General features: G+C 41.3%; 2 protein-coding genes across 2 annotated transcripts; one reads left to right on the plus strand and one right to left on the minus strand.

The window, feature by feature from the left end:
• The first annotated feature begins 31018 nt into the window (after positions 1 to 31018).
• Positions 31019 to 33244, plus strand: GPR101 (G protein-coupled receptor 101). The gene has a single exon (XM_038748346.1). It carries the CDS (start codon positions 31547 to 31549, stop codon positions 32735 to 32737), a length of 1191 nt encoding a protein of 396 aa, XP_038604274.1. The 5' UTR covers positions 31019 to 31546; the 3' UTR covers positions 32738 to 33244.
• A 9752-nt stretch (positions 33245 to 42996) lies between these two features.
• LOC119929786 (transmembrane 9 superfamily member 2-like) lies at positions 42997 to 121114 on the minus strand. Its single transcript, XM_038748067.1, has 17 exons — positions 120909 to 121114; positions 100773 to 100840; positions 99717 to 99810; positions 94884 to 95011; positions 94521 to 94650; positions 90869 to 90996; positions 87292 to 87403; positions 82906 to 82985; positions 81987 to 82095; positions 79838 to 79970; positions 74438 to 74557; positions 74192 to 74249; positions 68382 to 68541; positions 66315 to 66466; positions 65690 to 65801; positions 63467 to 63638; positions 42997 to 43577 (listed from the first exon to the last, which is right to left on the minus strand). Exons 1-17 carry the CDS (start codon positions 121104 to 121106, stop codon positions 43510 to 43512), a joined length of 2022 nt encoding a protein of 673 aa, XP_038603995.1. The 5' UTR covers positions 121107 to 121114; the 3' UTR covers positions 42997 to 43509.
• Between the last annotated feature and the right edge of the window lie 2978 nt (positions 121115 to 124092).

Below are 124092 nucleotides of genomic sequence, written 5' to 3' on the forward strand. Positions count from 1 at the left end.
CTAACCTGATTTTTGCTCTCGTATACTTCCTTTGTTGTAGACTATAAACATTTATTGAGCATCTCTTGTCTGTGTCTGTATAGGGAAAAGAATTATTTAAAAAGGGCTTTTCTAGTGGAAAATTCCCCTTACAATCTGAACTGGCATAGGGGACATTCACTTACTGGCACTAATCCAACACTTATGGGGATGTCTGGTGGAGACAGAGGATGTGTCCCCTATCATTTGTCAATCAATCATTTCCTAGAGTCTGCTCCGGAAATCCTAATATAATAATAATGATGGTATCTGTTGAGCACTTACTATGTGCCAGGCATGGTTCTAAGATCTGGAATATTAGCACACCCTTCATATTGACAGACTGCCCTTCCTGAATTTTTGGCCAATTTGCTTGTCTTGATTTTGGACTGCACATTTGTGCCAAACCTCCTGGTTTGCTTGTTGGTTAGTTTTTTCTTCCTGGATATCTACCTTGTTTTCTCTCTCTCCTGTCAACACATTATAGAGTAAGGAAAGGGGTGAAGAATGGAAGGAGAAAAGTAGAAGATAAAAATCGATGTGTAGTTACAAGCAATAGTATCCAGAAACGCTCTTAAAGGCAAAACAGACCTCTAAAATTAACCTCCCGTTAAAAGGACTGGAAAGAGTTAAGACCTTCCTGTGTTATTTCTAAAAGTTTGGGATCCTGAAAATCAATCCTGGACACTAGTTTGAGAAATGTTGCCTTTGGATATGGACCGCAACAAAATATAAAGTAGCATCCAAAATCCAGGAAGCTTGGGATCTGGATTTCTGATTAGTAAATTATCAAGCAAACACATATGATATCCCTGGCAATAGCAACGTTCAGCACACAGTATGTACTCCATGCACTGATTGATTAGCAACAGGGGAAGCAGCGTAGTCTAGTGAATACAGCACGGGCCTGGGGGCCAGAAGGACCTAGGTTCTAATTCCAGCTCAGTCCCTTGTCTGCTGTGTGGCCCTGGACAAGTCACTTCACTTCTCTGTGCCTCGGTTACCTCATCTGTAAAATGGAGATGGGACTGTGTCCAACCCAATTACCTTGTACCTACTCCAGAGCTTAGTACAGTGCCTGGCACATAGCAAGTGCTTAACAAATACCACCGTTATTATTACAAACATGGGCAGGGGTGGGTGAAGAGTGCACACTCAGAAGACAAATAATCCCTTCCACCAGAAAGTTGTGACCTACATGCCAAATTTCCCAGAGTTCTGACGAAGGGACTTTCTTTACAGCATATGCCATTCTGAGAGGAGAAAGAAAAATAAAGAAATGTATCAAAACTGGAAATTGTTCCTTATCTAAAGAGAGAAGGTGAACTGGAACGAACGGCATGAAGTGTCAGTCAGGCTGCCTTTTGGATAAATTAGGAGGCAATCAATCAATCAATCAATGCCCCCCGTGGGACAACCTGATCACCTTGTAACCTCCCCAGCACTTAGAACAGTGCATTGCACATAGTAAGTGCTTAATAAATGCTATTATTATTATTATTATTGAACACTTACTGTGTGCAGAGTACTATAATAAGTGCTTGGGAAAGTTTTGTTGGCCCAAATATCATAGACAAATAAAACAAATCCACACAGGTAAAATCCAGGCATTTCCACCTGCTTCCAAACTGATTCCCATATTTTACGGCTTCATTCAGAATGGCAGTTTATAGACCACACTAAGTCCCACATGGATTTATCATCATCATCATCATCAATCGTATTTATTGAGCGCTTACTGTGTGCAGAGCACTGTACTAAGCGCTTGGGAAGTACAAGTTGGCAACATATAGAGACAGTCCCTACCCAACAGTGGGCTCACAGTCTAAAAGGGGGAGACAGAGAACAAAACCAAACATACTAACAAAATAAAATAAATAGAGTAGATATGGACAAGTAAAATAAATAAATAAAAAGAGTAATAAATATGTACAAACATATGTACATATATACAGGTTTAGTCACTAGTCAGCTTGACGGTCTCAAGCCGGGTTAAGTTGTCTCTCAAGGAACCTTCTAACCTGATGATGATTCTATGACTGTACTATTCACTGTATTATTCATAACCGCCTTTTCTATTGAATGAAAAAACTGTGCTTGCGCCAAGATAAATATCAGGTTTGGAATTTGGAGGGAAATTTAAGATGGGTTTGTGCAGTACTACCATGATCACTGCATTCTTCACCCATCACCAGGAGGTCCTTGGCCAATTCTTAGGGAAAAAGGTCTCTACAACTATCAAAACTCTGCCTCCCTCACAACTTCCCAGGTAGATCTTTGGTTGGCAGATCTGTGAATTAACCTACTAAATGTCTCAGGAGCGTTGGAGAATTAATTAGTCTGTGCTCGCAAAGTGTTGAAAAGAGCAAAATGGTTTTATGAGTATTAAAGTACTCATTCCCAGTTCCCAGTATTGTTCTATTTGGGTCCAGAAAAGTAGAGGGTGAGCCCCAAATGGTCTCATTTCTCACAGAACTGATGGACTCTTTGAAAATCCAGCACTATACTATTGAACTCAATCGATCAATGGTATTTATTAAGTGCTTACTACATGCAGAGCACTGTTCTAAGCACTTGGGAGAGTACAACAGATTTAGCAGACACATTCCCTGCCCATAATCAATCAATCAATCATCATCATCATCATCATCAATTGTATTTATTGAGCGCTTACTGTGTGCAGAGCACTGTACTAAGCGCTTGGGAAGTACAAGTTGGTAACATATAGAGACAGTCCCTACCCAGCAGTGGGCTCACAGTCTAAAAGCGCTTACTGTGTGCAGAGCACTGTACTAAGCGCTTGGGAAGTACAAGTTGGCAACATATAGAGACAGTCCCTACCCAAAAGTGGGCTCACAGTTCATTGTAATGAACTTACAATCTAGAGGCAGACTTATTTAAGAGAGACCTCATTTAAATCACTATGGCATTAACGGGGACAGTTTTAATTAGCCGCCCTGAAACACTCAGCAGTCATTTTGAGATATTCCTCACACAACAGAGGGAGGTAAAAATTTGCCGATGGCTATCTTTCATTTCCTTTAGAAGATCATTAATCAGAAGGAGCCAAATTCCATCTAAAACTACACAGAACATGTCCCTTGTACCTACCACTAGTCATTTCTACATCTAAATATTGCCCAAACTAAAACCAAGTAGAAATCTAATTCCCAAATGTCATTTGTCAAATTTAATGTTTAAACTCACATGGGGTTACGGCTATTACACATGCAGATTAAACTCTTATTAAAGGACATTTTACGGGAAATTATTTATCTTTTTCTACTTCCTGCTCTGAAGTTTGAGTTATTGAACAAGTTTCCTAATGGTGCTGACGATGTACAAACGCACGATAAAAGGAGTTTTGAACAAAAGGAGCTTGACTAAAGTTGCCTTCAGATACAGGAGAGAGAGAGACCTCTGCTGGGAAAGGAAAATACCCAAAAGGTAGGCCTGAAGAAATCTTTAGAAATCAATCTTTAGAAATCAATCTTTAGAAATCAATCTTTAGAAATCATCTAGCCACCTCCCACAGGCAGAAATGAATTTCACAAAAATGAACAGGGCTTTTTTTAAAAACCCTCCGTTAACAGCCAAAACACCATAATATATCAGCCCATTAGGCAAAGATTGTTTGCCATTGCATTTTCCCTAAAAAAATAATGTAAAAATATTATTTGCTGTTTACCTAATAATTTTTAGTAGCTATATTATAGGGTTGGATATCATGGAGTTATGACTATTGTCAGTAAAATAAAAACATAGAAGCAGACGATATTACAGGGTGCCACTGATGTTATTAATCAATCAACATATTTCAATCATTCATTCATTCAATCGAATTTATTGAGTGCTTACTCTGTGCAGAGCACTCTCTAAGCAATCAATCAATCAATCAATCAATCGTATTTATTGAGCGCTTACTATGTGCAGAGCACTGTACTAAGCGCTTGGGAAGTACAAATTGGCAACACATAGAGACAGTCCCTACCCAACAGTGGGCTCACAAGCACTTTGGAGAGTACAATATAACAGAATTGGTAGATATGTTTCCTTCCCACAAGAAGCTTACAGCTTTGGGGTGTATTAAGAAATTAATATTTATTATTATTAAATTGAATTTATTGGTTGGTATGTATTTATTGATAGCTGAAATGTTTATTTTCAAATGTTCATTTTAAAAAATTCAACCAAACTGTAAATTGCTTAATGCTCAAGTCTAAAGCTCATAACATCTTCAAAGGTGAGCAGCATGGCCTGCCGAGAGTCAGAGCACATGAATCCTAGTCCCAGCTCATGTGCTTGCCTGCTGTGTGACTTTGGGCAAGTCACTTAATTTCTCTGTGCCTCAGTTTCCTCAACTAAATGAGGATTCAACATCTCTTCTCTCTCCTAGACTGTGAGCCCTATATGGTATAGAGACTGATTGATTGATTTATAGTAACCCCAGTTCTAAGAACAGTAAACTGGGGCTCATGGAGTTCACAATCTAAGTCAGAGGGAGAACAGGTATCAAATCCTCATTTTACAGATTAGGAAACAGAGGCATAGAGAAGTTAAGTGACTTACCTAAGGTCAAACAGCAGACAAGTGGCAGTGGATATAGTGGTCACATAGTGGATACATAGTGGACAAGTTGACATAGGAACAAATACCATAATAATAATGCATTAAATAATAAAGTAATAAAGTGTGGCTAGGCCCTCATTTAATTACTATTATTTGTATAAAGGCCCAGCCATACAGCACATCTGACCTCAGGACAGAGGGGTTTTTGTTTTGTTTTGAGGGTTTTTTTTTTTTTAATGGCATTTGTTAAGCACTTACTATTTGCCAGACACTGTTCTAAACTCTGGAGTAGATACATGTTAATCAGGTTGGACACAATCCATGTCCCTTATGGGGCTCACAGTCTTAATCTCTATTTTACGGATGAGGTAACTGAGGCACAGAAAAGCAAAGTGACTTGCCCAAGGTCACACAACAGTTAAGAGGCGGAGCCAGGATTAGGATCCGGGTCCTTGCTTTATCCACTAGGCCATGCTGCTTCTTGTTTAGATGCCAGTCCAGCCATTCATTCCATTGTATCTATTGAGTGCTTATTGCATGCAAAGCACTGTATTAAGCACTTGGGAGAGTACAATTCAACAATAGACACATTCCCTGTCCACAATGAGCTCCCATTCTACAGGGGGACTCCTGGGTTGCCTGGCTCACGTGGCGGTAGGAACTGGAACCCAGACAATTCCAAGAAGGATTGAGACAATATAAAGAGAGAGTGGAGTTAAAAGAGGAGGTTCAATTCTCTCTGTTTCCCTGCTAAAATGAGTGAAATTCATAGCCTTGGCTCTGGAGTCCAAGATATCCAGCTAAAGGGTTTGCCACAGAAGAGAAAAGTCAATGTTGCTATCTTTGGAGAAACGCGAATCAAGCTAAAGACAGGTACTGGTTCTAAGAGAGAAGCAGTGTGGCCCAGCTGAAAGAGCCCAACCTGAGAGTCAGGAGACCTGGGTTCTAATCCCGGCTCTACCACTTGCTTACTGTGTGACCTTGAGCAAGTCACTTAACTTCCTCATCTGAAAAATGGGGTTTTAGCTACCTGTTCTCCTCTCAGACAGAGACCCCTATGTGGATTCGTTCATTTATTCACTCAATCATATTTATTGAGCGCTCACTGTGTGCAGAACCCGGTACTAAGCACTTGGGAAAATACAATACAACAAATTAGCAAGATAATGCACTTATCTTTCCTCTTATCCAGTCCCCATCCCACCACAAAAAAAAAAAAAAGAATTCCAGGCTGAAAAGAATTGGGAATGGAAGATTTACCTCACAATTGAAAATATAAAACCAGTGCTAACACTACACTTTAAGGAGTGAATATTCTTATAATCAATCAATCAATCAATCGTATTTATTGAGTGCTTACTGTGTGCAGGGCATTGTACTAAGCGCTTGGGAAGGACAAGTTGGCAACATAATCATACCCTTGCCCAGATCCCAGGGGCAGGCTAGAAAAAATTTTGCAGCCAGTCAAAATTTCCTACAGGCTGATCACTTTGCAATCTGTTGACCTGACTTCCTTAAGGGCTCTTTTTTTAAGAACAAGACATTCTGACATTAGGAAAGAAAATGATCTTCTCAGTGTTCACATGGGAATTGCTAATAAAGAATAAACTCAACTGTTGTGTACGGGTTAATTGTGTTAATTATTATAAGGAGAATGTTTATGATTGTGTCAGGTTTCAGGTTTGTGACATAGACGAGCTTCCACTAGGGATTGTACCAGGACAGTTATGTACCCCTTTTTGTAATCAATCAATCAATCAATCGTATTTATTGAGCGCTTACTGTGTGCACAGCACTGTACTAAGCGCTTGGGAAGTACAAGTTGGCAACACATAGAGACAGTCCCTACCCAACAGTGGGCTCACAGTCTAAAATCTAATCTAATCTATGTCGAAATGCCAGCATCCAGGAGCAAATGGTAGCTTTGTGACATATTACAACCTTTACCACCAATATATCCCTCAACTAAGAAATGTATCCTATCATTTGCATAGAATGTGATAATTATGTCAATTAGGCTGCTTTTCTTATGATTAGTTGCTCTACGGCTAACCAGGAGCACCAGAGCCTCTGCTTCTACTTACCCATTCACATTGTATAATGTTCATTCATTCATTCATTATCGCATTTATTGAGTGCTTACTGTGTGCAGAGCACTGTACTAAGCGCTTGGGATGTACAAATCGGCAACATATAGCGATGGTCCCTACCCAACAACAGGTTCACAGTCTAGAAGGGGTTGAATGAGAGAGAGAGGAGTCAATTGCAAGGTTACAGGCTTGCAAGATGGAAAGGATGGTGGTGCCATCTAGAGTGATGGGAAAGTCACGGGGAGGACAGGCTTGGGTGGGAAAATAAGGACTTCTGTTTGGAACATGTTAAGCTTGAGGTGACGGGAGGACATCCAAGTAGATGTCCTTTGCCCACCAACTCCTCAAAAGTTTTTTTTGGTCTGGTGATTCTGCAAAATTTTCACGATACCTATGTTACCGTTCTAGGCTGCTGATTCTACCACACCAATGCACCTTTGAAAATGATCAGATATCAATCAATCAATCAATCATATTTATTGAGCACTTACTGTGTGCAGAGCACTGTACTAAGTGCTTGGGAAGTACAAGTTGGACTTGTACTTATATATATACTATACTATACTATAATATAATATACTATACTATAATATAATATCATATAATAATAAAATAATATAATATATGTACTTATTATATCAATATGTAATCTGGCCTACTAGCAAATATTAATGAAATAGCACATAAAAGAGAATGAAAAGAGGTATAAATAATGAACATAAGTCAATAACAAATGCATTTAAGTTCTGAAGAATATAATTTGGGGACATAATTACTAACTAATAATAAATATATAAGTTGATAGATTTCCATTTATTACAGGATGTCTATGAGATTTCACATAAGATTAGCTATCACATATCCTATATTCATTTTAGATACGATAGGGTTTAATATATAAATTTTAAATCTGCGATTAACTTTCTATTTAATTATGGATTCATAATTATTTCTTAGAATTTAAAGCACTTTTACATGTATCAGTTCGTTTCACTCACTTACTTTCATTTGGTAGATGGAAGGATGATTGCCTGAGATCTCTGGCTGACTGCAGGTGTGCCCATTATAAGGGCAATAAATCATTTCCAGCCACTACCTGTTTTGAAAAAGGTGAATTTGATGGCATCCCCAAGCTATCAAGCTATCTTGACCACTTGTGAAACAAAAGACCTCATCTCAAATAAGGTCTTTATCTTTTAACTCACTCAGTTCTTTCACTCCACCCATTCATAATGTTTCAGCAGTTTCTAAATGTGAAATCCTGTGATTAACCTTTCATCCAAGGGTGATTTAGCATAAACGTACAATATGAAGATCATTTTACCATTTGCTTTTTAATAGATGTTTTTGAAAATTCAGCTCCTCCCACTGAATGACATTTGGGAATGTTTAATCCCAAGATGAAAGTCGCATATTCTCATTTTCAATAACTTCAAAGGTTTTCCTCCAGAACCTTCAATAGTGAGGAAGTCAATTTTTAAAAATCATTTCATACAGCTACATTATATATATTATATGAGTGCATATACATATACCCATAACATATATAGGTAATTTAGCAGTATATATCTATATAATGTATAATGTATATATATACACATATATATAATTTAGTTGGCTTTTTGCCAACTCTAGATATTCACTTTACAATGAGAAGAATCAAGAAAAATAGGCTGAAGATTGAACCCTCCAAAAAGAATAAAATTAATGATAAAATGAAAGTAGAATTAAAACTTCATTCTAGTTACAGTTTAGCCTTTTGACCTTATCTCTTCTGGAGATTTCTGGCAAGCCTGAGGTTTTTTTTTTTAATTTGCCATAAAAAGCATGCAAACAAGAAAGCTTTCTGACTGTTCTCTTAAAATATTCCAAGCTTAATTGAGGAGGACATCAATAAGGTTTTTTTTAGCCCATAGCCATCTGAATAATTAACACTAAACTAGTTCATCATTACCAACTGATTGAAGGGAAAAAAAACAATCTGCTAAATCCTGAAAACTAGGAGTGGCTTCAGTAAAATGAGTTCAAATCTCTTCCCAAGTGTTGGATTCAAGGTTTAGAATGTTCTATTGTTCTTTCATCACTTTCACTCCAATTATTCCCCTCAGCCCCACCGCATTCATTCATTCATTCAACTGTATTTACTGAGCGCTTACTGTGTGCAGAGCACACTATACTTTATACTATACTTTATACTTTTATACTTATAGTACTATATATATAGTACTATATAATTGTACTATATGCTTGGAAAATACAATTCAGCAACAGATAGAGACAATCCCTACCCAACAACGGGCTTACAGTCTAGAAGGGGGAGACAGACAACAAAACAAAAAAGTAGACAGGCAAAATAGATAAACAGAATTATAGATAAATGCACACATTAATAAAATGGAGTAATAAATATATACAAATAAACACAAGTGCTGTGGGGAGGGAAAGTGGGTAGGGCAGAGGAAAAGGGGGGGCTCAGTCTGGGAAGCCCTTATATACCGCACTTATGTAAATATCCTTACACTCTACTATTTCCTACCTGTAATTTATTTTTATGTCTTTCTCTCCCTGTACACTTTAAGCTCCTTGTAGGCAGGGATCATGCCTACCAATTCTATTCAGTTGTACTTTCTTAAGAGTTTAGTGCAGTTCTATGCTCACAATAAATATATTCAATATATACTATTGACTGGTTGATTGAATTATGGTTCGACTGCTCCTCAATCGCTTATCTCCTTCCTCTAGACTCTAAGCTCACTGAGGGAAGGGAACATGTCTACCAACCTCTGTTTTATTGTACTTTCCCAAGCCCTTAGTACAATGCTCTGCACACAATAAGCTCTCAATAAATACTGTTGACTGATTGCACCCTACCAAGCAATACATATCATGCCTGTGCCCTCTTCTCTCCCCATCCACGCTGGGTTCAACTTTTCAGAGTTTCAGCCTTAACACTCTCCTTCACTGGTGTTTCCCAGTGTTTCTCAATAGGTGAAATTGTTAGCAAAGCATTTCTGAGAAACACTGCAAAGGTCTGGAGAAAATTATCTAGTACCATTCTTTTAACATTGTACAGTATTTCCAGCCAGACCTGGAAATACCTGGTACCTGGTTACCTGGTTTTATTGCTTGAAAGGAAAAATGATCAAAAAGAGAATAGCCAAGAGATGTCCTAGGGTATTTACAAAATCACTGCTGCAAGTATTTTTATATAAGTTTATGCAATTTTATATGTTTTAAAATAAGTCTGAGCTTCCCATGCCAGTATAAATTCAGCAATGAAAGATTTTTTTTTGGGCCAAAGATGTGCTGAAAACATTCAATGTACACTAAATTCTCATTTATAAGTCTCTTGCCCCATACAATCCCATGCACCTGAATTTAAACACTTTTCAGACTAGGAAATAATTGAGCTCATTCTCTCTCATTTGAAGAAATCCTTTCCCAGTCTAAACATTCAGGATGAGTTCTCTGAATTAAATGGCCAGTTGTCATCGAGAAGCTCCGGGTTTCCCCTCTCCATCCAGGAATTGAGGTTTCACCCCCAAGCCCTCTTCAAATAGAAAGCAGATACAATTGTGTTTTTTAAAAAGTCTCATATCTCTGCCTCATCCAGCACATATTTAAAGCCCTAGGGGGATGGTCACACACACCAAGTTGCCAGTTGGCCTTTCGAATTGGATTGGCGCTCAGCCGACTGGCTACCCGTTGGTTATTCACAGTGAAACAGGAAACAAACTGCTTCTCACTGCAGACATTCTTCAGTTGGAGTTGTTTACCCCGGGAATGAATTAATTGCCACTGTAAAACACCATTCCCTCTCTGTCTAGCATACGTCTGTAAACACTGCAAGAGAGCTCGCCCCTTTGGCAGGTGGCTGCTTGGATGTAAACGGCCAATGGCGACCAAGCTGCCAGTTGGTTCTACTCCGAACTGACTACATGCATATTTCATTTCCCCTCTTTAGTTCCTCCCGATGAATATTCAGAGTATCTGTTGCACTGCAGTTGCTACACTAGTACAAATGCAGGCTTGCGGAATAAAATCACAACGCTGAGTAATGCAGGGATCAATTTGCTCCTTTTAGGAATATATTTCTCTTTCAGAAATAGTAATCATACTGGATTGGAAAACAGCAACTGGAGCTGCGGTGGAACTAAAAATTGAAAAATGGACAGAAAAGAAATAGGGACAGGGGACTCCAGTCCAGCTGAAGACTGGACTCTGGGATAAAACCAGGCCGCTGACCACCCTAGATAAGATAGCAACCGAACGAGGCCAAAAGAAGGTAAAATGAAATACTATCATGGGAGGCAGAGTGGCCTAATGGAAAGAGAATGATCCTGGGAGTCAGAAGATCTGGGTTCTAATCCCAGGTCTGCCACTTGCCAGGTGCTTGAACTTGGGCAAGTCATTTTACTTCTCTGCCTCAGTTTCCTCATTTGTAGAATGGGGATTCAATACCTGTTCTCCCTACCTCCATCCCTCCCTTAGATTGTGATCCCTTTGTGGGACAGGGGCTATGTCTGACTTGATTAGTTCAGTTCTTTCATTCATTCATTCAATCGTATTTATTGGGTGCTTACTGTGTGCAGAGCACTGTACTAAGCAATTGGGAAGTACAAGTTGGCAACATATACAGATGGTCCCTACCCAACAGTGGGCACACAGTCTAGAAGGGGGAGACAGACAACAAAACAAAACATATTAACAAAATAAAATAAATAGAATAGTAAATATGTAAAAGTAAAATAGAGTAATAAATCTGTACAAACATAAATACAGGTGCTGTGGAGAGGGGAAGGATGTAGGGCGTGGGGATGGGGAGGGGGAGAGGAATGGTGGGCTCAGTCTGGGAAGGCCTCCTGGAGGAGGTGAGCTCTCAGTAGGGCTTTGAAGGGAGGAAGAGAGCTAGCTTGGAGGATGGGCAGAAGGAGGGCATTCCAGGACAGGGGAAGGACGTGGGTTGGGAGTCGACAGTGGGACAGGCGAGAACGAGGCACAGTGAGGAGGCAAGCAACAGAAGAGTGGAGGGTGCGGGCTGGGCTGGAGAAGGAAAGAAGGGAGGTGAGGTAGGAGGGGGTGAGGTGATGGACAGCCTTGAAGCCAAGAGTGAGGAGTTTTTGCCTGATGCGTAGGTTGATTGGTAGCCACTGGAGATTTTTGAGGAGGGGAGTAACATGCCCAGAGCATTTCTGCACAAAGATGGTCCGGGCAGCAGCGTTAAGTATAGATTGAAGTGGGGAGAGACAGGAGGATGGGAGATCAGAGGGGAGGCTGATGCAGTAATCCAGTCGGGATAGGATGAGAGATTGAACGAGTAGGGTAGCGGTTTGGATGGAGAGGAAAAGGCGGATCTTGGCAATGTTGCGGAGATGAGACCGGCAGTTTTTGGTGACGGATTGGATGTGAGGGGCAAACAAGAGAGCAGAGTCGAGGATGACACCAAGGTTGCAGGCTTGTGAGATGGGAAGGATGGTAGTGCTGTCAACAGTGATGGGAAAGTTAGGGAGAGGGCAGGGTTTGGGAGGGAAGACAAGGAGTTCAGTCTTGGACATGTTGAGTTTTAGATGGTGGGCAGACATCCAGATGGAGATGTCTTGAAGGCAGGAGGAGACACGAGCCTGAAGGGAGGGAGAGAGAGCAGGGGCAGAGATGTAGATTTGGGTGTCATCAGCATAGAGATGATAGTTGAAGCCGTGGGAGCGAATGAGTTCACCAAGGGAGTGAGTGTAGATAGAAAACATAAGGGGACCAAGAACTGACCCTTGAGGAACCCCTACAGTGAGGGGATGGGAGGGGGAAGAGGAGCCTGCAAAAGAGACTGAGAATGAACAGCTGGAGAGATAAGAGGAGAACCAGGAAAGGACGGAGTCTGTGAAGCCAAGGTTGGATAGCGTGTTGAGGAGAAGGGGGTGGTTGACAGTGTCGAAAGCAACTGAGAGGTTGAGGAGGATTAGGATAGAGTAGGAGCCGTTGGTTTTGGCAAGCAGGAGGTCATTGGCGACCTTTGAGAGGGCAGTTTTGGTGGAATGTAGGGGACGGAAGCCAGATTGGAGGGTGTTGAGGAGAGAGTTGGCGTTGAGGAATTCGAGGCAGCGGGAGTAGACGACTCGTTCAAGGAGTTTGGAAAGGAATGGTAGGAGGGAGATAGGGTGATAACTAGAAGGGGAGGTGGGGTCAAGAGAGGGTTTTTTTAGGATGGGGGAGACATGGGCATGTTTGAAGGCAGAGGGGAAGGAACCAATGGAGAGTGAGCGGTTGAAGATGGATGTTAAGGAGGGGAGGAGGGACGGGTCGAGAGATTTCATAAGATGAGAGGGAATGGGGTCAGAAGCACAGGTGGCTAGAGTAGCACTTGAGAGGAGGGAGGAGATCTCATCTGAGGATACTGCTGGGAAGGATGGGAGAGTAGTGGAGAGTGTTGAGAGCCGGGGGGTTGGAGAAGGGCGGGGGGGAGTGACTTTGGGGAGTCCATCAGACCTGATGGAGTTAATTTTACTAATGAAGTAGGAGGCCAGGTCGTTCAGGGTGAGGGAAGGAGGAGGGGGAGGAACAGAGGGTCTGAGAAGGGAGTTAAATGTACAGAAGAGCTGACAGGGATGATGGGCATGGGTGTCAATAAGGGAGAAGAAATAGTTTTGTCTGGCAGAGAATAGGGCAGAGGTAAGGCAGGAAAGGATAAACTTGAAGTGAACGAGGTTGGCTTAGTGTTTAGACTTACGCCAGCAGCGTTCAGCAGCTCGAGCATAAGAGCCAAAGAGGCGGACAGTGGCAGTGATCCAGGGCTGTGGGTTAGTGGTATGAGAGCAACGAAGGGAAAGGGGAGCGAGGGAGTCGAGCTGAGTAGAGGGGGTAGAGTTGAGAGCAGTAATCTGATCATCAAGATTGGGTAGAGAGGAAAGGGAGGTGAGGTGGGGTGTGAGGCGCTCAGAAAGATGGATTTGGCACATAGTAAGTGATTAACAAATACCTCCACTACCAGTCACAAAATTCAAGTCTTACCTCTCTTCTGGCCCTGCCCTAAGACCGACTCTAGATTACTAAAGACTTTCAAAAATTACTCATCAGTCCATGGTCTCAGGCAGACAACTTCATCCACGCTATTTCCTCTCAGCATAGCGTCCTCATTAGCTCTTCCAGAATGGATGATGCTTTGACATTTCTTTGTGGCTGAAAAAGCCCAAACATCCTTGTGTTTAGATCTAAGCACATATTCAAGACAACGAGGCTCTAAAGACCCTCTTCCTTTCATGTTTCCCTATAGTAGCAGTAGAGTAGGAAATCAAGGAAGCAGGGAAGGAAGGCGGTATAGGGGAAAGAGGATGGGCTTTGGAGTCAGAAGACCTGAGTTCTAATTGCATCTCTGCCACTTGTCTGATCTGTGGCCTGGGACAAGTCATTTAACTTTGCTGTCTCAGTTTCCTCATCTGCAAAATGGGCATTCAGTACCTGTTCTCTCTCCTACTTAGACTGTGAGCCCCAGGTGGGAAAGGGACAGTGTTTGCCCTGATTATCTTTTATCTACCCTAACACTTAGTACAATGTTTTGGCACATAGTAAATGCTTAACAAACACCACATTTATTGTTATTCTCCATATAAAGGGACTTTGATGAGGTAGGAAAAAATATTTATTTGGTCAATGTGGGACATTCCTCTAGCTGCTCTCACAAGATGTTTTGTTAAAGAGACTTTCTCCCTCCAGAAACTCAACTTCTGCCTCATCCCATCTGAACACCATTCAGCCACTGCTCATAGATCACAGTGTGTTACCATTAAATCACTGGGATATTACCAATTCATCACTCCTTTGGCTCCCCTCCAGGAACAAGGCCAAAGAAACACTCGTGTGGCAAAGAGAACATCTTGGGTAATTAGTCAGCAACAGTGGCAAGAAAAACAAAATGATCTTAAAGATAAATAGATTTACACTTAACTGTGATGTATTTTCAAAATTTCCCCTGGGCTAAATCTCTCTTCACCTACTTTCAGAATGTGATCTTTTGTTATTTTTATTTAATGAGAGCCCCTACAGAACTCTGAACTTTTGCACTGGAAATGAGTTGAAAACAAAGGATATTTATGCTGTCAGCAACATGCTTTGCCAGTCATCTTCAGCATTCTCCTCTGTACTATGGCTAATTACTGAAAATAATTACGTGGCAGTAAGAGCTTTTCCCTTGTTGTGTTTGGACTAATAGTAATAGAAAGTCCTCAGGCAAATTAGAACTATAGCAACTGCTTTGTTCAAGAGAAAGGAAAAAGAATTGAACTGAGATTAAAGTGCATGAGCAATGCCGGGCAGAATCATGGTCATTTCAGTATCCTCAGAAATATAATCATCCTCCAAAGGTACTCGTTTATTAATTACTTTCGAGACGAACCTGGTATACAACACAACCATTTTTACCTAGCCAAAATAGGAAACCTTCCCTCGCCCATGAGAAATAGCTCCCACTTTGGAAGCTAACGAATTCAGCCTCTTAAGAAAATGCAGGAAAATTAACAGGATTTTCCAGGCTCTTCCCTGCCTTTCACCCATGGGTGAATGAGCTTGTTTTCCTCAACAGTTAGGGCTTCCATCCCTTTCATTTTGGCATTGTGGGGTTTAGAAAGTATTTGGGTTTCTCATCCTTTTTCCTCTCTAGTTTCTTCCTATCTCCCTGTTTACATTTCATCCCCAGTCACTGGAATTGGATGAGGTTTGGAAGGAAGCTTAGAAATGAGTAAAGGTTGTTGATTTTCTTTTCTTGGACGCTCAATAAATGTCATTTTGTGGACATTTGTAATCTGCATTTTTCCTCTCCGATGAGGCAGTAATTATCTGAACTGTTTTGAAGAAAAGATCTACAAAAAGTTCATGGTATTTTTATTATTTGTCAGTTTAGCCAACCTCTAACCTTTATAACAATAGAAGAAGCCTTCCCCAATTAAGCCCTCTTTTCCCAGGCTCACTCTCCTTTCTGTGTCACCTATGTACTTGGAAATGCGACCTTTGCACATATAATATTCACTCCACCCCCAACTCCACAGCACTTGTGTACATATCCTTAAGTTATATACTACAAATTAGTTATTTATTCATATTAATGTCTGTCTCCCCCTAGAGAAGCAGCATGGCCTAGTGGCAAGAACATGGGCCTCGACACCAGGTGACATGGGTTCTAATCCTGGCTCCACAGCTTGTCTGCTGTGTGATCTCGGGCAAGTCACTTAACTTCTCTGTGCCTCAGTTACCTCATCTGTAACATGGGGATTAAGATTGTGAGCCCCATGTGGGACAGGGTCTGTGTCCAACCTGATTATCTTAGAACAGCGCTTGACACATAGTAAGCGCTGAACAAATACCATAACTTCTTCGTCTTCTCTAGACTGTAAGCTTGTTATGGGCAGGGAACGTGTTTGCTAATTCTGTTGTACTGTGACTACAAGCACTTAGTACAGTGTTCTGTATATATATACCTTTATGCCAACTACATACCTTTATCTCCCGAAATTTTCTTAAAATGTCTCACTAAATGTCAGGTGTACAGTACTCCTGCATTGTGAACCCAAATCAACACATAATGAATTGCCGCTTCTTTAAAATGTTTGGCTAGTGTGGTGGGATCCACTCTAATCTCTGGGAGGATATAACCTTTTTACTTTGCTCTTTCAATTATCTCATTTTTACCAGCTACTCTATAGATCCACTGCTTATTCACCTCTTTGCATATGGACTGCCCACATCCTGCCTCATGCCGGGAATGCCCTCCCACTTCATATCCAACAATTACCTTCCCTCCTTCAAATCCTTATCCAAGGCACATCTCCTACATGAAGACTTCCCTGGATAAGCCCTTATTTCCTTTTCTCCCACTCCCTTCTGTGTCACTCCAACTTGCTCCCTTTTTTCACCTCCCCCTCTGCCCCATAGCATTTATATACATATCCTTAATTTATTTATTTATATGAATGTCTGTCTTCCCATCTAGACTGTAGGCACATTGTGGGCAGGGAATGTGTCTCTTTCATTCATTCATTCAATTGTATTTATTGAGCGCTTACTGTGTGCAGAGCACTATACTAAGTGCTTGGGAAGTACAAGTTGGCAACATATAGGGACGGTCCCTACCTAACAGCGGGCTCACAGTCTAGAAGGGGGAGACAGACAACAAAACATATTAACAAAATAAAATAAATAGAATAAATATGTGCAAGTAAAATAGAGTAATAAATATGTACAAACATATATACATATATACAGGTGCTGTGGGGAGGGAAAGGAGGTAAGGCGGGGGGTGGGGAGGGGGAGGAGGGGGCTCAGTGTTATTATACTGTACTATCCCAAACGCTAGGGACAATGCTCTGCACACAGTGCTCAATAAGTACGATTGATTGGCAAATTTCAGTTTAGGAAAACAACCATATCAATAAACTCCATTGTTTTTGTATTATTTGCCTTTTGAAGTTTCTCAAGCTGCAGAATGTCTGAGCCGTTGGCCAGGATTTGTTGAGCTGGTCTTTGTTTTCCTGCTTCTAATTTGTTTTTGTTTTTTAATCATATTTCCTAAGCACTTACTCTATGCCAGGCACCATACTACGCTCTGGAGTAGATATCAGCTAATCAGGTTGGACACAGTCCGTGTCCCACATGGGGCTCGAAGTCTTAATCCCCACTTTACAGATGAAGTAACTGAGGCACAGAGAACTGAAGTGACTCACCCAAGGTCACACAGCAGACAAGTGGCAGAGTAGGATGAGAACCCAGGTCATCCTGGCTACCAGATTTGTGCTCGATCTACTAGGCCATGCTGCTTCCCTGTTATCACGGGTCTGCCTCCGTATAATTTAGAGAAGATCTTTTCACCACATTCTAGAGTTTACGCTTCTGAGATGGTGTTATTTCTACAATAACTTGCAATTGAAAGTGGATTATTATTGTTATTACAGATAAAAGACAATCTGAGTCTCCTAATCTGCTCTTTTAGTTTGGGTTAAATAATGGTTTCAGTTTCCTCGTCTATAAAATTCTTATCTTCCAAGGATAACTTTGATTAACTCGGTTCTTTATCGGGTTTTTTTTGCCTTAGAATATATTACAGATGTTAGCAATATTTTATTGATTTGAGTTTCCCTATTCAGTACATTTACACACTTGTGCCAATTTGCTTCATAAAACATAGAATTACAAGATCATAGAAGAAATTAATCCTAACTCTCTAAAAAATGTTTTTTTTTACCCCCAAAGAAAATTTAATCTGTTAACCTAAAGGACTAGCAATGAAAAAGAAATTTTTGAACTTTATATGACATTTCGTAACACCTTCCTTAATCAGTCAGTCAACGGCATTTATTTAGCGCTTGCTAGGTGCACTTACATTTAGCCCCAGCTTACTTTTCCCTCAGTGTGTGTGCAAGAGTTAACTAGCCTCATTAAAATCCAAACACTACTTGAAACAGAGTTTATTCAGCAATCCTGATAGAGTTAACATGAATTGTAAAGTAATAACCTGTTTTATATCGTCAATCCCTTGTAAAGGTATTTAAGGACCCAGCGGAATGCCGTAACAAGGCAGTCAAAATGAAATTCCTCTCCACTTCAAGTGGAAACTCCTGACCATCCGCCAACTCCTGCTTTTCCATAATCTTCTCCCACAACACCCCAGCATGCACGCTCCATTCCGCACTGGCTCTCATTCTCATCTTTTACATCGTGATTTCACATGATCCTAGAGCATTCTCTGGGGTGCCCTAGGCTGTAATCTCGTCCTCTAGACTATAAGCACATTGTGGGCAGGGAATGTGCCTTTATTGCTAAATTATACTCTCCTAAACACTTAGTCCAGTGCTCCGCACACAGCAAACACCCGATAACATGATTGAGTGGGAGGGGAGCAATTCCTGAACCCCTCACTTACTCTGGAGCCTTTGCATTCCTCTCCCAAATCCATTCCAACTCTGCCACCACATCTGGACCATGAAGTTCTTTATCAGGAGCCACAATGGTTGATAATTTTGCACATTCAAGTGTCTGGAACCACATGGTAACTAGACAAGGGATACGCCATCTGAAAACCCAACTGTCCACTGGCAACTGGTCAGTTTGGCCACTTATTTCCATTCATTCATTCAATCGTATGTATTGAGCACTTACTGTGTGCAGAGCACTTTACTAAGCACTTGGGAAGTACAAATTGGCAACATAATAATAATAATAATAATAATGTTGGCATTTGTTAAGCGCTTACTATGTGCAAAGCACTGTTCTAAGCGCTGGGGGGGGGATACGTGGTGATCAGGTTGTCCCACTTGGGGCTCACAGTCTTCATCCCCATTTTACAGCTGAGGGAACTGAGGCCCAGAGAAGTGAAGAGACTTGCCCAAAGTCACACAGCTGACAAGTAGCGGAGCCGGGATTCGAACCCATGACCTCTGACTCCAAAGCCCGGGCTCTTTCCACTGAGCCATGCTGCTTCCAACATATAGGGACTGTCCCTACCCAGCAACAGGCTCACAGTCTAGAAGGGGGAGACAGGCAACAACACAAGTGGACAGGTGTCAATACCATCAGAATATAGAGAATTATAGCTATATACACATCATTAATAAAGTAAATGGAGTAATCATCATCATCATCATCAATCGTATTTATTGAGCGCTTACTGTGTGCAGAGCACTGTACTAAGCGCTTGGGAAGTACAAGTTGGTAACATACAGAGACGGTCCCTACCCAACAGTGGGCTCACAGTCTAGAAGGGGGAGACAGACAACAAAACAAAACTTATTAACAAAATAAAATAAATAGAATATGGACAAATATACACAAGTGATGTGGGGAGGGGAAGGGGGTAGGGTAGAGGGAGGGAGGGGGCGATGAGGAGGGGAGGAGGAGGAGGAGAGGAAAAAAGGGGGGCTCAGTCTGGGAAGGCCTCCTGGAGGAGGTGAGCTTTGAAAGTAGGGCTTTGAAGGGAGGAAGAGAGCTAGTTCGGTGGATGTGTGGAGGCAGGGCATTCCAGGCCAGAGATAGGATGTGGCCCAGGGGTCGATGGCGGGACAGGCGAGAACGAGGCATGGTGAGGAGGTTAGTGGCAGAGTTTACCACTGCTAACGTGGGGTTGAGCAAACACAAGTTTTTGCCTGCAGCAGAATTTATGTCTAAGTCATACGCTGTTACTATTAACCAATGGAAAGTTTCAATTTGCCACACAGGACAAGCCTGACACCCAACATTTAACTAAGAGAACTAACCAGGAGGGAGGCACAGTCTCTGAGTCCATCTCAGAACTCCTGACATACACCACCACGAATGCCTGCCTGGCTGAACATTTCGACTTTTCCAACTCCCACTTCCACCTTAAGTGACCAACAGGCAGTGCCCAGCGTCTTGATAGGCCAATGGCAGGAGAAGTTGGGGTAATAAGGGAGTGTTTTCAATATAGCTTGTACTTCCCAAGCGCTTAGTACAGTGCTCTGCACACAGTAAGCGCTCAATAAATACGATTGATTGATTGATTCATCAATAGCCAATTGTGAAAATGTCTGGGCCAATCAGGAGACCCTGGCACAGACAGTACCCATCTCAAACCCTCTGCCTTATTTTTACAAGCTCAACGTGATTAAAAATGACTACTTAAGAAATCTCCATTCAGTGGTCTAAAAGATAGTCTGGGACCACAGTTCCTGTTGAGATTCTGCTCTGAAATCTTTTTATTTTACTCAAAGTGCCATGCAGTTCACCGGTCATAAACATGATCTGATATTAATAGTACCAACATACACTGAGTCCCCCTCTTGGTGCGGCGCACTGTACTGAGCACTTGGAAACTGCAGAATAAAGAAATAACATGCCACCTACCCTCAAGGAACTGATTCCACAATGGGGAAAGCAAACATAAAAAACTAGAGTGGTGAAAATAAATAATTGACTACAAATATATACCTGAGACCTGGGGAGGGTATAAATAAATTCACAAGGGCTAGAGTTGGCTGAAGGGATGATATGGTTCAGCCAACAGGGAAATTCGTAGGGGATAATTCTCTCTCAGGCAATCATTTGTCTTCATTGAGCTGTTACTGTGCACAGAGCACGGCACTGAGCGCTTGGGAGAGAACAATATGATGCTTCTTTAGTCTATGTACTGCAAACTCATATATTATTGTCTTTGTTTTCTTGAGAAGCAGTGCGGCATAATGGTTAGAGTTTCGACCTGGAAGACAGAAGGATCTGGGTTCTAATCCCAGCTCTATCACCTGTCTGCTGTGTGTGACCTTGGGCAAATCACTTAATTTCTCCGTGCCTCAGTTACCTCATCTTTAAAATGAGGATTAAGACTGTGAACCCCCTGATAGCCTGTGTCCGACCTGATTCACTTGTGTCTACCTCAGTGCTTAGTTTACTACTTGGTAAGTGCTTAATAAATACCATTTGAACAAAATACACTGTTTGTTGTTCTTACGATTTCAACCTTTCCTTTCGTAAATGCTGCCAACCTCCCCACATTCTTAGTCTATATACACCCTATGACCTAGGGATGTTGTCAAAATGATCAACCTGGTTCTTTTCTCCAGCCCTAAGTAGAGCTCTCGGCACACAGACCCTCAGTACATACTACTGAATGAATTTATGTACTGTAAGACACTCTATTAATACCAAATAAAGGAATACTTTCTGGTTTTGAGTTTTAAGGCATCGTTACATGCAAGAAGATATTTCAAGTTGGAGTTTTTTTGACATGATGAATTGGAATTAAGGACTTATAATTGACTGTATTGTTGAAGCCAAAAAACAGACTATCACAAGAGGCAGTGTGATGAATGAGAGAGTATTTCCTAATTCTTCACTTGGCCATTAAACAGTTTAAAAGAAGCATATACGATTACACAGTCTTTTCTATTCAATAACACAACTCATTAAGAGAGGGAGCTACTCATTAAGAGAGAGCAAAGAGAGATCTCAGAGTCATTAGGAATACAGAGCAGGGAAAAATAAAGAGCAGTGTTCCACTCCCCATGGCAAAATTTGGATGTGGATTATAATTAGATTGTCATTAGGAAATGGTAGAATGTTAAGATTTAAATATTTTAAATCCTGGCAACTTCCCATCAAATTCTGAAAAGGAAAAGGTATACAATACACATAAATGATCATTCAAAATTATTAATGATGCAATGAACTAGGGGTACCGATTTATTCTGCACATTAATGATAATTCAGCACTCATTAAGCACATGCCTGACAGGAACACATTTCAGCACAGCGGGTTTTAACATTTATTTTCTTCTTGTAAACGATTTGTTTAAAGACTGAAGTACAGTACGTAGATGAACCTGAATTCATCCTCCAGGAATTACTTATGTGTTGAGGTTTCCTTAACACTAGGCCACGGTGATTTGACTACCGGCAAAGTATTTCTAAATTTGCGCTAAAATGAGTAACAGTCACAGAAAACAGCATTTGCATGAAAATGGCAATGTATTGTACAGTTTGAACAACCGAGTCGTCCACTTACCTAGATGATAACGAAGGGAAGAGAACAGCAGATGGCAGCAACTACACTACTGAAATATAAGTCCAAGCTTTGCATGGCTATAATAATAATAATAATAATAATAATAATAATAATAATAATAATGGCATTTATTAAGCGCTTACTATGTGCAAAGCACTGTTCTAAGCGCTGAGCACTGTTCTAAGCGCTGTTGAACTAACGACTATCATAATTTCGATTAAAGTCGAATTTAAGTCTTGCAAGTCTTGGAATAATAATAGTAATGGCATTTATTAAGCGCTTACTACGTGCGAAGCACTGTCCTAAGTGCTGGGGAAGTACAAGGTGATCAGGTTCGTCCCATGGGGGACTCACAGTCTTAATCCCCATTTTACAGGTGAGGTAATTGAGGCCCAGAGAAGTCAAGTGACTTGCCCAAAGTCACCCCGCTGACAAGTGGCCGAGCCGGGATTTGAACCCATGACCTCTGACTCCAAAGCCCGTGCTCTTTCCACTGAGGCATGCTGCTTCTAATGAATAGTACTATCACATCGTGATTTTTTTTCTATCACTGCCAACCTAAAAAAGGCCAGCTTCATCCACCTTTTTACAAAGCGAACACAAATAAAACGCGAAACTGGGGTGAAGCAGTGTGGCCTCGTGGATAGAGCACAGGCCTTGGAGTCAGAAGGACATGGGTTCTGATCCTGAATCTGTCATGCATCTGTTGTGGGCCCACTGTTGGGTAGGGACTGTCTCTATATGTTACCAACTTGTACTTCCCAAGCGCTTAGTACAGTGCTCTGCACACAGTAAGCGCTCAATAAATACGATTGATTGATTGACTGATTGTTGTGTGACCTTAGGTAAGTCTTTTCACTTCCTCTGTGCCTCAGTTACCTCATCTGCAAAACGGGGTTTAAGACTGTGAATCCCACGTGGGTCACGGACGGGGGCCAAACATTAGTTTTCATCTACCCCAGCGCTTAATACAGCTCCTGGTACAGAATAAGCACTTAAGTACTTTTTAAAAAATACGGGAACCTACCAAAGAAAAATGGAATATGGAAGAAATATCCCTGATCCATCTGAAGGACGCTGCATAAGGATTTAGACTGTGAGCCCACTGTTGGGTAGGGACTGTCTCTATGTGATGCCAATTTGTACTTCCCAAGCGCTTAGTACAGTGCTCTGCACATAGTAAGCGCTCAATAAATACGATTGATTGATTGATTGATTGATTTTGCCAGGCTTCCTAACAGGACCTCTGGTCCTAGAATCCAGGCTGGGCTTCTCTGCCACCTACAGAGCAGGATTTGGCTTGTAAATTCAATCAATCGTATTTATTGAGCGCTTACTGTGTGCAGAGCACTGTACTAAGCACTTGGGAAGTACAAGTTGGCAACATATAGAGACAGTCCCTACCCAACAGTGGGCTCACAGTCTAAAATGCCACTGCTCCAACCCCTCAGAGGTGGCCATTTATCCGGTTTCATAAAGGACAGTCTGATTTTCAGCTGGTCTGACTCCTGTCCTGGACTGATTGGCCTTCTCATCATCATCATCATCATCAATCGTATTTATTGAACGCTTACTGTGTGCAGAGCACTGGACTAAGTACTTGGGAAGTCCAAGTTGGCAACATAGAGAGACAGTCCCTACCCAACAGTGGGCTCACAGTCTAAAAGGGGGAGACAGAGAACAAAACCAAACATACCAACAAAATAAAATAAATAGAATAGATATGTACAAGTAAAATAAATAGAGTAATAAATATGTACAAACATATATACATATATACAGGTGCTGTGGGGAAGGGAAGGAGGTAAGATGGGGGGGATGAAGAGGGGGACGAGGGGGAGAGGAAGGAAGGGGCTCAGTCTGGGAAGGCCTCCTGGAGGAGGTGAGCTCTCAGTAGGGCCTTGAAGGGAGGAAGAGAGCTAGCTTGGCGGATGGGCAGAGGGAGCAGGGCATTCCAGGCCCGGGGGAGGACGTGGGCCGGGGGTCGATGGCGGGACAGGCGAGAACGAGGTACAGTGAGGAGATTAGCAGCAGAGGAGCGGAGGGGGCGGGGTGGGCTGGAGAAGGAGAGAAGGGAGGTGAGGTAGGAGGGGGCGAGGCGATGGACAGCCTGGAAGCCCAGGGTGAGGAGTTTCTGCCTGATGTGCAGATTGATTGGTAGCCACTGGAGATTTTTGAGGAGGGGAGTAACATGCCCAGAGCATTTCCGGACAAAGACAATCCGGGCAGCAGCATGAAGTATGAATTGAAGTCGGGAGAGACATGAGGATGGGAGATCAGAGAGAAGGTGTTATTTTTAAACACCCAAAATTCCTCCACCTCAGATCCTGTGGCCGAGTCTCGTGGCTCGGCAGCGATGCCTGAGGCCCCGGGACAAAGTTTACATGGACGATAGGTTCCGTGGACATGCATATGTGGCATCATACAGCGTGACTCAGTGAAAAGAGCCCGGGTTTGGGAGTCAGAAGGTCATGGGTTCTAATCCCGGCTCCGCCACTTGTCAGCTGCGTGACTTTGGGCAAGTCACTTCACTTCTCTGGCCCTCAGTTTCTCATCTGTAAAATGGGGATTAAGACTGTGAACCCCACGTGGGACAACCTCATTACCTTGTATCTACCCCAGTGCTTGGCACATAGTAAGCGCTTAACAAATACCATTAATATTTGAGAAGCAGCGTGGCTTCGTGGCAAGAGCCCAGGCTTGGGAGTCAGAGGTCATGGGTTCTAATCCCGGCTCCGCCACTAGTCAGCTGTGTGACTGTGGGCAAGTCACTTAACTTCTCTGGGCCTCAGTGACCTCATCTGTAAAATGGGGATTAAGGCAGTGAGCCCCACATGGGACAACCTGATCACCTTGTATCCCCCCCAGCGCTTAGAACAGTGCTTCGCACATAGTAAGCGCTTAACAAATGCCATCATCATTATTATTATACTATGTATGACACACCGTTGTGGAAACAGTGTAACACCAGTAATGTAACACATCATCACCTCTGGGTCAGTGCCACCAGACCTCAAACCTGCTCCTGGATTGGGGAGCTGCCCAACCCCTCACTGCGTCTATCTGACAGTTTTTCCAGTCACCTGCAGTTTTCCAATTTTTCAAAATTCTCTGAATTTTAAAAATGTATTTTTCTCTTCAATTCAGGGACTTCAGAGTTCTCTAAAGGAGCAAGTTTTATATGTAATATTCTAAATATGAGTTCTAAACATTTCCCAAGGTGCCCTTTGATCAAAGAAAAAATAGGGCTTTCTTCTGAAGGAACACATAGTCCTGATATCTCTGCTAAGTGAGGGTAAAGAAAAATACCAAGTAGGTGCTCAATAAATGTTGAAAATCAGCAGCAAGAGAGAAAAGACCAAGGCTATGAAATTATAAGTGGAATAAAGAGGCACTTTCTTTTAAGATCGCCTATCTTCAGGGGACAGTATTATTGAAGAACCTAACGCTTATTTTTATGGTATTTATTATTATTAATAATAATAACAATAATAACTGTGGTATTTGTTAAATGTTTACTATGTGCCAGGCACTGTACTAAACTCTGGGGTGGATACAAGCATATTGGGTTAGACACAGTCCCTGTCATCATCAATCGTTATTTATTGAGCGCTTACTGTGTGCACAGCACTGTACTAAGCGCTTGGGAAGTACAAATTGGCAACATATAGAGACAGTCCCTGCCCAACAGTGGGCTTACAGTCTAAAAGGGGGAGACAGAGAACAAAACCAAACATACTAACAAAATAAAATAAATAGAATAGATATGTACAAGTAAAATAAATAAATGAGTAATAAATATGTACAAACATATATACATATATACAGGTGCTGTGGGGAAGGGAAGGAGGTAAGATGGGGGGGATGGAGAGGGGGACGAGGGGGAGAGGAGGGAAGGGGCTCAGCCTGGGAAGGCCTCCTGGAGGAGGTGAGCTCTCAGTAGGGCCTTGTACCATGTCCCACATGGTACTCCCAGTCTTGATCCCCCACTTTACGGATGAGGTAACTGAGGCACAGAGAAGTTAAGTGAAATGACTTGCCAAAGGTCACACACCAGACAGGTGGCAGAGCCAGGATTAGAACCCTGGTGCCCTGACTTCCAGGATCATGCTCTTTCCATGAGACCATGCTGCTTCTTTCTCCATCATCCTCTCTCAGGACCAACCCATGGCAGTTTGGAACCTGTCTGTAGGCTTTGTCTTGAAGGATTTTTATTTAAAAAATAAAGAAAAAAAAATGAATATTACCAAAAAACCCAGAATAAAAAGAGATGATAGAACATAATACAAGGGAGCTCAAATTGATTCCATTTTCAAGTCTGTAAGTTCCTTTTGACAGTTGCCTGCCCCACCCACAGAGCCTCTTTAAGGGGATGTAGCAATCAGGCTTTTCTTGTGTTTCTTTTCCATCAAAACTTCCACCTTCTATGCATTCTCCCATTTGGAATTCCTGGTTTCCTAAAGCCACCTCCTTCTCCCCCTGAATCTAACAGTCCCCATTCTCCTCACCCTTCCACCTCCCCCTCCACCCACATTTCCCAGAATGATGAAATGATCCTCAATTATCAATTTAAGGGTCTTTGAAGATGAGTTACAGTGAAACTAGTACAGGCACTGAAGGCTTTTCCATTTTCTCAGCTGGAAAAAATGGCTTGCAGTAAAATTAATATCAGTGGCTGAAACTATCTTTTTTCAATTTTTCTCTCTGGCACATGGGTTTAGTCCTTCAGAAGCTCTGATTGCGGAGCACACAGAGAATTGAAAACGTCTAAAAATCAGGTACAGAAATACTTTTGGGCATACTAACTCCAAAAATGCCCGCAAGAGCTGTGATGTCTGCAATCAGACCGTTAAAAGCTACTGATGACCTAATATCAAGTTCCACATTTCAGGTTCTTTCAGCCTTAGACAGCTCTGACTCTACTTTGTCAGTTAATGCTTGGCTGTGAAAATTCACCCAGTAACACCTCCCTTCAACAACCTACTACGTGATAAGTTTCCTTGAGGGGTTAGAAACCACAGCAGCTCCATTACCCCTGGAATCGTGCACCATCTCTTCACAGACGCAGCATCATTTTTCTAGTGTCTAGGGGTAGTAACAGAAAAGGGGGTGAGGCAGAAAAAATCAGAAGAGCAAGAAAAAGTAGAAGAGAGCACTGTAGTAATAATAATAATAATAATCGTGGTATTTGAAGCACTTACTACGTGCCAGGCACTACTAAGCACTGGTGTGGATTTGAGCAAATCGGGTTGGACACAGTCCTTGTCCCGCTTGAAGCTCACAGTCTCAATCCCCATTTTACAGATGACGTAACTGAGGCACAGAGAAGTGAAGTGACTTGCCCAAGGGAGCAGACAAGTGGCGGAGTTAGGATTAGAACCCAGGACCTTCTGAATAGGACTTAAGCCTACCTATAAGGCTTAAAAAAAATTAAAAAACATTGTGTTTTCCATTCCATTATATCCTACTATAGTCGGCTAAATAAACTATCTGGCACATATCCCAAAAATGTTGGTTTACAGCCTTCCCATAGGGCAGTGATAACGATGTAAACCACAGCCTCTTCCCGTTTCCTGTAGCATCAGTGACTGCTTTTGCCTTGTGGCTAAGTGGCTTTCTGCTCTACCTGTTAATGGGTCCCACTTTACGTAATTCAAGTGGCAGTACAGAAGCCCCCGAATGAGAAAAGTCCCACCTAAAATTGAGATTTCTGGTCACTACATGTCAATTAATCAAACAGTGATATTTACTGAGTACTAACCATTTGGCAGATCGTAACACAACTTCCTCCTCTTCCACATCTGACAGACCACCACTCTCTCCATCTTCAAAGGCCTTCTAAAATTACACATCCTCCAGGAAACCGCCTAATCTCTCACCTCCCAGCCTGCTTTCCTTCCGTACTGCATCGCCTATGCACTTGAGTCCGGACCCCCTATGCAATTACTACTCACCCCCAACCTTGTAGCACTTATGACCTTTACCAGCGCTTAGAACAGTGCTTTGCACATAGTAAGCGCTTAACAAATGCCATCATTATTATTATTGTTATTATTTGCTGCCTGATCATCACCTTTGTGGCCAATGGAGCTTTCAATTTGGATGTGGGACTCCTGACGCCATCGTTGCCACTGGACGCCGAATGAAAATGAGAAGCAGCATGATGTAGTGGGTACAGCACGGTCCTGGGAATCAGGAGGTCATGGGTTCTAATTTTGACTCTGCCGCTTGTCTGCTGTGTGACCTTGGGCAAGTCAATTCACTTCTCTGCGCCTGTTACCTCATCTGTAAAATGGAGACTGAGATTGTGAGCCCCAAATGGGAAAGGGACTGTGTCCAACCCGATTTGCTTGTTATCCACCCCATGGCTCAGTACAGTGCCTGGCGTATAGTAAGCTCTTAACAAATACCATAATTATTATTATTATAGAGTAGGTAGACACGACTCCGCCCTTCAAGGAGCTTATAGGCTAGTGGAGGAGTTTACAGCCTAATAGGCACTAGAGGAGTTTCAATGAAATTGTATAAAATTCATGGCCTGGCTCTCAAGGAACTTATGCTTCTAAAGGAAACTGGAGAGAAAGGGGGCTGAAAGAAAAAAAATTTCATTTGTAAGAAAAGCTCCAATAAACACCTAAAAACCAAACTGTCTGAAAAGCCAAAGGCTCTGACTTCCAAAAGTCACAGGTTAAAAATTGTCCTTTCCGATCGCTTAGTACAGTGCTCTGCACACAGTAAGCACTCAATAAATGAGATTGAATGAATCTTGCATCCTTCATGCCTGAATTGACATTAAAAGGGATTTTTCCAATGAGTGTGATGGTTATTTGAGGTTGCCTAGATGTGAGGGATTCTTTCAAGGCTTTAAGATAACAGGTGTAGAGAAAGAGGTCCCTTTGGAAACATGTCCAGTAACCTAAATTGGACAAATTACTTCCACCCTGTGTTTATTGCAGTCTCCTCTGGATCAGAAATGTTCATAACATGATAATGAAATCAGTTTAAAACACATGGATAAGAAATCATATATATAAATATATATATTTACATAAATCATACATATTCACACTTCCCAGACATTCCGGTCAGGGCTTTCAAAGTAATTTTGGGGTTCTATTATGCTACAATAAATTAATGATAATATATGTTACTACATATATTAGAGAAGCAGCGTGGCTCAGAGAAGCAGCGTGGCTCAGTGGGGACGAGCCCGGGCTTTAGAGTCAGAGGTCATGGGTTCGAATCCTGGCTCCGCCACATGTCTGCTGTGTGAACTTGGGCAAGTCACTTCACTTCTCTGAGCCTCAGTTCCCTCATCTGTAAAATGGGGATTGACTGTGAGCCCCACGTGGGACAACCTGATCACCTTGTATCCCCCCCCAGCGCTTAGAACAGTGCTTTGCACATAGTAAGCGCTTAACAAATGCCATTATTATTATTATTATTACATAGTATTATAAAATGTATAATAAATAGGGCTCTTTTCATCTCTGTCTCCCAACATTTTACTCTATCTAACTACAGACTGGAACCCAAACTCCATTAACCTTCCACTTGAACTCTAGATATCACTCTCATCCAAGTTCCAAATGAAGAATTGACATTACCGGGAACAATTTCTGATTTGAAATTGAAATTTGAAATTCTCCTCCAAGAGGCCTTCCCAGACTGAGCCCCCTTTTTCCTCTCCTCCTCCCCATCCCCCCAGCCCTACCTCTTTCCCCTCCCCACAGCACCTGTATATATGTTTGTACAGATTTATTACTCTATCTATTTTACCTGTACATATTTATTTTGTTAATGATGTGCATCTAGCTTTATTTCTATTTGTTCTGACGACTTGACACCTGTCCACGTGTTTTGTTTTGTCGTCCGTCTCCCCCTTCTAGACTGTGAGCCCGTTGTTGGGTAGGGACTGTCTCTATATGTTGCCTACTTGTACTTCCCAAGCGTTTAGTACAGCGCTCTGCACACAGTAAGCGCTCAATAAATACGATTGAATGAATGAATTTGAGAGGAAAGCCACCACAGAGAAGGAATGAATCCAGTAGTGATGAAGAATAGATAATAGAGCAGAGTGCCCGAGGAAAGGATCCTAAAAAATGAATACAAGCAAGCATTCCCCAAGAAAGAAAGACACTAAAATAAAGGGGAAAAAAAAGAAAGATTTCTCTCTATAGTGTGCTGAATGTAGATCAGAGCTGACTGCCAGGATGGTGTTGGAAACTCTATTTTTAAACAGCTCCCTCTGTTTGTAGACCACAGATTTCAGACACTATAAGGAAGCCGCTGAGAGAGGACTGGTTTCTCTCTTCCAGAGTGAGCTCGACAGAAATTGCTCTGGAATAAGGAAAGAAGAGGAAGAGGAAGCTCATCCATTATTTTTCCATCGCCTTGAAGAAAGCGCTTAGCAGATGTGACAGCTGCTTCAACAGGTAATAACGATGAACTTCCCTCCTGGTGGGGGGACTTGGAGCTTTTTAAAAACAGCATGATAAAGGGAGAAACGCCACCATCGTCAGTATTTTCGAATTACTGAAATCTCTGTGGATGGCCAGGATTTTCTGTCTGCTGTGGCCCCCGTTAGCCAGCATTAACTGTTTCCTTCCCTCGTCCGTCATCCTGTAGCCGACCTGAAAAGGTAGATCGGTGTGTTGATTGCTAGCGTTTACATCTCGCTCCTGATTCTTTTTTTTCCTCCTTGCCTTTTTCTAGCCCATGTCAAGGGGCCCGGCCTGTCACCCTAGTCATGTCCCGGGTACCCCTGGGATGTTGCCGCCGCCGCCGTGCTCAACCGAAGTCCCAGACTGAAATAGCAGCAGCTGAGCAGCTGTCCATGGATGCGCCTTCATTTTTATTGCTTTTTCCCTATTGTGGGCAGCCTGCATCCTCCCTGCATTCTTCAGCGTGTGCTGCTGTAACAGGAAGCCCAGAAATCAGTATGAGTCAGTATTACAGTGGGAGCCGGTCTCCATGGTAAAATGCAGCACTCTCCTAGCAGGGCTGGAGCGGACACTACTAAACAGAGAGATCACATTGGCTATCTATTTTTTCAAGCACTAACGCCGAGGGACCCCACCTCCCCACCAGAGCAATTTAGCTTGCCCGGAGGCCCGGTCTGTGAATCTCTGTCTGGACGCCTCTAGGCCTTTCTAGGTACTGGGGGCAATGGGAGTGTGTTAGAGCAAATTTTGCCGGATGGAAGTCTGTTCCCAGGTGTTTCTTGAGCACAAGAAAATGGAAATTAAGCCTGCCGGCAGATCCCGTGGAGAGACAGCCGTGAAGAAAGCATCTTCAAGCCATGTGATCGTTATCTGCACTATGCTTCGTTAGACGAGCCGGGAGAAGCTATGTGAGTTGGGGAGGATTTCGGGGGACCATGCCTCTTGACCCAAGCCTCAGCAATTCCACTCACAACCCAGCAGACCCCAGCGGCGGTGGCAATAACGGTGGCGGCGGCCGTGGAGGCCGAGCCCCCCTCAGCCTCGGCCACTGCGTCGTCCGCATCTTGCTCCTCTCGGCCCTCGTCTGCCTCTCCCTCCTGGGCAACGTCGCGCTGTTCATCGTGTTCCAGCGGAAGCCCCAGCTGCTGCAGGTGGCCAACCGCTTCATCTTCAACCTCCTGGTCGCGGACCTGCTGCAGACAGCGCTGGTCATCCCCTGGGTGATGGCTGGCTCCCTGCCGGCGCTGTGGCCTTTGGACCAGCGGCTGTGTGCCGCCGTGGTCACCCTGATGCACCTCTTCGCCTTCGCCAGCGTCAACACCATCATCGTGGTTTCCGTGGACAGGTACCTGGCCATCATTCACCCCCTGTCCTACCCGTCCAAGATGACCCCCCAGCGGGGCAACGCGCTCATCCTCGGCACTTGGCTCTGCAGTGTGATCCAGAGCACCCCGCCGCTCTACGGCTGGGGGCAGATCGCCTTCGACTGGCGGAACGCCCTGTGCACCGTCGTCTGGGGCTCCAGTGCGTCTTACGCGGCTCTCAGTGCCGCCTCTTCGTTCCTGTGCCCGGTTGTTATCATGCTGGGTTGTTACGGGATGGTGTTTCGAGCAGCCAGGAGGCAGAACGCCCTGGTACATCCCATGCAGGCGAGCAACCTAGAGGACCGAGCGGACGACCTAGAGGACCGAATCGATGAAAGCAGCAGCAGTGGCAGTAGCAGCACCGCCACTTCTGCTTCCCACCCCACCCCTTGCATGTGCCCTGGGAGGTCCAGCACGTACCACTGCAAAGCCGCCAGGGTCATCTTCATTATCATCGCCTCCTACATCCTGGGAATGGGCCCTTACAGCATCCTGAGCGTTGTCTCTTCCAAGACTGAGGCAGCTGTCCCCCAGTGGGTATTTTCAGTCGTACTCCTGCTGTTCTTTCTCCAGTGTTGCATCCACCCTTATATCTACGGCTACATGCACAAGAGCATAAAGAAAGAATTTGTCCTCCTGCTGTTCCGATTTTTTTGCAAAAAGGTGCAGCCGCAAAACTCCACCTCGGACCCTTATTTTACGGTGGCGGACGGCAGGACTTGCCCTTCCCATTTTTCCACCACTTCAGCCTGGAAATCCTAGTAGATGGGATGAGTGTCTCCGAGCCGACCCGGGACTCCCTGCTGAACGGCCGACGTCAGAGAAAACAAAAGGACTTCTCGAAACGGGCCGTCCTCTCACACGTGTCACCGGTCACGGTCCGCCTCGCTACGACTCATGGCGAAGGACGTTATAACAACCGATTAGGCAGGCAGACAAGGGTGGAGGAAGTGGAGGTGCTTCCTGCTGCTTATCAAAGTTTAGACTTGGCGACCCTCACTGGGATTATACATCAGAAGAAGACAGTAGACACTAAACACTTAAGGTAAATAAATAAGGGCTATCCATTCTGGAACTGTTCTTGGTGTTTTCTGTCTTTTACTGGAATTATCTTGCTCCACCTCGGAAGGGAGAGGGCCATCTGGAGATACACTGATTTTCATCTCCCAGGAACAGAGTAGGCCCAGTCGGCCACTTGTTTTCAGTGGAAATACTCCCAGTGGCTGGAAATACTCATAGGGTAGAGTATTTTCCAAATGATTAACAATATAAGGCAACAAGTGGTTTCAGAATAGTGAAAAACACAGAGCAATGTACATTTAGATTGAAGGTAAGAAGGCTTCAAGGTAAATAGATTTGTTTTCAGAAAGGATTTCATAGAGAATGAAGAGATCGTAGGTTCTGTATTAAGCAGGATGTTGTTACAAGCCAAAGGAGAGACAAACAGCCCAGTTATGGCTTCAGTGTTGTAAAACTTGAGTATTCACATCAGAAACTTATATTTCATGCTTAGAGCATCTTAGCCATTAAGCAACTTTTAAAGAACAAAATTCAAGTCAGGGGAAACAGCAGGCCTAGTGGAAAGAGGACGGGCCTGGGAGTCAGAGGACTTGGGTTCTAATCCTGACTTCGCCATTTGTCTGTTGGGGGACCTTGGGCAAGTCACAACTTCTCTGGGCCTCAGTTTCCTCATCCAGAAAATGGGGGTTAAAACCTACTCCCTCCTACTTAGACTTTTAGCCCTATGTGACTGCGTCTGACCTGATTAACTTATATCTACCCCAGCACTTAGAAGTGTTTGCCCAATAGTAAGCGCTTAAGAAATACCATTATTATTATTATTAAGTTGATTAAAAATATTCATCACCTTTTGCAACCTTATGTCTATTCATGAAGCTTCAAATTTTCTCAGACAGTTGCAGATGTGGGAAAGTTCCACAGGAGAGGGGACAATATGCAGGTATGTGTCATTAACATCTGATTTAACATTACAAACGGGTGCCCGGGAATGATAGACAGCCATCTTGAAACAAAAAAGCACATCGTTAAAATTGGATGAATAGGAAGTATTTCTGTTAGAATAGGAAAAAAAAATCTTACATTTTTGGCAAAATTTCTACTTCTTGGATCTAGAGCAGGAAGAGTGGCAAGCTGCACCAAGGATACGTTTGGAAAGGGAATTAACTAAGGAATATGGTTGTGGTTTTTAATGTAGGAACCACTGTCCAGCTCACAAAAATTGTTCATCAAAACCTTTGTTTTAAAAAATTTCCTCCTGCTTATGGAAGCATTTTTGCCAACAAAAGTCCCCTAACAGATCATCACTGAATGTATCTGTATGAGATGAACTACTTGGCAGTTTGAATAAGTGAAGGAGGCTAGTGAATCTTGCTTACTTCCTAGGTAAACAAACAACAGCCCTTTTCGCACAGTAACTAAAGGACGGTTGGGAATCCGCAATTAAGTTGGCCTGGTACAAACAAGATATTTTTTTACCACAAGACAGCTTTCTTGTGAGGTTTTTTTTTTATTGACGAGTGGTAGGGGTGAAGGGGACACTTACGTTCCCCTTCAGCCCATCACCAGCCTGCCTGGATTCAGGGAACTACCCTGAACTTCAACTCCAAGCTGGTCTTGGGCAGGGGACAGGGGAGAACAGGAGGACAGGGCTGAAGAGTAAAAAAGTCAAAATTATTCTGTCAATCAGGAGGTGCTGCTGACATTGGGCTCCTGAGATACACTTGTAGGAGAGACTAGTGCTGTGTACTCCTTAGATGTTTGCTTTTTCTACATCACTCCAAACTGCTCTTACTTTGATGGCACCAAGAGTTAGGCTGGCCCTGAAGAGAAATATGGCCAAAACAGTACCGTCAAAGGAAAATAAATCTACCCCCAAACATACTTGCTTCTTGTAGACACAGTAAGGGAACCTCTACCAGTCCAGTCCCACCTTTTATACCCAGTTTAGCAAACTATTCAGGAAAAAAGAGTGAAACAAGCAGAGAGAATCAACAGGGCAATCGAACAGTTTGGTTGGGAAGTTTGCCAAGGCTATAAACGCAGCCCAAGGCTCCATACAGTATTTTATCTCCTTTTCAGGACAGAAGTATGCTAGAAAATACTTTGTAGAACATACTTTGGACTCAATTTTCTCACTATCACAGATGGAAACGGTTTTTTGTCTGAAAAATTTTACATAATTGTGTCCATAGAGTCCGTGTGGCTTCAGTTCTGATTCCCATCTTCGCTGACTACAACAGAAAGTGGAAGAGAAACTTGACTGCAAACTGGGGTGACGAATCAATCAATCAATCATATTTATTGAGCGCTTACTGTGTGCAGAGCACTGTACTAAGCGCTTGGGAAGTACAAGTTGGCAACATAGTCTGCATTCAAGAAAAACAACACATCTATTAGCCAACCTATAGGATGGGTTCAAATTTTATCACTAGCTCAAGTTAATAGTGATTTAATTGAATGAAAGTGGATTTTGTAAAGTATTTCTAACCCTTGGAGTTTTCTCTCCATTTCTGTTATCTACTTTATAAACACACAGTTTAATCACTAGATTGTAAGATCCCTGAGGATAGGGATCATATCTACAAACTCTTTTATAGTCTAGTGGAAACAGTACAGGCTTATGAGTCAAGGGACCTGGGCTCTAATCCACGATGCCACTTGTCTGCTTTGTGACCATGGGCAACTCACAACTTCTCTGTGCCTCAGTTATTTCATCTGTAAAATGAGAATTAAATCCTCCTCTCTCCTACTGTGAGCCCCAGTGGGACACAGACTATGACCAACCTGATCATTTTGCATCTACCCCAGCATTTAGTTCTGTGCCTGGCATGTAGTAAATGCTTAAATACCATAATAACAGTTATTATTATTATTCTCCCAAGGTCTTAGTATATTGCCCTGCACACAGTAAATAATAAATATCACTGATTAATATGGCCAGAAGTAGCACGACTTAGTAGAAAGAGCATGGCCCTGGGAGTCGGAGGACCTGGGTTCTAATCCTGGCTCTGCTAATTGCTTGCTGTGTGACCTTGGGCAACTCACTTAACTTCTCTGTGCCTCAGTTCTCCTGTTCTCCCAACCTAGACTGTGAGCCTCATGCAGGACAGGGACTGTGTCAAACCTAATTAACTTATATCTACCCTAGCGCTTAAAACAGTGTTTGACACATAGTAAGTGCTTAACAAATACTATTAAAAAATGACCAACAAAATTTTGCCTACACACGTGGATCCTGCTATAAAAGGAAATTACATTTTCCCTCAATGTTCCATCAAGCTGAAGTGTTTGCCTCTGTCACCAGAAATTCAAGATGAAATTGCAATTTTCATTTGGTTTTTAAAAAGTTCGTTTTAAACTGCTTATTAGATGTGAAAATTTCAGTGGCCTTACTACCCATTTTTCTTTAATTTTCATTGCTTCTCGTTTTGGTAATTTTTAACATTACTGTAAAACCTCATTAGTTTGATATACAAGGGCTCAGAAAAAATACTTTGAATTAACAGGTCCACAGTGCCTGATATTTTTGTTCAAGTCAATAGGGCAACTAAGTAATCTGGAGAAAACAAGTGTCTCGAATTATAACACAGTATTTTAAATAAACTGAAACCGGTTTATTAAGTGTGCTGTATGTACTTTGACATTTGAAAACAAGCAATTGCAAAGAACAATGATACCCCTTGGCTATAAAAGCCCAGGTGTGAAATGTTTTACAGTGATTCACAAAACATTCATCCCTTTGTTTCCACAACACTTGATAAAAGTTTATACAGAAGAAATCTTGTTATCCTAATTGCAAATGGATTTTGAATTTGATCTATTAACGAATATTTTAATAAACAAAAATTGGTAATGTAATTGAGTAATAAAGATTGCTCTAAAGTATGTGCTATTTTGAATAAAGCAATAGTGGCGTAACAAGGTTTTACTGTACTAATATATGGGGATACTATAACTTTGGAGAGCTTTTTTTGAACATAAGCACAATATTTATTCGCTCTGCTTGTTTATATAAGCTCCCCATTTGACATTCATAGTACAATGTTTTAATAGTGAAAATAAAATTTTGAAAGAATCCTATTGCACTCCTGGACTAGTAATCGCTCTGCATTTTGCGATCCTGTATTTGATCAAGAGGTGGGTTTACATTTGGTATTTTAAAAAACAACACAGCACATTCTGTCCCCTTTTTCAGTGACAGAATGCGACATGGTGTAGTGAATAAGAGCACAGGCTTGGGAGCCAGAAAGTCTTGGGTTCTAATCCTGACTCCGCCACTTGTCTGCTATGTTGACCTTGGACAAGTCAGGTCACTTCTTTGTGCCTCACTTATCTCATCTGTAAAATGGGGATTGAGACTGTGAGCCCTGCGAAGGACAGAGACTGTGTCCAACCTGATTTGCTTGTATCCACCCCAGCGCTTAGAACATTGGCACATAGCGCTTAGACTAATACTATTATTATTAGTAGTAGGAGTAGTAGGAGTAATAATTATTTTAACAACTGCACTGTGAATGATACAATCAGGTTGCCCCAAGTCCTGAAATCTGTGTGCTGCAAATCTTCCATTTAAAATCCATAGTCCAAAAACGAAGTGCCTAATATTCCACTGGGTTATAGCTAGCTATTCAAATAGGTAAAATTCATTATCCTGAGATCCGTAGGTAACCAAAGGATAATTTAAATGAATGAACTAGGCAGTAAAGCCTAGGAAAAAAATCATTTTTCCTATTTGGAATTTGTCAAATTGAAAATGTTAAGTAATTTTTGGGATGACACCAGGATTGTAACAATGTTCCTGAAACCTGCTAGAGCTTGGTTGTGTCTGCTGTTTGTTATATAACATATCCTGCCATATTAAAACAGTCTTAATTCTTAAAAACTCTCTTACCTCCTCATGTTTCAACTTTCATGTTAAAGAAGTTTTAAATGGTAGATTTGGGTTTTTTTGAAATGCTGTTGTTTTTAAAGCATCCAACAGATCTGTACTGTAGTCTCAGTGTTGGCAATTTCATCTTTGAACCGACGGGCAACTCTCTCCGTAGCTGTATGTAAGTGGTCTTTGGAAATGAAAAAGCGCTATTAGAATTCTCACGTACCTCAGTATTTACAAATGATCATGCAGCTTACTTAGAAAGATACTTAGAAATCCCACGCAATTCTTCTACCAGTTCAGGCTCAAAACCTAGCTTCACAAATATACAATAGCTAAGTAAGATAGCTCAAGTGGGGAGTCAGGAACATGACTTAATTAATGGTCTTGGTCTAAATCTTGATAGACAGCTTCCATATCACTCTTGGTCCTCTACATCAAAGGCCCCGGGTTGAAATGTACCTGGAGAGAGAATAATCCTCTCACTCCCACAGTATACTCTTGGGAGATAGGGTTGAAATCCTACCTTGAATGAAAAGAATATTGAATCAATCGTATTTATTGAGCGCTTACTGTGTGCAGAGCACTGTACTAAACGCTTGGGAAGTACAAGTCGGCAACATACAGAGAGACAGTCTAAAAGATTTGATTGAACTATCAAAGTCAATTCTTGGTCTACTCTCTAAAGAGACGAGATTTTATTCTAGGACTTTCCGTGAGCATTAAGGGAAAATAAATGTGCCGAAAGCACAAGCTTATCCACTAGGTCCTTTTTGGAATTCAGGAAACAGCATGACAACCCAGCCCTTACACTAGGCTCCTCTAACACCAACCTACTTACTGCGCCTCCTTGTCCCTCGTAATCAATCCCTTGTTCATATCCACCCTCATGGAACTCCTCCCCCACCATTTCATATCTGACAGACCACCATCTTCTCACCTTCAAAGTCCTACTTAAAAAAATCTCCTCCAGGAAGCCTTCCCCGACTAACCTCTCATCTCCCCACTCGAGCCTCCCTTCTGTGTCACTCCACACCCAGAGCACTTATGTACATATACTCTGTCACTGCCCGTAGATATAATTTATTTTATTGTCTTTCTCACTAGAATGAGAGCTCCTTGTGGGTAGGAATCATGTCGACCAATTATATACAATTAATCAATCATATTTGAGTGCTTACTGCTTACCAAGCACTGTACTAAGCACTTGGGAGAGTACAGTGTATCGGAGTTGGTAGATACTGTTCGCTGCCCACAATGAGTTTACAGTCAGTAGAGAGATCCAAACATTAACATATACATAAATAAAAATCAAAGCTAAGTACATAAGTGCTGAGGGAGGAGTGATTAAAGCGTGCAAATTCAAGGGCAATGCAGAAGGAAGTGGCAGAAGACTGTACTGTAATTGTATTGTACTCTCCTAAGGGCTTAGTACTGTGATCTGCTTGCAGTAAGTGCTCAATAAATACTATTGATTGATTGATAAGCCCTAATGACTCCACAGCAGACTCATGCCCTTAGGACCTTTTTTTTAATTGTATCTGTTAAACACTTTCTATGTGTCAAACACTGCTCTAAGCTCTGGGGAAGGTTCAGTTAATTAGGTCGGACACAATCCACGTCCCATATGGGACTCACAGTCTAAGTAGGAGGGAGAACAGGTATCCCCATTTTACAGTTGAGGAAATAGGCACAGAGAAGTTAAGTGACTCGCCCAAGGTCACACAGCAAGGAATTGGCAGAGCCAATTAGGTTAGCACTCGGATACTTCTGACTCCAAGGCCTATTCTTTCTCCACTAGGCTTCACGTTGCTTTGAGCTTTGGCCCTCGGAAAAACAATCCACTCAAAATATACACAAGCTTCCCCCAACTCCCCATATTGGATATGACGTTTCCTCGACCAATTAATTTCTAATACAACAGCCAAGTCACGCTGTTATGAGCTTTGGCCATCAGAAAAACAATCCACTATCAAACTGCGTAGAAGCTTCCTGCAGCTCCCCATATTGGATATGAAGTTTTTTCATCCATTTCATTTCCAATACAACGGACCAATTCGTGCTAAGTCGGCTGCTGTTCTTCCATAGCTTAGTCAAAAAAGAAGCCAGAACACGGACTAATGTCGTGAACAGACAAATGCCATTAAAAAATAAACAAACCTCATTTAGGCCACTCCTAAAAATTCTTCTCAAATTCGACAACCACCTTTATTCAGGAATTCCACACACGGCTCTCCTAAAACAGACATGGGTGGAAGCCACAAAAGAATAATCCCTTTAGGTAATGGAAGGCTTTGCTCTTCTTTACTGATTTACAGTCCTCATACTTCGACGAATGAAGCTTGTATGGCAAGTGCCTTTACACAGAATCTAATAATCTGTAACTCCAAATTAAATTACAGCATAGCTTCCTGTGCACAAACAGGGTGTTGTTAATGCCTACAAATCTCCAGATCCCTTCCTCTCTCCCTCCCAAGTTATATTTCAAAAAAATACTTTTAAAGAGCCCAGTAGTCACAGGGGCTCTATGAGAGGACAATGTTTGCATATATTTGTTTTGTTCGCTTGCCTTACTTCTCATGCTTTCAGTGGGTTTTAGCTAGAGAGAATGAAACTTTGCTTGCTGAATGAACATAGTAGTAGATTGCTCAGTTACAAAACGTTTTTACTTTTCAAATAGGCATTGGAAAACTACTCGTTTCTTCCAGTACGTGTTTAATAAAATATGTCTAATTCTATCTGTATTTGAAGTTGCTATAATTTTATCTCCAGAGTATTTTAAAGTAATTTGAGAATTCTGAACAACATATTTACATATAGAGAAAAAACTCAAACATGGCCTAGGAATTGATTTCTCAGGTTTGGAAAAGCATATAATTCTGGGGAAAGGTGAAATTATGTCTTTTTAAATATTGGGGTGAAAATTTAATTTTTTTCAACGTGTGGCTTTATTTTAGCTTTTGTTTCACATGATATATTTGTGTAGCACTGCTTGTTCAATAACATATACACTATATAAAGCACGCTTATATAACTTTGCTTAATTTAGGGATCGGGTCCAGCAATCAATCAATAGTATTTATTGAGCTCTTCAATCCAACACTTCAAAAATTTCCAATTGAAGACGTTATATTAACATGAGAATGATGGCATGTGGATAAGCAAAAAATGATCAGGATTTGGCTAGGGTTTAGCCAGAAGATCTGGGATGCTCAGCATAGTTTCTGAATGCTGGTCAAGTCTTCAGAATTATCACACACCCCAGAAATGCTTTAGCTTTCCTCAAATGCAATTATTCTCAAAATTACCTTGGATTCTTTGCCATTTCCTTTAGTCTCGACTCCTCTCTTTTTTTTTATTTTATTCAACGTTGCTTTCAAATCTCTTGAATCCACATTGGATTTTAAAAGGCAAAATGGTCCAGTTATAGAGCAGCGAAGCCATAGGGCTGAAATGAAAATAAAGACCGGCCCGCAATTGAGCTAAGCAGGTCTGCCGGGGCCCAATTAGCACTCCAATAGAAGTAGGACTGGAAATCACAATACCATCGCCCTACCTGAAGTGGGGGACCAAACTAGACCATTGCTCCAGGTTCCTGCCAGCTCTGATCAATCGGTACCATTTATCCCAGCACTTAGTACAGTGCCTGGCACATAATAAGTGCTTAACAAATACCATGATTATTATAATTATTATTGAGCAAGAAGCCATGTAGCCTGGTGGATAAAGTGTGGACCTGGAAGTTGGAAGGACCTGGGTTCTAACCCCGGCTCCGTCACGCGTCTTCTGTGTGACTTTGGACAAGTCACTTAACTTCTGTGGGACTCAGTTTCCTCATCTGTACAACGTGGGTTAAGACTGAGCTCCATGTGGGATAGGGAAGCTCCATGTGGGATAGGGAAGCTCCATGTGGGATATGGAAGCCCCATGTGGGATATGGACTGCGCCCAACCTGATTAGCTTGTATCTACCCCAGAACAGTGCCTAGCACATAAAAAACACTTAACAAATACCATGAAAAAAGATGACACTATGTGTACTAATGTTCTGAAAAATCACTAGTTTAATAAAGTTCAAAATTCTTGATACTCAGGCCTGCTCAGAAAGAGATTACTCCCAACCACTTTCACTCTTCTGATTCCCTGGTGATATTTGTTTTAAGGTAACAGTCATGGGGAGGTGGGGTAGGGTAAGAGAAGAAGTAGCCTATGAAGAAGTATCTAAGAAGTATCCTGGGACCCTATGCCATGCTCTAGATGAGCAGGGCTGTAATTAATAGAGCACTGGGGAAAGAAACTCGTACCTGCACTGTTTGAGTGAACATCATTCATTTCTGTTCACCAGCTGAAGCCCGAAATCTAGTTGCCAGTAGCAACCTGCTGACTGTAATCACAACATTAATTTCTGATTCATATGTGGATTCTGTCACTGTCATCTTAAACTATGCCTTTTGAAAACAAGAATTATTAGTACAAATTGGAATGCTTATATTTTTCCTGGATGTTGAAGACAAATTATATCCTTGACGTTTCTACAATCTACACTTCAATTTAGAAATTATTTCCAGGGAAGGGAGAGATGGTTGCCTCAAGACCAAGGGCACTGACGCTGTGTAATAAATACACATTTTAAGGTAATGCTATAAAAATTCAGATTCTTACTCATCAGCCTTTTTGTCCTGCACCTAGGCATCTAAAGCTCAGTGGAAAACAAAGAAGGTTTCTGCCTCAAATCTTAGGAGCTGAGTGGTTAGGAGACATAGGAAACAAAAACAAAACAGTGACCGATTTAAGGAACACCTTTCCAAAAATAAAGCAGGGTTTTAGGGTTTTCTGTTTAGGGTACTAGTTACAGCCAAGGTGGCTCAGGAGTCAAGTGACTAAAATCAATGTTGTACGAAAATCCCCCACATGTAAGAGAACAGGAGTTGAGGCTTCAGATCATATAACATATGACCCGAATAACATACGATCCTTAGGATGCTGTGGGTGGGTGTAATTACGGAAAAGCACAAATGCCTAAGGAAAAGAATACCCAGTGAGTTTCATTATATACGTATATACATGAACTTGCAACTTTTGTATTCCAAAAGGTGGTAAATCATAACACTTGAAAGAAAAGATAGGAATCAGGTGAAGGCGTGTGGTTTTATTTGAACAAAAACAGCAGTATTTGGTATTTAATAAATTCTACGTTATGCTAAATGGATTTTCAATTGCAAAATGATAAACTAGCTGTAAAGAAAGTGCAGTATATTCTGTACATAATTTCAAATTTTAAAAAAATTCACACTTTACATAAGATTTACCAGACATATTTTGATTAAATAATCTGTTGCTCTAAACAAAAAGGAGGGAAATAAATGACGAGTTTCTAATTTGAATTGTGTTTAATCCTTGTTCAACTATTTTAAATTTACTCCTTGATATTTGCAAATGACTAGATTTTTTTTCCAAGAAAGTGTATAACTGACATAAATCTGCTTGCTGATGCTTATCTTCCATAAAAATCCGTTCTGTGCCATATAAACTGCTGCTCAGCTTTCTTTTTAAATTTAAAATAATTATACAAGGTACATGGTAAAAAAAAATATATGTGTCCAACAGCAGGGGAGAGATATTTCTAGGATTTCTTGAATTCTTCAATCCACCTTCACAACACTGTATATCTTACTAACAAACCAGAAGCAGGCAAAAAATCCAATCGTCCCTAAAACAAAAAGAAGAATTGCGGTTACTAAGTTGCAGAGCAAATGAAAATAATTAAAGCAGAGCAATCCAATTTCGGAGCAAGCCATTTTTCCTCAAAGTCTCAAGCCGAGGAACTATCAAACACGATTTTCAAGAAAGCTCAGTGAGAAAATGAATATGGCATGGTCTAATGTACAGAGAACAGGCCTGGGAGTTTGGAGGCCCTGGGATTTCAAATTCTGGCTCTGCCACTTGTCTGCTGTTTGACCTTGGACAAGTCACTTAACTTCTCTATGCCTCAATTACCTCATCTGTAAAATGAGGATTAAGACTGTGACTCCCATGTGGGACAGGGATCGTGTCCAATCTGATTAGCTAGTACCTACTCTGGCGCTTACTGCAGTGCCTGGCACATAGTAAGCACTCCAATACCATAAAACAAACACGGCAATGCAATCCTCTGAAAAAGAATACGATGATTTTATAAGAACTGAGATATTCTGATGAAAGAAATGAAAATGACTAATCTACATATAATCTTGACGTCTGGATATCAATAGCGATGTTAGGAAATACTAGAAAAAGAGGTTTTTACGGCTTGCATTGTATAATAAAAGCTTAGAACCTGTTATATGTTTGAGATAGAAAAGATAAATATTTTTAAACTATATAGTAAGCAAGCCGTGCAAGCCGTGCATCATCATCAAGTTCTACAGTTCCCGAAGATGCAGAAGATTTTAAGTTAAGTCGCAGAATTTCTGCAAAGTCAAATTTCTCTAGGCTAATACTGTAGCAGGCTAATTAAGGCTGGAGAAAGTTTGGCCCTAAACAAAGACAAGGTTCAAATGACAGAGACTGCTCTGGGCAGGCCCTCCGAACAACAGTGCTTTGCACATAGTCAGCGCTTTAACAAATACCATTATCATCATATTACTGGGGAGATAGCAAGGTGCACTGGAAAAGTGCCAGTTTTGCAGCCTGAGTTCAAGCCTTAAGCTCTGCCACTGGCCTTCAGTGTGATCTCAGACTAGTCACTTAACCTCCCTCTATCTCATTTTCCTTATCTGAAAATGGGGCTAATGCCTGACTTTCTACCTACTGCACAGGGGTGTTGGAAGGTAAATATGAGATAAGATATTTGAGGGTGCTTTGGAAATAAAAATGCTGTGCAAATCCAAGACATTTATCTTCCTTGACTATGCAACATTCTTTAAACAGCAGCATGGCTCGGTGGAAAGAGCAGGGCTATGGAGTCGGAGGTCAGGGGTTCAAATCCCGGCTCTGCCAATTGTCAGCTGTGTGACTTTGGGCAAGTCACAACTTCTCTGTGCCACAGTTACCTCATCTGTAAAATGGGGATTAAGACTGTAAGCCACCTGTGAGACAACCTGATCACCTTGTAACCTCTCCAGAGCTTAGAACAGTGCTTTGCACGTAGTAAGCGCTTAATAAATGCCATTATTATTATTATTATTATTAAACCCCAGCCTTTTTTCAAGAAGCTTTTGCCACAGCAAGACAAAAGGGGTGTAGTGCCACACCTTCCCCAACCAACCACATTTCCATTCTAAACAATTAATGCATCATCGCCATCGCCTCCTTTCAATCAATCAATCAATCAATCGTATTTATTGAGCGCTTACTATGTGCAGAGCACTGTACTAAGCGCTTGGGAAGTACAAATTGGCATCACATAGAGACAGTCCCTACCCAACAGTGGGCTCACAGTTTAAAAGGGGGAGACAGAGAACAGAACCAAACATACCAACAAAATAAAATAAGTAGGATAGAAATGTACAAGTAAAATAAATAAATAAATAAATAGAGTCATAAATATGTACAACCATATATACATATATACAGGTGCTGTGGGGAAGGGAAGGAGGTAAGACGGGGGGATGGAGAGGGGGACGAGGGGGAGAGGAAAGAAGGGGCTCAGTCTGGGAAGGCCTCCTGGAGGAGGTGAGCTCTCAGCAGGGCCTTGAAGGGAGGAAGAGAGCTGGCTTGGCGGATGGGCAGAGGGAGGGCATTCCAGGCCTGGGGGATGACGTGGGCCGGGGGTCGATGGCGGGACAGGCGAGAGCCAGGTACAGTGAGGAGATTAGTGGTGGAGGAGCGGAGGGTGCGGGCTGGGCAGTAGAAGGAGAGAAGGGAGGTGAGGTAGGAGGGGGCGAGGTGATGGACAGCCTTGAAGCCCAGGGTGAGGAGTTTCTGCCTGATGCGCAGATTGATCGGTAGCCATTGGAGGTTTTTGAGGAGGGGAGTGATATGTCCAGAGCGTTTCTGGACAAAGATAATCCGGGCAGCAGCATGAAGTATGGATTGAAGTGGAGAGAGACACGAGGATGGGAGATCAGAGAGAAGGCTAGTGCAGTAGTCCAGACGGGATAGGATGAGAGCTTGAATGAGCAGGGTAGCAGTTTGGATGGAGAGGAAAGGGCGGATCTTGGCAATGTTGCGGAGCTGAGACCGGCAGGTTTTGGTGACGGCTTGGATGTGAGGGGTGAATGAGAGAGCAGAGTCGAGGATGACACCAAGGTTGCGGGCTTGTGAGACGGGAAGGATGGTAGTGCCGTCAACAGAGATGGGAAAGTCAGGGAGAGGACAAGGTTTGGGAGGGAAGACAAGGAGCTCAGTCTTCGACATGTTGAGCTTTAGGTGGCGGGCAGACATCCAGATGGAGATGTCCTGAAGGCAGGAGGAGATGCGAGCCTGGAGAGAGGGGGAGAGAGCAGGGGCAGAGATGTAGATCTGGGTGTCATCAGCGTAGAGATGATAGTTGAAGCCGTGGGAGCGAATGAGGTCACCAAGGGAGTGAGTGTATATTGAGAACAGAAGGGGACCAAGCACTGAACCTTGGGGAACCCCCACCGTAAGAGGATGGGAGGGGGTTAGCCAGTCAATATTTAAGGAAACATTGGAAGCTGCGTGGCCTAGCGGATATTTTCCGGACTGGGGAGCCAGAGGACCTGGGTTCTAATCCTGGCTTCACCACTCTGCCTTCTATGCGACCTTGGGCAAATCACTGAACTTCTTTGTGTCTCGGTTTCCTCAATTGCGAAGTGGGGATTTAATATCTGTTCTACCTCCTACTTAGACTGTGAGCCCCATGTGGGGCGTAGTCCAACCCAATTAACTTATATCTACCCCAGCACTTAGAACAGTGCTTGACCCATAGTAGTGCTTACATGCCATAAAAATAAATGTTTAGGGACTCACTGACTTGCATTTTTCAGAGCAGTAGCCGCATTTATTGAGCATCCATCTGGTGCACTGCATGATACTAGGTGCTTGGGAAGTGCAGAATTAGAAAAAGTGCCACTTTTCCCTGTCTGCAGGGAACTGAGGGAACAAACTTAAAAACATTCACAGCTAAAAGGGTCAAAAATAAATTTAGTGGATCTATATGAGTGCTAATGAGGGTGTGAATTCATCAGTGCTAGAGCTGGCTGGAGGGATGATATGGCTCACAGTGCTGGGAAATTATATCGGGGAAAGCTTGCTGGTGGTGATTTGAATGTGGACAGCATTATGATCTGCCTGATGTGAAGATTAAGGGGGGACACTGTGACTAAGGGGATGGAGGAATCAAGAACTAGGTACAGATGGCATGGGAGGAATGGAAACAGAGGGAATTGGGGAACAGCGGGAGAAGAGAGCAGATAGGTAAGGTGAGGCCAAGTGCTGGAGAGCCTTGAAGCGGCTGTGAGTTTTTATTTGATGCAAATAGAAAGAGGGAGCCAGTGGAGGATTTTCAGGCAAGACTTGGGTTGAAGGATTCTTAAGGAAGGAAACTTAGATAATGCCTTCTCAATGTCTAAATCTTTTAGTTTTGTGCTTTGCACTACAAGTGACTCATAAGTATTTAATGGTAGCACAATGAGAGCAGGGAAACAAAATTGAAGGTAGGAATCGTGTCCGCCAAATCTATTGTACTGTACTCTCCCAAGAGCTTATTACAGTGCTCTGTATATAGTTAAGTGCTCAGAGTGGCTCCATGGAAAGAGCACGGGCTTGGGAGTCAGAGGTCATCGGTTCAAATCCTGGCTCTGCCAATTGTCAGCTGTGTGACTTTGGGCAAGTCATGTAACTTCTCTGTGCCTCAGCTACCTCATCTGTAAAATGGGGGTGAAGACTGTGAGCCCCACGTGGGACAATCTGATCACCTTGTATCTTCCCCAGTAAGCGCTTAACAAATGCCATCATTATTACTAATTATTAATAAGTATGTCTGATTCCACCAGGTGGCCATTATCCATTTTCATTAGTGTTAGCATTTCCTTCTGTTGAGGACTCCAACTCTCCCATAACCATTCATTTGAAAGATCAAGAATCAATCAATCAATCGTATTTATTGAGCGCTTACTGTGTGCAGAGCACTGTACTAAGCGCTTGGGAAGTACAAGTTGGCAACATATAGAGACAGTCCCTACCCAACAGTGGGCTCACAGTCTAAAAGGGGGAGACAGAGAACAAAACCAAACATACTAACAAAATAAAATAAATAGAATAGATATGTACAAGTAAAATAAATAAATCAATAGAGTAATAAATATGTACAAACATATATACATATATACAGGTGCTGTGGGGAAGGGAAGGAGGTAAGATGGGGGGGATGCAGAAGGGGACGAGGGCGGCGGAGGGGGAAGGAAGGTAGATTGGGCTAACTAGTTGTGCTTTTAGAGACGACCAACGAATAAGAAAGCAAATAAACACGCTTGATTGATTTTTCGTTGGATACTAATAATAATGATAATGATGGCATTTGTTAAGCGCTTACTATACGCAAAGTACTGTTCTAAGTGCTAGGATAGAAACAAGGTAATCAGGCTGTCCCACGTGGGGCTCCGAGTCCTAGTCCTCATTTTACAGATGAGGTAACTGAAATACAGAGAAATGAAGTGACTATCCCAAAGTCACACAGCTGACAAATGGCGGAGCCAGGGTTCGAACCCACGACTTCTGGCTCCCAAGCCCGAGCTCTTTCCACTGAGCCACGCTGCTTTTCACACTAGCTTGAGAGATACTGTCTTGGTTGTCAAGTTGTGTGCACAAGCACACTCCCAAATGTGTGTATGTGTGTCTATTTTAAAAGTGTACTCTTCAAAAATTTCATTCCACACTCAAATCCCATCAGTATGCTACAGCACATTAGTTGGAGAATTTTAATCTTGTTCAAGCTCTGGTAGAGGCTGACAGTTATCAGTCACTGCAAGTCACCTGAATCGGAATAATTCTGCTAGAAGGAATAGCTTGATCAGGGGCACCAAACTGATCAAGTCCAACTGAGTAAGCAGATCCAATCCTTGCCTTCAGGGAGCTTAAAAGTTTAATTTTAAAAGGACAGTTTACCAATTGCTAAAATCAGTGGCCTCTGAGGAGAACCTCACTACTTTACTGGACTTACACAAGGCCAGTTTCAAAATGCAAAAACCTTCAGTTTATTTGCAAGAATAGTTTAATAATGTACAATATGAATAAAAATAAAATCCAAGGGACATGGGTTACCAATGAAATTCAAATCAAGTAGGAATGAGCATTAAGCACGATCAAGACTATGCTTCAGAAAAGAATGTTCAGAAAAGGTTAAATGAGACATTTTAAAATGGATCTTTGAAAATGGTATTTATTTAGCTATGTAATAAGGGCTTTTCTCAAAAAGTATTTAAAAGCATTCCAAAACTAGTAAAAATATAGGCTCAACTAATGAAGCTGTTTCTGGATCTAGGATCTTAACATAAAAAGGTGAAGGATTAGGCAAGGTAGCTTTCCTGAATGCTTGGAGTTCATGTTGATTTTTGAAATAAAGACTCAAGCGTGTAAAAGAACAACAGTATACATTTTAGAATATTTCCTTAGGAGTCTTTTCTTATGGCCAAAAAATCACGGCACTGATAGAAAGAAAATGCCAGTTCTGGATCGGACCCATGGAATTCCATTCCACGACTCAAAACTCTTGGTGGCGGCAAGATGCTTGAAGAAACTAAACAGTGGTGTCCTTCCTTGACGCCCATCCTAATATTTAGTCATGAACCATCCAACCTCCCTAAATTTATCTTCAGAACCTCATGGAGGCTTGCTCACCCTTGGGTGTATTCGAATCTCTGCTGACTCTGTTGCCTGTGGTGCTAAATCTGCAATCTTACCACCTCCTGTGGGAAGGGGATTTCCTTTTAAGTTCTGCACTCCATTCAATACTTCAGTTACTCAATTGTTAATTAACCAAATCATTACTGCACGAGTGTGGATCACGGGACATTCTCTCCTTTAAATAGCCCTTTCTCTTGAACTCTGACCACGAACGAAGCTACATTATTTGGGCAGGTGTTCCCACAAAAGTCGGTATAGCTGCTCTACTCAGGAGATCCAGAGTGGGATTCAAAGGTCCTTGGAAATTGTTGGAAAATAACTAGAGTTGACCTAGTTGACCCAGAAAAAGGACTGAGCAAACATAGTATGTTGTTCTGCGCACTGCAGGTGCTAAGTAGATTCAATCGAATGACTTCATTTAAACATACCGCAGGATTCCAAAGGATGGCAGGAAGGAGAGAGAAAATCAACTATAAGCTTCCCCCTATAAATACTAGTTGCAGTAACTGGGTCTGCCCTCGGACAACCCTTGCTTTAGATACTGCTCCCAATCCCTTCTCCTAGTTCCTGTTAGGGTTAGGAAACCCCTGTCTCTACTCCTTCGGCAACTGGTCACTCGCCAGGAGCCAGCTCTGCTCCTCTTCTCTCGCCCAGTTTCTCAGGCTTAGGTCCTTCACGCCCCTGCCATTCTTCATTTTTTCCCCTCCCCTTTGACCTCGCTCCCTGCCTTTCCCGTCATCCAGCACTTCCAGGAAATTGTCACCTGGAAACTCTCACCCAGTTTGAAAGTTTGGTGGTGGCGATCCAGAAAGAGACCATATTGACTTATACCACCTCTTCAGGAGATGTGAGCCAAAACCACCCAAACCGACAAACTGAAACTCACTGGCAAAGAGTGAAGATGCAACAAATTGGAGATGGTTATTACTAGCAAAAAAAAACTTGCACCTTTTATCTGACTTGAAGAATCGAGATGTATGCTTTATATTAGAAAAGTGAGGAAATCAAGCTGGCATTACAAAAATGAATTTAGAAAATCATTTTGCTGATTACGTAATGAGCAAATGCACTTTAGCAGCCAACGCGCTTCAGGGGCTTCTTCAGTCATTTCTTAGGCACAAAAGGGCTGGTAATCTTAAATCATTTATTTAAGAGCAATTTACTTATTAGCATTTTGAGAGTTTCACTATGAACTGGAAATGGAAATCCTATTGGCATTCAATTTAGCATTAGTCCTTATCTAAAGGACTGATTGAGAGAAGATGAGGGTTGGATGAAAGGGGACAATAGTCCCTTTAAAAGCACATGCCTATGACCAGCAAGAAGACAACCAAAAAACAGAAGCACCCACAAGGGGAAGGATTAAATTTGAACTAAAGGACTTACATGGTAACTCCAAAAATCTGGGATGCTTAGGGTGCTGGGCGCTACCAGAATTCTTGTTTTCCAGGTTGCTGAGTAAGCTCTGTTCCAACACATACAGGCACCCTCTTCAACCTGCTGCTTTAAAGCAGTGTGGCTTTAAAGCAGCCCCTCCAACCTTACTTCATTGATTTCCTATTACAACCGAGTCCGCATACTTCCCTTCTCCAATGCCAACCTGCTCGCTGCACCTCTATCTCGCCACCGAACCATTGCTCGTGCCCTCCCTCTGGCCTGGAACCCCCTGCTTCCTTCATCTGCAGCCGACCACAACTCTTCCCACCTTCGAAGCCTTCCCTGACTAAACCTCATTTCCCCTACTCCCTCTCCCTTCTGCATCGCCTAAGCACTTGGATCTGTACCCTTTAAGTACTTGATATTCACCCCCCTCTCAGACCCTGAAAAGTTATGTACATTCTTGCAATTTAATGCGTTTCCCCCACAAACTCTTTGTATTATACTCTCCCAAGCAGTCAGTACAGTCCTCTGCACACACTAAGCACGCAATAAATACCACTGACTGACTGCAGCAGCGCAGTCACATATAATCACGCTCTCGTCCTCTTTCCGTCTTTCTTTCTTCCTCACCATCTCCCTCTCTCATGTCCGTGCTCTCTGCCTGGTTCAGATTGCCACACGGATTGACCCAACCACAGGCAGTGGTCACCACTGCTGCTGCCAGTCACTCCAGGGATGCTCGGTGCTCTCTCCAGGTTATGAGAGCAAAACATCTAAGGCTGCTCCCCGGTGAGCTCTTCTGATTCCTGGAAGGCTTGCAGGGCACTTCTACTGGCATCTGGGGTCTCCCGAATACTTTAACAGTATAATTACGGTTCAGAGCCCATTAGCGTCACTATTAAAACCTCCATCACACACACACACAGTAACTTCTTTCATACCCGAGAAAAAAAAGTCAGCTCATTCTATATTCAAGTGGACAGCTAACATATCAAAAGGAATGATCATTATGAATACAGTCAATAATCCGTATATAATATATCACTCTACCAATCTTAAAAAGCTATTGAGTTTGCAGAGCAGTAGTATTAAAGGCTTAGGAGTCAACAAGAACAAAATCTAACCTTTAAACTGCTTACAGCAGATATGTACAATAAACATCATTATGGTCTATAAAAAGATAACTCTCACACCAATGAAGTTTAATGATAGAAAGATTAACAAGGTTCACATTACAGGAAGCTAATTATATTCATACTGATTTCTGAACCAGATTCTTCTCACTACTCCTTGCAGATAACTTAAATGGCACCTTCATGGACTGAAAGAATTAATCCATCTTCCAAACAGGCAACTTCATTCCCAGAAATAGTTAACTCACTAGGTAATGCTAGCTCACTGGGAATCCAAGGTGTACTCATGGCTGGAATTTTCAAAATTCCTTTCTACTTTTTTTTTTTTTAATGGTAAGCCCTTACTAAATGTCAAGCAGCATTCTAAGCGCTGGGGTAGAAAAGAAAGTAATCAGGTCGGACACAGTCCCTGTCCCACCTGGGGCTCACAGTCCCTGGACCTAATCCCCATTTTACAGTTAAGGAAACTGAGGCACAAAGAAATTAAGTTTCTCACCCAAGGTCACGCAGCAGGCAAATAGCAGAGCCGGAAATTAATTTACTTTTTAACTGCTTTGAGCCAGAACTACTTGAATGTTGTAATTTCCACTGAGGTCTACACTTAGACAAATTTGCTTAAGTTTGCTTCTAAGTTCAAGGATCTTTAAAGGCCATACGATGCAATTCAAATACTGTAAATCCCAACTTGTACAGCTTTGCAATGAACAGTTGAGGACAGATATTCCATATAAAAGGCTAGCTCTTTACTCTGAAATTATTCTTGTTCTTTTCTATTTCATTTGCCAAAATTGGCACAGTTTGGTTGCAAAGTCTACATAAAATTAAACTTATGAATGAATGCCTTAAACAACTAAAAATAAGCATGTAGTTTTTGCAAAAAGGATGCAAATACTATATTAGGCACTCAGCAGGGGTTTAATATCTATTGACAATAAAAATGCTTAGAAATAATATTCACAACAATGAGCTTCCTAAAGATAATATTAAGGCCACATATTTAATAAATTAATCAAAAATCAGTTGTCTATTCCCTGAGCAGCTACACAATGGGATAGGATGGGCAAGAAATGGACTTCCCACTCCTTCAGTAAAGTGCAGAGAACTTTAAACTTATCAAGCTATATCAAACAAAAATTCTGATTTCTATTCCCTGAACAGCTACACAATGGGATAGGATGGGCAAGAACTGGACTTCCCACTCCCTCAGTAAAGTGCAGACAACTTTAAACTTATCAAGCTATATCAAACAAAAATTCTGATTTCTAGTAGGAAATTCTCTATTGTCTAATCTGTCCTATCCCTGAATCACAAAGAGTTCCGGACTAAAACTCTCAATATTGCCACAGGAATTGAATTTCTTTCAAAAAACTTTTATATTAAATACTCCACTAATTGTCAGCTGTGTGACTCTGGGCGAGTCACAACTTCTCTGTGCCTCAATTACCTCATCTGTAAAATGGGGATTAAGACTGTGAGCCCCCCGTGGGACAACCTGATCACCCTGTAACCTCCCCAGCGCTTAGAACAGTGCTTTGCACATAGTAAGCGCTTAATAAATGCCATTATTATTATTATATTTAATACACTCAGAATTCAGTATCAGTTTTCAATTTTAATATAATGAACATGCTTTCTCAATTCCAAAAAGACTAATGAGCACCACTTGATTCAGTGTTCCTAACAGCTGGTCAGTACAAAGTAAGCTTACTTTCAGAGGATAACATGTCTGAACAAAATTTGCAGAATCTATTCCTATTTAAGAATTCAAAATTTACTGATCCTGGAAACTGATTTAATTGTAAAATGTCAATTATATTAAATTACCTTAAATCTGACTCTCAAATTGACTATCATAAACTTGATTTAATGTATCTCATGGCGCCTTTGACTTGCTTTAGTTAATCTGCAAAGCTGCTTTTCTACAACTGGTTAAACTTTATTTAGAACAATTCCCAGAACACCATTATAAATGACTTTAAATTTGAAAGATCTTATCGTGGTGCTTGTGAGAAAGAAAATCGGCCGAGAGAGTTATTAAAGTCAATTTATCTAAAACAGTCTACCTTGAGTTTTAATTTATAACAATTAATAAGGTGTTTTTCATTCTCAGACCAAAATCATTTATTTGAAAATGGGAAAAATTTCACGTTTCAGGTTAAATCTTCCTGGTTGCAATAATGACAATTTTGTTCAGAGTGCAGTATCAAAAAACTAAGTCTTCCGAAAATACTCTTTTGATTATGATGAATAAAATAAAGGAATTTTGCACATCCCTATTCGTTTTTCCTTCTGAAATAGGTGCAGGATATAGGAAGGAAATCTAAAAATGCTTATAAGATATACTAGGACTCTTTTATTCAGGTATTCACAAGGAATAATTAATGTTTAGGGAGAATCTGGTTCAAAACCCCCTGTGTTAGAGGTGACAAATTAAAAATGACACAGAATAGTGGGAATGAATGGCCATCACAAATCTTACTGACAATAGTCATACCAAAGTAGGATTTTATAAATACCATCAATTAATACAAAGGGTGATATTATGGCAATGACAAATCGCCAATGAGATTTAATCTTTTCCTTCCAAATAAGCTTCTCTGGCAATTCAACTTCAGAAAAATTTGAAGCTTGAAGGGAGATGGGTAGAGGGAAGGAAATAGATTGCATTTGCAATGTTGACTTTTTACCAGATGCTATGTTCCACAAGATCAACTTCACCAATTTCAAGAATATCTGCCAGAATTAGCTACTTGAAGGGTATCTTCGAAAGATATGATCTTTAAAGCTCAACTTTCTAAGTTCACCTTTCCGGAAACGGAAGCAACTACCGGTGGATAATCAATGAATCTTCTCCCTGATCCTGAAGGTTGAATTAGCACTTACGGTAGTGGTGAATATATTAAAATAAATAAATTGAAGGCTATGAAATAGCTGAAGAGACAATAAAAGGGGTCACCCATATTTAGATAACATATTGTTGGTGCTGGGGCTAGAGTTAGAAAGAGGAAGCCACAGGCAGGTATAAGGCAACGGCAGATGCACTAACAAATGGCGATACCTATGATTAATGTTCTCTCAGTAGCAGCAGTAAGAGGAGCCAAAAATGAAATTCTCCTCTCCCCCTCGTCCCCCTCTCCATCCCCCCATCTTACCTCTTTCCCTTCCCCACAGCACCTGTATATATGTATATATGTTTGTACATATTTATTACTCTATTTATTTATTTATTTGATTTGTACATATCTATTCTATTTATTTTATTTTGTTAGTATGTTTGGTTTTGTTCTCTGTCTCCCCCTTTTAGACTGTGAGCCCACTGTTGGGTAGGGACTGTCTCTATATGTTGCCAATTTGTACTTCCCAAGCGCTTAGTACAGTGCTCTGCACATAGTAAGCGCTCAATAAATACGATTGATGATGATGATGATGATGAAATGAGCTACTGCTGCTGCTGCTATAATACCTTTGGTGGCTGGGGACCTTTTCTGATGAATGAGCACTGGAACAGGTAATGGAAGCCCCTTTCTTAATTTTTAGAGCTTTCTTTAATTCAGCCTGACATTAATAAATTTTGCCCCACAAACTTCAGTAATTAGGAACGTTTTACTAATCAATCGCTGGTATTTAACACTTCCTCTGTGCAGAGCACTGTACTAAGCATTTGGGACAGTACAATACAGTTAACAAGTTGGTAGAGACCTTGGGTGCAAATTTAGCCTTTTTACTTTGTCAGAGTTAAAACACCAGTCTACTATCCTGTTCTACTCAGAAACCCTGGCTTTTTTGTTTAATAAAGAAAAGAATAATTCAAAACACGGACATATTGCAAGAAAACAAATAGAAAGGCACTCTACACTTGGCTGATACTTCTTTACCTTAAAAGCTGTTTGTATCACACTGGTTTCAATCTCTGTACAGTGGTGGGTACTTCAGATTTTAGGACTTGTACATATTTATTACTCTATTTATCTTACTTGTACATATCTATTCTATTTATTTTATTTTGTTAGTATGTTTGGTTTTGTTCTCTGTCTCCCCCTTCTAGACTGTGAGCCCGCTGTTGGGTAGGGACTGTCTCTATGTGTTGCCGACTTGTACTTCCCAAGCGCTTAGTACAGTGCTCTGCACACAGTAAGCGCTCAATAAATACGATTGATTGATTGACTGATTCAAAACACAATCTACCGGAAGATCAAAACTCAATGCTGAAAATAGCATTAGCTCACAAGTGAAAATTGTACTAAAAATGAGAGGTCACTTTAGAGCTGCATTCTTCACTAAATCCAAGACTTCTCTTTCTACTAGGTATAAAATGTATATAATCATAGCAAATAAGTTAACAAACATTACTTGCAATATTGCTGTGCAATGTGGTCAAATGAAACTAGTTTTTCACACAATGGCATAAACATATATTGTAAGACTACTCCACTGTAATATTGCAATGTTTTCCAATTTTATTATGCACTTTTTGAATTTTACAATGCGGAGGTAGCCTCTCAGCCAGCATCAGCTGTTTTATTTTGAAATAGGTCTACTATAAATACCTGTTAACGACCGGAGTCTCACACTGACAAGAAATTCACAGATTTTTCTTAAATAACAACAGACTTCAATAGTTGCGAGAGGAAAAAATCATATATCATTTAAGCTCCAAATACAATATTAAGGCCAAAGAACAAATTCAGCACACAAAGTACAGCCTCACAACCAACATCATCACCAGCACTTACTGGGTGTTAAAAGTAGAGCCACGGTCTCTGGCCCCAAAGAGTTTCCAAGAAATATTAAAAATAATAATAATGATGATGGCATTTATTAAGTGCTTACTATGTGCAAAGCACTGTTCTAAGTGCTAGAGAGGTTACAAGGAGATCAGGTTGTCCCACGGGGGGCTCACAGTCTTAATCCCCATTTTACAGATGAGGGAACTGAGGAACAGAGAAGTTAAGTGACCTGTCCAAAGTCACACACCTGGCAATTGGCAGAGCCGGGATTCATTCATTCAATCAATCAATCGTATTTATTGAGCGCTTACTGTGTGCAGAGCACTGTACTAAGCGCTTCGAACCCATTACCCCTGACTCCAAAGCCCGTGCTCTTTCCACTGAGCCACACTGCTTCTCTATATATTGTCTATATATTGTCTATATATTCTACATATGTAGTATATATTCTATATATTCTATATATATTGTCTATATATTGACCCCTTATATTGTCTCTTCAGCTATTTCATAGCCTTCAATTTATTTATTTTAATATACTCACCACTTTCAGAACAATTCATCTAGCACTGCATCACATTACAATTCAACTGAAATCCCTAATTACACTGCTCAGAATATCACCAAAATCAGATATATGGCTCTGTACCCCAAAATGAAAACCACGCTTTACAATCACACTTTGCTAAAATGCTTTTAACAATCTTCAACAGGCAGTCCAAGTGGGGTTCTGATCACTCAATTAGACACCAAAAATCACACTAAAACAGTCTCTGGCCCAGATACAGATTCTACTCTGCAGTAAAACAGTTTTTGCCTGGTCAATGGGTCTCTAAAGAGCTATTTTGTCCTAACAGAGTTGGGTCCCTTTTAATGCAACAGTAGCCCTTATCATGGTGAAAAGGCTTTTATCATTTAGAACAGGGGTTACCACGTCATCTACAAAATAGGGATTTTTTTTCCACATCCTTAAACGCCAACGCTTGCTTTTTAAAATGAACATGCTTGATATTAGCGTCAAATCACTAAATGTCCTATAAATAGACCGACGGAGGGAAAGATTTACGAACCACTACTCTGTTTAGGATAAACGGCCTATGAAGATCGACATACCTAAAGCTTTTAATAAGGAGCTTGACATCAACTTTTGATAGTCCATCCAGGTAAGAAGGGTTGGCTCCACTTTCCGCCCCAAATGGTTGGGTGAACGGAGAGCGCAAAGGGATGCTAGATGTTCTTTTTAGGCAGAATGCTCCCAAGAGACTAGTACAACTTTGGGTCATCATCATCATCATCAATCATATTTATTGAGCGCTTACTACGTGCAGAGCACTGTACTAAGCGCTTGGGAAGTACAAATTGGCAACATATAGAGACAGTCCCTACCCAACAGTGGGCTCACAGTCTAAAAGGGGGAGACAGAGAACAAAACCAAACGTACTAACAAAATAAAATAAATAGAATAGATATGTACAAGTAAAATAGAGTAATAAATATGTACAAACATATATACATATATACAGGTGCTGTGGGGAAGGGAAGGAGGGAAGATGGGGGGGGATGGAGAGGGGGACGAGGGGGAGAGGAAGGAAGGGGCTCATGGCCAGGGGAGGGCTACGGCAGCAGCGTGGCTCAGTGGAAAGATCCCGGGCTTTGGAGTCAGAGGTCACGGGTTCAAATCCCGGCTCCACCACTTGTCAGCTGGGTGACTTTGGGCCAGTCACTTAACCTCTCTGTGCCTCAGTTCCCTTATCTGTAAAATGGGGATTAAGACTATACAACCTGATCACCTTGCATCCCTCCCCAGCGCTTAGAACGGTGCTTTGCACATAGTAAGCACTTAACAAACGCCATCATTACTATTATTATTAGGGCCAGAGGGACTGTTCTGCTTGGGCAGTGATTCTGCCATTACTGCCGAGCATCTTGAAAGAATTCCTGTATGTAATTCCTAATGTCCTCTTTGAAACACATTAGACGATCGCCCGTGTCAAGACAAGACTGATGCCATAGCAAAAGGGTACTTTCTGACCCCTGAAGTGTAGGCCTCCCCAGGGAGAATTGGTTTAGTACGGTCCCTTTCCCTTGAATTGGGAAGCTAGTGGGGAGTTTGGTGGAGAAGCTGATGGTGAAAAGTAGCATGGTCTAGTGGAAAGACTACGGGCCTGGGACTTAGAGGGCTCTGCCACTCGTCTGCTGGGTGATCTTGGGTAAGTCACTTCACTTCTCTGTGCCTCAGTTACCTCACGTGGAAAATAGAGGATTAAGACAGTGAGCCCCATGTGGGATTTGGACTAAATCCAACTTGATTACCTTCTATCTACCCCAGAGCTTAATTTAATGCTTGGCACATAGTAAGCGCTTATCAAAGTCTCAGGAACCCCAAAACTGCCCTGAAACAGAAGAGCTGGCTTATAACAAGCTAGATCCCAACAAGAAGGCTTATAGTTGAGGGTAACCTCTCAGTACCAAGACAAGCCAGTGCTCCATACTATATAGCAGCCCACCTGACCTAGGGCTGACTATTAGAGTGCAGATTGCTCCCTGGGCTGCCAATTCAATGGCTGATCTGTCTCAGATCTGCATCAAGGAGGATGAAACAATGCTGTGTTACCTGTTGCCTCTCCAGGAGAAACATACTTGGGCTCCCTGGAGAGAAGTTGGCTTCATATGGTTTTTGTCAAGGACTTAACATGCTCCAAGCACTAAGTGCTGGGGTAGATACAAACTAATCAGGTTGGACAAAGCCACAGTCCATGACCTACATGGAGGGACTATCTTAATTTCATTATACAGATGAGGTAACTGGGGCCCAGAGAAGTTAAGTGACTCCTCACCGTACCTCGCTCTCGCCTGTCCCGCCATCGACCCCCGGCCCACGTCATCCCCCGGGCCTGGAATGCCCTCCCTCTGCCCATCCGCCAAGCTAGCTCTCTTCCTCCCTTCAAGGCCCTACTGAGAGCTCACCTCCTCCAGGAGGCCTTCCCAGACTGCGCCCCTTCCTTCCTCTCCCCCTCTCCATCCCCCCACCTCACCTCCTTCCCTTCCCCACAGCACCTGTATATATGTTTGTATTTATTACTCTATTTATTTATTTACTTATTTTATTTGTACATATCTATTCTATTTATTTTATTTTGTTAGTATGTTTGGTTTTGTTCTCTGTCTCCCCCTTTTAGACTGTGAGCCCACTGTTGGGTAGGGACTGTCTCTATATGTTGCCAATTTGTACTTCCCAAGCGCTTAGTACAGTGCTCTGCACATAGTAAGCGCTCAATAAATACGATTGATTGATTGATTGATTGATTGTGTGTGTGTGTGTGTGTGTGTGTGTGTGTACATACATACACATATTTCTAGACTGTGAGCCCGTTACAGGGTAGGGACCTTCTCTATATGCTGACGATTTGTACTTCCCAAGCGCTTAGTATGGTGTCTGCACATCGTAAGCGCTCAATAAATATGAATGAATGAATGAATATATACATGTACACACACACATATCTATATCTATATGTATGTATATATACACACATGTATAACATATAATCTCAACATTTATAATTCTACTACTTTTCATTTTAAATGAAATCAGCACCCTAGCAGTTAACTTATACTAGAACTACTAATGTATTGTTTATTTAACAAGCGGTTAATGACTCAGCGGAGCTGATGTCAGACTTTTCAATGAGATTTATTTGGTAACAAATCTATTCTTTCCCTTAAATCACTTTAAAAAGGTCTACGGAATGCTAATCCAAGAGAGGTGAAAAACAAAAGCAGGGAAGAAATCTATAAAATCCTGGTAAATAAATTAAACTCTCAGTACAATTAGCCCAGCGTTTTTGTGGGAAACAAAAGTCTTTTGAAAGTAATGAATACTCTGCTTTATTACTTCAAGCAATAGGTGAAACCAATGCAGAGAAACAACAGGAAAGCCAATTCAATGCAAGAAGCACAGAACCTCTATATGAACATATCCTTCTTCACTTTGGAAAATAATGGAGGAAAGAATAAAAACGGCATTAAGCTAGGCTGCCTTATGACATGTTAGCTTGACTTGCATTTATAAAAACTATTTAAATAAAAAAATATAAACGTGGTCATCTAAAAATCGGCAGTAGTCTGCGTTTAAGACTGTGAGCCCCCTGTTGGGTAGGGACTGTCTCTATATGTTGCCAATTTGTACTTCCCAAGCGCTTAGTACAGTGCTCTGCACACAGTAAGCGCTCAATAAATACGATTGATGATGATGATGATTTAAGATGAAAAAAATTGGGAGAAACACAATCATTTTTAATGGCTTAGAAAGTTGGGTATTTATAACATAATGGCTTAACATGAAATTTCACGAACTGAATGGGGCTGGAACCCTTAACATGAATACAACTCTATAACTACGTTAGACAAAAACGGCATTCGGGCTAGTTCACAAAGATGCATATGTCTGTTTAAATGTAAAAGGAGGAGGGTTCCCGAATTTATCCACAATTCATTTTTAAGAAAAGCATCGATCTGTTTAAATGCAAAAGGAGGAGGGTTCCCATATTTATCCACAATTCATTTTTAAGAAAAGCATCGATCTGTTTCAATGCAAAAGGAGGAGGGTTCCCAAATTTACCCACAATTCATTTTTAAGAAAAGCATCGAAACCCGTGACCAAGAAAGGTTGTGGAAAGTTGTTCTCCGAAAATGTGCAAGGGACAGTTCAGCTATCTTTTTTTGAAAAGTTGCAACTGGCAAGATGACACTAGATGAAGTAGCCAGGTCCAGAACCCCCATTGTGGGCCTCGGGGTAGGACCCCAGAGCAACCTTAGCTGCGGGGGGAGGAAAGCAGTAGGATGCTGCATGCCTTTCAATCAATCAATCAATCAATCAATCGTATTTATTGAGCGTTTACTATGTGCAGAGCACTGTACTAAGCGCTTGGGAAGTACAAATTGGCATCACATAGAGACAGTCCCTACCCAACAGTGGGCTCACAGTCTAAAAGGGGGAGACAGAGAACAGAACCAAACATACCAACAAAATAAAATAAGTAGGATAGAAATGTACAAGTAAAATAAATAAATAAATAAATAAATAGAGTAATAAATATGTACAACCATATATACATATATACAGGTGCTGTGGGGAAGGGAAGGAGGTAAGACGGGGGGATGGAGAGGGGGACGAGGGGGAGAGGAAAGAAGGGGCTCAGTCTGGGAGGCCTCCTGGAGGAGGTGAGCTCTCAGCAGGGCCTTGAAGGGAGGAAGAGAGCTAGCTTGGCGGATGGGCAGAGGGAGGGCATTCCAGGCCCGGGGGATGACGTGGGCCGGGGGTCGATGGCGGGACAGGCGAGAGCGAGGTACAGTGAGGAGATCAGCGGTGGAGGAGCGCAGGGTGCGGGCTGGGCAGTAGAAGGAGAGAAGGGACTCACGCTGTGCTCTGTGTGTATTTTACTCCAAGTCTTTTGTAATGGTATCTGTTCAGGGCTTACTATCTGCCAAACACTGTACTAAGTGCTGGGATAGATACAAGCTAATCAGGTTGGACACGGTCCATGTCCCATGCGGGGCTCGCAGTCTTAATCTCCATTTTACAGAGGAGCTAACGGGTCAGAGAAGTGAAGCGATTTGCCCAAGGTCACACAGCAGATATGTGGGGGAGCCGGGATTAGAACGCGAGTCTTCTGTCTCCCAGGCTTATGCTCCTTCCATTAGACCACGCTACTTATTCTTATACGCTGCCCCCCAATGATAATCCTTCCCATCCAGAAGCGTGCATATAGAGTATATGGCTCTATATAGAGAATATAGAGTGCATATATGGCTTGCTCAGCTAGACAGACCCTCTAACGCCTAACCCCTACACAGGATCCTTAATAGATGTAGAGATGAGACAGAGCAGTTTCATCTCCATGCCTTCCGCATCGATCAAAAACTCCATCTTGAGCAAGGAAATCAAAACCCAAAAAGAACTGGGAACACAGATACCTTGGGAAAAATAAACCCCACGCACTACTAATCAGTTGCAAATAATAATAATAATAATGGCATTTATTAAGCGCTTACTATGTGCAAAACACTGTTCTAAGCGCTGGGCTGGTTACAAGGTGATCAGGTTGTCCCACGGGGGGCTCACAGTCTAAATCCCCATTTTCCTGATGAGGGAACTGAGGCATCGGGAAGTTAAGTGACTTGCCCAAAGCCACACAGCTGACAACTGGAGTAGCCGGAATTTGAACCCATGACCTCTGACTCCAAAGCCCGGGCTCTTCCCACTGAGCCACGCTGCTTCAGACTTTATTCTATTTACAAGGTGTCTTCCCCTCTCCCATTTCTAGTGGACACTTTATAAACTCAATCTCTAGACAAAGCCGATGCTCTGGACTGGAAAAACTATCAGAATTCAAAGAAGCCTTGCCAGTTGCACAAACTCTCTCCAAATCATCAAGAGCTAAGTGAATAAAATTAGTAATCCAAATTATCTCAGATGCTCTAAGTACCAGTTTTCCAGAAACGACTGAGGCGAAGTTCATGGGTATCTGCAAGGTTAATTTAAGGAGTGTGCAGGGTGGTCACGGCATACTTACCTGTGAAAAGGAAAAAAATCAAGACCATGATCATCGTGTATCCAAAGTATAAAATAGTGCTTGCAGTTCCTGTTATTTGTAGCTTGGAGAAGAAGTAATGAACTGCATAGATAAAAAGGTAAACAGCTGTAAAACTGCTAGTTAAGAATGATCTCCACCACCAATGATAATCCTGCAAAAAAAATAAAGAGGAAACGTCTAATTATGATTTAAGGTCCTCAACAAGTATTGCCTTGGTTTCACAACTGAAATTACCACTCTCTTCTACTACTGAAGCTTGTTTTTTTTATTTGCCTAATGCCGCTCAGCTTCCCTCTTACCCCATTACAGTGCTCTGCACATAGTAAGCGCTCAATAAATACGATTGATGATTACTATTTTTACATTAGGATATGATGGCCACCTCCCTAGTCAAACTTTGACTCTTCACCCATTGACAAGAAGGGGGAGAACTTGTTTGGCCCTGGTCGTCACTGTCATTGTTATCTTCATCATCATCAAAGTGCAGTCACTCGTGCTACAACATATGTTCCCACCTCACGCTTTGTCTAAAATGCTAACAGTAGTAATAATAATGCAGTATTTACTGAATGCCTACACAGTGCAGCCCAGTGTATTAATCTCACGGGAAGTACAAAAGAAGCAGACACATCTTTGAAAGTAGACAACTAGTTCCTGACAAGATGGACCTTTTTTGAACACAGTGTTGCAAAGTAGGAAACAAATAATTGTGCCATGCACAGTAGCACTGAATATGGGCGAGTGCTACGATGCATGTTTTCCTTAAAATGGGGTTTTGCAAGAATACAAATCTCCGTCGTAAAGCTACAGATATGTGTGGGCCCATTTTGGGCAGCACACTGTAACACAAACTGAGAAAATGGACAGGTTATGTGCCGCTGGCAACCACCTGGCAAAGCTATTAGGGCTGTTTTATCAGGCAGGCAGAACCAAGGAGTCGGAGGAAGGCGGAGGGGAGAGGAGGCTGCTTGGTTAGTTACACGCCCTGTCTGTTGAACAAGACGACTGGTTGTTGGAGGCGTTCAGTCTCTAAGCTTGTTTACCCAATCTGAAATAGCCAAAGGATCCTCAACCCTAATTAGCTCAGATAATTGGCATTTCAAGTGCTTTCCTCACTTGAAGAATCCTTACAGAACCATGCTTTTTAAAACACTGTAAAAATACAAATATTCTCCCAATCACTGAAGTTCCGACACCTTAAAAAACTGAAAAATGGCATTTAACAGCAGCACACAGATCTGGAATAACTGGGGACAGAAACATCACATCCCAGTACATTTACAAGATATCAATTAAAACAGAACCTGTTCGATGCAATGAAGCTTAAATATGTGAAGTGGCTAAGACTTCTTTTTAACTTAACCCTATGCTAATAGCAAAGGTGGCTAATTAATGTTTTTGCTCCTAATCATCAATCGTATTTATTGAGCGCTTACTATGTGCAGAGCACTGTACTAAGCGCTTGGGAAGTACAAATTGGCAACATATAGGGACAGTCCCTACCCAACAGTGGGCTCACGTAAATGGACACTCATTTAAAAAGTTATTTCAGGGTGAGTCTATGAACAATACCTCAAAAATGCTTAAGAAGCAATTTATAGGCTCATTTTTGTGGGACTCTTTTTTTTTCCAGTTATTCTATTTTTTTTAATTTTAATGAGAAATAAGACCTCATATATATCCTATTTTAAGATGCACTGTGGTTGGACTTGTTCCCCTTTCCTAAATTGCAATATTTAGAACTTTTTCTACCTGAATGCCATTCTGCGGTTCTAGTAGCCCAGAAAAAAAAAATTAAAAAGCAAACTATCACTGTTTCCTAGCCTGGAAATCAGAGGACCTGGGTTCTAAACCCACGTCCACTTTGACCTTAGGCAAATCATTAACCTTCTCTGTGTCTCAGTTTCTTCATATGTTCTCCCTCCTACTGTAGACTCTGAGGCCCCTGTAGGACTGGAACTGTGTCTCACATGATTATCTTGTTTCTACTCCAACTCTTAATACAGTGCACATAAACGGTTAACAAATTCTACAATTATTAGTACAGAGAATATAAGGCCAACATTACACTCTAATGCCAATATGTAGGGATCAATCACCTAAAATGCCAGTTTTCTCAAAAAACAGACTGTTATTTACCAAACGAGGAGCCCAACACATTAACATCTATCTCTGACCTGAACATGTTTACCGTAACTTTACCTCAGCACATAGATGGAAATAGCAGAGCAGGACTGTAGCCTCTGAACACGTAATCAGAAGAATTATAAATACTAAGAAAAGGAAGCCGAACATGTAATACATCTGATGAGACCTGAAAAAATAAAAGCACAAGTCAACTTTAAACCAATCTTTTTCCTTTTTAAAATAAAATCCAGAAACCTCAAAATCATGCAAAGCCGAAAACAGTGATCTGAGCACCTTATTAAAACTTATCATTATTTCTGAATAAAGTTGGCAAGTGTATCTAGTTAAGCAACCCAAAGGAATGAATTTGCTGCCTGTTTATCTTCGATCAGAACTGAGCAATATCGTTAGACCTGAGTGCTATCAACAGGGCTATGTAATTCATGCTGAGGTTTAAGGAATAGACAGGAACAAGAAAAAGCCTGAAGAACTAAAAAGAGTGAGAAGAGGAAGAAAGAGAGAAGATGGAGAAAAAGGGAAAACAGAGAGGTGCCTTTATTTGAAATGGACCATGTTTTATCACCAAAAATTGCCTTAGCTGTCAAGCTTAAACATAATTTGACAGTGCCCGGCATATTTTAGGTGATCAAATACCCAGTGATGACAAAAATCATATGGAAAATAAGGATAAAGTACTTACCAAATACTGTTCAGAATGAAAAACAGCTGAATAAAAATACAACCAAAAGGCAAGATGCCACCCATGATGATGCCAGGTAATGGCTTTGTAAAGAAGGACTGCTCTGGAATCTGTCGGGGAATCTGGTTTGTGCGTACAGGGTGCTCAATTGGCTTTAAGAGAAACAGATGCAAATTAGACCATAATTTAAGTCAAAGTAATCTTAAGTAGAAACATTCAGCGTTTGGAAGCCTGGAGCTGGAAGGGGCCTCAAGAGTTCTGCAAGCCAGCTCTAATTTTCCTAAAGGCAAGACTATTCTTAAACCTTTCAAGACAAATGGTTGTCTATACTTACTCAACAATTATTCTTTTATTCTTTTAGACTGTGAGGCCACTGTTGGGTAGGGACTGTCTCTATATGTTGCCAATTTGTACTTCCCAAGCGCTTAGTACAGTGCTCTGCACATAGTAAGCGCTCAATAAATACGACTGATTGATTGATTGATTCCCATATCTAGAGACTTCACAAGAACCCTTGGAAATCCGTTACAGCCGATCACAACTGCCATACAGCGAGACAGCAAAAAAAAAAAAAAAGGTGTCATGATTCAATATCGCTGAAAGTGTGAAAAGCTGATGTTCAGTCAACACAAGCCATTTCTCTGAAAAGCGGGGTTAGGGCAACGTTGAAGTTTAAAATTCAGGCCAGGATTAAAATTCTGGCCCGAATTGGGGGCAAGGGCTAGTCCCGGTTGTGGCTGAGGCACTGGGATCCAATCTTAAGTGGAGGTAGTCCATCTGGGTTCCCACACCGTGTCCAGTTCACAGCAGCTGCTCTAGAGACTGGTCCTGCTGGTCTCCTATCACTCTCTTCTCTGTATCCCCAGCCTACGGTGGCAAGGGATTATTTCGGGACGGTGGTTCTGTTCCAGGGAGCACCAGACGTAGTATAGTGCACTTTACGACTTCAGACTGGCCAAAGTTACCCTTGGAAGACAAAGTTACACGCCTAGCTCACTCCCCTGATGCCCACCAGCAGAGAAATCATCATCATCATCATCAATCGTGTTCATTGAGCGCTTACTGTGTGCAGAGCACTGTACTAAGTGCTTGGGAAGTACAAGGTCAGAGGGCATGGAGTCAGAGGGCATGGGTTCGAATCCCGGCTCCGCCACATGTCTGCTGTGTGACGTTGGGCAAGTCACTTAACTTCCCTGGGCCTCAGTGACCTCATCTGTAAAATGGGGAGTATGACTGTGAGCCCCACGCGGGACAACCTGATCGACTTGTATCCCCCAGCGCTTAGAACAGTGCTTTGCACATAGGAAGCGCTTAACAAATGCTACTTTTTTTTTAAAGAAGCAGCATGGCTCAACGGAAAGAGCAAGGGCTTTGGAGTCAGAGGTCATGGGTTCAAATCCCGGCCCCAGCAATTGTCAGCTGTGTGACTTTGGGCAAGTCACTTCACTTCTCTGGGCCTCAGTTCCCTCATCTGTAAAATGGGGATTAAGACTGTGAGCCCCCCACCGTGGGACAACCTGATCACCTTGTAACCTTCCCAGCGCTTAGAACAGTGCTTTGCACATAGTAAGCGCTTAATAAATGCCATCATTATTATTATTATTATTATTATTAAGGTGGCAACATATAGAGACAGTCCCTACCCAACAGTGGGCTCAGAGAAATGCAGCATCCATTCTGGGTTGCAAATACTTGATACAGATGGAACATAGAGAAGCAGCGTAGCATGGTACATAGAGCACAGGCCTGGGAGCCAAGAGGATTTGGGTTCTAATCCCAGCTCTGCCACTTGTCTGCTGTGTGACCTTGGGCAAGTCACTTCACTGTGCCTCAGTTACCTCATCTGGAAAACGGGGATTAAGGCTGAGCCCCATGTGGGACACGGACACATCCAACCTAATGACTGTGCATCAACCCCAGTGCTTAGCGCGTAATATGAGCTGAAAAAAAACCCACATAGTGCTGTTGAGAGTCGAAACAAAGCAGTAACTGTAAACATAATTTTAGGCTTCGGAGATAAAACAAAGGCATTTCTATGGTTAAAGAAGAAATACAGGCACACTTTACCTTATCTTTGAATCCGAAGTATGCACCAACAAAAGTTAACGGTACGGAAATTCCAAACCACATTGCGAGGATAGCTACCAGAGTCCCAAAGGGAATAGCAGCTGATGATCCCTTCACCCAAAGAATAAGATTCATGATGAAGAAATCAGCAAAGACAATACTGGAAGAAAAATTCAAACGAGAAGTGTCCAAAAAGAAAAAATCAAACATGTAGTTTCAGAAAATGCTTTTGACATTTAATGAGAGTGTCAGTGCTTTCACTGAAAGGTCCAGGGCAAACCTGGATCGGTAATAAATGTACAACTGCAAACGAGTCGTGTTAGGAGACAAAACAGACTGAGTCCACAAATTCGCAGGCTGTCAACTCAACATCAAACAAACAAAAGGTGTCTGGTTGCTGTTGTATTGTACTCTCCCTACTGCTTAGTACAGTGTTTTGCACACAGTAAGTGCTCAATAAATACGACTGAATGAATACTATGGTGCGTAGAATGTGAACCAGTCCCCTCTTTTGTCTCCACATCTATCTCTGCTGCCCAGAGGGAAACTTTCCAAAAAAACAAATGACACTCATTGTCAAGAAGCAGTACGACCTAATGGAAAGATCGCTGGCCCGGGAGTCAGAGGACCCGGGTCCTGAGCCCAGCTCTGCCACCTGGAAGCTGTGTGAGCTGGGGCAAGTCACAACTTCTCTGTGACTCAGTTTCCTCATCTGTAAAATGGGGATTCAATACATTCAATACCTCCTCTCCCTCATTCATAGACTGTGAGCCCTCTGTGGGACAGGGACTGTATCCAATCTAAGTAATTTATATCTACCCCAACACTTATAACACCCATTAATCCAGGCTGGACCAAGTGTTATTAATTTATGGTTTTACAACTCGGAAACTAACAAACATCAATTACCATCAAAAGTGGAAAATTAGTGTCTATAAAAAGCAATGACAAATGGAAACCTTGAGTGAATGTCCCAGCAAAGTAAATTCTATATATGATTCAATATACGCTCTTTGATCTAAAGGACAAAGCAATGACATAATTGCAGAGGTCCAGTCTGCCTTCAATATGGCTTTTCATTTGACACATTTAGCATACTTCTTCACTCCTGAAATTCTAACCTTTTTTGGGTGAAACACCTAGGCAAGAGGGAGAGTCTTGCTGACTGTGCACTGATATAGAGATCCAATTACCAGTTTATAAATCGGAGTGCCCAAGGCCAAATTTTGTAATTCTACCCTAAGTTGCCTTCTTCCTCTAAGATGACTGTTCATAACAAAGGGCATGTTACGGAATCGGAAGGAAAAAAAAATGGAAGACAACACTACAGTGTTATAGTTGCTTACTAATGTAAATCCTGTTTGGATTAAATAATACATTTCAATCAATCAATCGTATTTATTGAGCGCTTACTGTGTGCAGAGCACTGTACTAAGCGCTTGGGAAGTACAAGTTGGCAACATATAGAGACAGTCCCTACCCAACAGTGGGCTAACAGTCTAAATGTATACATTTGTGGCCTGAAGGAATTAATGAGGCTTCCAAAGAAACCTAATTTTCAAGAATTGCCAGCAGCAGTACCTGTGTTCACTGGGTGCCTACTTTGTTCCGAGCATAGTTCTCAGCATTTGAGGACATTTAATAAAAGTATAACACACCGTCCTCACCCTGAAGTTCACAATTTACACAAGATTACCAAAATGGTTTTTTTGGTCAGAAACCTTCATCACTGATGGGACAGCTCATCCCATTCCCAAACTTCTGGGAAATTTGACACATTCCCAAACTTCTGGCCTGGATCGGATTTTGAAGGGTGGGGTGGAATCCAAACTACACTGTCTCAAAGCAACTTACACAGACCTCAAATTCTATAAATCCCATAGGCAAGCCGTACAAAACCTTTTATCTTCTCCTCTGAAGTCAATACGCAGTAGAAAGCTGTTCAGAGGAAGCTTCCAAAGAAGGTACTGTTCAGCAGGCTAAATGTTTTCAGAATACCACTTTTATGGTATTCATAAAGTGCCAATTCTGTGCCAGGCACTGTACTAAGTGCTGATACAAGATAATCAGGTTTGGATCCAGTCCTCGTTCCACATGGGGCTCACAGTCTTACTTTCCATTTTACACACAGGGTGACTGAGGATAGAGAAGCTAAGTGACTTGCCCAAGGTCACACAGCAGACAAGTAGCGGCCAGGAGTGTAACTCCAGGCCATGCTGCTTCCTTCAGTTCAGAGATTAGAGCTCAAGTACTCTTTCAATTGCTTCCCCCAACCCCTACAAAGACTCACTGAAGGCACATCTCCTCCAAGAAGCCTTCCCTGACTAAGCCCTCCTCTCCTCTTCTCCCACTTCCTTCTGCGTTGTCCTGGCTAGCTCCCTTCATTCATCCCCACTCCCAACCCCATGTAAATATCTGTAATTTATTTATTATTAGTAGTAATAACAATAATGGCGCTTATTAAGCGCTTGCTATGTGCCAAGCACTGTTCTAAATACAAGGTAATCAGGTTGTCCCACGTGGGGTTCACAGTCTTAATCCCCATTTTACAGGTGAGCTAACAGGCACAGAGAAGTTAAGTGACTTGCCCGAAGTCACACAGCTGACAAGTCTCGGAGCCGGGATTAGAGCCCACAACCTCTGACTACCAAGATCGTGCTCTTTCCACTGAGCCACGCTGCTTCTCTACTTACATATGTATACTAATGTCTGTCTCCCCCTCTAAACTGTGAGCTCACTGCGGGTAGAGAATGTGCCTGTTTATTGTTAGACTGTACTCTCCCAAGCACATAGTTCAGTCTTTGCATACAGTAAGCACTCAATAAATATAAACGAACGAATGAAATGCTTTTTCAATTAAAGTGAATTTGCTTTACACCTCAACCATTCTGAATACAGCATTGTGACAATATAACCTGGGCTCTGGCAAAACTAGTGAATGAGGAAATTTTGATTGTTGGAAAAAAATCTCATCAAAATATTCTTATCTAAGGACTCATTTCTACAACTATATTAAACACTACACTCATTTCAGAGATGATTCCGCAGTCCACCCAACTGGAAAAGTCACAGAAAAGTTGATGGCTCCAGCTGAAGAAAAGGATGGCAATGTACCCAGAAAGTCTTTGCCACAAAAAAGAAATAATCACTCTTAATGGTACAATCTAACAAGCAAACATACGGTACTGCACCTGCTGAATGATCACCCCGACTTCCCTGGTTTTCCTTTCCCCCAGAGTTTAGGGCACAATGGACTACATAAGATAAAACATCATGTTTCTGAATCTGTAACCACTGGAGGCCTTTTATTGCCTTAGCAAACAAAGTCAGTGGCCCATCACAGTATAATCAAAGCATCTGTTCTTGTTTCATCCTCAATGTGTGAGTATCTTTCATGAAACTAAATTTATTCAGGATTTCCTCCACAGATAAGATGTCATGTGAGAAGAAAGAATTCTGACAGTAAGGGAGTTATTTTAATTTCCCATATACCGGGAAGCATAAAACTACCACATAATTAAACCATCTGAGATCCCATTTTGCTTATGCAAATTCTCATTAATTTAAATTTCAAGTTCTTGTGTATTTTTACACAATCAAGGAGGTGATATTCTGGTGGGGAAATAAACCACAGTTTTTCTCACTAAAGAAAGCTTAGCATTAAAATCACGCTAATGAAATCTGTACTAAAATTATGGGAATACGCCAATTCAGTCTCATCATTTCACTTTAAATTTACTCCAGATAGAATTATCTGTAATAACCACTGCGGGACAGGGCATAAAAAAGCCCAAGATATTATCACCCATTGCAGTAAATGAAGTGCCTTTCTTCAGCGAAGTACCTTCACAAACGTTACTATAAAGAATCTTAAACACTGTTTCTTGGAAAGTACCTTATAGATGCTAACAATGTCACTATTTATAAAATAAGAAAATAATACCTACTCTATCAGTGGTATAATTCAGCACCTACTGTGTGTAGTGCACAGTATTAAGCGTTTGGGAGAGTATATTACAAGACAGTTGATAGGTACAATCCCTGCCCCTAAAAAATTTATAAATTACTACGGAGAGATTGGCATTAAAATTAATTTCAGACCATGTACAGATTTCTTTGTTTAAAGCATGCAGTATTCTACAGAAGAAACGATCTGAGAAAAACTGGTTGGTACACTTTTAGGCCACAAAGTCCATTTTCTTTTCTTTTAGAAAGCCTATCACTGAAGCATACGCATTTGAATTATTAATAATATTATATTTTCATAATATATTAATATTAAATATTAATTTAAGTCCACTTAATATATCGCCTCTTCAAGTCACTGAATGGCCATTTATTGGCTTCAAAAAATGCAGTTAAAATCCAAACACTTACTTTCTACACACAGGATCAGCAATCCTCTTTCTTTAGCACTAGCTTGATATTCAGGCCACGGCCCTTCCTTTTCACTGCTACCATTTTAAGCTCTCTAATTCTCTCTCCTGCCCTTCCCTGCTTGTGAAGCAGGGGCATGAAGGGAATCCTCTAAGTGTTGAGTTGGCATGGCTTAGCAATGTCCTCTCCTATATTTCAGCTTGGCCCTCAGTGTCAGTGCTTTCAAAAACTTGATGCTCAAGTTTCTTCTTAAACATCATTTCACCTAGTTAAAATACATAACTTTGGGGAAAAAACTATTTTAGTTTCTTACACAATAAAGCCTCACAAGAGGCTTTAGTCTACGGTTTCCTCTTCAAGTGCACATAATTGCCAATTAAATGAAGCAGCCTGGCCTAGTGGAAAGAGCATGGGTCTGGGAGCTAGAGGACCTGGGTTCTAATCCTGACTTTGCCATAATGATGATGGCATTTGTTATGCGCTTACTATATGCGAGGCACTGTTCTAAGTGCTGGGGGGGATACCAGGTGATCAGGTTGTCCCACGTCGGGCTCACAGTCTTAATCCTCATTTTACAGATGAGGTAACTGAGGAACAGAGAAGTTAAGTGACTTGACCAAAGTCACACAGCTGAAAAGTGGCTGAGCAGGGATTACAACCCATGACCTCTGACTCCCAAGCCCAGGGTCTTTCTGCTGAGCCACGCTGCTTCTCATTTGCCTGCTGTGGGACAATGGGAAAGTCCCTTAACTTCTCTGTGATTCAGCTCCCTCATCTGCAAAATGGGGATTAAATATCTGTTCTCCCTCTTACTTAAACTGTGAGCCCGTGGGACCTACCCTGTATTTATTTTGTTAATTATTTCGTTAATGGCATGCATATAGTTTTAATTCTATTTGTTCCGACGGCTTTGACACCTGTCTACATGTTTCGTTTTGTTGTCTGTCTCCCCCTTCTAGACTGTGAGCCCGTTGTTGGGTAGGGACCGTATCTATATGTTGCCGACTTGTACTTCCCAAGCGCTTAGTACAGTGCTCTGCACACAGTAAGCACTCAATATGATTGAATGAATGAATGAATTTACCCCAGTACTTGGTACAGTGCCTGGCACAGAGTAGGCATTTAACAAATACCACAATCATTATTATTTTGATTATTATTATGCTATATAAAAGACACTATATATACTAATTATATACCCCTATCTAAAAATCCTAACTGAAAGAAGTTCACATTTAACAAACCTGAAAATAAAGAATACTGCAATAAGCCTCTCTTCTCAGAGAAACTTCTGTGTGTAAATGAGAAGTGGAGAATAAATAAGCAACTCTGTAGCACCTAAAGTATACATGATAACTTTTCCTTCTTTTTTTCTTATGGCCGGCAGGGATAACATGCAAATTTTCAGCTGAATAAAACATAAGATTACTAACCCAGGACACAACAGAGCTGTCAGTAAAACATTTGTCTTCCATTTTTCACCTCTAAATGCTGTGGAAAAAAGGAAAATATAATTACTACAGCAAGCTTAATTTCTTTTAATGCTTCACAGAAGAGCGCGACATACTGTTTCTAGAGCTATGTCAAACCCCCCCCCCCTTCATTTTACGGTGCTTTCTATTTACAGTCCTTTCTACATTTAACATCTTATTAAACACACTATCAATTGTTCGACTTACTTTTATACATTCTAGCAGACACATAGCCAGCAGGTGTTCCCAGTAGTACCCATAGTACGACGGCACAGGTCATTAAAGCACCTCGGTTGGCAGGAGAGAGAAAACCAAGGCACGCCAGGACTTGAGACAGGGAGGAAAAAATATTAAATCAACATAAATGATAACAGTTCAGCAATTTTGCAGCACAACCATTAAGAACTATTCAATTTGCATTTCATATTGTATGAAACAGTGTATCCTGAACAGTCTAGTGTGAGCGCTAAAGATATTTTTATTGAGCCCGTGATTTTCGAAGACAAAGTCACAAGGTAATTTTTTTTTAATATTATTTTTGACAGTTGCTCCTAGAGCAACATAAAAATACTAGGTTCTCCTACTTGATAAGTCAAAAAATCTAGTTCTTAAAATCACGACCTATCGAAGGAAACCACTTGACAGTAGAAGATTAAAATCCAAGCTCTGACTATTTTGTGGTTGGTGTTCCAAATGAAACCCAAAAAACGCATACTTAGTTTAGGTTACGCTGCAGTTCATCAGGGTGAAGACATCATTCCTTGATTTCAATATCCCATTTATATATAAATCAGGTGTTGGACCCTTGATAGTAAAATGTACTGAGAAACTTTTCCTTCAGTCAATTTAAGACTAAAAAAAATGTTGCTATTAGGATTTAAGGTTTCATTTTGCAAATCTAAACCTTTCATGAATACATCTGTAAATTCAGATCTATTTCATAGTGATAGGAATTTTTTTTTGAGTCTGTAAGTCACAGGATGGGGGCATGGGGGAGCGGGGAAAGACATGGGGAAGTTTCCAAAAAAAAAAAAAATCTGGAATTATTGACTACCAGATGAGAAGCTACCAGAGAAGCAGCATGGCTCAGTGGAAAGAGCCCGGGCTTTGGAGTCAGAGGACATGGGTTCAAATCCCAGCTCCCCCAGTTGTCAGCTGTGTGATTTCGGGCAAGTCACTTAACTTCTCTATGCCTCAGTTACCTCATCTGTAAAATGGGGATTAAGACTGTGAGCCCCCTGTGGGAAGACCTGATCACCTTGTAACCTCCCCAGCGCTTAGAAGAGTGCTTTGAACATAGTAAGCGCTTAATAAATGCCATCATTATTATTATTATTATATTTCATGGATCTGATCTAAGACCTTCCTTTCACCCCTCAACTCCCCCAACCTAAAAAACTTCAACGGAGTCCCAGGTATTTAGGATAAATTTGGCTGGGGCCATTGATGGTTCCTGTGAGCTTCTGGACTTACAGAGACTTCTACACTTGTGTAATATGGCATATAAATGTAGCACCCGGCTGCTGTCCTTGCCAGCGGCTATAGTTTCAATCCCCCGCATTAACCTAACCCAATAAAGGGAGGATGGGAGGAGTTGGAGAGAATGGCAGGTTACCCGGACTATCACAAAGCACTCTCGGAAAGCATCGGTGGAGGAAAGAGCGCTGTAAGACATACAGTGAGATTCCCCTGTACCGTGGTCCAAGAGGCCAGATCTGGAAGGATTCAAATGTTGGGTAGGGACTGTCTCTATATGTTGCCAATTTGTACTTCCCAAGCGCTTAGTACAGTGCTCTGCACATAGTAAGCGCTCAATAAATACGATTGATGATGATGATTCAAATATTTGTTAGACCCGAGTTGGAGAAGGATTGCTTGAAGCAAAACAAACCCAAAAGAGTGCATCCATCCTTCACTTAATTTTTCCTAGGTAGGGTTGGTTCTGGAATATATGTATATATGTCCTGTATATATGTATATGTTTGTACATATTTATTACTCTATTTGTTTATTTATTTTACTTGTACATATCTATTCTATTTATTTCATTTTGTTAATATGTTTGGTTTTGTTCTCTGTCTCCCCCTTCTAGACTGTGAGCCCACTGTTGGGTAGGGACTGTCTCTATATGTTGCAAACTTGTACTTCCTAAGAGCTTAGCACAGTGCTCTGCACACAGTAAGTGCTCAATAAATATGATTGATTGCATCGTTGCTGGTTCCTACGGAGTCTATTCTCTCCCCCAGATAAAAAGAGAAGGTCCAAAGTTCTTATGTGTCCTGAGACAAAAGCCCTGTTTCCATTTATGCCCAACTTCCAAAACTGTCATTTTATGGTCGGTCTCTTGCTTTTTATAACTTAAAAGAGCAGTATGGCCTAATGGAAAGATCACGGGCCTGAGAGTCAGAGGACCTGGGTTCTAATCCTGGTTCTGCCACTTGCCTGTTGTGTATCCTTGGACAACTCACTTAACTCCTGTGCCTCAATTTCCTCATCTTTAAAAAAGGGATTCAATATTTGTTCTCCCTCCTTCTTAAACTGTGAGCTCCACGTGGGATAGGAACTGTGTCCGACCTGATTATCTTGCATCTACCCCAGTGCTTAGAACAGTGCTTGACACCCAATAAGCACTTAAAAACCATAATAATTTTCATTGCAAAAATTATTTCAAAATATTAAATGTCAACACATAAAAAGAGTGTCCCTTTCTTCATTAAATGTCATCGCATAACGAAGTGTCCCTCTCTTCCGCCGGATTTCATTTAAAAAACACGTTCAAACATCTTAGTTTTACGGATGAAATCCCGCAGCGACAAAAATTTCTGAGTGCTGCTAAATCACATCACTTCACTGTAATGGGATCCTTGTGGGATGAATCTGTTTTCAGCCCCACTGGAGATTTCTGTCTAAGTTCCAGGACCCCTCTACTTGACAGACTCCCAGCTGGCCAACCCATCATCATCATCATCAATCGTATTTATTGAGCACTTACTGTGTGCAGAGCACTGTACTAAGCGCTTGGGAAGTACAAACTGGCAACATATCCAGCGAGGAACATACCGCTTGCAGCTTTGGACGAAGGCCCTCCTTCCAGACAAGGACCAGTTCCAAAATAGAGCTGGGACCTGATCAGACCCCCTCATCCTCTATCAGAAATGGCACGGGGGGGAGGCAGCATGGCCTTGTGGAGAGAACGCGGGCCTGGGAATCAGGAGACCTGCGTCCTCTTCCAGGCTATACCTCTTGCCTGCTGTGTGACACTTGGGCAAGTAGTTTCGGTACTCGGTGCCTCTGTTTCCTCATCTGTAAAATGGGGATTCAATATCTGTTCTCCCTCTAGGCTAGACTGTAAACCACATTGTAATAGGGACTGTGCCTGACCTTACTAGCTCATATCTACCCCAAGACTTAGTATATAGCACGCTAAACATAGTAAGCCCTTAATGAACACCACTATCATTAGTAGGATGGAATTAGAGCATTAAAGGGTGCAGGCTGGGATATAGTAGTAGAGCAGCAAGGTGAGATAGGAAGGGGCAAGTGCATGAGTGCTTTAAAGCCAATGGTAAGGAGATTCCGTTTGATGCAGAGGTAGATGGGGAGCCACTGGAGGTTCCTGAAGAGTGGGAAAACATGGACTGGACACTTTTGTAGAAAAATGATCCGGGGAGAGACAGGAGGCGGGGAGGTCAGCTAGGAGGCTGACATATTAATCGAAGCGGGATAGGGTAAATGCTTGGATTAACATGGCAGCAGTTTGGATGGAGAGGAAAGGGTGGATTTTAGCGAGGTTGTGAAGGCTGAACTGACAGGACTTAGTGAGAGATTGAATATGTGGGTTGAATGAGACAGAGGAGTCACGGATAATGCCAAGGTTATGGGCTGGTGAGACAGGAAGGATGGTGGTGCTGTCTACAGTGTTGGGAAAATCGGGGGCGGGGGGAGGACGACAAGGCGTTCTGTTTTGGACATGTTAAGTTTGAGGTGATGGCAGGACATCCAAGTAGAGATGTCTTGAAGGCAGGAGGAAATGTGAAACAGCAGGGAGGGAGAGAGATCAGGGTTGGAGATATAGATTTGGGAATCATCATCATTATCATCAATCGCATTTATTGAGCACTTACTATGTGCAGAGCACTGTACTAAGCGCTTGGGAAGTACAAATTGGCACATATAGAGACAGTCCCTACCCAACAGTGGGCTCACAGTCATCCATTTAGACATCCAAGATGAAGCCATGGGAGTGAATGAGTTCTCCAAGGGGGTGGGTGTAGATGGAGAATAGAAGGGGACCCAGATTTGAACCTTGAGGGACCCACAGTTACGAGGGTGGAAGGCAGAGGAGGAGCTTGTGAAAGAGACTGAGAAAGACAGAAGATGAAGGAGAGAGTTAATCTTATGCATGTACAACGGCACCACAATTGCTGGGAAACACAATCCCTCTAGTCCTTCAGCAAGGGCTCCAAAACTTGACATGGGGCAAACATCTGCCATCCATTCTGGGCCTTCCATCCTACCCAACCCACAGGGAACCTATAGCCTATAAGTCTTCGACTCTGATTGGATAAAGATCCTCACAAAGATTGAAGGTAATAATAATAATAATGGTGTTTATTAAGCGCTGTGCCACGCACTAAATGCTACAGTAAATGAAAGATAATCAGGTTGGACTTGGTACCTGTCCAATATGGGGCTCATTATGTAAGTGTGAAGGAGAACAGTTATTTAATCCCCATCTTACAAATGAGGAAACTGAGGCACAAATAAGTGACCTGCTAAGGCCACATAGCAGGTAAGTCCTCCCTCTCCCAGGGCTGAGCTCTTTTTCCACTACACCATGCTGTCATTCAATACTTTCCAATCGGTGGAGTTCAGTCCTATTTAAGAACAATGACACTCATCAGAGACTGCTCCACCTCCAAACAGAAGACAACTATCTCCAATGGCTTCCGTAACTACCTCTGCTCAGACTCCAATTATAATAAACGGACACCAGATAAAAACTACAATTATGTTACCATTTTTATGGCTCATTATCAGCTGAACGAAAAATATATAGTAGTTGGCCAGGGTTCAAATCTCTTGCTAAAACAATCTTAATAAAAGGAGCTCACATTTCTCAGAGGAGTCACAGAGAAAGTTTCAATGTTTCATTATTGGAGGAGGTCTTTACCTCAATTCCCTGCCACGCTGCTATGTAAGTTCTCAGCACCATTCCTCTTACCACTTTTTGTTAGCAGAGCACTTTAACTTTATTAACCATTATTTCGCCCCAAATTCATACACTAGACCATACCACAGGTGAAAAACAGATCATTAGCAACAAGGAAAAATGAAGGGATATTTTTACAACACAATGTAAATTTTGCCATGCTTTTCTTTTTATTTTTAATGGGTGGAGGGGTAATGGAGAGCATGGAGAATTCCTATGTAAGATATGGAGCCATCTTTTCCCCAGGGTTTACACTAGAGCACAGAAACTGTTTTTTAAAAAGCAAGCTTTTTTCCAGTAAAAAGGATTCTGCAATTTTGCCATAAGTCTACAATTTAATTTATGATGTTGTTTCTCAGAATTTGGCAGCTGGCATTTCTATGGGTGCTACTTACATAAAGTAATAAATGTCATGATGAAAATTTGTGTCCCTTGACCCAAAAAGACAGACAGCAACATTCCCTTCCTTGGAGGTCTGAACACATCGCCATGAACCAGCTTCCAGCCAAATTCCTCTTGGGCATCTTCCTGCACAAAACAAGTTCTTTATTAGATGTACATTATTAAGGGTACTCTGTAAGCTACTTGGGACCTCCAAAAATTGACAAACTGAAAGTGATGGCTAATTATAGATTTAGCAGTACACTGGAAACAGCGTATTTTACTATCCAAAAACATACATTTTGACAGGTAAAGGAAGCGAAAATCCTAATTTTCAATTCTGTATCAGATCTCTCAAACCAGCTTCTCAGTCAATTCACAGTATATACTGAACACAACTGTGCACATAGCACTGTACTGACTTCTAAAACACCCACTAAATTATTATCCCAGTTTATTAAATACCTCTTGAAGGACTGAAACTTGAAAGTGACCTGAAGGTAAGGTTCAAGTCAAACAATGGGTGGCAAGCACATGGAAAGCATGATCACCAGAAGCTGTTCAGGGAAAAGCCATACTTAGGGACAAGGAGGATTTTGATCAATGAATGGATGGAAAAATTAGGGAGATTAGAAAGTTCACGCCTATCCGTGAGACTGAATAGCGAGCAGCTATTTTATTGTTCTAAAAACCATCCTTTGGTGCCATTGTAAGAGGTAGCATACTAGGGTAAAGGGACAATTTACTGTTAGCGCCCAGGAGGGCCTTTCTTATGCTCTTAGCAAGAAAAAAGAATTTTGGTGGGGAGAAAATGGGGGGGTTGCCTAAGTTTTCAGGGAAGTTCCACCTCGTGGACCTGGTTTTGGAGAGGTGAAAATGTCCCGGGTTCCAACACTCTGACCTCACCTGAGCACTTGGCCAGTGGGTAACAGGAACCTTGGCATGACAACGGGACATGAGCAGTCATAATTTCTGCCTCTACGAGTGGCGGAGCCCAGAATTTTACATACCCACCAACACCAACTTCGAGTAACCAAACGTTATGCTGTGGGAATTCAAAAGACCCATGCCACTTTTAAAGCGCCTAATAATAGTTGTAGAAATCAGTCAATCGTATTTATGGAGTGCTTGAACCTTGACATGACAACAGGACACAGTCATAATTTCTGCCTCTACGAGTGGCGGAGCCCAGAATTTTACATACCCACCAACACCAACTTCGAGTAACCAAACGTTATGCTGTGGGAATTCAAAAGCCCCATGCCACTTTTAAAGCGCCTAATAATAGTAGTAGAAATCAGTCAATCGTATTTATGGAGTGCTTACAATGTGTGCATAGCACTGTACTAAAGTGACTGGGGAATAATTCTAAAATTAGAGTTTACTGAGCCCCCCACATAGTGTAATGTGTTGTTTTAGACACTTGGGAAGAACAGAATAAGCAAGTGACACATTCCCTGCACACAAGGGGCTTTTATACTCTAATGGGGGAGACAAACAAAATATTCACAACTAGAAGTAGCAACTCTGTTGTACTACACTCTCCCAAGTGCTTAGTACAGTGCTCTACACACAGTAAGCATTCAGTAAGTGTCACTGATTGCTTAAGGACACAAACATTTTACTTCAGAAGGCCTTATAGTTTGCTTTTGAGTTTAGTCAAGCCAAATATTTCACTTGAGGTCTACTCCCCTCTTCCCCACGCTATCCCCCTACAGAACCCCCCGAAAACCAACAGTCCCCTATATAGTACGGTTCAATTTGAATGTATTTTTCTCACAAAACTTTAGTAAGATTCACCAAGGTTACCTCAACACACCATTTTAATCACTTAAATACTATATTAGGGGGCACTGATTAACACTACAGTGGAGATGTATTGGTTTGCTACCTAGAGGCTTTTCTCTATTCGGACCTTTCTGGATTATTCAACTTGCTACCTTTGTTGATCTCACAAAAGGAAAGCATTATTAACGGCTATCACTTAGCTCCTGAGCACCCTAGGCATTAAGAAAACGCAAACACATAACAGCATTATTTCTGCTGCAGACATATAATGGTGCTTTGCACGGCTGGGGTACTGAGTAAATGCCTAATGATATTTAAATTCACAAGATTAGACAATTTGGGGGGAAAGTGATAAAATTCACAAATTGTACTTACAGAAGAATCTATTTGGTTGTATCTGGCAATATCTTTATGGAGTGTTCTCAGTATGATCATAGCCACCATCCCAGATAAGAAAAGAACAATTACGAGGGAGTTCATTATACTGAAAGTAAAAGAAAAATTCACAACTTTATCTTCTCACTTAAACTCCTTTGCCTCATTAGAAATAGTAACGGTATAAATGTGAACCAAAAAGATCAACGAAACCTCCTTCAATGTCATTCAACCTTCCTGGAGGCACTGAGGGTTTAAAACTCATAACGAGTCTCATATACAAGCAAAGGGACATAATTCAGCATGACCTTCTGTAAGCAATGATAATTTTCTAAAATATATGAAAAGAAATAATAACAGAAAACTCTGTATGTGAACAAGCAACAAGATAGGCGGATTTTCTATTTGGTATCAGTGGATAATACTGAAAAACATTATTTCGGTTGTTCCAAAAAAAGAAAATTTATGACCCTGTCTGTGGTAACACTAAAACTAAATACAGTAAATCTTGGTTCATGACTTTTTTCTTTTTCTATTTTTTTAGAAATTCAGCGAATTTTAAAAATTGCATTCCAAATTTAGCAGAAGTTCTGGTAAATCAAATAAGCTAAATCAGCCCCATAAAGTATGAATTTTCCTGCACTTTGTATTCAAAGATGGTATCTTTGATGGTGAGACTCCAGCCCTGCTATGAATGATTCTGAAGGATCGTGAGTATCCCTCCCGTCGTGCAACAAAAATGTTGACCCCAAAATGGCCTGGATTCATGTTCTAGTTCTAAGCATCATATGAACCTCCCCTACAAAACTACTGGGAAGAAAGAGTTAACTTTCATTACTAATGAACATGACTAACTTATTTAACGGCAAAAGCTACCACCCTGCAACTTCTTATTCTTTATATTTTGGCAAAGGCTTACCTGAACCATTGAATGTTGGTATGAGGCATCGATTCCAAAATGTAATCCCACCTAGAAGCCCACTTTATGTCATTATTTTTCTACAAGGGAAACAATAAAAATTGATTATCTATAACTGGTTATTGCCAAATTCCAAAACAGATTCAAATATTTTTTTCATTCATTTGCTGTACTTTAATCTTATCAACATCACTGCTGAACTTATTTTATCACCTCCTATCAACATCATGGCTGAATTTATTCTATCACCTCATACAAAAATTAGTTTCCTCCTATCAACATCATTGCTGCATTTATTCTATCACCTCATACAAAAATTAGTTTAAAGGAGCCAGGTCTTTCCTGGAATATTAAGTCTACCTTCCTCATCCTCAATTCCTCTTGGTTTCACCTCATCATTTAACGATTTTACATCTAGTTATTTTAAAGCAGTATTCATTTGCAACACCTCTAGACTTAGAGAAGCACCATGGCTCAGTGGAAAGAGCACGGGCTTTGGAGTCAGAGGTCGTGGGTTCAAATCCTGGCCCTGCCAATTGCCGGCTGTGTGACTTTGGGCAAGTCACAACTTCTCTGTGCCTCAGCTACCCCATCTGTAAAATGGGGATTAAGACTGTGAGCCCCCCGTGGGACAACCTGATCACCTTGTAACCTCCCCAGTGCTTAGAACAGTGCTTTGCACATAGTAAGCGCTTAATAAATTTTATTTATTTATTTTACTTTATTTATTATTTATTTTACTTTATTTATTTATTTTACTTTATTTATTTTACTTATTTATTAATTTATTTATTTTACTTGTACATATCTATTCTATTTATTTTATTTTGTTAGTATGTTTGGTTTTGTTCTCTGTCTCCCCCTTTTAGACTGTGAGCCCACTGTTGGGTAGGGACTGTCTCTATATGTTGCCAACTTGTACTTCCCAAGCGCTTAGTACAGCGCTCTGCACACAGTAAGTGCTCAATAAATACGATTGATGATGATGATGATGATGATGAATAAATGCTATCATTATTATTATTATTCTAGACACTGAAGTCCATTGTGGGCACGAAATGTGCTTACTAACTCTGTTGCATTGTACTCTCCCAAGCATTTAGTGCAGTGCTCTGCATAAATGTGCTCAATAAATAATAATAATAATAATAATGGCATCTATTAAGCGCTTACTGTGTGCAAAGCACCACTGACTGATTTATTTTTACATTAAATTAAATCTATAGCAAATTAAACTTAAATTAAATCTCTGCTATTTTGCCATTTACATTGATAATTGTTGCCACAACCATTTGTTGCACTGATCATATATGCTCATCACATATGAAAATGCAATGCTACCGAACAACTTCTTTGCTGATACCAGGCCAATGTCAGGTGATCAACCTCTTACATATGATGTGAACTTATTATTGTTGGAAAAATCGGATCAGAAATTATATCCCTGTCAAATACTGGCAGCAGTGAATGGAATACTAGCTATCAATCATGGTTTTAGATGCTGGTTTTAGTATCAGGAGCCAAACTGGCTGCTAAAATTTAATCCATCATTCATTCATTCAGTCGTATTTATTGAGCGCTTACTGTGGGCACAGCACTGTACTAAGCACTTGGGAATCAATCAATCAATCAATCAATCGTATTTATTGAGCGCTTACTGTGTGCAGAGCACTGGACTAAGCGCTTGGGAAGTCCAAGTTGGCAACATATAGAGACAGTCCCTACCCAACAGTGGGCTCACAGTCTAAAAGGGGGAGACAGAGAACAAAACCAAACATACTAACAAAATAAAATAGAATAGATATGTACAAGTAAAATAAATAAATATTTATTTTAGTTCAGTCTTCAGAGTTCAGTCTTGGGAAGTACAAGTTGGCCACATATAGAGACGGTCCCTACCCAACAACGGGCTCACAGTCCATCAGCCTCACTCCTTTTCTAAAAGCATGTGCCTGGAGAGCCTCCTTCTCTTCTAAAGCTCAACTTTTCCGGACATACCAACGGAAGTCCGTTAACAGTTTCCTTTCACTCGTTACATTTCCAATTTTTGGAAATCAGCCTCTTTCGAACAGTCACACTGAAATTCTCCGGCATTTTAAATGAACAGCGGTAAACTGTAGTTGTCTTAAAAAGCCTCTTTCAAACAGTCATACTGAAATTCTCTAGCATTTTAAATGAAGAGCGGGAAATTCTCCGGCATTTTAAATGAACAGCGGTAAACTGTAGTTGTCTTAAAAAGCCTCTTTCAAACAGTCATACTGAAATTCTCTAGCATTTTAAATGAAGAGCGGTAAAATGTAGTTGTCTTAAAAAACGCTTGCCATCTTTGATTGTGCAAGCAATGCCACCTTCTGGAATAGCAGACGGCAGCCCATCACTACAACAACCCCTCGGTTTATCCTAGGGCTGCATTCGTGAGAAAATACAATGTTCATATGCCCTAAGAGGTTTCGTTTCCATTATCTCCTTTGGGTCAAAAAGAAGCTTCACGGCTAGAGGGACAACTCGGCGAGGACAATTACTACGGGGAATTTACGAGTCCATCAGAGGCAGATCTTCTTTGCCCGCTTCTAGTGACAACACTTTCGAATCTCTGGAACGGCAACCTTGGAAGTGACTGTGGAAGGGCAGTGGCTCCTCTCTGTGATGCCACCGCCAAGTGTGATCAGAGTTCACCAAGCCCCCACACAAGTAGGGGACAGTGCAGGAAGAATAATCAGAGGGATGATTTGGCCAGTTCTTGGCCTGAACTGGCAACGCACTGAGCAACTGCCTGACCCCAAGGCATCAGTTGATCCAAGCAAGAGCGTCTCTGACAAATTATTCAGAGCCCCAAGTCAGGTCTCAGGAGGCTTAGGAGAGCTGCCCTGACATCAGCTGACACTGTAGAAGACTTGGCTGTCTGATCCAACAGTACGTGCAACTCTCCACGTTTTCCCAAGACTTACAGAGTCTAAGCTGATTGATTTCAATGCACAAAGTCCTGCCGAGCATCCTGAAGCCAGGGACCAGGTGGGAAGAGCCTCCCATACTCAGGAGACCAATTAACTACGACTCCTGAATGCACGGGAAGACTCAACTGTTCCTTGGCCCCTGGGAACAAGAGCTCCATCCACTCAAAGGCCATGCAACCAAGGATCAACTTTCCACCAAGCTTTGGCTCCGTGCACATGGCACCTGGCACTCCCCCGACACACACACGACGATTCTTCAGATTTGGTCCTATGACTGCAACCAAAGTTTTGGTGTGTAATTCAAGAGCACTTGCGCTGCCAAATAGGAGTTCATGGAATCGCTCAACTGCAGTCATGAAAATAAGTCTTTAAAATGTAATACACTCTTGAAATTAAGGGTGTAAGCAGTTTAGTCGTTTTTTTAGTCATTTACAATAGTGAAAAACAAAACCTGATGAATCCTTATTCTAAGGTCCTAAAAGGTTTTCGAAACATCACTAATCCTTCCAAAAATCTGAGGAACACAATTGTAAAGAATGCTTTACCACCTGAAGGACCAGAGTGGCAAAGATTTGCCTAAACTGACTAGCAGAGCGAGAACCAGACTCAAAGTCCTTGATTTCCAGTCCACTAGCCCGAACAATTATGCAAAGCTGGCTTCCATCCAATTAAACTGATGGACATCTGGCTAAAAAAGTTGGAGGATCTGTTGAAATCCTTTAAATATACAAAAATGATATTCTTTTCAGCTGTCTTGTCTATGACAAAAATAAGGTACGTGCAATAGGTAAAAAATGATTTGTTTTCAAACCAGACAGAAATTAATCAGCATGAACTGTTAGATAAAGACTTATGTGACATGGCCTAGCACTGATTTCATTTCTATGAAGGTATCCATCATTTGCACTGCATATCCTCTCGGTAGCTTTCAAAAACCAAACAATTGAAGTCAAATCCAAAGTACTTAAGTGACATCAGCAAGCACTTCTAATATTTGGGCTGAACACCATTTACCAGAATGACAATTGAACAGTTTATGTGCACACCCTTCATGAACATTTTATCTTTTAATACCCAGCCTGAGATGAAGACCAATTAAAAAAAAGTCAGCTAAAAACTAACACCTGTGAACAGGGGGGGAAATGTCATTATTTCAAGTACTGTGCATATATAGTATGTATTTCTATCTTTTATGGAACTGATCATTTGGAATTGATCTGGCCATTTTGTGCCCTTAGTGTTTCTCTATTTCTCTCAGCTTATTTGTCATTTCATTTAAAAACACACCCAAACAAACAAAAAAAAACCCACTGTTTTTCTGGTTAACTACCAAACATTTTAATTAATTCTTCATTATGATGAATAGCAAAGGCATTGCAGATCCTTAATCCAAAATGAAGAGTTAAACAACTTAAATACATGACATACTTACTTCAAATTTCACAGAGTAGCTGTAGATCAAATTCAATTTATTCGAAAATTCTCCAGGGATTTCCATAGGGGGTCCTTCACAACTTAGTTTGTTTTCATCAGTATGCTTATAGCTAATAAATAGGAGAAAAGTTTGGGTCAGATTGGGAATCTGAAGCATGTGCAATTTTTCTTAAGCACCAATCATATTTACTGAGCACTTACTACATACAGAGCACTGTACTGAGTGCTGGAGGTGGGGGTGGGGGTGTACAATACAACAGAATTAGCAGACACGTCCCCAGACCAAAGAGCCTACAGTGTACAACCTCGAAAAATACTTTTGGGACTTAAAAGGAACTCATGAAGGTAAAATGAAAGGACAGTGTTTTACTTTTTATTTCATTTAAACCACACACGCCCAACACTCCTAAGACACTTGCTGCTGATAACCTGAAAGGGAATTATACTTGAAAAGAGTAATCCTATCTAACAGATCATATTCAGTTTTATTCTCCCAACTCGTGGGGCATCTATTCTATTTATTTTATTTTGTTAGTATGTTTGGTTTTGTTCTCTGTCTCCCCCTCTTAGACTGTGAGCCCACTGTTGGGTAGGGACTGTCTCTATATGTTGCCAATTTGTACTTCCCAAGCGCTTAGTACAGTGTTCTGCACATAGTAAGCGCTCAATAAATACGATTGATGATGATGATGATGATGATGAGTAGGCCACCAGTGCAACAACAGCCAAAACCATCACTATTTGGCATTTCTACCCACCTCTTCAGGGTGTATAGCTGTAAAGGCTCCAATAGTTACCTATTTCCTTCCATCTCAAGCGAAGTAATGAACCCTGACTTCAATGCTCTCCATCAGTTCTCTCCTTCTTACTAAAATACCATTTATTTGTAAGAGTACCTTAGACTGTGAGCCCGCTGTTGGGTAGGGATTGTCTCTATCTGTTGCCGAACTGTACTTTCCAAGCGCTTAGTACACTGCTCTGCACACAGTAAGCGCTCAATAAATACGACTGAATGAACGAATATCCTGGAAGCCCTTCTAAGTTACGCAGCGATGCCCGCCTCCCTCCAAGGTTAAGGCAATATTCAACAGAATATTTAGGATGCTTAGAAGGGAAAGGGATTAAGTCTAAAAATAAAACTAGAAGCAAAATCAGCAAATTATAAAAACTAATCTGTACTCATAGCAAATTCTACTAATGAACTGTGTGTTCAGTTCACACAGACTGAATCGAGAATCTTTCAAACTAACTCAAAAGCTAATGGGTTTGTTCTTCCCTCATTCCAACTGCCTAGTCTCTATATGAAAATTGAAAGAATTAAATTGAATTAAAATGAGAGATGAGAGCCCTCCAACTTTAACAACGGAAATAAAAATGTATTTATTATTTATGGATTATACCTTATTTTGACAGGGAAATCCCCTAACATATGCCCTGCAGCTGGTGAGTATCCAATTCTCTTTAGGGGTATCCTGCCCTGAATCCAACCCCAATCTAACTTGATTAAATCCTTCAGAGCTCAGTAATAATATAACTCCAGTAAAATAAAGTCCATCCTCTTTACTCCAACAGATTAAGAAAGCCCATTCATGCCAATTGTTGACTTTGTTGCTCACCTTCCCTTTCCCCTTCGATTCCCAAAACTGCCTTTTGACCTCCAGTGGGGATAGAAGGGGAAGAGAGCCATTAAGACTCCAAGGATTAGAACTTCTGGGCATCTGTATATTTTATTTGTAAGAATACATTAGACCGTGAGCCCGTTGTTGGGTAGGGATTGTCTCTATCTGTTGCCGAACTGTACTTTCCAAACGCTTAGTACAGTGCTCTGCACACAGTAAGCGCTCAATAAATACAACTGAATGAACGAATATCCTGGAAGCCCTTCTAAGTTACGCAGCAATGCCCGCCTCCTTCCAAGGTTAATGCAATATTCTACAGAATATTTAGGATGCTTAGAAGGGTGAATTTATGCATCATGAAACAGAGGAATCATGAAAAAAAAAACCCACAAATGACATGGGAGGCCAGTGCATTCACTGGCTAACTGAGCAGCTCAGTTATTGGGTAGCCCTGGTGAAAAAGAAGTAGAAGAAAGAAGGGAAAAGACAGAGAGAGGGAAGAAGAAAAAGTAAGAACATATAGTTGATTGGAAGAATAAAGTTGCAGTGACGAGAGTGGGAAAAAGCCAAAGGGAAATGGAGAGTTTAGTTATAGGTATACCACATGCACTTTTCTTTTTCAGTTTCCTGAGGTCTTAAAAAATAGGGTACATTTGTGAACTGTATCTTATTTGCCATATCTGTTCGTCATACCTATGTAAAACACCTAACCTATTTTTAACAGCACAGGCTAGGGGGAAAAAAAGCCTACAAATTCAGTCAGCTTCTGATAATGTTTTGCAGCATGATTTAGTGGATAGAACACAAGCCTGGGAGACAGAAGGTCATGGGTTCTAATCCTGACTCCGCCATGTGTCTGCTGTGTGACCTTGGGCAAGTCACTTAACTTCTTTGCGCCTCAGTTACCTCATCTGTAAAATGGGGACTGAGACTGTGAGCCCCACATGGGACAGTGACTGTGTCCAACCCGACTTGCTTGCATCCACCCCAGTGCTTAGTAAAGTGCCTGGCACATAATAAGCGCTTAAACACCACAATTATTATTATTATTATTGTTCTTTTTCCTGAAAATCTAAGTCCTTAACCTCCTCAAACAAGTGGAGACCTTCAGAGAATAAAATAAAAGGCTAAAACAAGTTACACTGCAACTTCCATTCCTTTAGTGAACAGAAGTTCACTAAAGAACTTCTAGACTGTGAGCCCTTCTTGACTGTGAGCCCGCTGTTAGGTAGGGACCGTCTCTATATGTTGCAGACTTGTACTTCCCAGGTGCTTAGTACAGTGCTTTGCACACAGTAAGCACTCAATAAATACAAGTGACTGAATGAATGAATAAAGGCTAAGAAGCAAAACGAATTATCCTTTCGTTGAAGTGCAAAAGAGCAGAGTAGCTTACGCCTTAAAGTTTAAAAACAATGCAGTTGACTAATGCCCAATTACTCTAAAGGGAATGTATACTTGCGAATTTTTTTTTTCAAAGATAATGTACTCAGTAGCTTCAAATTATAAATAAATGCTATGTTTAAATACCGCTCTACGTCTACAGAATCCATCTTGTAAGTCAGCACATGCCCAATACGTAAAAGAAGTTAGAAAGAGGGTCTCAAATTTAATAAGGACTGACTCCTTTCTATTACTTTAATAGGCTTCAATGAGAATGAGCATGTATTGATGAATTCCTGACTCTCTGCCTCCAAGTTTTCAGTCAGTATTCACTCAGCCTAATGACATGGGCAGCTAGGGAGGAAAGCAGTGCCGGTAACTAAGTACTGTTCCAGGCATTCATAGTTTCCAACTCACTAGCCCAATCGATCAATTAAGAATTTTAGAACCCATCTGCAAAGACAGAATACATGAACACATTGGCAAATCCTCTTTTTTTCATTTTCAAAAGTTTTTTTTTTAAATATTCCACAAAGGTTAATGAAGCTTAAAAAAGCAAGTAGCAGCCGTTACCTTTTGGGATCAAGTCGTGCAGTAACGAGTCGTGCTCCAGCCCAATTTTCATCTGCCCCACTGTGATACGTAATAGTGATGTCGACATGATTGAAGAGGTAGAAAGTATTCTTTTTGTTAAACTCAGACTGAAAAAAATTAGAAAGGAGTTCAGACTTTTCCTACAAAAGTTATGTTTTGAACAAGCCCTTGAATTAAAACTGGAAAAATCACTCAGCTCCTAAGAAAACTGAGTTTTATATTCTTTGTACCGAAACATAAGGACATCAGACATGGCATTTTCAGGTCAAACCAATGATCTGACCCGCCCATTATTCTGTCTCTGATACTGGCAATAAATGATGCTAACCCCTAGAACGCCAAAAAGGTCCAAAGGCAATCCTTTAGTATACGTCATTTCTTTAGAGTGGATGGAATCATTTCCAATTATTGAAAGAGTGAAGTAGGGCTGTGCAACAAATTCAGTTTTAGTCTTGCTTTATGTAGTCCAGGTCAAGGACCCAAGGAACCCGGAGCTTTCCTCCCAGTCCAAGAGGCTAAAAACACCAGCAAAATCGTTGAGACAACAATCCAGCGTGGCGAACTGATGACTGAACTATGAAAATGCACACACATCAAAACAAAGAACGGATGGTTTTGTGGTCAATTCAGACCAGTAACTGGAGAGCACGTAAAAATATGCATCACGAAGAACGTATATTTAGCTGCATGTTCTCATCCCAAGCATAAAACCTACAAGTTGTCAGCATATTCTGCAATTTGGAAACAAAATTCCGAAAAATAAGCTTAAAAAATAAAGAAATAAAATATGGAGAAAGTCAACATCTCTCCTGGTAGAGCGATGGGGTCGACGTCACACCAAACCGTAAATCAGGTTAGACATACACACACACACACAACTGTGACAATGCCTGCCTTTCTTTAAGGCAGAGAAATCTGAGGGAAGCGGTATGGCCTAGCGGAAGGAGCATGGGCTGGAGAGTCAAGGGATCTGGGTTCTAATCCCACCTCTGCCACCTGCCTGCTGTGAGACCTTGGACAAGCATTTGATTTCCCTGTGCCTCAGTTACCTCATCTGGAAAACTGGGATTAAGACTGAGCCAGAGACTGCGTCCAACCTGATTATCTTATATCAACCCTAGTACTTAGTATAAGTGCCTAGCACATGGTAAGTTGTTTGACACATACCATTAAAAAAAAAAAAAGCCACAAATGTCACCCGGCTTTTTGACGTGCACTCAACATTACAGACTTAAAATGCAGCTGATCAACAATTGATACTTGCCTCAATACAGATGCACTGTATTCTCCCAAGCATTTAGTACAGTGCTCTGCACCGAGTGCTCAATAAATACGGTTGATTTAATACAGTTCGCCAGAGCAGGATACATATGGAAGTCAGATGATAACAAAACGTCTACATAATTATGGCAGGCTCAAAAAGGCTGACTAAGAAGGTTCAGGGGAGAAACACCCCATTCAATTAATTGTATTTGCTGAGCACCTAGTGTGCAGCACACTACACTTAGTGATTGGGAGCGTATAACACAACAGAGTTAGTAGACATACACCCTGTCCTCAACGAGCTTTCAGACTACAGGATAAGTATACCCTGAAGCACTATTTCCTGCAACAGGCAGAGGACTTGGGTTCCAATCCTGCCTCTGCCCCTTGTCTGCTCAGTGACCTTGGGCAAGTTACCCAACTTCTCCATGCCTCCGTTACCTCATCTGTAAAACGGGGATTAAGACTGTGAACCCACTGTGGGACAGTGTCTAACCTAATTATCTTCCGTTCACCCCAGTGTTTAGCACAGTACCTGACACATAGTAAGCACTTAAATACCATTTTAAAAAAAAAAGTATAGCTAAGGAAGTTTCAAAACAACTACTGGAAACACACCAACTTGGAATGTAGCAATCAGAAAGGAAAAATGACCTATCAGAAAAGAAAAAAGAGCGAATAGATTGATAGGCCGGGGCAGCTAGCCTGAAGCAGCAGAGTGGCTCTTATAAGCAGACACTGAAAACATGTCAAAAGACCACCTACACACGTGTGCATTATGTAAAGGGCAGAGGGGCACACAAACACCTATCATCAGCAGTTAACCTTCAAATATGAAGAATGTTATGTCCTGATTATTGGATTCCTGATGACATTCCAAACTCTGGCAAAAGGTGAAATGATAATTACAGTATTTGTTAAACACTTACTTCACGTCAACCACTGCTGTAAGCACTGGGGTAGATACAAGTTAATTAGGTCAAACACTGTCCCTGTCCCACAAGGGCCCCATGATCTAAATAGGAAGGAGAACAGGTATTGAATCCCCATTTTCCAGATGAGAAAACACGCACAGAGAAGTCAAGTGACTTGCCCAAACTCACACAGCAGGCAAGTGGCAGAGCTGGGCTTAGAACCTAGATCCACTGGCTCATGCTTTTTCCACTTCTCCACGCTACTTCTCAAGAAAAGAACGGTCACAAGGAAAGAATAAGGAAGCCTACTTCCATAGTCACTGGTCTTTAGACTTTTTTTCGCACAATTCCAATAAGTTCTAGCAACTCAACTGCACAATGTCAGAGAACTGAAGCTAAAGTGAAGCAACTGGTCAATCTGATGAACACTTGAGGTCTCTTTCCAGCTCTGCTACTCAGCAGAATTATTCTAGGATTCCAAGGTCAGGTGCACACAAAAAAGACAAAAACAACCTTCCCATAACAAAATTAGGTGACAGTAATTGTGCATACGTGGCATTACTTTTTTCACAGTCCGAGCAATTTTAAATCCACAGTCACTTCGGTTTGCCAGGTGAAAATACTGCTCGCAACCTGCCAATACATTACTCCTGGGGAATAATGTGGTCTTGCGGTGCTGGCGTATCAACTTCTCAGTGGAAAGAGCACGGGTTTTGGAGTCAGAGGTCATGGGTTCAAATCCCGGCTCTGCCAATTGTCAGCTGTGTGACTTTGGGCAAGTCACTTAACTTCTCTGTGCCTCAGTCACCTCATCTGTAAAATGGGGAATAAGACTGTGAGCCCCCCGTGGGACAACCTGGTCACCTTGCAACGTCCCCAGCGCTTAGAACAGTGCTTTGCACATAGTAAGTGCTTAATAAATGCCACCATCATCATCATCATCATCACTAGGGGCCATCATCACTCAGTTAACTCTTTTGGAGGATTAAGCAGAAAGCTACTAAATAGTATGCTAAGTACTTCAACCTTCTTAATATCACTAGAGCTTCATTGAGTCTAATCCTTCCAAATTCTGAGGTAGAGAATATGTTCAGTTTTGTAGCAATGCTTCAGGCAAGGATGTTGCAAGCATAACAAGCACCATGTTCTAGTTTATGAATACTTTTACTTAGACAACTCCGTGTATAATGGAGCAAGCCCTTCAAAACCTGGTAAGCTCTTCCTCAACGCTTTGAGGCACGCATTTAGATTGCTACTAAAAATCATTTACAATTTCAAACTAAAATACAGTTCAGGAGGTCAAACGATCCACAGGTTATGGAAAGCCATCATGGCATGGCAAAAATCTAAAATGAATTTGTTTCCACTTTGCAGGGCATGCTTGATGTGAAATGAACTCTTATGAACATATTACAGTCTGTAAAACAATAAAGAATTTATTTCTCGGCACTTACATTGATAATGCAAGCATCTTTCACTCGACCATCTTGAGTAACAAAGCATCCTATTGGAAATCCTGGGTTACAGTATTTTTGTCCATCTTCCACATCGTAACACCACGTTACAGGCATATTATCAATAATCCTATGTGCAACAATAAAGTTATTCACATTATACCATCCAAATCAAGGGGATTTGAAACAATCTTACACACATTTCAATCCAATTAACTATTTTCATTTTCCATACGCCTTCAGCAACAAAAGAATACGATTTAAGCCGCAGAGAATGGAAAAATGATGCAAGCCACTACACCAATGAAAGCTACTTTTGAGAGTAACTGAAAAATCACGCCATTTTCTTTCATATCAACCCACCAGTGATGCTGATAGTTCAACTGCATTCCTTTCTTCAAAAAGGCCAGTTTATTCTTTTCAGCATCATTTGCTGGATCATAGGATTTTACACAAACTTTCTTGCATGTTTCTGGTTTGTTAAAAGTAAACTGTTTAAAAAGAAAAAAGAAATCAAAATAGTAAGCGGGGCTGCTGATGGAATTTTTATACATCAAGCATCCTAAAACATGAGCCTTATTTTTACCACCAGGGCTATTTTTCCTCCCAACTCTGAAATTCCATATCTTAAAATCTTTTTTCCAGATTTACGAAGTAGGACACTAATGACAATAATATTTCAGAGGCCTTCCCAGACTGAGCCCCTTCCTTCCTCTCCCCCTCATCCCCCTCTCCATCCCCCCCATCTTACCTCCTTCCCTTCCCCACAGCAGCTGTATATATGTATATATGGTTGTACATATTTATCACTCTATTTATTTATCTTACTTGTACATTTCTATCCTATTTATTTTATTTTGTTGGTATGTCTGGTTCTGTTCTCTGTCTCCCCCTTTTAGACTGTGAGCCCACTGTTGGGTAGGGACTGTCTCTATGTGTTGCCAATTTGTACTTCCCAAGCGCTTAGTACAGTGCTCTGAACATAGTAAGTGCTCAACAAATACGATTGATTGATTGATTGATTTCCCTGACAATTTTATTCAGGTTATGTGGAATTTCTTCAAAAATATATCCCCTGAACATTGGACAAAACAAAATAATGGTCAAGTACAATAGCTCTATTCACCATAGTTAGCTCAGTATAGAAGAACTACCCCAAGTTCAAAACAATAGCCTCTTTGTAAGCAACACTTTAATTTCGGTTACCAGAGGGCATCCGTCCTTGATGACTAAGTGAATTAAATAGTACGGCCAGAATGTTGCGGTCTGCTGGACAGAATTTTGGGATTAAGCGCACTCTTCCACTAGAAGAAAGTGTGACTTGTTCATTACCAGCAGATCTGTATCACTCACGTGCCACTTCAGTTACAAAAAACTTTAGGTGGCCATCTGGACTTTTCGTCAGGGAATGGGTTCCCCAAAGCTGTTGTCGTCTTCTCCCCCAAAGCACTAATACAGTGCTCTGCACACAGTAAGCGTTCAGTAGATACCACTGATCGGACTTCCACATTAACTCAAAAATTAATTTCACCAGTATCAAGGCAGTTAAGTGACCCCAGTTACAGCTGCTCCCGCCCTCTTACATTAATCAAAGAATTTACACAGATAATTCCTATTATACGGCAGAGATAAAGCCTCAGAGAGGAGCAGTTTACAGGGAATTCCTCAATTGCTACTGCATCACTTGACAGGCTGGGGATACCTCAACAGCCATGATTCAGGGTCTTCTTTTCAATCGTGCGAAGGGAAATGGGCGCAATCCCCTCTGAAGAGAAAATTAAACACTGAGCCGTGACCTCTCAGGGGTAGTAACACCGATTTGGGGGAGGTTAAACGTCTCTTTCAGACAATAAAATGTACTACTTCTGGGGAAGAGACAAACCAACCAAAAAACTAACCTAAAATTGCCCTGCACTTTACAGTCCAAAGGTTGCCTGTCAAATTTACCTTCAGGATTGGAGCTCCGGGCCAAGTGGAGTGAGCAGGGGCAACATCCAAGGCCCTGAGAGTTCAGTAAGGAGCCTTTCTACGGCCCAAGACCCGGACCCTAGCCTAAGGGCCGGAGCAACTGGCTGGAAGAGGCCACAACCCCCAGACACACACGGTATCTGGTGAGGATTTGTGTGATCTGCAGGGCAGGCTGGGTTCATTAGACAAATAAGAGGAAATGTATCTGTGGTGCCCAGAGTCCACTGTTGGGTAGGGACCGTCTCTATATGTTGCCAATTTGTACTTCCCAAGCGCTTAATACAGTGCTCTGCACACAGTAAGCGCTCAATAAATACGATTGATGATGATGATGATGATCCTCGGCCCCTGGCCGCCTGGCTCACGGCCCCTATTCTCCAGGGTGCCCAGGATTCAGGGGTGGGAGGCAGCCCCATGCACGGCAAACGTGCAAGAGCAGCCTCAACGCCCTTCACCCAGAGCAGAGAGCCAGGCAGGCGTGGGAGACTTTTAGAGTGTGAGCCCACTGTTGGGTAGGGACTGTCTCTGTATGTTACCAATTTGTACTTCCCAAGCGCTTAGTACAGTGCTCTGCACATAGTAAGCGCTCAATAAATACGATTGACTGATTGATTGATGGGAGAGGAGCGCTCTGCCTTCAGGGTTCCCTCTACTGCTGTCGTCATCGTCTTGGGGGAAAGTGATAATAATAAATAATAATAATGATGGCATTTATCAAGCGCTTACTACGTGCAAAGCACTAAGCGCTGGGGAGGTTACCAGGTGATCAGGTTGTCCCACGGGGGGGGCTCACGGTCTTCATCCCCATTTTACAGACGAGGGAACTGAGGCCCAGAGAAGCGAAGTGGCTTGCCCAAAGTCACACAGCTAGACTGTGAGCCCACTGTTGGGTAGGGACCGTCTCTTTATCATCATCATCAATCGTATTTATTGAGTGCTGACTGTGTGCAGAGCACTGTACTAAGCGCTTTATGTTGCCAACTTGTACTTCCCAAGCGCTTAGGACAGTGCTCTGTATATATGGTTGTACATATTTATTACTCTATTTATTTATTTATTTCACTTGTACATATCTATCCTATTTATTTTATTTTGTTAGTATATTTGGTTTTGTTCTCTGCCTCCCCCTTTTAGACTGTGAGCCCACTGTTGGGTAGGGACTGTCTCTATGTGTGGCCAATTTGTACTTCCCAAGCGCTTAGTACAGTGCTCTGCACACAGTAAGCGCTCAATAAATACGATTGATGATGATGATGATGCTCTGCACACAGTAAGCGCTCAACAAATACGATTGAATGAATGAACGAATGAAAGTGGCGGAGGCGGGATTTGAACCCATGACCTCTGACTTCAAAGCCCGGGCTCCTTCCACATAGCCACGCTGCTTCTCTGATGCGAAGTGAATGCGAGTGTAGGGGGGAAGGAGGGGAGAGCGCGCTCGTTTTCTCAATCAGCTCTCTCCCACTTACTCTTTCGCACTACCCTGCCGCTGGCACTCTTTTTTCCTTTCAAGCTAACCTTCCAACTGGGCCTCGTCCTGGTCTCTCTCCATGTTGGCCACTTGCTGTGATCCTTTCCCCTTGCCTGGAGCACCCTCCCACCTCAAATATGACAGAACCCTCCCATCTTCAAAACCTTTCTGAGCTCACATCTCATACCGTGAGGCCCACTGTGATTATGTCTATCCTATCTTGTATCCATGCCAGGAGTTAGTACGGTAAGCCCTTAGCAAATAATAATAACATCATCATCTCCTCCAAGAAGCCTTCTTAAACTGATCTCTAATTTCCCCAGTTTACAGCCCACTGTGACTATATCCAGCCTACCTTGTATCCATGCCAGGAGTTAGTACGGTAAGCCCTCAGCAAATATAATAATAATATCATCATCTCCTCCAAGAAGCCTTCTTAAACTGATCTCTAGTTTCCCCAGTTTACAGCCCACTGTGACTATATCCAGCCTATCTTGTAGCCATGCCAGGAGTTAGTACGGTAAGCCCTTAGCAAATAATAATAATAATAATATCATCATCTCCTCCAAGAAGCCTTCTTAAACTGATCTCTAGTTTCCCCAGTTTACAGCCCACTGTGACTATATCCAGCCTATCTTGTATCCATGCCAGGACTTAGTACGGTAAGCCCTTAGCAAATAATAATAATAATAATATCATCATCTCCTCCAAGAAGCCTTCTTAAACTGATCTCTAGTTTCCCCAGTTTACAGCCCACTGTGACTATATCCAGCCTATCTTGTAGCCATGCCAGGAGTTAGTACGGTAAGCCCTTAGCAAATAATAATAATAATAATAATATCATCATCTCCTCCAAGAAGCCTTCTTAAACTGATCTCTAATTTCCCCAGTTTACAGCCCACTGTGACTATATCCAGCCTACCTTGTATCCATGCCAGGACTTAGTACGGTAAGCCCTCAGCAAATATAATAATAATATCATCATCTCCTCCAAGAAGCCTTCTTAAACTGATCTCTAATTTCCCCAGTTTACAGCCCACTGTCACCTCAGCATTTTTGTACAACGTAAGCACTTTAGGGCTACCTTCCATGGTATTTTAGCAGATTTCTTTCCCACCCCTTTACCTAAACACCAGCCCACGTGCACGTCCCCTTTTCCGTCTTCCTGTTAGTTTGTCACACCTGCTATACTGTAAACTCCATGGGGGTAAAAATCAGGTACTCTCCCAGGCGCTTAGTACAGTGTTCGGCACGCAGCAGATGCTAAATAATAATTATGGTATTTGTTAAGCGCTTACAATGTGCCAAGCACCATTCTAAGTGCTGGAGTAGATTCAGGGTCATCAGGTTGTCCCATATGGGGCTCACAGTCTTAATCCACATTTTACAGATGAGGTAACTGAGGCACAGAGAAGTTAAGTGACTGGCCCAAGGTCCTACAGCAGACAAGTGGTGGAGCCGGGATCAATACTGCTTGACTTTTCTTGCTTTCTCCCCACTATTCTTGGCTCACTGACCCTAACACATGGGAGCTCTGTCTTCTTACATCTATATTTGAAAGATATAATACTGGTCACCAATTACAAAACTATACATGAAGCCCATTTCAGGAATGAGTAATGGGACCAAATGCAAAGCAGGCTGGTCTACTGTGAACTTTGGTGACATGAATATTTTTCATTTTCATATTTTCAACTTTGAGTCCAGAGGAGTCTGTGATTTTTTTTTAAAGCTGGAAGTAGTACTCTTTCCGTCACCTTATATGGTGATGATGCTATTCTTTCTCCAAAGAGTACTTGTCCGAGATTTTCAGAAGGTCGTTTTTCTGTTGAATCTTGACAAAAATCAAAGCTGAAAGAGAAGTTTACAATATGAAATACAAAAATAAAACGGTAAAGAAATGTAGTTTTAAAATTTTATGTTCATAATGCATTTCCAGATTTCTCCATGTAATATTTTTGACAGGAACCTTCCTGCTAGTGAAGATTCCATCCCTGGATTTGACCCCCCCAATTACCGTAAATCCAAATTGCTTTTTCATGTATCTACTTTTTTCTGTAGATAGTTCAACTTCCAAAATTACGACATCCTTAAAGACAAAAGCATCTACAGACTCGATTATTTTAAGTTGGGGAAAATATATCCTTTGCCAATGACAGCTAAAATAATGGCAAGTATTTCAGTTTGTGTACAGAAATGTTGTTTGTAATCTCATCTGCCTCCACGCCAAGTGATAAGGCCTAACAGAACAATTAACTGGTCCTAATTTTTGAATAACTAACTCATTTATTGAAGACAACAGGGAACCACCATTACAGCCTACTGTCAATCCAAACTTTAAGTTTTACTATTTTGGAAGTATTTTTAGTCGTAAACAAGCCAGACAGGAAAGTGTTTGACATTTGTACTAATTCTTGCCCACCATGACATTCAGAAATTAGAATTACTCAGTCATGATAATGGATGGGAAACAAACAGAACCCACTCCTAAGGAAAATACCTGACATTTAAGTACTATTACTGAATATTCTTATTAGGTGCCCTTTATAGATGTTGACAAAACGTTCGAAACTCAAAATACAATTTCAAAAGTTGCTCCAAGCATAGTCCCGAGTCTATAAAAGAACGCTTTATTTATAAGTAGCCTTCCTGAAATATGAGAAATGGCCCTGATCTGGAGAACCATTTGGGCCTCATCCGGAGAGCTGAGCTCTGATTTCCTTCTTCCCTATGTTCCACGTTATAGTCTTTGGATCCTTCTCAGATCACTTTTAAAAGTGACTAAACATAGAATTACCATACCATATACTTACGCATCATATTCATATGGTAGAACGGATTCCACCGAGTCCAGTCTATTCACAAACAGTTCAATTAGTGACTACAAGGAGGAAAAATCCTGCATTAATAAACAGTTAAAAAAAAGCAATGTTTCCACTCCACACGTAATTATAAAGCAATTAAAATTCTGGTTACCATCAATTTCGCGACACAGAACATTTGGTTTTATATCCTTTTACCAGTTAAAAAATACAAAAGAGGCAAGCAAGATGTGTAAGAAAAATTCTACTTTTTTCTTTTTTTTTTCAGGTAGGCCCATAAAACCGGGACTGCCGCTGCTCAGGAAACCTGGATCACCTACAGTGGCTCTGCCGCTCATGTGGAAACTGAGGTATTCGATGGAGAAAGGCTGGCCCTAGTGGGATGGAAGCCCATCTTTCTCCGTGACTGCTCCAAACAGTCCCAGAAATGAGTACTAACACCCCAGTGAGCCCACGCTCTCTGTCTGCTGCATGTTCCAGGAATTACAGAGCCCCAGTAAATACAGTGCAAACAAAAGAACACTGAAGTACAGAGTGATATATTTACACGATGACGACAGTCTCCCATCAGGTACAACGGTGGGGACTGTTTAGAGGCTTCAAGACGGAGAAGCCGAGCGAAAGAATTGGTCGGTGGGGTTGGGGAAGCACCACTCACACTCTCTTGCCCGTCTGTCACGTTCAGCCGGGGTATAAAGTTAATGAGCGAGTGGGTGGAGAGAGGTTTACATATTACAAAAGCGCATACAAAAGTTTTCATTCACTCATTCAGTCGTATTAAGCGCTTATTCTGTGCACAGCACTGCATACAAAAGTTTTCATCCACTCATTCAATCGTACTAAGCGCTTATTCTGCGCACAGCACTGCACTCAGCGCTTGGGAAAGTAAATACAATAGAGAGTGACAATCCCTGCCCGTTTTATGCACAGGTCCCACCTGCATAGGTAGGAACAAAAACTTGAACATGTAAAATACGCATTACCCACCTATATCATGATGGCACACAAATGGGGCTGGTTATGCAAGGCGGTAAGCAATACTGTGAGATTTCAGCTGACGGAAAGAGTAGGATTTGGTAGGCGGAGCAGGAAAGCTGTTCTAGGCATGAGAAAAAGCTAAATAAAGGTTCTTAAGGTTGCAAAATGACACATATGAGGGCAGTTGAAAAAGTCTTTTTAGAGTAGAGCCTATGTTAAAGGTGAACAGAAGGGCATAAAAGCTGACTCTAAGGGAATAGCTTTGAACAAGTGATTGTAAGAACTGGGTTGTAATGAAACAGTGAGTTAAATACGTGGGAGAAACAGAAAAGAGCCAAAGAGTTTGATCGCAACAAGGTTTCCTGCTATATCAGCTGTTCAGCACCGGATCCATTTCTGTTTTGCACAATTTCTTCCCACCAGAGAATTCGGCCCGACTGCACAGCCCAACCCGGCAACTCCAAGGAAAATGCTTGGAAGAAGGGATTAATTACCTTCACATACCAAAACTTGGAACAGATCATTCGTTAGATAAGGAAAGAGAAGGGTGGGGAGAGCCACTGGAAAAGAAAATTCCTAACTATAAGGGCTGCGGTGTCTGGTACAATTAGATTTGGATGGTTTAGAGGAAGCAGCGTGGCTCAGTGGAAAGAGCCCGGGCTTTGGAGTCAGAGGTCATGGGTTCAAATCCCGGCTCCACCACTTGTCAGCTGTGTGACAGTCACTTCCCTTCTCTGGGCCTCAGTTCCCACATCTGTAAAATGGGGATTAAGACTGTGAGCCCCCCGTGGGAAAACCTGATCACCTTGTGAACTCCCCAGCGCTTAGAACAGTGCTTTGCACATAGTAAGTGCTTAATAAATGCCATCATTATTATTATTATTAACAACAGGACATGTGTACGTGGTGGAAGGAGAGAACCAACAGGAGTCCGTCCAGGAGAAACATTTTAGGTGAACCCTAACGCAAGCGCTAAGTACAGTGCTTTTCACACAGTGAGCGCTCAATAAATGCGACTGAACTGAATGAATGAACCCATGGAAAATAGGGACATAGAAAATATCTTGAAAGGGGTAAATCGGCATGGAAAAAGTGACCCAAATATCCCGTTCTACTAAGCGCTAAGTACAGCGCTTTTCACACAGTAAGCGCTCAATAAATGCGGCTGAACTGAATGAACGAACCCATGGAAAATAGGGAAACAGAAAATATCTTGAAAGGGGTAAATCGGCAGGGAAAAAGTGACCCAAATATCCCGTTCTATATCTGGAAGGGTGTCCAAGGCAAGGAGTAGAAGGAGGAAAGAGGAAAAGATACTTGATATCAGCAGTCCCGGAAAAAGAGGGCAGGTGGGGTGCCTTTTGTACTGTACGTTCCTTCCCGAAGGAAGCATTTTGTGGAGCTGAACGGAAAATCGATGGCAAAGTTTCTAAGAAAAATAAAGATGGAGTTGAAACTTTGATGTTCTGCAAAGAAAGATAAGAGAGGGAGAAGGGCTGGGTGAACATCTCCTAAAGGGGGCTGAGAGGCTAGACCGTAGGCACGTTATAAGCAGGGAACTTTTCCGCTGATTCTGCTGGACTGTACTCTCTCCCAAGCGCTTAGTACAGTGCTCTGCACACAGTAGAGACCGTGTGCCCTCCTCTAGTCTGTGAGCCTCCCTCTAGCCTGTGAGTTTGTTGTGGGCAGGGAATGTGTTTGATGTTATATTGCACTCTTCTAAGCGCTTAGTACAGTGTGGTTGCACACAGAAGTGTTCAATAAATATGATTATTAGTAATAATAATAGTAAGAGCTCAATAAAAATCACTGATTCCCACTCTAGACTGTAAGCCCACTGTGGGCAGGGAACTGTTTATTGTCGTATTGTACTCTCCCAGGAGCTTAGGACAGGCAGGGACGGTCCCTATTGATGTATTGTAGTAATAATGATAGTATTTGTTAAGCGCTTACTACATGCAAAGCACTGTTCTAAGCGCTGGGGTGGATGAAAGGTAATCAAGTTGTCCCACACGGGGCTCACTGTCTTCATCCCCATTTTCTGGATGAGGTAACTGAGGCACAGAGAAGTGAAGCAACTTGCCCAGAGTTCACACAGCTGACAAGTGGCAGGGCCGGGATTAGAACCCATGACCTCTGACTCCCAAACTCATGCTCTTGTTGAATTAATGAATGAATTTATTGAGTACTTTCTGTGTGCAAACAATGGACTAAATGCTTGGAAAGTACAATACAGCAATAGAGAGAGACAATCCCTGCCCATAGTGGGTTTACGGGCTGGAGGTGGTGGGGGAGGAGGGGGAGAAACAGTCATCAAAACAAGTAAACAGGCATCAATATAAATAAATACATTCATTCAATCTTTCAATCGCATTTATTGAGCACCTACTGTGAGCAGAGCACTGTACTAAGCACTTGGGAAGTACAATTTGGCAACATCATCATCATCATCATCAATCATATTTATTGAGCGCTTACTGTGTGCAGAGCACTGTACTAGGCGCTTGGGAAGTACAAATTGGCAACATATAGAGACAGTCCCTACCCAACAGTGGGCTCACAGTCTACAAGGGGGAGATAAGTGATAATAATAATAATAATGGCATTTATTAAGCACTTACTATGTGCAAAGCACTGTTCTAAGCGCTGGGGAGGTTACAAGGTGATCAGGTTGTCCCACGTGGGGCTCACAGTCGTAATCCCCATTTTGCAGATGAGGGAACTGAGGCCCAGAGAAGTTAAGTGATTTGCCCAAAGTCACACAGCTGATGAGTGGCGGAGCTGGGATTTGAACCCACGACTTCTAACTCCAATTCCACTGAGCCACGGGTGGGGTGGGGTGCGGGGAGCCAAGTTTGATGATGATGGTATTTGTTAAGCGCTTACTATGTGCCAAGCACTGTTCTAAGCGCCGAAGGAGATACAAGGTAATCAGGTTGTCCCACGCGGGGCTCATGGTTTTAATCCCTCTTTTCCAGATGAGGGAACTGAGGCACAGAGAAGTGAAGTGACTTGCCCGAAGTCACACAGCTGACGAGATTAGAACCCATAATAATAATAATGGCATTTATTAAGCGCTTACTATGTGCAAAGCACTGTTCTAAGCCCTGGGGAGGTTACAAGGTGATCAGGTTGTCCCACGGGGGGCTCACAGTCTTCATCCCCATTTTACAGATGAGGGAACTGAGGCCCAGAGAAGTGAAGTGACTTGCCCAAAGTCACCCAGCTGACAGTTGGCAGAGCCGGGATTGGAACCCATGACCTCTGACTCCCAAGCCCGGGCTCTTCTCGCTAAGCCGTGCTGCTCGAACGAATGAATCTGAGGGAGGCCCTGGGGGCCCGGCGGGAGGAGGGAGGGCGGGCAGGGCTCAAAGATCCATGTTTGCTTTGGGATCCGGGAAGGGCACAGAGGTTGCCAAGAAATTTCACCAAGGAAGTGTCGCTGTTTGCCCAAGAGGTGCGGGACGGAGTGTGGGCCTCGCAGGGGCCTAGGATTCAGAAGGTCGTGGGTTCAAATCCCAGCTCCGCCACCCGCCTGCTGTGTGACCTTGGCCAAGTCACTTCCCTGGGCCTCAGTTACCTCACCTGCAAAATTCATTTCTTCAACCGTATTTATCTAGCGCTTACTGTGTGCTAAGCGCTTGGAAAGGACACAGTCTAGATTGGGGGAGACGGACATCAGAACAAGCAAGGTGGGTGGGCTGGGTTGGAGAACAACAGTGGGGGGGGGGGATGATAATAATAATAATAATAATAATAATAATAATAATGGTGGTATTTGTTAAGCGCTTACTATGTGCAAAGCACTGTTCTAAGCGCTGGGGGAGATACAAGGTCATCAGGTTGCCCCACGTGGGGCTCACAGTCTTCATCCCGGCCCCGCCCATTGTCAGCTGGGCGGCTTTGGGCAAGTCACTTCACTTCTCTGGGCCTCAGTTACCTCATCTGTAAAATGGGGATTAAAACTGTGAGCTTGTAACCTCCCCAGCGCTTAGAACAGTGCTTTGCACATAGTAAGCGCCCTTCAAAGCCCTACTTCTAGACTGTAGAGCCCACTGTTCGGTGGGGACCGTCTCTAGATGTTGCCAACTTGTACTTCCCAAGCGCTTAGTAATAATAATAATAATAATAATGGCATTTATTAAGCGCTTACTATGTGCAAAGCACTGTTCTAAGCGCTGGGGAGGTTACAAGGTGATCAGGTTGTCCCACGGGGGGCTCACAGTCTTAGTCCCCATTTTCCAGATGAGGGAACTGAGGCACAGAGAAGTGAAGTGACTTGCCCAAAGTCACACAGCTGACAACTGGCGGAGCTGGGGTTCGAACCCATGACCTCTGACTCCAAAGCCCGGGCTCTTTTCCACTGAGCCACGCTGCTTCTCTATAAATTCTGTGAGACTGAGGGTGGGCTGAATGATGATGATGGCATTTGTTAAGCGCTTACTATGTGCAAAGCACTGTTCTAAGCGCTGGGAAGGATACAAGGTGATCAGATTGTCCCATGTGGGGCTCACAGTCTTAATCCCCATTTTACAGATGAGGTAACTGAGGCACAGAGAAGCTAAGTGACTTGCCCAAGGTCACACAGCTGACAATTGGCAGAGCTGGGATTTGAACCCATGACCTCTGACTCCAAAGCCCGTGCTCTTTCCATAAGCCCAAGCATGGGAAGTAGTGTGGCTTAGTACAGTGCTTAGTACAGTGCTCTGCACACAGTAAGCGCTCAATAAATACGACTGAATGAATGAATGAATCCCCATTTTACAGATGAGGGAACTGAGGCCCAGAGAAGTTAAGTGACTTGCCCAAGGTCACACAGCTGACAAGTGGCGGAGCCGGGATTTGAACCCACGACCTCTGGTTCCCCAGCCCGTGCTCCTTCCACTGAGCCACGCTGAATGAAGCTGTTTGACCGCTTTGAAGATGGTACCTGTTGAGCACTATGTGCCAGACGCTGTATTAAACACTGGGGTGAATACACACAAATCGGGTTTAATAATGGCATTTATTAAGCGCTTACTATGGGCAAAGCACTGTTCTAAGCGCTGGGGGAGATACAAGGTCATCAGGTTGTCCCACGTGGGGCTCACAGTCTTCATCCCCATTTTACAGAGGAGGGAACTGAGGCCCAGAGAAGTGAAGTGACTAGCCCAAGGTCACACAGCTGACGAGTGGCGGAGCCGGGATTTGAATCCACGACATCTGGCTCCCCAGCCCGTGCTCTTTCCACTGAGCCACGCTGAATGAAGCTGTTTGACCACTTTGAAGATGGTACCTGTTGAGCACTATGTGCCAGACACTGTATTAAACACTGGGGTGAATACACACAAATCGAGTTTAATAATGGCATTTATTAAGCGCTTACTATGTGCAAAGCACTGTTCTAAGCACTGGAGAGGTTAAGGTGATCAGGTTGTCGTCGTCCCCCACCCCGGGGGGGCTCACAGTCTTAATCCCCATTTTCCAGATGAGGTAACTGAGGCACAGAGAAGTGAAGTGACTTGCTCGAAGTCACCCAGCTGACAACTGGCAAAGCCGGGATTTGAACCCGTGGCACTGTCCCTGTCCCACATGGGGCTCACAGTCTCAATCCTCATTTTACACGTAAGATGATGATGATGATGATGGCATTTGTTAAGCGCTTACTATGTGCAAAGCACTGTTCTAAGCGCTGGGGGGGATACAGTGTGATCACACTGTCCCACGTGGGGCTCACAGTCTTAATCCCCATTTTTACAGATGAGGCGACAGAGGCCCAGAGAAGCGAAGTGACTTGCCCATGGTCACACAGCAGACCTGTGGTGGAGCTGGGATTCGAACCCATGACCTCTGACTCCAAAGCCCAGGCTCCTTCCGCTGAGCCACGCTGCTTCTCTAAGATAAATTTCCCTGAGGCCCAGGGAAGCGAAGATGGGGATTGAGACTGGGACCCCCCCCAAGGACGGGCGGGGGGGGGGGGGGGGGGGGTGTGTGGCTGTGTGTGGGTGTGTGGGTGTGTGGGTGTGTGGGTGTGTGTATGTTTGTACATATTTATTACTCTATTTATTTTACTTGTACATATCTATTCTACATCTATATCTATTCTATTATTTTACATCTGTAAAGTGGGGATGAAGCCTGTGAGCCCACCATGAGTCCACCCGATCACCTTGTATCTCCCCTAAGAGCTTAGAACAGTGCTTGGCACATAGTAAGCGCTGAACAAATACCATCACTATTATTATACCTCTTTGTGCCTCAGTTCTCTCATCTGTAACATGGGGATGAAGCCTGTGAGCCCCCCGCGGGAACACCTGATCCCCTTGTATCTCCCCTAAGAGCTTAGAACAGAGCTTTGTACATATTTATTACTCTATTTATTTATTTATTTGTTTATTTATTTATTTATTTTACTTGTACATATCTATTTATTTTATTTTGTTAGTATGTTTGGTTTTGTTCTCTGTCTCCCCCTTTTAGACTGTGAGCCCACTGTTGGGTAGGGACTGTCTCTACATGTTGCCAATTTGTACTTCCCAAGCGCTTAGTACAGTGCTCTGCACATAGTAAGCGCTCAATAAATACGATTGATGATGATGATGATGATTCTATTTATTTTATTTCGTTAGTCTGTTTGGTTTTGTTCTCTGTCTCCCCCTTTTAGACTGTGGGCCCACTGTTGGGTAGGGACTGTCTCTATATGTTGCCAACTCGTAATAATAATAATAATAATAATAATAATAATAATAATGGCATTTATTAAGCGCTTACTATGTGCAAAGCACTGTTCTAAGCACTGGGGAGGTTACAAGGTGATGAGGTTGTCCCACGGGGGGCTCAGTCTTCATCCCCATTTTTCCAGATGAGGGAACTTGAGGCCCAGAGAAGTTAAGTGACTTGCCCGAAGTCACACAGCTGACAATTGGCGGAGCCGGGATTTGACCCATGACCTCTGACTCCAAAGCCCAGGCTCTTTCCACTGCTTCTCTTGTACTTCCCAAGCGCTGAGTACAGTGCTCTGCACACAGTAAGCGCTCAATAAATAGAATTGATTGATTGATTGATTGGGACCGTGTCCCACCCGATTTGCTCGCATCCACCCCGGCGCTTAGCAGAGAAACAGGATGGCTTCGTGGAAAGAGCCTGGGCTTGGGAGTCGGAGGTGGTGGGTTCTAATCCCGGCCCCGCCCCTTAGCAGCTGCGTGGCTTTGGGCGAGTCGCTTCTCAGGGCCTCAGTGACCTCATCTGTAAAATGGGGATTTAGGCTGTGGGCCCCACGTGGGACAACCTGATTACCCTGGATCTACCCCAGGGCTTAGAACAGGGCTCGGCACCTAGCAAGCGCTTAACGGACACAATCGGTATTATTGTCGTTATTCTCTGTGTCTCAGTTACCTCATCTGAAAAATGGGGATTAAGACTGGGGAAGATAGGGAAGCAGCATGGCGTAGTGGATAATAATAATAATAATAATGTTGGTGTTTGAGCCCCTTCCTTCCTCTCCCCTTCGTCCCCCTCTCCATCCCCATCTTACCTCCTTCCCTTCCCCACAGCACCTGTATATATGTATATTTGTTTGTACATATTAATTACTCTATTTATTTATTTTACTTGTACATATCTATTCTATTTATTTTATTTTGTTAGTACGTTTGGTTTTGTTCTCTGTCTCCCCCTTTTAGACTGTGAGCCCGCTGTTGGGTAGGGACTGTCTCTATAAAAATTTGTACTTCCCAAGCGCTTAGTACAGTGCTCTGCACACAGTAAGCGCTCAATAAATACAATTGATGATGATGAACAGTGCTTGGCACATAATAAGCGCTTAACAAATACCATCATTATTATTATTATTATTAGGACAGCGCTTGACACATAGTAAGTGCTTAACAAACACCCTCATTATTACCATTATTAGAACAGCGCTTGACACATAGTAAGCACTTAAATACCATCATTATTATTCTTATTAGAACAGCGCTTGGCACATAGTAAGCACTTAAACACCATCATTTTTATAATTATTATTAGAACAGTGCTTGGCACATAATAAGCGCTTAACAAATACCATTATTATTATCATTATTATTTGGACAGTGTTTGGCACATAGTAAGCGCTTAACAAACACCCTCATTATTACCATTATTAGAACAGCGCCTGACACATAGTAAGCACTTAAATACCATCATTATTATTATTAGAACAGGGCTTGGCACATAATAAGCGCTTAACAAATACCATTATTATTATTATTAGGACAGCGCTTGGCACATAGTAAGCGCTTAACAAACACCATCATGATTACTATTATTAGAACAGCGCTTGACACATAGTAAGCACTTAAATACCATCATTATTATTAGTAGTAGTAGAACAGTGCTTGGCACATAGTAAGCGCTTAACAAACACCCTCATTATCACTATCATTAGAACAGCGCTTGACACATTGTAAGCACTTAAATACCATCATTATTATTATTATTAGAACAGCGCTTGGCACATAGTAAGCACTTAAATACCATCATCTTTATAATTATTATTAGAACCGTGCTTGGCACATAATAAGCACTTAACAAATACCATTATTATTATTATTATTAGGACAGCGCTTGGCACATAGTAAGCGCTTAACCAACACCATCATGATTACTATTATTAGAACAGTGCTTGACACATAGTAAGCACTTAAATACCATCATTATTATTATTATTAGGACAGTGCTTGGCACATAGTAAGCGCTTAACAAACACCCTCATTATCACTATCATTAGAACAGCGCTTGACACATAGTAAGCACTTAAATACCATCATTTTTATAATTATTATTAGAACAGTGCTTGGCACATAATAAGCGCTTAACAAATACCATTATTATTATTAGCACAGTGCTTGGCACATAGTAAGCGCTTAACAAATACCATCATCATTATTATTATTAGAACAGTGCTTGGTACATGGTAAGCCCTTAAACATCATTATTACTATTATTATTAGACTAGTGCTTGGCACACAGTAAGCGCTTAACAAACACCCTCATTATTACCATTATTAGAACAGCGCTTGGCACATAGTAAGCACTTAAATATCCTTATCATTATTATTATTAGAACAGGGCTTGGCACATAGTAAGCGCTTAACAAACACCATCACCATCACTAGTATTAGAACAGCGCTTGACACATAGTAAGCACTTAAATACCATCATTTTTATAATTATTATTAGAACAGTGCTTGGCACATAATAAGCACTTAACAAATACCATTATTATTATCAGGACAGTGCTTGGCACATAGTAAGTGCTTAACAAATACCATTATTATTATTATTAGAACAGCGCTTGACACATAGTAAGCACTTAAATACCATCATTATTACTATTATTAGAACAGCGCTTGACACATAGTAAGCGCTTAATACCCTCATTATTACTATTGTTAGAACAGCGCTTGACACATAGTAAGCGCTTAATACCCTCATTATTACTATTGTTAGAACAGCGCTTGACACATAGTAAGAACTTAAATACCATCATTATTAGTAGTAGTAGTAGAACAGTGCTTGGCACATAGTAAGCGCTTAACAAACACCCTCATTATTACTATTATTAGAACAGCGCCTGACACATCGTAAGCACTTAAACACCATCATTTTTATAATTATTATTAGAACAGTGCTTGGCACATAATAAGCGCTTAACAAATACCATTATTATTATTATTAGAACAGTGCTTGCCACATAGCACTTAAATACCATCATTTTTATAATTATTATTAGAACAGTGCTTGGCACATAATAAGCACTTAACAAATACCATTATTATTATTAGGACAGCGCTTGGCACATAGTAAGCACTTAAATATCATTATTATTATTATTATTAGGACAGTGCTTGGCACATAGTAAGCGCTTAACACCCTCATTATCACTATCATTAGAACAGCGCTTGACACATAGTAAGCACTTAAATACCATCATTATTATTATTATTAGAACAGCGCTTGGCACATAGTAAGCGCTTAAACACCATCATTTTTATAATTATTATTAGAACCGTGCTTGGCACATAAGCACTTAACAAATACCATTATTATCATTATTATTATTAGGACAGTGCTTGGCACACAGTAAGCGCTTAACAAACACCCTCATCATTACTATTATTAGGACAGCGCTTGCCACAAAGCACTTAAATACCATCATTTTTATAATTATTATTAGAACAGTGCTTGGCACATAATAAGCACTTAACAAATACCATTATTACTATTAGGACAGTGCTTGACACATAGTAAGTGCTTAAATATCATTATTATTATTAGGACAGTGCTTGGCACCTATTAAGCGCTTAACAAATACCATTATTATTATTAGAACAGCGCTTGACACACGGTAAGCACTTAAACACCATCATTTTTATAATTATTATTAGAACAGTGCTTGGCACATAATAAGCACTTAACAAATACCATTATTATTATTATTAGGACAGCGCTTGCCACAAAGCACTTAAATACCATCATTTTTATAATTATTATTAGAACAGTGCTTGGCACATAATAAGTGCTTAACAAGTACCATTATTATTATTAGGACAGCGCTTGGCACATAGTAAGCGCTTAAATATCATTATTATTATTATTAGGACAGTGCTTGGCACATAGTAAGCGCTTAAATACCATCATTATTATTAGTAGTAGTAGAACAGTGCTCGGCACATAGTAAGCGCTTAACAAACACCATCATTATCACTATTATTAGAACAGCGCTTGACACATAGTAAGCACTTAAACACCATCATTTTTATAATTATTATTAGAACGGTGCTTGGCACATAATAATCGCTTAACAGACACCATTATTATTATTATTATTAGGACAGCGCTTGACACATAGTAAGCACTTAAACACCATCATTTTTATAATTATTATTAGAGCAGTGCTTGGCACATAATAAGCGCTTAACAAGTACCATTATTATTATTATTATTAGGACAGTGCTTGACACATAGTAAGCACTTAAATATCATTATTATTATTATTATTAGGACAGTGCTTGGCACATAGTAAGCGCTTAACAAACACCATCATTATCACTATTATTAGAACAGCGCTTGACACATAGTAGGCACTTAAACACCATCATTTTTATAATTATTATTAGAACAGTGCTTGGCACATAATAAGCACTTAAATACCATTATTATTATTATTAGGACAGCGCTTGCCACATAGCACTTAAACACCATCATTATTAGTAGTAGTAGTAGTAGAACAGTGCTTGGCACATAACAAGCACTTAACGAATACCATTATTATTATTAGGACAGCGCTTGACACATAGTAAGCGCTTAAATATCATTATTATTATTATTATTACGACAGTGCTTGGCACATAGTAAGCGCTTAACAAACACCATCATTATTATTATTATTAAAACAGCGCTTGACACACGGTAAGCACTTAAACACCATCATTTTTATAATTATTATTAGAACAGTGCTTGGCACATAATAAACACTTAACAAATACCATTATTATTATTATTAGGACAGCGCTTGCCACAAAGCACTTAAACACCATCATTTTTATAATTATTATTAGAACAGTGCTTGGCACATAATAAGCGCTTAACAAGTACCATTATTATTATTAGGACAGCGCTTGACACATAGGAAGCGCTTAAATATCATTATTATTATTATTAGGACAGTGCTTGGCACATAGTAAGCGCTTAAATACCATCATTATTAGTAGTAGTAGTAGAACAGTGCTCGGCACATAGTAAGCGCTTAACAAACACCCTCATTATCACTATTATTAGAACAGCGCTTGACACATAGTAAGCACTTAAACACCATCATTTTTATAATTATTATTAGAACCGTGCTTGGCACATAATAAGCGCTTAACAGACACCATTATTATTATTATTATTAGGACAGCGCTTGACACATAGTAAGCACTTAAACACCATCATTTTTATAATTATTATTAGAGCAGTGCTTGGCACATAATAAGCGCTTAACAAATACCATTATTATTATTATTATTAGGACAGTGCTTGACACATAGGAAGCGCTTAAATATCATTATTGTTATTATTATTAGGACAGTGCTTGGCACATAGTAAGCGCTTAACAAACACCATCATTATCACTATTATTAGAACAGCGCTTGACACATAGTAGGCACTTAAACACCATCATTTTTATAATTATTATTAGAACAGTGCTTGGCACATAATAAACACTTAACAAACACCATTATTATTATTATTAGGACAGCGCTTGACACATAGTAAGCACTTAAACACCATCATTTTTATAATTATTATTAGAACAGTACTTGGCACATAATAAGCACTTAAATACCATTATTATTATTATTATTAGGACAGTGCTAGGCACATAGTAAGCGCTTAACAAATACCATCATCATTATTATTATTAGACTAGTGCTTGGCACATAGTAAGCGCTTAACAAACACCCTCATTATTACTATTATTAGAACCGCGCTTGACACATAGTAAGCACTTAAATACCATCATTACTATTATTATTATTAGAACAGTGCTTGGCACATAATAAACACTTAACAAATACCATTATCATCATTATTAGGACAGTGCTTGGCACATAGTAAGCGCTTAACAAATACCATCATCATTATTATTATTAGAACAGTGCTTGGTACGTGGTAAGCCCTTAAACATCATTATTACTATTATTATTAGACTAGTGCTTGGCACACAGTAAGCGCTTAACAAACACCCTCATTATTACCATTATTAGAACAGCGCCTGACACATCGTAAGCACTTAAATACCATCATTTTTATAATTATTATTAGAACAGTGCTTGGCACATAATAAACACTTAACAAATACCATTATTATTATTATTATTATTATTATTATTATTACAGCGCTTGACACATAGTAAGCACTTAAACACCATCATTTTTATAATTATTATTAGAGCAGTGCTTGGCACATAATAAGCGCTTAACAAATACCATTATTATTATTATTATTAGGACAGTGCTTGACACATAGCAAGCACTTAAATATCATTATTATTATTATTATTAGGACAGTGCTTGGCACATAGTAAGCGCTTAACAAATACCATCATTATTATTATTATTAGAACAGCGCTTGACACATAGTAAGCACTTAAACACCATCATTTTTATAATTATTATTAGAGCAGTGCTTGGCACATAAGAAGCGCTTAACAAATACCATTATTATTATTAGGACAGCGCTTGGCACATAGTAAGCGCTTAAATATCATTATTATCATTATTAGGACGGCGCTTGGCACATAGTAAGCGCTTAACCAACACCCTCATGATTACTGTTATTGGAACAGCGCTTGACACATGGTAAGCGCTTAAATACCATCATTAACACTATTATTATTAACACTATTAATATTAATATAATATTAATATTATAATATATTAATAATATTATAATATTAATAATAATAGTGTTAATGACAGTGCTTGGCACATAACAAGCGCTTAACAAATACCATTATTATTATTATTAGGACAGCGCTTGAAACATAGTAAGCGCTTAAATATTATTAGTAGTAGTAGTAGGCCAGCGCTTGGCACATAGTAAGCGCTTAACCAACACCCTCATGATTACTGTTATTGGAACAGCGCTTGACACATGGTAAGCGCTTAAATACCATCATCAACACTATTATTATTAACACTATTAATATTAATATTATAATGTACTAATAATATTATAATATTAATAATAATAGTGTTAATGACAGTGCTTGGCACATAACAAGCGCTTAACAAATACCATTATTATTATTAGGACAGCGCTTGGCACATAGTAAGCGCTTAAATATCATTATTATTAGTAGTAGTAGGACAGCGCTTGGCACATAGTAAGCGCTTAACCAACACCCTCATGATTACTGTTATTAGAACAGCGCTTGACACATGGTAAGCGCTTAAATACCATCATTAACACTATTATTATTAACACTATTAATATTAATATTATAATATATTAATAATATTATAATATTAATAATAATAGTGTTAATGACAGTGCTTGGCACATAACAAGCGCTTAACAAGTACCATTATTATCATTAGGACAGTGCTTGACACATAGTAAGCGCTTAAATATCATTATTATTAGTAGTAGTAGGACAGCGCTTGGCACATAGTAAGCGCTTAACCAACACCCTCATGATTAGTGTTATTGGAACAGCGCTTGACACATGGTAAGTGCTTAAATACCATCATTAACACTATTATTATTAACACTATTAATATTAATATTATAATATATTAATAATATTATAATATTAATAATAATAGTGTTAATGACAGTGCTTGGCATATAAGAAGCGCTTAACAAATACCATTATTATTATTATTAGGACAGCGCTTGGCACATAGTAAGTGCTTAAATATCGTTATTATTATTAGGACAGCGCTTGACACATAGTAAGCGCTTAAATATCATTATCATTATTAGTAGTAGGACAGCGCTTGGCACATAGTAAGCACTTAACCAACACCCTCATGATTACTGTTATTGGAACAGCGCTTGACACATGGTAAGCGCTTAAATACCATCATTAACACTATTATTATTGACACTATTAATATTAATATAATATTAATAATATTATAATATTCATAATAATAGTGTTAATGACAGTGCTTGGCACATAACAAGCGCTTAACAAGTACCATTATTATCATTAGGACAGCGCTTGAAACATAGTAAGCGCTTAACCAACACCCTCATGATTACTGTTATTAGAACAGCCCTTGATACATGGTAAGCGCTTAAATACCATCATTAACACTATTATTATTAACACTATTAATATTAATATAATATTAAAATATATTAATAATATTATAATATTGACAATAATAGTGTTAATGACAGTGCTTGGCACATAACAAGCACTAACAAATACCATTATTATTAGGACAGCGCTTGGCACATAGTAAGCGCTTAACCAACACCCTCATGATTACTGTTATTGGAACAGCGCTTGACACATGGAAAGCGCTTAAATACCATCATTAACACTATTATTATTAACACTATTAATATTAATATAATATTAATATTATAATATATTAATAATATTATAATATTAATAATAATAGTGTTAATGACAGTGCTTGGCACATAACAAGCACTTAACAAATACCTTAACCAACACCCTCACGATTACTGTTATTGGAAGAGCGCTTGACACATGGTAAGCGCTTAAATACCATCATTAACACTATTATTATTAACACTATTAATATCAATATATTAATAATATTATAATATAATATTAATAATATTATCATATTAATAATAATCGTGTTAATGACAGTGCTTGGCACATAACAAGCGCTTAACAAATACCATTATTATTATTAGGACAGCACTTGGCACATAGTAAGCGCTTAAATATCATTATTATTAGTAGTAGTAGGCCAGCGCTTGGCACATAGTAAGCGCTTAACCAACACCCTCATGATTACTGTTATTGGAACAGCGCTTGACACATGGAAAGCGCTTAAATACCATCATCAACACTATTATTATTGACACTATTAATATTAATATAATATTAATATTATAGTATATTAATAATATTATAATATTAATAATAATCGTGTTAATGACAGTGCTTGGCACACAACAAGCGCTTAACAAATACCTTAACCAACACCCTCAGGATTACTGTTATTGGAAGAGCGCTTGACACATGGTAAGCGCTTAAATACCATCATTAACACTATTATTATTAACACTACTAATATTAATATAATATTAATATTATAATATAATATTAATAATATTATAATATTAATAATAATAGTGTTAATGACAGTGCTTGGCACATAACAAGCACTTAACAAATACCTTAACCAACACCCTCATGATTACTGTTATTGGAAGAGCGCTTGACACATGGTAAGCGCTTAAATACCATCATTAACACTATTATCATTAACACTATTAATATCAATAGATTAATAATATTGTAATATAATATTAATAATATTATAATATTAATAATGATAGTGCTAATGACAGTGCTTGGCACATAACAAGCGCTTAACAAATACCATTATTATTATTAGGACAGCGCTTGAAACATAGTAAGCGCTTAAATATCATTATTATTATTAGTAGTAGGCCAGCGCTTGGCACATAGTAAGCGCTTAACCAACACCCTCATGATTACTGTTATTGGAACAGCGCTTGACACATGGTAAGCGCTTAAATACCATCATTAACACTGTTATTATTAACACTATTAATATTATATTAATATTAATAATATTACAATGTAATATTAATATTATAATATTCAGTGCTTGGCACATAACAAGCGCTTAACAAGTACCATTATTATCATTAGGACAGCGCTTGGCACATAGTAAGCGCTTAAATATCATTATTATTAGTAGTAGTAGGCCAGCGCTTGGCACATAGTAAGCGCTTAACCAACACCCTCATGATTACTGTTATTGGAACAGCGCTTGACACATGGTAAGCGCTTAAATACCACCATCAACACTATTATTATTAACACTACTAATATTAATATAATATTAATATTATAATATATTAACAATATTATAATATTAATAATAATAGTGTTAATGACAGTGCTTGGCACATAACAAGCGCTTAACAAATACCTTAACCAACACCCTCACGATTACTGTTATTGGAAGAGCGCTTGACACATGGTAAGCGCTTAAATACCATCATCAACACTATTATTATTGACACTATTAATATTAATCTAATATTAATATTATAGTATATTAATAATCTTATAATATTAATAATAATAGTGTTGATGACAGTGCTTGGCACATAACAAGCACTTAACAAATACCTTAACCAACACCCTCACGATTACTGTTATTGGAAGAGCGCTTGACACATGGTAAGCGCTTAAATACCATCATTAACACTATTATTATTAACACTATTAATATCAATAGATTAATAATATTATAATATAATATTAATAATATTATAATATTAATAATAGTGTTAATGACAGTGCTTGGCACATAACAAGCGCTTAACAAATACCTTAACCAACACCCTCACGATTACTGTTATTGGAAGAGCGCTTGACACATGGTAAGCGCTTAAATACCATCATTAACACTATTATTAACACTATTAATATCAATATATTAATAATATTATAATATAATATTAATAATATTATCATATTAATAATAGTGTTAATGACAGTGCTTGGCACATAACAAGCGCTTAACAAATACCTTAACCAACACCCTCACGATTACTGTTATTGGAAGAGCGCTTGACACATGGTAAGCGCTTAAATACCATCATTAACACTATTATTATTAACACTATTAATATCAATAGATTAATAATATTATAATGTAATATTAATAATATTATAATATTAATAATAGTGCTAATGACAGTGCTTGGCACATAACAAGCGCTTAACAAATACCTTAACCAACACCCTCATGATTACTGTTATTGGAAGAGCGCTTGACACATGGTAAGCGCTTAAATACCATCATTAACACTATTATTATTAACACTACTAATATTAATATAATATTAATATTATAATATAATATTAATAATATTATAATATTAATAATAATCGTGTTAATGACAGTGCTTGGCACATAACAAGCACTTAACAAATACCTTAACCAACACCCTCATGATTACTGTTATTGGAAGAGCGCTTGACACATGGTAAGCGCTTAAATACCATCATTAACACTATTATTATTAACACTATTAATATCAATATATTAATAATATTCTAATATAATATTAATAATATTATAATATTAATAATAATCGTGTTAATGACAGTGCTTGGCACATAACAAGCACTTAACAAATACCTTAACCAACACCCTCACGATTACTGTTATTGGAAGAGCGCTTGACACATGGTAAGCGCTTAAATACCATCATTAACACTATTATCATTAACACTATTAATATCAATAGATTAATAATATTCTAATATAATATTAATAATATTATAATATTAATAATGATAGTGTTAATGACAGTGCTTGGCACATAACAAGCGCTTAACAAATACCTTAACCAACACCCTCATGATTACTGTTATTGGAAGAGCGCTTGACACATGGTAAGCGCTTAAATACCATCATTAACACTATTATTATTAACACTATTAATATCAATAGATTAATAATATTCTAATATAGTATTAATAATATCATAATATTAATAATAGTGTTAATGACAGTGCTTGGCACATAACAAGCGCTTAACAAATACCTTAACCAACACCCTCATGATTACTGTTATTGGAAGAGCGCTTGACACATGGTAAGCGCTTAAATACCATCATTAACACTATTATTATTAACACTATTAATATCAATAGATTAATAATATTGTAATATAATATTAATAATATTATAGTATTAATAATAATCGTGTTAATGACAGTGCTTGGCACATAACAAGCGCTTAACAAATACCATTATTATTATTAGGACAGCGCTTGGCACATAGTAAGCGCTTAAATATCATTATTATTATTAGTAGTAGGCCAGCGCTTGGCACATAGTAAGCGCTTAACCAACACCCTCATGATTACTGTTATTGGAACAGCGCTTGACACATGGTAAGCGCTTAAATACCATCATCAACACTGTTATTATTAACACTATTAATATTATATTAATATTAATAATATTACAATGTAATATTAATATTATAATATTCAGTGCTTGGCACATAACAAGCGCTTAACAAGTACCATTATTATCATTAGGACAGCGCTTGGCACATAGTAAGCGCTTAAATATCATTATTATTAGTAGTAGTAGGCCAGCGCTTGGCACATAGTAAGCGCTTAACCAACACCCTCATGATTACTGTTATTGGAACAGCGCTTGACACATGGTAAGCGCTTAAATACCATCATTAACACTATTATTATTAACACTATTAATATCAATAGATTAATAATATTATAATATAATATTAATAATATTATCGTATTAATAATAATCGTGTTAATGACAGTGCTTGGCACACAGGAGGCGCCTAGCAAATAGGCCGACGATGAGGAGGAGGCGGTGAGGGGGTGAGGGAGGCCTCACCTTGCAGGCGTCGTCCTCCCTGTTGGGCTCGCAGAAGCTGACGGGGGCCAGGCCGGGCAGGTAGAAGGCGGGGCAGCGGGGCGGCGCCAGCAGCAGGACCAGGACCAGGACCAGGAGCGGGGGCAGGACCGGGACCGGGACCGGGAGCGGGACCGGGAGCGGCCCGGGCCTCCCGCCGTCGCCACCGGCGGCCCTCATACTGAGGCCTCACCCTCAGGGGGGCCACCGTCAGCCCGCCCGGGGCCACCGACCGCCCGCTTCCGCCCGCCCACACCGCGCCGCCTCTCGCGAGAGCATGTTGGGGACGGGCGCCGCTCTCGCGAGACCCGGCCGGCCCTGTGGGGACGGGCGCGGCTCTCGCGAGACCCGGCCGGGACGCCCCCGGCGCCCTGTTGGGGACGGGCACCGCTCTCGCGAGAACAGGCCGGGACGCCCTGTTAGGGACGGTCGCGGCTCTCGCGAGACCCGGCCGGGACGCCCCCGGCGCCCTGTTGGGGACGGGCGCGGCTCTCGCGAGAACAGGCCGGGACGCCCCCTGCGCCTCGGGGGACATGGCTCCATTGTGGAGGGGGGCGCGGGCCCGGCTGCGCGCGCATGCGCGCCCTTTCTCCTCCTCCTCGTGTCTCTCTCCACTTCAATCCGTACTTCATGCTGCTGCGCGGATTATCTTTGTCCAGAAACGCTCTGGACATATTACTCCCCTCCTCAAAAACCTCCAATGGCTACCGATCAATCTGCGCATCAGGCAGAAACTCCTCACCCTGGGCTTCAAGGCTGTCCATCACCTCGCCCCCTCCTACCTCACCTCCCTTCTCTCCTTCTACTGCCCAGCCCGCACCCTCCGCTCCTCCACCACTAATCTCCTCACTGTACCTCGCTCTCGCCTGTCCCGCCGTCGACCCCCGGCCCACGTCATCCCCCGGGCCTGGAATGCCCCCAATCCCTCTGCCCCTCCGCCAAGCTCGCTCTCTTCCTCCCTTCAAGGCCCTGCTGAGAGCTCACCTCCTCCAGGAGGCCTTCCCAGACTGAGCCCCTTCTTTCCTCTCCCCCTCGTCCCCCTCTTCATCCCCCCCATCTTACCTCCTTCCCTTCCCCACAGCACCTGTATATATGTATATATGGTTGTACATATTTATTACTCTATTTATTTTACTTGTACATTTCTATCCTACTTATTTTATTTTGTTGGTATGTTTGGTTCAGTTCTCCGTCTCCCCCTTTTAGACTGTGAGCCCACTGTTGGGTAGGGACTGTCTCTATGTGATGCCAATTTGTACTTCCCAAGCGCTTAGTCCAGTGCTCTGCACACAGTAAGCGCTCAATAAATACGATTGATTGATTGATTGAGCGCTTACTATGTGCAGAGCACTGGACTAAGCGCTTGGGAAGTACAGATTGGCAACACATAGAGACAGTCCCTACCCAACAGTGGGCTCACCGGCTAAAAGGGGGAGACGGAGAACAAAACCAAACGTACCGACAAAATAAAATAAATAGAATAGATGTGTTCTTAGTCCTCAGCAACTCATTCATTCGTTCGTTCATTCATTCATTCATTCGTATTTATTGAGCGCTTACTGTGCGCAGAGTACTGTACTAAGCGCTGCGCGCGCATGCGCGCTCTTTCTGCTCGGCAACACATTCGTTCGTTCGTTCATTCATTCATTCGTATTTATTGAGCGCTTACTGTGCGCAGAGCACTGGACTAGCGTTGCGCGCGCATGCGCGCTCTTTCTCCTCAGCAACTCATTCATTCGTTCATTCATTCGTATTTATTGAGCGCTTCCTGTGCGCAGAGCACTGTAGTAAGCGCTGCACGCGCATGCGCGCTCTTTCTCCTCAGCAACTCATTCGTTCGTTCATTCATTCATTCATTCGTATTTATTGAGCGCTTACTGTGCGCAGAGCACTGTACTAAGCGCTGCGCGCGCTTGCGCGCTCTTTCTCCTCGGCAACTCATTCATTCATTCATTCGTATTTATTGAGCGTTTACTGTGCACAGAGCACTGTACTAAGCGCTGCACTCTTTCTCCTCAGCAACTCATTCATTCACTCATTCATTCATTCATTCAATCGTATTTATTGAGCGCTTACTGTGCGCAGAGCACTGTACTGCTGCGCGCGCATGCGCACTCTTTCTCCTCAGCAACTCATTCATTCATTCATTCAATCGTATTTATTGAGCGCTTACTGTGCGCAGAGCACTGTACTAAGCGCTGCGCGCGCATGCGCGCTCTTTCTCCTCAGCAACTCATTCATTCGTTCGTTCATTCCTTCATTCATTCGTATTTATCAAGCGCTTACTGTGCGCAGAGCACTGTACTAAGCGCTGCACGCGCATGCGCGCTCTTTCTCCTCAGCGACTCATTCATTCATTCAATCGTGTTTATTGAGCTCTTACTGTGCGTAGAGCACTGTACTAAGCGCTGCGCGCGCATGCGCGCTCTTTCGCCTCGGCAACACATTCATTCGTTCGTTCGTTCATTCATTCATTCGTATTTATTGAGCGCTTACTGTGCGCAGAGCACTGTACTAAGCGCTGCACGCGCATGCGCACTCTTTCTCCTCAGCAACTCATTCATTCATTCATTCGTATTTATTGAGCGCCTACTGTGCGCAGAGCACTGTACTAAGCGCTGCACGCGCATGCGCGCTCTTTCTCCTCAGCAACTCATTCGTTCGTTCATTCATTCATTCATTCGTATTTATTGAGCGCTTACTGTGCGCAGAGCACTGTACTAAGCGCTGCGCGCGCTTGCGCGCTCTTTCTCCTTGGCAACTCATTCATTCATTCATTCGTATTTATTGAGCGTTTACTGTGCACAGAGCACTGTACTAAGCGCTGCACGCGCATGTGCACTCTTTCTCCTCAGCAACTCATTCATTCACTCATTCATTCATTCATTCAATCGTATTTATTGAGCGCTTACTGTGCGCAGAGCACTGTACTGCTGCGCGCGCATGCGCACTCTTTCTCAGCAACTCATTCATTCATTCATTCAATCGTATTTATTGAGCGCTTACTGTGCGCAGAGCACTGTACTAAGCGCTGCGCGCGCATGCGCGCTCTTTCTCCTCAGCAACTCATTCATTCATTCATTCATTCGTATTTATTGAGCGTTTACTGTGCACAGAGCACAGTACTAAGCGCTGCACGCGCATGTGCACTCTTTCTCCTCAGCAA

The sequence above is a fragment of the Tachyglossus aculeatus genome, chromosome 6 (assembly GCF_015852505.1).
Source record: "Tachyglossus aculeatus isolate mTacAcu1 chromosome 6, mTacAcu1.pri, whole genome shotgun sequence".
NCBI lineage: Eukaryota > Metazoa > Chordata > Mammalia > Monotremata > Tachyglossidae > Tachyglossus > Tachyglossus aculeatus.

Coding starts and splice junctions, on each gene's coding strand:
- GPR101 (XM_038748346.1), top strand. CDS start 31,547: ATGCCTCTTGACCCAAGCCTCAGCAATTCCACTCACAACCCAGCAGAC.
- LOC119929786 (XM_038748067.1), bottom strand. CDS start 121,106: ATGAGGGCCGCCGGTGGCGACGGCGGGAGGCCCGGGCCGCTCCCGGTC. Junction 79,971..81,986: donor ACAACCAAATAGATTCTTCT/GTAAGTACAATT, acceptor TGTTTTGTGCAG/GAAGATGCCCAAGAGGAATT. Junction 65,802..66,314: donor TTCATTCTGAACAGTATTTG/GTAAGTACTTTA, acceptor TTATTTTTTCAG/GTCTCATCAGATGTATTACA.